The sequence below is a fragment of the Phoxinus phoxinus genome (genome assembly GCF_949152265.1).
Source record: "Phoxinus phoxinus genome assembly, chromosome: 19".
Lineage (NCBI taxonomy): Eukaryota > Metazoa > Chordata > Actinopteri > Cypriniformes > Leuciscidae > Phoxinus > Phoxinus phoxinus.
Window position 1 is genome coordinate 19,904,762 of NC_136894.1, and position 144,179 is coordinate 20,048,940.

Here is a 144,179-nt window from a genome sequence, read left to right on the forward strand (position 1 = left end):
GACCCCTACCACCACCACCCGCTGCAGGGAAAAAACCGCGCTCTGAAGCACAAATCAAATCAGATAAGAAAAGGACCGCTCGTCACGGTCCGGGCTCGAAAGCGCAGGGGACGGCGCATAGCCCTGTTTTACAACGTTCAGCACCCATTCTGACACGCCCGGGATCGCTTCCCATGCTTTCGCACGCATAGCTAGGGGCAGAATGGTCTCCGTGTTCTGACCGCCGCACTGCGCGGGTTCGAGAAACTGAAACGGAGGTATCAGCGTGGCGCGCGCGCCCTCGTTGTCTGGATATTGCTACTCGCTGACGACAGCAGCCGGCTGTTTCACATTCAATGACTCGGTCGCTAAGGACGGAGAACAATTTGTGGCGCGAACAGGTCATTTGTAGCCTACTGTATCTTTCAACAGTGTTCGTGTTTTTTTTACTATAGTAGAGATGATCGGTTCACGTGCGCTGTCTGATGTTTACTGCATCACTCGACATGGAGACTAGAGGTTGGGTAAAGTAATAATTACAAGAGCTTCACGGTTATCAGATAGGCTACAAGCATTCAACGGCCCTGTAGTATATACATATATAAATATAGGTTATTTGTGTTTGCGCACGTGATATCAGGAAGCAATGTAATAACGTTACCTGTAATACACACATGACGGCGATGCGCAAATCGAGTGTGTGTGTGTGTGTCACAAATCATTATTGTTTCTTCAACTTATTAAAATATCTTACTTTACTGCAACTATCTGTTTCTACTTCTTTATCATATTTATAGTGTGTGATTTATAAAATACCTTATATCCTCCATCACATATTTTGATTTCGGACGTCTGGTCACTTTATATCTTATATCAGAATATTATATTACTGTTAAGCCTACTATGAATATTAAAATATGCCGAACCATGTGTCCTGTATCATAGCTACATGAATGACATTTGCAGAAAAAAACCCAGCGTGAAAATCAGTTCGGTATTCAGTGAAGTATGATTAATTAAATGCGCTGACAGCTCATTGCACCTGCCATTCAGATTACACAGTAGCGGTCAATAGGGCATCTATCTATATGATGTCTATGGTTGTGAAGGTAGGGGCGGAGCATAGAGACTGTGTCGTTTCTCGTCTGTTACTCTAGAGTAGACCAATTAACTTTATGGAGGTATACTGCCCCCATCTGGTATGGAATGTGGAGTATGACTTGATTTTTTTTGCCAGACAATACACATGGCACCTTTAAATTTGTACATACAATCAACTTGGTTGTACAAGTCAATTTTACTTAAATTATATTAAACTGATTTGAAAAAAGCATCAATCTTGTAGATTAAAATGGCTTAATTTATATTAATGAGCTAATAATGTAAAAATGACTTTGTACACATTGAAGGCCATTCAGTCAATGCAATCACTAGACAGTCTCATTGTTTATAACACCGGCTGTGCTCTCATTAACTCTTCCTTATTATTGGTGGCAAACTCAATTAGCGCAACCATAGTCAGGTGGCAGGAGTCTAGCAAAGAGCTTAAAACCGACACGGTCACCAAGCAATTAATAGTTAGAACACAACGGGGGAAAAAATTCACAGTTAAAACACATTGGTAGTTGCAAGCACGTTTGTAAAATGATGAACACACACGTGGGTAAGAAAGATTCTGTGCCGCGACTGCAGTTGTTTAACTGCTCTTATGCTGAATGTGGCGCTACATTCACTCGACAATGGCGTCTGCTGGAACACGAGACTGCGCACACTGGTGCGGTGAGTTGTAATACACTTTAAGTGTAAGAAGAAAAATAAATCAAGTATAAGAAGAAAAATAAATCGCATATTTATGATTTCATATAAGATTTCTTTTTGTTCCCTTTAGCGACCTCACAAGTGTGTATTTGTGGGATGTGGACGCAGCTTCACCCGTAAATCGCACCTGACTCGGCATGCTTCGGTACACAGCGGCGAGAAAAACTTCAGGTAGGCAAAATATGGTTATTAAATGCAATCAGTTTAAAATAAGCTAGACAATTTTGTGTTTGTCTGCTGTTAGACCTGTTTAGGCAAATGTTCGACACCCTTTAGACATTTAAACATTTGGGTGACCTGGCTAAACCTTTGTCTAATTCTGAGGTTATGGCATCGTATTAATTGAGAGGCATGTAGATTATTTGTAGGCTACTTTGTTCATGTGTTGCAAGGGAATTTATTTATTTTTAAAGTCGACCACAAAATGCTCAAAAGTAATGGCATGATTGAACTTAAAGTTGTGGCCAGTTTAGAATGAAGGTTCTTAATGTATAAACCTACTATTTATGGACGTTTTTGTTTAGTTTTGTTTTGTTTTGAAAATGTTGTTTATCATTGAACAGGTGTACTGCCGCTGCATGTGGCAAAAACTTCTATTCCGCAGATAAACTTAAGAGGCACGTGCGTTACGCGCACAGCGAAAAATGCGCTTACTTTCAGGTCTGACTCCAATTTCTCTTCCCACCACCCTTTTACTGGCTCTTGCTGCATTTTGCTGTTCGCGAAACAAGTAAAGCTTATCAAGAGTCTGTTTCCCCAGTGTAAAGAACATCAGTGCGCAAAGACGTTCAGGAAAAGACGAGCGTTAAAACTGCACCTGGCGACGCACGGTACTTCAAGTTTCAGGTGCGTCTGCAGCGTAAAAGTTTTATTTTTTATAATGCTTTATAACTTTGACTGCTGAAAGTAAAATATGGAGGAAATATTAAAAAAAAATTCTGCACTAGATGCTCGAAAAGTGGCTGTGGAATGAGGTTTGAGTCTCACATTGCGCGGAAAGCTCATGCTAGAAGACACACAGGTGAGGATTCATCAATTATTTAAGTGTTATTTTTATTGGCATTAAATTAATAACCATGTTTTATTTACGTGATTATTTTTATGGTAAGTGTGTAGCCTACTGTCAAGTTATTTAAAATAAAAAAAAGTTCACTGAAGGAAATATTCTGTTGCTTTTGATGTACAAGCTTCTCAACTCACAAGCATCTAAAATGTAAGGTCCTGACCATGCTAACCTACTGAGGCAAGATGGAGAGCGGGGCACAACCTAGCGCTTTTTGACTTTCTCAGTTTGTATAAACCTACATGAGTATTTATTTCCCCCGCATTTTCACACGTTTACTACAATTGTTGTTTTGGTTCATTAATAGTGTTTACTTTTTTTTTTTTTTTTTTTACCCTTAAATTTAAGTGAAATGTGACAACATGCCACAGGTGACAATGTACATTGAAACGTAATATATTATCTGATCTAATAAAAAAAATACAAGACTAAAATATTTTTCAATAAAATTAGCTTTCATACAAAATAATGGTGCTTTTTTAAATAAAATATATATTTTTAGTTTGACAACAAAAACACCGCTATAGGCTACAGCATAGTTCAAAACATAAATTTATCATTTCTGTACATTGACTGTCTTCACTTATTTATGAATAGAATTCATAAAAGTTAATGTGAATTACATCGCTAACATCACAGAATAGCATAGTTCTAATAGGGGCACATTGTAATGCAGTGTGACAACATACCCCACCTGTGCAACTATGATTTAAACCCTGCTAGTGCCTTCTGCTAGTTGGCAAACTATTAAATAACTATCTCAACTGTTTAAAATGTAATTAAATTAAAATATCAGATTTGTCTAATTTGAAATTAACACAAAAACCATAGATGGAAAAAATTACATTAATTTTTGCTATGGTTTAAATAAATGTTAAGTGATATCTTCCAAATATATATTTTTTTAAATGTACTGTTGAAATAGCAACTAGTAAATACACAAGTTTCATCATGCTAGCATGCATTAATAAATGTAAAATGTTACAACTAACCCCGCATTAGGTTGTGTCCTGCTCTCGAGACCCTACTGCAAATTTGCAATACTGGAGCTTAAAAATAAAATGGCATTTTATTTAATTGAGCATGAAGGGTTATGCCAGCTCTTTTCTCTGAATCAAAACACAGTTGGGCCGAACCCAAACAATTTTGATGTGCAGTTTGTGCCTTTTATAGGTTGTTAAATTAATAGAATTTTCAATAGCAGGTTACTCTGAGTAATTGTACTTCATTACAGTACCAATAAACACCTGCTATTACCCACTGACTGTATAAAGAAAAAAAAAATGGCAGAAAGAGACCACTATTGGTTTTACAATGGCCACCCAGTAACTGTTTCTTCAGGTTATCGCTGTCTTTATGCTGAATGCCCCATCAGTGTGCACACCTGGAGGAATTTACGGAAACACATGGCGAGTCACCCAGGTAAACCAGTGGAAACTTTTTAGTTATTAAAGTAAACTGCCAGTACCTTTCCATTTCCCATGAGTGATGAGTTCATACTCCTTGTGTCAGTAATGGTTTACACAAAAGCTCTAAAGTCACTTAATTTCATCAACAGCATCATTCTCCTGTATGGTATGTCAAAAGGCCTTCCGGAAACGTGATGCCTTGAGGAGGCATAAGCGGACGCATGCCTTGCAGAAGCCAGTTTTGCTATGTCCCAGTCAAGGTTGCCAGGCATACTTTTCCACAACCTTCAATCTGCAGCACCATATTCGAAAGGTTCATCTGCAGCTGCTCTCACACGGCTGTTCCTTCCCTGGCTGCAGCAAGACTTTTGCCATGCGTGTGAGTACAGTGAGGAATGTGGTAGGGATGGTAGAATGGTCGTGTGATGTCTATTAGTCTTTTTGAAGAAATTTAAACTACTGCACTATCACATGCAGTCGAACTGTAGTTAAAATACCCCTTTTTGAAAAGAAAGAACCTTTTCAATCCTATTCCTGAGAACCACTACTCTGCACATTTTGTATCATATCTTTGCATCTCTTCACTGAAAGGGGGTCCCCAGGACCAGCATTGAAAAGTATTGTCACAGATCCAATTTTGTCTTCATATTAAAGTTTGGTTTTATTAGTGTTGTCAAAATGAATGCGTTAACGCATGCAATTATTTTTCAGTTTAATGTGTTAAAAATATTTAACGCAGCATAGGCCTGGGGGATAAAACTGTATTGGTATTTATCGAAAATGCACTTTCATCGATAAAAATCAATTTTTTTTTATTAGTTTCTCGCTCATTACATATAAAGATGCGTGCTATGAGTGACAAGCAACAAGTTGTTGCTGTAATGTTTGGTTGTGCCATTTGACACCAGAACACAGACGTGTTGAATTTTAGGTGTGTGTCAGGGAGCCATATCAGTGGCGCACAAGATTTAATTATTTAATTGTCATTGTTGCATTTTAAGGTTTAGCGTATCCAGTTAAGCCCAACTTTTTTTTTTTTTTTGTCATCCTTTGGCTAGCATTGTTAAATGACCACGCTCTTAATCATGCAAATGCTTTTAAACTATTCAAGTGTGATAAGATGCAAAAGAGAATTCAGCGCAGTACTGGCACGCACATCTGTGAATCTCCTGTCTGTGTGAGACACGACTTGTGCGCACAGAAAGCTAAATGCCCGTTTTGTAGAGTATCCTCGCAAGCAGTCTTAAATTAACGTAAAGAGTTGTAAGAATGTTAAGCGCGTCACACCTGCCACACGATGCGGATCTTAAAATGACAGCAGCCTAATACAACCATCTGTCATTAAGGATAATCGAAGAACAAAGTCACCAACTCACTGCTCTTGACTGAATAACTTTATGTAGCTTTAACCAGGATTAATCTATTCATTTATAGTTTATGCAGTGAAGACTGTGACATGGTTAACTTTATACAATTCCTGTATATATCCTACCTGTTAGACCTACAATATCTCTGTTGAATAGGGAGGCGGCATTTTGACGTAGAACCCGGAAGTGCTGCAATGTGAATTTTCCGGTTATTCAATTCAAGTTTATTTTTATAGCGCTTTTCACAATACATATTGTTTCAAAGCAGCTTTACAGAAAATGCATTTCAAAAATAGTTAATTAATCATAAATTTCGGGCATATCATATCGCCGGCGTTGGTTTATCTCTGTAAAGCTGTTTTAAAACTATCTGTATTGTAAAAAGCGCTATATAAATAAAGGTGACTTGACTAATTTTTAACCGTTAAACCTCTAATGCTGAATGGCTATACTTAATGGATAAAATTAAGATTTTTTTTTTTTATAAACCGCCATAGCAGTATTGGTGATGTTTCATAAAAATTTGCCATGAAACAAATATTTAAAACGCATGGTACCATCTTTGCTGTTTCTACATTAATTTGGAGTTTAAATGTGAAACTACAATATAAAAGTGATAATTACTTTAATGTTAGGAGTGGATTAATCAGGATTAAATCAAGATTTTTTTTTTTTGATATACTTGTAGGGCCTCATGTTCACATGTTAGTGTTCTATGTTGCGTTAGTAACCCTTTCCTGTGCTTTTTCAACAGGAAAGCCTTGTCCGCCACATGTTACGTCATGAACCTGATGTGGCCAAACTCAAGGTAGTTATATCCCTTAAGACTATGATGGGTTAATAGCAGCTTGAACTACATCAATGGCATCTATGACATGCTGTACATTACCACATTAACAATTCATACATTTTATGCAGGTTTCTTTTTATATGTAAAACCCAACCAGCTCTGTAACACTTGTATTCTTATTTAGCATCCACATAAGCGGAGCAGTAAGAGTTGGCAGAAACGATTGGAAGGGCAGAATCGACGTCCTCTGGTTGAAGACCTTCACTATCTTTTTTCATTACGCATGAACATCACTCAGAGGGCCAAACTGGAAGCTGATCTGACAGGCCTGTTTAATGAGCGCAAAATCCCACACCACATTGATCCTGAAGTAAATCTGCGAGATCTGTTCAGTATTCGGGTGACTCAACCAACGGTGGTTGATGGAAAAAAAAAATAGACCCCCCCCCCCCCCTCTCCTTTTTTTTTTTTTTACTTGTGTACAAATACTGTGCTGACATGCATTCAGTTTGTTGAAAATAATTTTTTTGTTTAATGTTAGTACTCGGAAGTACAGCTTTTCTGTTATTGGGCTACTGAGAGCAGAAATGAGTTTTTGTGAATTTGAGTTCTCGATGCTAAATAAAGTAGTTCAGTTTTGTCAGTCTGGCTTCTGCACTTTTTCATATTTATGGCTTGTAGTTCCTTGGTTTGAAACATGCTTTTTGAAAGTGAATATTTTACACTTGCAGCTCTTATGGGTAAAGCGGCATGTTTCAATTTGCACGCAAAGAATTCAATACACAGCTTTTCTGATTTGAAGTTGCGGAGATGTTTGAAGTGACATTCACAAACAGTGTATTGCATACTTTTGCATCTGATTTGCTGCTACAGGGAAGCGCTTACCTCATGTTTACTAGGACCATTTGTTTTCCATGTTTGTGCTTGCCTTGGGAGATAATACTTGGAATCAAGGAGATTTTACTGTTATGCTGATAATCTATATTATGATATATAGGCCTGACAAAGCACAAATCTAATGAAATGCATAGTTGTATAGCTATATTTGCATGACTGAAATAACTGCCCAAGAGGTGTATCAAAGATGGCTGCTGAGTGAAATGACTTACCTGAAAAGGACTTTAGATAAACCCATATAGAGAGCCTAAGTCCCACCCCTCCGCTTCCGGCTCATGGGACCTTATTTCGGAAAAAATATGTATGGAAGTCAATGGCGAGAGAACTTATCTTTTTATTCCGTCTGAACTGTCCCCTGAACTACACATATGATGTTTGTCAATTTAAAAGGTAAATATGAAAGTCAAGAAAGTCGCAGTTTGTCATAAAACAGAAGAGTAACGTTTAGTTGTATGTGAAAATCGCTCGATGAACTACATCTCTCGTCTCGCACTATGTAGCCTACGTCACAAGATCCGTTGCTCGTATGTGTGTATTCTGGCTCAAAACACGAGTCAGGCATGACGGCGTAACGTTAGGATTATAATGTAAGACTATAGAAAAAATGACAGACGTTAGCTTCAGTAAAGTTAGCTTCATTCATTGAGAGAAAAGGTATGACGTCGCATGTGCGCCTTCTGGGTTTGTAGTCTTTGTAATTACGTATTTTCACAGTCTTATACCTCAACAGTTTTACATCAAACTGCGACTTTCTTGACTTTAAAATGTATCTTTTAAATTGACAAACATATGTGTAATTCAGGGCACAATTCAAACGAGATCAAAATATTTGTTGTCTCTCGCCATTGACTACCATACAATATTTTTCCGAAATAAGGTCCCATGGTGGTCGACCGGAAGGGGAGGGACTTAGGCTCTCTATACTTTTCTTTCTCTGCTGTAAAAAAACAACCTAAAACTAATGTTTGAAGGGTATTGTTTTTAGTTAATATCTTTAGGAAGATATCTTCATGCATAGATTTCAAAGAAACCAATATAAATCTCCATTAAATTCTTATAGAAAATGGTCAAAAAACTGCATTTTATAAATCAGCATTTAGTGAAGTCATCTTTTATACACTGGAGCACTTTTAACAATGTAGATTGTTTCAAAGCAGCTTTATAGCTATAAACATATAATTTAAGGTAACTGATTGTTTTGACTTTATAACTGTTCTTGGATGTTATTTTTCAGCTAAAGTGAGTTTTGATTGATTCACTTCCGTCGCAGGGATAATTTATTAAATTAAAGGCTGCTAAGATGACACCATTTTTCTCTAAACAGACTTTAAACGCGAACCTGTGATAAACACTGATGGCGCTCACGTGCATATCAAGAATTCTATATGCGTTTGAATATATATGCGCAGGTTTGTAATCCCCTGCAGACCATTATGGAGGACCAAACCTGCAGAAATTAAAAATGAATAAATAAATGAATAAATGTGACAAATAGATAAATAAATGTGATAATATAAAAATAAATAAAGGAATAAACGACTTGATAAAATAAATATGAAAATAAAATTTATTTATTTTTGTATTATTTTTCCTTTTAATGTATTTTCTGCTTTTATACATTTTTAAAAATCGTTTTAACTTTTATTTATTGGTTATTTATTTATTTTTATATTTATTCTTACATTTATTTATACATTTATTTATTTCCACATGTATTTATTTTTAGATTTATTGATTCATTTATCTTTACATTTATTTGTCTCGTATGATAATTAGGTGGGTTGGTCTTGCTTACCATTGGTTCATCTTTGATTGAAGCGCTTGCTCGATTACTCTGGCTTTGTATAGTGACGTCGGTTGGTGGTGACAGGTGTGTGGCCTACTATGGCGGACGTTTTACAAATAGCTAGTAGAGAGTTGCGCAATTTAGCAAATGAAGTTGGTAACGCATCAAATACTATGTGTTGTTTAGATTAGATGTGCTTATCGATGTTTTAGAGGAGATATTTGCCAACATGAACGTCGAAGAACAGCCAGAGGAAAGGCAAGCTTGTTCGTCTTGGAAATCCTCTTCCTCTGTTGTAAGGCGTAAATGCCATACGGTAGTCTTGCAACTTCAGCTAGAACGCGTAGGAAAGTAAACAAACCAGCCATCATTTTAGAAGTGAAGGGGATAGTAACAGAAGTGCTATAAAAACAATTCTGACCTGTCAACTTGACATGGTTTATTTTTCTTGCTTCATGGCAAAAAAAATAAAATAAATACTGAACAATAACCACCAATTTCTATAATATTTTATTAAACATTTTTTATGACAATTGTATGATCTAAGTCAGTGGTTCCCAACCTTTTTCCCTGCAAGAGACGCCGGCGCGACCACAACAGTGCCCAACATCAAATGGCAAACATAATGCAAGCGGAACGAAACTGCTCGTTATTGTGTGGTTGACGGACCGTTTATCAGTTTGGACCAGTGCAGCGCGAGCCGATCGTGATCATGCGACGCTGTTACTACACAGCGCTAATAAGAGATCCAGTAAAGAAAGCATTTGAATTTGCCACAGAAGTAATAACATCGCTGCAAGATCTAGAGAGAAACATTCACATTTCTCCGTTATTAACGGATCAAACAGCGCGTGGAAACCAGGAAGAAACATTGTGCCGTGAATGAACCATGGATTGTTCCGATTTTCCTAGAAGCCATTGGTGGTTGAGAAAAGCAACCATTTCAGTTATTTAGAGTCAAGATCTATTACAGAACAGTCATTAAACTAGAAAACCAACCATCCACTGGGTGTCTGACTCTGGGTGTGAAAAATCTCCTTACTATCGATTAGCTGGCCTGACGATTCTATTCGTGAGCTCTCAGCCAATGATGCACTGAAGCTACACAAGGACCGCCTTCCTCATTTCCATGTTACACATGGAAATGTAAAAATAAATGAATCAATAAATAAAAAAATAAATACATGTGGAAATAAATAAATTAATACATAAATAAATAAATCTAAACAATAAATGTAAGAATAAATAGCCTATATAAAAATAAATAAATAACGAATAAATACAAGTTTAAACGATTTTTTAAATGTAAAAATGTATAAAAGCAGAAAATAATACATTAAGGGGAATAACAAAAATATTTTTAATATAAAAATAAATTTGATTAAAAATGAGTCATATTTATTTTATCAAGTCGTTTATTCCTTTATTTATTTTCCTATTATCACATTTATTTATCTATTTATCACATTTATTTATCTATTTATTAATTTATCTATTCATTTATTTATTTTTAATTTCTGCAGGTTTGGTCCTCCATAGACCATGCCTAAACAAACTACTAATCTTAAATAGGCAGTTTGCACTGGCGAGCGTGATGTATTTCCGGTTAAATCTCAGGATGGTTGTAAACATCCGGTTATTGTAGAGTGAAGTGCTACCTATGCTACCATTGAATGCTTGTCAAAACACCCAAAATTCATTTTCGTCGTTGTTAATGTTTTTACTTGTACTTTGTCTTGACTGATAACGCGATATGTAAATGTACAAAATTGTCCTTTCAAAGGCGGGAAGACAGCTCTCCACCACTGCTGTGTTCCGCAATGCACAGTGTCTGCAACATGCAATTCTTCAGTTAGTTTTTTTACTTTTCCTAAAGACATTGAATTACATAAATGGTGGGTGATTAACATCCGACGAGACAAGTTTCTTACAACAAACAGACGAGTCTGCAGCCGACACTTTCAAAGTGAAGACGTGATAGAGCCTCCGACTCCAGCTGGGCGCAGACGTCTAAAGAAGGGAGCTGCTTTTTCAATGGAACAATTTCAGTTTGCCAGCCCCACGGCCCGGAGTTTGGGAAAGGACCGAGCGACCCAATACAGAAACCACGCACGATTCATCTGTGGAATTGGACTATCCTCCTGACCATGACGACTGCGACAGTAGTGAACCTGCTGCGCTGGATATGTCTCTTAACCGCATTGAAGAACATTTATGAAGAGATAGCAAGACTACGAAACCTAATAGAGGAGATATCTATCAGCAACAAGTTCTGCATGGAGCAGTTTGCTGGATCAGATGATGACATAAGGTTCTTCAAAAGGTAAATTAAAATCTCCACTGTGTTTAATATAGACGTTTTAGAGCGTTCAATATTGTTTAGTATTAAGCCTATCTGTTTAAATGTTGCATGTGTGTTGTTGTAAGCTACTGGAAACCTTGAATTTCCCTCATGATGAGAAAAGTATCTATCTAAAACTATCTAGATCTATCTACTAGTGCATTGTATTTTAAAATACTGAGAAGAGCAGTAAGGAAAAGGACTGACGTGTGTGGTCCAGTTTCTAACCTTAGTGCCTAAATGTTCCAGGATGTTTACAGTAACTGTCAATATGGATGCTACCATGCTTTTAAATTTAATGTTGTGTATGAGCACTTAATGTAATGAAATGTAACACCTATGTCCCACAGGTTTGCAAGTCACGCTCACCTGATGGCCTTTTGGAAGCAGATAGAACCAGCCACCTGCAAGATGGAACGGGTGACAAGAGCACGAAGTGTAGCGAAGAATGATGAGGTCCCTCACACTGGCAGTGCAACGGTGAATATATTTTACAGTTGTTCTTACAAAGCAAGATATATTGCATAATCTTATCAAATCCTTACATCTAATTCTTTCTCTTTTCAGATTCTTCAACCCATTGACAAATTTTTTCTCTTTATGACTTACTTGTCATTGGGTCTGATGCAGAGGGATCTGTATGGGGTTATTATAGTTGCAATATTCCAAATAAATAGATTAATATTCACAAATAAATGTAAAGAGATTCACAAAAATGTATCGAATGCACAAATGAATAGATTAAGATCCACAAATAAATGTAAAGGGTTTCACAAAAAATTATAAAATTCACAAATAAATAAAATGAGATTTGCAAATAAATAAAATATTTACAAATGCTTTCTTATTTTACAAACACAACTCTGCCTGGCATTTATTTGTGAATCGGTTCCTGTGCATTTGTAAATCGCTGCACACATTTGTGAATCGGTTCCTGTGCATTTGTGAATCCCCTCACGCATTTGTGGATTTTGAAACACTTCTAGCAGACGTGCAGAGAAATCCACAAATAGGTGGACTCCACCCACCGCCTACTCAAGCCAATCAGATAACGGTCACATCGAGCTGGCCAATCGTAGCACGTTATCGCTTCAACCAATCACGTTAGGCTTTACGCTCGGGACGGGAAGTGGGAATTGACTGATTCTTGCATCAATGAAAGGAGCACTGCACTGGAGCGCAGTAGTAGCGCTGTCTGTGTGTGGTAAAAACACTCTGTTTTCTAAAGATTGTTGGAGTTTAAGGCCTCTTTATATTTCCATCAGGATACACTCAGGGAATTATGATAATCAGAGATCCCGAGCATCATGAACAGTCTCTACACCGGCAAGAGACGCGACACAGCGCGTCAAAAGCAAATAGGCACTGTCTGTTCACTGCTGCCGCTGCAGTTTAAATCATGTAAAACTATCATGTTTGAAATGTTAACACATATTCCCTATGTGACGTCTGCTTAGCTTTATATGCATAATCGTGCTCTTAACGGCTCTGATCGTAGCCTGCTTATTGACTAGTGCTGGTTACTTAAATCATATTTCGTGATAGTGTACTGGACGCGGGACATTCATTGATAGTAAACGGATGTCCGCACTTCTGATGTAGCGGCTACTTCACGCAATTAGGACAAATGTTTTTGCACATTCGCTTTGCCCAGTGTAGATTGCCTCGCACAGGGTAGACACGATGCATGACATTATACGATTTTGCCTTTTAAAGCACAATCGCAGTGACAAATAGCAATAGGATATAAATAAATGTAATGTAGAATACCAAATATAAGCCCAAATGTATAAATACAAAAACATTTGTCCTAATTGCGTGAAGTAGCCGCTACATCAGAAGTGCGGGCATCCGTTTCCTATCAATGAATGCCCCGCGTCCAGTACACTATCACGAAATATGATAGTAACCAGCACTAGTCAATAAGCAGGCTACAATCAGAGCCGTTAAGAGCACGATTATGCATATAAAGCTAAGCAGACGTCACATAGGGAATATGTGTTAACATTTCAAACATGCTAGTTTAGTTTACATTATTTTAAACTGCAGCGGCAGCAGTGAACAGACAGTGCCTATTTGCTTTTGACGTGCTGTGTCGCGCCTCTTGCCGGTGTAGAGACTGTTCATGATGTTCGGGATCTCTGATTATCATAATTCCCTGAGTGTATCCTGATGGAAATATAAAGAGGCCTTAAACTCCAACAATCTTTTGAAAACAGAGTGTTTTTACCACACACAGTTCAGCGCTACTACTGCGCTCCAGTGCTCCTTTGTCCTTTCATTGATGCAAGAATCAGTTCCCACTTCCCGCCCTGAGTGTAAAGCCAAACGTGATTGGTTGAAGCGATAACGTGCTACGATTGGCCAGCTCGATGTGGCCGTTATCTGATTGGCTTGAGTAGGCGGTGGGTGGAGTCCACCTATTTGTGGATTTCTCTGCACGTCTGCGCTAGAAGTGTTTCAAAATCCACAAATGCGTGAGGGGATTCACAAATGCACAGGAACCGATTCACAAATGTGTGCAGCGATTTACAAATGCACAGGAACCGATTCACAAATGTGTGCAGCGATTTACAAATGCACTGGAACCGATTCACAAATAAATGCCAGGCAGAGTTGTGTTTGTAAAATAAGAAAACATTTGTAAATGTTTTATTTATTTGCAAATCTCATTTTATTTATTTGTGAATTTTATGATTTTTTGTGAAACTCTTTACATTTATTTGTGGATCTTAATCTATTAATTTGTGCATTCGATACATTTTTGTGAATCTCTTTACATTTATTTGTGAATATTAATCTATTTATTTGGAATATTGCAACAATAATAACCCCATAGATCTGGCCCACAGATTCAAAATCCACCAGTCAACTGTAAGCTGCATCATAAATACATGGGCTAACGTCCTATATACTGTACTAGGGGCTGTGGGTATTTGGCTGGATGAGAAGACTGTAAAATCTCACATGCCAGAGGTTTTTCAGGGTTACTCTGACACACAAATTATTTTGGATTGTACCGAAATACGTTGCCAAACACCAAGTTCTCTTCTCCTCCAGAGTGAGGTGTTCTTCACCTATAAATCACACTGTACATTTAAAGGATTAATTGGGATGGCCCCTCACGGCGCAGTAACCTTTGTGTCGTCTCTTTATGAAGGTGCCATCAGCGATAAAGAGATTCTGAAGCAGTCTGGCATTGTGCCTCTCTTAAACCCAAAATTATGATCCTAACCTTTATCTCTATACCGAAATCTCAGATGGTTAGTTATTCAGCTATTTTGAATCATAAAAGGTTGAAGTCTGGGATGCCGTGAGACTGGAAACAAAAACAAACAACAAATGGTGCTAATATATGATATGTGTATAAAAGGCTCCCGGAGAATGAAGACTTTTATTGTGGGACTTTTATTTTGATAGTTATTTTAGAGTGCGATACCTGATGCTTCCAGTAGGAGGCATTATTGTTATGGTTTGCTGCCTGTTGCGTCAATATAGATTACTGAGAGAACGGCAGCTGCGCACCTAGAAGTTTCTTCTTGCCTGTTATTCGGATGTTCGTTGGCGTTTGGGTCTTAAAAGTATTAGTAAATGTAAGTTCTCTTACGTAGAGTTCTCTCGTACTGCGTCGAAAGAACGCTACGGGAAAGTATTTCTTTGTCGAGATTGAAGCCTAAAAATTAATCCTTAATTTTGTAAACATGTAAAACGCTTTTCTGTAGCATACAACCCTAGGCGGAGCAATATCGCTCACCCATTGGCTGCTCCGCCAGAAAAGCACAGCCTATGCGAGGCCAGAGACGCTGACCAATGAGGGCGCTTCGTGCCCATTCTGCGTCATCTCCCGCCGAAACAGGCGTGGCCTAGGTCTATAAATACGAGCATAGCTGTCTAACACACCGATTTTTCTTAATTCACGAAGCTGCACGCATCGTTGGATTGGATTCGAGCCGCCACAGCCGTCTGAAACAAGCACCTCAGCAGGACGAGCCTTTTCTCTGGAGCCGCCGCCTTCAGCCGCCGTTCCCTGCTGTGCTTCTCCGGCGTGGAATATCCTTTACATTATGTGTGTGTGTTTTGTGTGTGTTCGCCGTCGCAACACACAGTTTTTCCACCACTAAAAGAGCCGAGCGTCTTTTTCAAGATGCCTCGCACCTCCTGTGGCTCGTGTAGAGCCCCGCTCAGCGACGGGGACCACGTGCTTGTGTTTCCTGCCTGTAAGGATCACGCAGCTTCAGCTCTCGTCGATGGCGGCTGCCATCACTGTGATTGGATGCCTACGGTGACTCTGCGGACTCGCCTGGGGTTCATTACTGAAGCTGCATCTTTCCGCCCGCTGCAGTGCCGCGCCGTGAAAAGCGCCGTGCTCAGCGGAGCCCGGAACCTATCTCCACCACGAGGTGCTCGCCGCTGCTGCCGCCAGCTTCTCCGCCCGCTTCGCTGGACTCTCTGACCGACGGACAAGGGCCGCTGTGTGCCGCCGCGTCCGTCATGGACGAGGAAGGTGAAACCGCGTCTGTGGAGGACGATTGCTATTCTCCTCGCTTCGGGTAGCAAGGGATGGGCGAGCTCCGAGGATCTCCCCTCCCCCGCCGCTCGTGAGCGTCGACGGAGAAAGACCAGCATCGATGCGCTTACCGGCTGGATGGCTGCTTTTCTGCAGAGGAACGTACGTTACCGTCCTCAAGACCCGCGCCTTTTTCTTCCTGAATTCACGAAGAAATCGCGGAGTCCCGGAAAGCCCCGTTTTCAGCCAGGATGCGCACTTCTGCTTCGAGGAAAGCTAACGTTACAGTGTTAAAATCCCGCCGCGGCCGGATTTCACTAAAATGTCTCGCTCGCACAGTCCCAACATACGCGACCGTGCCAGTGTATTTTGCAGTCACCAAATCGGCATCATGGCCCGTTTGCCTGCACACAAACGCCATTTTCACGACGCCCCAGGTAAATCTGAAAATGTATTTTCTGGTGTCCCGGCCACGGCCGATGGTGTAATGTGTGTATCCGTAATGCCCACGACTCAGTGCCCATTCGTACACACAAGCACAGCCCTACACAACAGGGCTTGCACACATAAAATCGACTCTGTCGATTGTGCGTCACATGTAAGTTAGTGAACGTGCCCGCTTTTCAGTGCCCACAATCACTACACACTGTATGTCCCGTGGTTTCTGTAAAAACGAAACGAATGCACGGTCAGTCGGTTCTGATAGACAGTACTCTCTGTGCTACACGGTGTCCCGGCCACAGCCGATGATGTAATGTGTGTAACTGTATGCCCACGACCAGTGCCCATTCGTACACACAATACAGGGCTTGCACACATAAAATCGACTCTTTCGATTGTGCATCATATGTAGTGAGCGTGCCCGCTTTCAAGTGCCCACAATCACTACAAGCTACATGTCACACGTTTTCTATGAAACGAAACCGATGCACGGTCAGTCAGTTCTAATAGACAGTACTCCCCAGTGCTATAAATGTACCCGCGTTCACGCACCCACATTTATTCTCAAACATGCCGAGCCGTACGGGGCTCGCACCGCGCGCTCTCTCTCTCAGCTGAGAGAGCTGAGCGCGCGCGGGCTGCCCGCTCGATTAAGCGCGCCCCCCGCATCATACGCTGCAATGGCGCCCATGTTACAGCACACGACTGCTCTCGTTTCGCCGCCATTTCGCGACCAGAGCCCGGTTTTTCAACCCGTGCAAGCACAGCCCCGTACAACACAGGGTCTGCACACATAAAATCGACTCATGCCGATTGTGCTTTACATGTAGTGAGCGTGCCCACTGTCCAGTGCCCACAACCACTACACACTGCACGTTCCGCGTTTTCTGTAAAAACGAAACTAACGAACGGTCAGTCAGTACACAAACACAGTGTCCCCGGTGTTATAAATGTGCCCGCCACCAAGCGCCCACGTTTATTCACAAATATTACGAGCCCTGCGGGGCTCGCCCCGCGCGCTCTCTCTCAACTCAGAGAGCCGAGCGCGCGCGGGATGCATACTGTGTTAAACATGCCCCCCGCCTCACACGCCACGGCGTCCATGTTACAGCACACGGTTGCTCTCGTGTCGCCGCCATTTCGCGACCAGGGCCCAGATTACATTCAACCCCTAGTCACACGTGCAGATGCATGGGAAAGACTTCCCGGGGTCTCAGAATGGGTGCTAGAGACTATAAAAAGAGGCTATTCGCTACAGTTTCATCGACGCCCTCCCCGTTTCACGGAGAAAGTCGAAACCACGGTAAAAACAGAAGTAGCACACCTACTTCGAGCCGAAATAGCGAAGCTATTGAGCAAAGGGGCCATAGAGCCTTTATCTCAAGCTCAAAGCGAAGGGGGTTGGTACAGCAGATATTTCCTGGTACCCAAGAAAGACGGGGGTCTCAGACCCATTTTGGATCTAAGACGTCTGAACAAAGCGCTAGCAAGGCGAAAGTTCAGAATGCTCACGACCAGAAAAATCCTCGCGCAGATTCGCCGAGGAGACTGGTTTATGGCGATAGATCTGAAAGACGCGTATTTTCACATACAAATTGCGTCACGTCACAGGCGATTTTTGAGATTCGCCTTCGAGGGCCGGGCATATCAGTACACAGTCCTGCCATTCGGCCTATCCCTAGCACCTCGTACATTTACAGTGTGCATGGACGCGGCGCTGGCACCCCTGAGACTCCGAGGCATTCGAATTCTGAACTATTTGGACGATTGGCTGATTCTGGCTCAATCGCCTTCAGAACTCGCTCACCACAAGACACTAATACTCGATCACCTCGAGTGCTTAGGTCTGAGTGTCAATTGGGAGAAAAGTTCACTGTTTCCCAGTCAAAGGGTCTCCTTTTTAGGACTGGATCTGAACTCGCTGTCTATGACAGCACTGCTGTCATCACAGCGCAGGCAGGACACCCTGCAAATGGCGAAATCCTTCTGCAGCGGCCATTTAGTGCCGCTCAAGAGATTTCAGAAAAAGCTAGGCCTCATGGCCTCAGCCTCAGCGGTACTGCAGCTGGGCCTGCTGCGCATGCGCCCACTGCAGTTCTGGTTGAAAGCGCGCGTACCGCGCAGAGCATGGTTGCACGGTCGTTATCGCCTCAAGGTCAATCAGGAATGCATTTCAGCCCTGACACCATGGAGAGCGTCAGACTGGTACCGGTCAGGTGTAAGCCTGGGGACTTCCTCGAGCCTGAAGGTGGTGTCCACGGACGCGTCCACCTCAGGCTGGGGAGCACTGCTCGACGGCAGACCGTTCTTTGGCCAGTGGCCAGAACGAGCCAAACTACCGCACATAAACTGCCTGGAAATGATGGCGGTGGACTTTGCGCTGAGGCGTTTTTGTCCCCGGATAAAAGGGCACCACGTCCTGGTCCGTTTGGACAACATGTCGGTAGTAGCCTACATAAACCGCCAGGGGGGCGTGAAATCCCGAAACCTATTCAGGTTAGCGGAACGCATACTGGTATGGGCCCAGCACAACCTGCGCTCGTTGAGAGCAATGCATGTGCCAGGCCACTTGAATGTAGGCCCAGACAGACTCTCACGGAACAATGTTCCGACGGGAGAGTGGTCTCTACACACACAGACAGTGTGTCTGCTGTGGAAAACGTTCGGCAGAGCGGAAATAGACCTGTTTGCAAACCAGGAAAACGCTCACTGCCCAGAATTTTTTTCGAAGAGCACGAACGCGCTGGCCAGTGTCTGGCCCCGCCGTCCACTCTATGCTTTTCCTCCTGTCTCACTCCTGCCTCAAGTGCTGGAGCGGATCAAGGAAAGCGGATGCTCGGTGCTACTAGTCGCTCCATACTGGACGAATCAACCCTGGTTCCCAGTTTTGATGCGACTGAAGAGTACTGCCCCGTGGCCGGTTCCAGTGAGGAGAGACCTCCTCTCGCAGGCCAAGGGCTCGATTTTGCATCCTCGCCCGGAGCTCTGGTCCCTACACGTATGGGCCATAAACGGGTACCCGCTAACCTCCCAAAGGGAGTGTTAGACACAATCGAACAGGCTAGGGCTCCGTCTACTAGACGGCTCTACGCTTCCAAATGGTCGGTGTTCTCTGGCTGGTGTTCAGACCAAGGTCTGTCACCGCTTCAGTGCGGGGAAACGGAGATTCTCTCCTTCCTCCAAGAACTGTTGGATAAGGGAAGAACCCCATCCACGCTCAAAGTCTATGTGGCTGCCATATCAGCGTTCATTAATCCAACGCTTGGCCATTCACTGGGCAGAAACGACCTGGTGGTCCGTTTCCTTAGAGGAGCCAGGAGGTTAAACCCTCCAAGGCCTCCTTCAGTCCCCGTTTGGGACCTTTCTACAGTGTTGAACGCTATGAAAGGGGCCCCTTTCGAGCCTATTCACTCAGTTGACATGAAACACCTGTCTTTCAAGACCGTGTTTCTTCTGGCTCTCGCTTCAGTGAAGCGTGTGGGGGATTTGCAAGCGCTCTCAGTTAGAGCTTCTTGTATGGAGTTCGGGCCAAACGACTCTGTAGTCGTGTTGAAACCGAAGCATGGGTACGTACCTAAGTCCCTCAACACACCGTTCAGGGCTCAGGTCATCTCCCTGTCGGCCCTGCCGGCCTCGGAGGACGGAAATAGCTCCCTTTGCCCGGTCAGGGCATTGAGAGCTTATGTGTCCCGCTCTGCTGTTTTTCGACAGACGGAGCAGCTCTTTGTTTCGTTCAGTGGGCGCTCTAAAGGGCGAGCCGCGACGAAACAGAGTCTATCTCGATGGGTAGTGGATGCCATTGCGCTAGCCTACGCATCTAGAGGTTTGGAATGCCCCCTGGGCATCAGAGCACATTCTACGAGAGGCATGGCCTCTTCGTGGGCTTGGTATAGTGGAATCTCGCTACAAGATATCTGTATGGCGGCAGGCTGGGCCTCCCCGTCTACATTTATACGGTTCTATAACCTAGAGGTTCCTAGGCTAAACTGCTCTCGGTCTAGAAGACTATGTTGCGGCCCAGGTCACTTCAATGTTTAAGCATCACTCACTGACATGGTGTCCCATGAGCATGCTATTACCCCTCATATATATATTTAATATTTTCATATATATGTTATTATGCCCTTAGAGGCACTACTATAAAGGGATGATGCTATTTTAGCCGCTCTCCCTATACTTCTTGGGGTAGGCACTTGTATGCCAGGGCGCGCGCGCCCTTAGGTGTCTGTGTCGGTCCAAGAGCACGCACGGCGTTTTACATGGGGTTCCCGTAGCGTTCTTTCGACGCAGTATGAGAGAACTCTACGTAAGAGAACGTACTCGGTTACTAACGTAACCTCGGTTCTCTCTAGGAGAGGGAACGAGTACTGCGTCTCATGCCGTGCGTGCCCACGCTGCGTCGCTTTCGTGACGAAAATCGGTGTGTTAGACAGCTATGCTCGTATTTATAGACCTAGGCCACGCCTGTTTCGGCGGGAGATGACGCAGAATGGGCGCGAAGCGCCCTCATTGGTCAGCGTCTCTGGCCTCGCATAGGCTGTGCTTTTCTGGCGGAGCAGCCAATGGGTGAGCGATATTGCTCCGCCTAGGGTTGTATGCTACAGAAAAGCGTTTTACATGTTTACAAAATTAAGGATTAATTTTTAGGCTTCAATCTCGACAAAGAAATACTTTCCCGTAGCGTTCTTTCGACGCAGTACTCGTTCCCTCTCCTAGAGAGAACCGAGGTTACGTTAGTAACCGAGTACGTTTTATATAAAGTAAGTTTTCTATGATTTCTTGATGTTTTAACCGTGTTTTCAGTGTATTATTGAGCTTTGTGCATTTAAATGTGCACGCCCGGACATGTACCGATTCATGTGCGATCGTTTGACAGATAAAAAAGACATGTAACGTGATTTCTGCTAAATATAGTCAAATGTGACAGTTTACGTTGTATATGTCTGTAATAGGTTAGCTAATTATTCTGCAGAAGGATTATCCAGTATTATTTCCTTTTGATTATGCTAATTTGGGAAATTAAGATAGTTTGTTGATGCATCTGGAATCATTAATAATACATATTAATGCCAAAGTAATTTCTTGTGATAATACAATAGTTATATTGTTTTCAGTTGCCCATCCTCTGCATATTTTGAGCTTTAACGGTTATTTAGAGGTGATACTGAATAGTTAAGTATTCTGAATGAAGAAGTGACTGATTCATCTGTGAATGTACACATTTCTACTTTTACTAATGTAATATGTTTTTGTTATTTTAGACTAATATTCAATACACTTTGGAAAGAAGCACCAGTCTCCTCATTCTTTGTGTTCTGACCGACACCCAGGGGTGTATACTGCTAACAAGTAGAACTAGAGCCTAGCAGTCAACTTTTCCTCTCCAACAAATTGGTCCTTCGAGCCGGATGCAGTGTTCATTCCTGGTATCATGGAGTCCGATGAGGAGATTGTTGGAGCAACCAGACCAAAACGCCGAACACATCCACCAGTTCGACTCCAAGACTTTGAAGTGCAGTATGTCGGGGGCAGACCTGTAAGTGAACATGCTATTTCACCACCCTGGGAGGTACCTGCCCACATGACGCCTCTCCAGTCATCATGGGACCATCCTGACTACCTCTATGGTGATGCTGCTCCTCGCACAGGTCCTCGGTTCAGACCACCAAGCTTCAGTTATGCAGAGCGCAGTGAAAACCTACCTCAGTCATTCACATCAGTCCCGCAGAATCGCTACACCGAGCCTGAATTCTATAACGAGCTCCAAGCCATTCGCAGAGAAAATGTACAGCTACTGCAATCCCACCAAGCCTTTCGTTCTGACCTGATGGAGTTGAAAGAAGTTCGTACTGAGTTCAAAGAACTGGTCAAAGTAGCCCAAACCCTTAAAGCAGACCTCAGCACAGCTAAAAGCCATGATCGTCCTCTAGTGCAACCAGAACCCCAACTGCCATCCAGTCTTTCCCGTCGCGTAGGCCGGACATCAGCTGATGATGAAGAGTGGCCTGAGCTTCCACCCTGGCCCGAAACAGAACTGAGCAGAGGTATGGAGGCTTTAAAGTTAACGAAACCTGACAAAGCTACATACCAACCAGAGGTACCAAAGTATTCAACGGTCTCCCAGGCTCACCCTCCATACCGCAATTCTCAGTATTGCTTTCAATATCCAGATGTGCTACCACCACCTCCAACACCTGAAGACCTCAGAATGTTATTATCCTCAGCTGCACAGACCTCGTATAGGAAACCTTTAAGTGCCCAAATTCCAGTTTCTTCTTCCCGACTTGGGTCCATACCAGCTCCGTCGAGGTATCCAGCGCCTGTGGTCAAGGTAGAGTCGAAACTGCCATATTTAACACACCCTTCAGAGTATGTGTATAGAGGGCCTACCCCTACTATCCCCAAGTTCAGCCGACCAGATCCAAGCGAGTTTGCCAGACTTCGAATCGCTTTGGAGAATCTGCTTCCTCGAGATGGAACTGAACTCTTTAAATATCAAATACTTGTGGACCACTTAAAGTTGGATGAAGCTCAGCTGATTGCCGATGCTTTTTTTAACTCGCCTACCCCGTTTACTGACACTATGGTGGCCCTCCATGAGAAGTTTGGTCAGCCCCACCAACTAGCTTTGAGGAAAATTGCCAGTGTCCTGGAAGCCCCTGATGTAAAGCGTGGGGATACAGTTGCATTCCAGAAGTTTGCTCTTCAGGTACAGTCATTGGTGGGTTTGTTGAAGACTTTAGGGCCTGAAGGCGACATTGAACTGAATTGTGGGTCACATGTCGCACGTCTTTTGAGCAAACTTCCTTCTGAACAGCGAGCTGAGTTCCGCCGTCACATGTTTCGGCAACCTGGAACCGTACCTACTTTACATAATCTCTCAGACTGGCTCCGTTATGAAGCCTGGTGTCATGACTTTGATGTAGAGATTTCCTCATGAGGAGTTCAGGACCGACAGACTTCTAGACCTATACAGAGTAAAAGGACTGTAGCCATTCTTCATGGGGTTGGAGTGGCTCAAAATGTAACTTCCCTGTCCCCTCAGAAGGGTATGACTCCACCGACCAAGTCAGTCGAAGTGAAACGGTTCTGTCCCTTCTGAGATAGTACAGAGCATTATTTGAGTCAATGCAAGCCATTTGCTAAACTTACCACTGACCAGGCCAAAGACTGGATTCGAGGTAATAATCGTTGTTGGCGCTGTGCCAGGACTCATCATGCTGCTCAGTGTGACCTTAAGAAGCCCTGTAACCTGTGTCAAGGTAAACACCTTCGCCCTCTACACAATGTAAATGTTAGACCCTCCCAAGAGGATACAGTCAGTGCGGAGAAGAGTTGCCTCACCAGTTCCTCTCCAGACAGATTTTACCTGGACAAACCTGTTGTTGGGACCCGTGTCATGCTCAAGGTAGTACCTGTACATATTCAATTCAATTCAATTCAAGTTTATTTGTATAGCGCTTTTCACAATACACATTGTTTCAAAGCAGCTTTACAGAAAATGCATTTCAAAAATATACATACAAAAATACAGTTAGTTAATCATGAAATTTAGGGCATAACATATCGCCGGCGTTGGGTCGTCTCTTCACAGGCGTCGAGTCGTCTCATCACAGGCGTTGGGGCATCTGAAGTCTCCATGAGAGGCTGGATACTAACTGGAGCTGACAAACTCTATTTGAGTTATCTCGGGACAGGCGTCCCGAGATAACAACAAAAAAGGCAGATGGGAAATAATTAGCGTAGCTGCTGTTCTTAATATGAATGCATTTGATCTGATTTAACTGTAGTATAAAAGGTATGAGATGCATCATGTGAATGCTTGGCTAAAGAGATGCGTCTTTAATCTAGTTTTAAACTGGGAGAGCGAGTCTGAGCCTCGGACAGTATCAGGAAGGCTATTCCAGAGTTTAGGAGCTAGATGTGAAAACGCCCTCCCTCCTTTAGTGGACTTAGATATCCTAGGTACGACCAGAAGCCTCGAATTTAGCGATCTTAAAGAGCGCGATGGAATATATGGCGATAGAAGATCTCTTAAATACACAGGAGCTAAACCATTTAGGGCTTTATAGGTCAGTAACAATACTTTGTAATTGATACGGAACTTAATAGGTAACCAGTGTAGAGATGATAAAATTGGTGTTATATGATCATATTTTCTTGACCTAGTAAGAACTCTAGCAGCTGCATTTTGGACTAACTGTAGCTTGTTTACTGAGGATGCAGGACAACCAGCTAATAAAGCATTACAGTAATCTAGTCTCGAGGTCATGAATGCATGAACTAACTTTTCTGCATCAGAAACTGATAGCATATTACGTAGCTTAGCAATGTTTCTAAGGTGGAAAAAGGCTGTTCTTGTGACATTTGAAATATGATTTTCAAAAGACAAGTTGCGGTCTAGTATAACACCCAGGTCTTTTACTGTAGAGGATAAAGTAACAGGACATCCTTCTAGATTAAGGTTGTATTGTAAGAGGTTTTGTGGGCAGTTTTTTGGACCAATCAGTAATACCTCCGTTTTATCTGAATTTAATAGAAGAAAATTACACGTCATCCAATATTTTATATCTTTAACACACTCTGTCATTTTAGATAATTTAGTGTTATCATCTGGTCTAGATGAAATATATAATTGAGTGTCATCAGCATAACAGTGGAAACTTATTCCATGTTTTCTTATAATATTACCAAGTGGCAGCATATAAATTGAGAATAGCAGGGGGCCTAATACAGATCCCTGTGGCACTCCATAATTTACTGACGTTATCTTTGATTTTTCCCATTTAAATGGACAAAATGGTAACGGTCTGATAGGTACGATCTAAACCAGCTTAATGCCTGTCCCTGAACACCAGTGTAATTTTGAAGTCGATCTAAGAGTATTTTATGATCTATAGTGTCAAACGCAGCACTAAGATCGAGTAAAACTAGTATTGAGATACAGCCTTGGTCAGAAGCTAAAAGTAAATCATTTGTAATTTTAACCAGCGCAGTTTCTGTGCTATGATGTGGCCTGAATCCTGACTGAAACTTGTCATAGATATCGTTTTCTTGCAAGAAAGAGCACAATTGAGCGGACACAACTTTTTCTAGTATTTTAGACATAAATGGAAGATTTGAAATGGGTCTGTAATTTGCTAGGTTATTTGGATCTAATTGTGGTTTCTTAATAAGAGGTTTTATAACTGCCAGCTTGAATGTTTTTGGAACATGTCCTAAAGATAGAGACTAGTTAATAATATTGAGAAGAGGCTCTTCCACTACAGGTAACACTTCTTTCAGTAGTTTAGCGGGTATTGGATCTAATAAACATGTTGTTGGTTTAGATGCAGTGATAAGTTTATTTAGCTCTTCCTGTCCTATAGTTGTAAAGCGCTGTAGTTGTTCTTGAGGGGCGATAATTGAGGCTGAATCATAAGACGCTGTCAAAGATTGTACATTTACAATTGTGTTTCTGATGCTTTCTATTTTCTCAGTGAAGAAATTCATGAAATCATTACTATTAAAATGTAACGGAATATTTTGTTCAGGTGATGTCTGTTTATTTGTTAATCTAGCCACGGTGTTAAATAAAAACCTTGGATTGTTTTGGTTATTTTCTATTAGTTTGCGTAGATGCTCAGACCTGGCTGATTTTAGAGCCTTTTTATAACGTGACATACTGTCTTTCCACGCGATTCTAAAGACCTCTAAATTAGTTTGTTTCCATTTGCGCTCTAAGTTACGAGTTTCTCTCTTGATAACATGCGTAGCACTGTTGTACCATGGTGCTTTAGTTTTCTCTCTAACCTTTTTTAATCTAATTGGTGCAACAGTTTCTAATGTACTAGAGAAAATGGTGCTCATACTGCTAGTCATTTCCTCTAGTTCCTCTGTTTGTTTGGGTTCAAACATATTCATTATGAAGACCGTACTTTAGATACCTTTGCGCTGCTGGATGACGGCTCTGAGAGAACCATTCTGCTCCCAACTGCTGCCAAAGCCCTAGGCATACAGGGTACACCTGAAGATCTCCCATTGCACACCGTGCGACAAGACATTGAACTTCTTAATGGGTCATCTATATCATTTCAAGTATCCGCATCCCATAAGCCTCAAACATGTTACAAGATTGAATATGCCTTCACTGCAGATCGCCTCAATCTGTCACGGCAGTCTTATCCCATGGATCAACTGCAGAGGAAGTATAAACACTTACGCGGTCTTCCCATCCTGCCGGTGAAAGATGCTCAGCCTCTACTTCTGATTGGGTCAGATCAGCCACATCTCATCACACCAATCGAGCCTATAAGATTAGGTTCTCCAGGTGGACCTGCTGCTGTCCACACACGCCTGGGATGGACCCTCCAGGGCCCCGCATCGTTGATGGGGCGGCCTGCATCCTCCCAACAATGCCTACTGACCTCTGTCCTTCCACCACAAGATGAGCTCTTTAAGAATGTCCAAAGACTCTGGCAAATGGAAGCTGTTCCACACAGGGATGAGAAAGAGGTGACTAGATCCAAACAAGACCAGGAGGCCTTAAAGTTACTTGAAACCAAGACCATCCGCACAGAAGTGAATGGAATTCTTCGACTGGCGACGCCATTGCTACAACAGAAGGATATGCCTCGGTTGCATGCCCCTAAGGAGTCAGTCATGCCAAATCTGCGCAGTATCGAGAAGCGTTTGTTAAAGGATCTAGTGAAAGCAAAGACCTATAGTGCAGAGATGGAGAAGCTCATACAGACAGGAGCTGTCCAGGAAGTAACCAAGGAGACAGACTCTGACAAATGTTGGTATATACCTCACCACATAGTCAGTCATAATGGGAAATCCCGTGTTGTTTTCAACTGTTCCCACCAATATCATGGGCAAAGTCTCAACCAGTATCTGTTGCCTGGCCCTACTCTTGGAGCATCACTGCTAGGTGTACTCATCAGATTTAGGGAGCATTAAGTGGTGACATCAAGGCAATGTTCCATCAGGTCCACCTCCTTCCTGAAGATCGCCCTCTACTGCGGTTCCTTTGGCGTGATCTGAAAGTGAATGAGCCTCCTAGAGTTTTTGAATGGCAGGTGTTACCGTTCGGCACTACGTGTAGTCCATGCAATAGTTATATTGTTTTCAGTTGCCCATCCTCTGCATATTTTGAGCTTTAACGGTTATTTAGAGGTGATACTGAATAGTTTAGTATTCTGAATGAAGAAGTGACTGATTCATCTGTGAATGTACACATTTCTACTTTTACTAATGTAATATGTTTTTGTTATTTTAGACTAATATTCAATACACTTTGGAAAGAAGCACCAGTCTCCTCATTCTTTGTGTTCTGACCGACACCCAGGGGTGTATACTGCTAACAAGTAGAACTAGAGCCTAGCAGTCAACTTTTCCTCTCCAACAACATGTGAGGTACTTAACAAATTAGAAAAGTGAAAAGATGCAGCAGCTTAATTTTCCATTTGTTTCTCCTCTTTTCTTGTGGATGGTTCAGGCACTTCAATGATTTTCAGGTCTACAGGAGGACTTTTATTCTTGTTCAAACTTGTTTTTCAGCTTACCGAGGTCCCTGCAAAGAACAAAATGTACTGCTAGTAATGTTATTAAAGTGATAGATGTGAACTTAAAATAATTTCCTCAGCCTTGTGACATTCCTAACCTGTTTGACTTTCTGTCTGTGGAACCCAAAAGCAGATCTCAGGCATAATGCAACCCCAGTCACTGTTCGCTTTCACTGCATGAAACACAAGCAGAACAAAATTGTGTAAATCATTCATGAAACCATTCTTATGTACACTTGTCTAGTTCAATTTAATGCAAAAATTTAAGATCCTAAAAATAAATAAAAAACAGTCCACAACTCATGAGTTATAAGTCTTCTGATAATAGCTTTTTTTGTCTAAAAAGACTAAACTTGAAGTTATAATTCAGAGTTCAAATGTCTTATTTAAATGATTAAGGTATAGCCTAAGAAAAAATGCATAGCATTGGCTCCAAACCTATGATATTATTTTTCTATGAGACATGAATGAGATTTGAGAGCATGAGGGAAGATTTTCAGAGAATAACTGATTAAAACACTATATAATTTCACACAGAATAGTTCATAGTAATAAAGTACTTGCATGTGGTGCAGGTAACTTACTGTAATTCAATGTTGCCTCTGAAATGTTCAGATTATTTTAGAAATGTAACATACTGGTTGTTCTGGGGAAACAAAAGAACAAAGCTGATTATATCCATTCACAACATAATATTTATTGGCCAGTAAAGGGCTTGTTGTGACAAAAATTCATTAAACAAACATCATCACTGCGTAAGAGACACTCTGACTCAAAAAAGATTTTATAAAATGATTAATTCTTGCAAGAAGTTCCCCATCACCACACAGAAGTTACCCTGTGAAGTGAGTGAGACATCGAAGGGGAGGGCTGCGCACATTTTATACCCATTTCAAGGCCTTCAGTTGCTTTTCCTAGTAGTTCTCCACAGACCAAGGACCCATTACTGCTAGCTTCAATTTATCACTAGTTGACCCTTAAGCCCCCGCCCAAACTAGATGACCTCTGACCTCTGCCCAGCCGTTCCCAGTGTCTCGCTCCTTCACTTCAGGTGTATAAACATACATAAATTTCATAAACAGAATCTTCTCTCACTACAAGTGAGAGACACATATGTGACATTATTTGAATCATCTACATTTTACTAAAGATCAATGAATATCATAAAATTGCCATCACAGGCTTTAAACGAGTATTTGAGAGAAGGAGGGGACCTGTAGTAAGTAAACAAAAACAGACCAATAACTATACTTTAAACCACTTGTGTTACTCGTAAAAACGCCAATGACGACGGCAGGAATCAGCTAAATTAGTTATATCAGTAATTTGAAGACACAGTTATACACAATACATTGAACTGAATGACAAAAAAAATGTAAGACAATAAGTCAATGGCTGCGTTCGAAACCGCGTACTTCCCTACTATATAGTAGGGGAAAAGAGTAGGCGAGCGAAAAAGTATGTACGAATCATAAAAGAGTAGGCGAGAATTACCTGGGTGACGTACTAATTATCGCGAGATTCGGACTTAAGTGCGTTCGAATATGCCTACTTTCCTACTATATAGTAGACGAAAACAGTACGTGAAGGAAGAAGTACGTTCGAAACATCAGTATTCATAAAAGAGTAGGCGAGGAGTTCCCGGATGGCTTACTGCTTCCAGACAGATTTTCGAGTGCAGTCCGATGGATACTCTTCTATCCCAGGAGGCCACGCGAGAGGATACGTCATTATCAAACATCACGGAGATCAGCGACGCGCGGGGTTTCAAATGTGAGTAAACACGGTTCCTTGTGTTAAAATTGCATGTGTTAAACTACTATAGAGTAAACGTTTTAACTGTTGAAGATGTAAAGGAGTTAGACAGTATAGTATAGTTGTGATTTTGCTGTAAAAACACGTTTTATTATGTATAGCTCTAGCTGACAGGGGAGCTCCAGTAAGGACACGTAAGTTACGTCTCTAAAGGGGATTTACATAAACATCTTAAAGACGCTTATTTTAAACGTCTATTTACATCTGACAGGAAAATCTTTTATAAGTATTGCAGTGTTGCACAACATGAAATATACATCTGAGTGGTATATGTGCTATTATGTAGAACAAATCTATAAATTAACTAAACATAAGTTATCTATTTTATTTGTCCATTAGTACTGTTGATAAATTGAGGAACATCTATGTTGGATAAAAAGTTAAAACAACCTCAACATGTAAATGTAGTGGTCAGAGGTCCACAGAGGTCATGGGAGTCTTGTCTGGATGTTACAGGGACAGAAGAACAGATGTGTGTTTATCCGGTGGAGAGAGGCTCATGAAGCTGATGCTGCATCAAAGGCTTTGAGTGAGTATACTACAGAAATTAATAACAACAACTATTTAAATATTAAGTTGTAGTTTATTTTAATTATTGTAATTTCAAACAGAACTATTAAAGCACTTTTCTGATACTCTATTTCTGTGCATTTGCTGCTCAGCTGTTGTGGTGGAGGACCACAAGGAAAGATGATGGCGGCATTTGTGAAAAAAAGCGTTCTTGTCTTCTAAATAATACTGAAATCAAATGACATTGTGCTGTTAAAATGACTGCTTTTGTGATATGTTTGTGCATTTTTGTAGGATCTGAAATGTCAGCAGACTGGTGTGAGCACTGAGGATGAGGAGCACAGAGCTGAAGATCGTGCCATGGACGAGACCCTCCATCTCTCCACCGGCCCTTATTGCCTCAGATCGTGAAGCACAACACATCACGCAACAACCTCCGGCACGGCTCACCTCTGGTGGTCGGCTGGTTCATCAGAATAAAGCCGCAGAAGGGGAACCGCTGTGTTGAGATGGCAGTAGATGTGGTTCAGCGCCTGTAGTCTACATGATTGTAGTTTGAATAAAGCTTTGTTTCATGTGTTGACTTGTATATGCATTTGTTTATTGTGTGGTGACTTTCATTCATTCATTTACTCATTTATTAATATTTATCATTGTTGTCAGTAAATCAAATATAATTATTTAATTAATTAATGCTTTAATTAATTGTTTGAATGAAAATGTAGTCATGAGGTGTATATATATATATATATATATATATCATATTATGTTTGCATTCATAATATGAGATTGTATACACAGGAAAAAGGTTGAATATCTTAATATATATTTTCTTAAATAAGTAATTATAATACATTTAAAAAATGCATTTTTTGATATGTATAGGCCTGAGGGATGAAACGACAGAAAAAGAGGAAAACAGCAGTAAGCCACTTTTGCTTGTGGATGAAAATGTTTGGAAATATAATTGAACAACATATTAGATAGAAATAGAAATGAACAACATATTCAAAAGATGACAATTTGGGGATTTCATTATAAAAATAAATAATATCGTTAAGGATAAAACGGTGGGTCACATATAAGTAGGGTTAAATATAAGAACTTAAATCAACCCTAAATGTATTCACAAAATAAATGGACAGCAGTTTCTTTAAAAATACCATAAAATGAGCAAGTTTAATCAATATCAAGATATTTACAGATAGATGAATTAAACGTGTCGTTCAAATCTTTTAAGTTGTTGCACTTGTGATAACGCGGCGTAGGTCACATGATAACGTCAACATGGCAGATGTCCGGTTCGCATTCATACTTAACGAGATTTGGCTATAAAGTACCTACTCTTTTAGCGCTCGTTAAGTAAGTAGGCTACTTATTGAAATTAAGTACCTACTCATTGAGTATGCGGTTTCGAACGCAGCCAAAGATTTCCATTTGTTCATTAGATTATTTAGGATCACAGCTAAAACCATCACACCACATACTGTGCAATAAACGATGGTAAACACTGTAAAAACGTAGTAATTGTCAGGGTTCTGTCATCTCTGTTTGGTTTGTATCTGGTTTGGTGACAGAGCTCTGACATTCCCTGTTTGTCATGTGTTTGTGTCTAGTCTGGTTTGTTGTGAGCACATGGCTTGTCTTGTATTCCTTGTGTCATGTGCTCTCCTGTCAATTGTCTGGCCCCTCCCATCTTGTTACCTGATTATTGATTAATTTGCCCCACCTGCCTTGTTCGTTACCCTCTTTTGTTTGCGCCCTATTTAGTCTCCCTGAGACTACGTTTACACATGGCCGGTTATTTTCATAAACGGACATTTCGAGCGCATAGTGAAGTTCAGCAATTTAACTTCCCTCCGTCTACAGGGGACCGACGTGAGGGAGTTTGCCCTGAGGTTCGGCGTGGCTGCAGAGGGACTGAGGCTTGGTGACGCGGCTCTTAAAGTGTGTATGTCAGGTTAAATTTTTACTTTTGATTAACACAAAATAGTGAGGGGAAATACACGTTTGACAAGTTGATGTATTGTTTTGTATGTTTTTCGATTCCTAAAGGCAGAATATAAGATGAAAAAGTTCGTTATTTTCAGTCCTCCCTTAAAACTGCTCCTCATTCCAAACGAATCGTTTGACGTCATAACAGGGAGACTTCTCCCCAGCTCGCTGAGCTGTGTTGATAATTGCACGAGTGATAGAGCGAGAGAATTAGTGATTAGGACATTTATTTAGTTATTTAGTTAGTTATTTAAGTTAGGTCGTTAGTATACGCAGGCGTATTTTCACGATGGTGAATTACTGCGTTTGTGCTGGGTGCAAAAACACCGTTAAAACCGGTCACAGAGTCCACTGTGTTCCATGCCTGGGTCAACTTTATTCGGAGCAAACGCGCTGACTTCAGTGCTGCTTCGGTGTCCAAGACTTCGGTCATTTGCAGCGCCCATTTCACTGAGAAGGACTACGCGGTTGGAGATCTCATGAGTTATAAAATGGGATTTAAAACCCGAGTGAGACTGGCAGCTGATGCGGTGCCTACGGTGTATGCTACTGTAGTAGAAGCACGTCGATCGCGCCCCTCTCTCTCCCTCTCCCTCTCTCTCTCACACACACACACACACACACACACACACCAACCAACCAACATATTCCAGCATTGCAATATTGACATCGATCGCAGCCTGTTCATTATAGCCACGGAGCTTCAGAGCTAAGGCGGAGCTACAGATTAGGTGTCCCTAAATAACCCGCGTATCTAACAGTAGTTCCGCATTAATTAATTTGCACGCGAGTTAAAAAAATTTTTTTTATATATATATACTGTGTATTCTCCGTGTATATTCATGCACTGAACCGTGACACCCGTACCGTTTCGGTTCAATACGAATACATACCGTTACGCCTATACTTACCAGACACCTGACCAACTATCCACTGGTTCTTCTTCACACCAGATATTTGTTTCTTCGATATGAATTATTTACATTTCTGTTTGGCTCCTCATCAGTCTCCCGCCTGGGAGGCTCAAAATTGTATGGCTGTGGGCCATCGTATAGGTTTGAGGGGGATTTTGCATCTCCTCAGACTCAAAACTCTCCATACTTGAATAGAACTTTGTTGGCACGTCTCCCTTGTATGACGTCACAGCTCAGCTGCGTTTTAAAAATATGATCTTGACAGAAATGGCTATAAAGCTTATTGTAGGGCAGTTACAGTAATAATTTTAATGATAATTACATTTTCACTCAGACATCTAAACCTTATTTAATATATCTAAAAAACATTTTTAACCTGACATACACACTTTAAGGACTTGTTTAGTTTCGCCCTTGATGAGCCCATCAACTTCTGGATAATGAGAGCGCTGGACCATTTGACGTTTGAGGAATTCGTGAATTCCCTGGATCGTCAGGGTAATCCTCCAGCTAAGGAATCTCCCCAGAAGTGACTGTAGAAGCTGCAGTTCCCCCAGAAGTGGCAGTTATTGCTGCAGCTTCTACAGAGGTGGTCATTCTTACACCACCTTACCCTCGCAAGCGCAGGAGGAAGACTCCTGTTGCTTCCCCTAAATCAGCGGTCCAGGAGGACCCGACTTCAGTGGTCCCAAGTCCGGTGGTCCCGGAGGACACGATTTCTGGGGTGTCAAGTCCGGTGGTCCGGGAGGACCCGACTTCGGGGGTGTCAAGTCCGGTGGTCCGGGAGGACCTGACTTCGGTTGTCCCAAAGCTGGTCACTCACCCTGTTGCATCTCCAGTGGAGGCCTAAGAGGCTGCAGCACTGCCGCACTCTTTTAAACGGCGGAGGAGGAGGAAGGTGTCCTCACCCTTCCGGCACCGCCCCAGCGTCTCGCCCTGCCGGCACCGCCCCAGCGTCTCGCCCTGCCGGCACCGCCCCAGCGTCTCGCCCTGCCGGCACCGCCCCAGCGTCTCGCCCTGCCGGCACCGCCCCAGCGTCTCGCCCTGCCGGCACCGCCCCAGCGTCTCGCCCTGCCGGCACCGCCCCAGCGTCTCGCCCTGCCGGCACCGCCCCAGCGTCTCGCCCTGCCGGCACCGCCCCAGCGTCTCGCCCTGCCGGCACCGCCCCAGCGTCTCGCCCTACCGGCTCCACCCATGCGACCTACCAAGCCAGTGCTGGTTCGCGTCACGTCTGCCGATCCAGAGACTGTTCGCGTCACGTCTGCCGATCCAGAGACTGTTCGCGTCACGTCTGCCGATCCAGAGACTGTTCGCGTCACGTCTGCCGATCCAGAGACTGTTCGCGTCACGTCTGCCGATCCAGAGACTGTTCGCGTCACGTCTGCCGATCCAGAGACTGTTCGCGTCACGTCTGCCGATCCAGAGACTGTTCGCGTCACGTCTGCCGATCCAGAGACTGTTCGCGTCACGTCTGCCGTTCCAGAGACTGTTCGCGTCACGTCTGCCGATCCAGAGACTGTTCGCGTCACGTTTGCCGATCCAGAGACTGTTCGCGTCACGTCTGCCGATCCAGAGACTGTTCGCGTCACGTCTGCCGATCCAGAGACTGTTCGCGTCACGTCTGCCGATCCAGAGACTGTTCGCGTCACGTCGGATACAGGCCATATCAGGCCATATCCAGATCTGACGAAGGACCTTCGCCTGGACCCGATGTCAACGCAGTGCTGAAGTGCCAACTAGTCTCTCCCCTGTGAAGGATCCCTTTACCACTCTACAGATAAAGCGTTGTCGGGATAATTTCGGTTTCACATATCTACCCAGAAGTGATAAAATTCAGTATCAAAATTTTAAGGCCAGACATAGTTTAAGGCTTGGTTTGTAGGGAATTAAAAACCCGCACACATATATTCAAATGCGCATAACTATAGAATGAATTCTTAATGTGCACGTGAGCGCCACCAGCGTTTCTCACAGGTTCGTGTTTAGTCTGTGTAGAGCAAATTATATCGTCTTAGCGGCCTCTAATTTAATAACTAATGATCCTTTCGACGGAAATGAATGAATCAAAACTAACTTTAGCTGGAAAATATCTTTATTCAAGAACCGCTATAAAGCCAAAACAATCTCTGTTACCTTAAATTATCCATTTATTACTGTAAAGCCGCCTTGAAACAATCTACATTGTTAAAAGAGCTATATAAATGTCAAATTTCAAACTTTTATTGTCATATGCACAGGAAACAGTCGTCTCACACAGTACAATTAAATTCTTATTCTGCTAATCCTCCTAGCAACATCGGACATAAATTAAACACCCTACAACATAACAAGTGACATAAACGTCAAAGAGACATAAATAAAGTGCATGTATATACCATGTAACATGAAGAATCAGTGCAAAGTATGCAGAGGTAAGTAGTCAGTAGCTTCTATGTCCGTGTGTGTGTGCGTGTGTGCAAGGTCGGGTGGATCATTGCACCTCTCAGGATCAGAGGGCAGGTTGCAGTGTTGGGGGAAGGGGCAGTGGTTAAGTACCATTCACAAGCCTGATGGCCTGTGGGTAAAAGCTGTTTTTCAATCTTGTTGTCCTTGCTTTCAGACTTCTTATCTGTAATATCTTCCGGATGGTAGAAGTGCAAATAGGTTATGCTGGGGGTGGCTACTCTCTTTAATGATGTTGTGGGCCCTCCTGTTGACCCTGATCTGGTAGATCTTCTCCAGCGTTGTTAAGGCTGTTCCAGTGATGGTTTCGGCTGCTCTCTCCACCTGTTGCAGAGCCTTGCGGTCCCGTGCTGTACAACTGCCGAACCAGACTGTGATAGAGCTGGTAAGGATACTCTCGATTGTACATCTGTAGAAGCTGACTGACTGATACAGTAAATGAAGATGACTTGACTTGAGTTTGTTGGCTATATGAGACTAACAGTAAGCAGATCAACATTAGAATAACATACAGTTCTCCTTTTTTACCAAAGTCTGCTTGCCATGGTCCATAATGTTTGAACGAAACAACAACAGCGTTGCAGCTAGACGTTACACACTACGCAGTTGTCCACATCTGTAGCCATGGTTACTATGGCAGTACTACGAGTGAAGACCAGGGATAACGCGGATATTACGTCATTGACAGGCGACAAGTGAACAGGGATTCCAGGACGGCCAATTGTTTAAAATGGGAATTTGTCTGAAATTAAAAATCTTTGGGAACTTTTGGGATATTGTAAGTAGGCCTACACAACTGCAGGAAATACATCACACTGTGAAAGTAATTGTGGGATATTTTATTACAAAATTCGTACATATTGTACCTTTAAGTAATGCCCGCTTTCTTTCATTGTTTCCCCATTCTTGTTTATATCACTGTCTAACTGTTTTTTGTTGTTGTTTTTTTGTGCTATGATGTTGTTGAAGTGTTCTTTCACTATTCTTTATATTTTTGTTATTCTTAATAATTATTGTTGTGTTCTAATTCTGTTGTTTCACACTGTAAACTGAATGTTCAAATAAAGCATAAAAAATTAAATATACACTTTATCTATTAGGTGGACATATAAATGGAATGTGTTTAGATTGCAATCAACCAGAATCTGTCTAACGTAATGGATTATTATGTCGCCTGAATGAAAAGAAGAAAATTAAAACTAAACTTCACTTTAAAAAACATCCTTGGAACAGCATTGAGGAAACATATACAGTTAATGACATTTTTGAAAGAAACAGGTCTGATGGAGCGAGAATAAAGGTTATTGCTAATTATATATTTTTTTACATTCTGCCAAATCTTCAAGACACCCGCTGCAGCCTGTAGCACGATGACGTAGCTGGATTAGAGTTCCTTCTTTAATGGCTATACTCATTTTTCCACAGTGATCTGTACATAAGGTTCCTCTTAATTTACATGTACGTACATAAAAAAATTAATTAAAAAAAACTCCATTTAAGTTTAATATACAAACTGATCACAGCAGTCCGATAAAGCAGTTGTCACTCAAGTGACCATTTATATTTAACTTTATTCTTCTTGGAAGATCAAAGCACGTGCGATTGTTCACCAACTTTTTTTTTGCGATTGTTTTTTTATTGAACAAATATAACAGCAAACAGTTGACAAATGCCAGTAAAAGCAAGTAAAGTAAAAAGCAATTAAAATAAACAGACAAAAAAAAAAAAAAAAAAATAATAATAATAAATTGAGCCAGGGGTAACATAATTTAAAATAAATTCAAGAGAGAGAGAAATGCCTTGAGTTCCTTTTTGTTTTCATTATAAAAAAAGCATAAATATTATACTTTGCGCAAAATGTAACAGACTTTAAAGCTTTGGCATTGTTGGAAGAAGAGATAGTACCCAAATAACATTTCAGGTCTTTGCAAAAAATAAAATAAAAAGAGGTTTGACAGACAAAAATGTACACTTGTGTACAAAAAACTTGGCTAGAAAAATAAATATTTATAAGAAAATACTTGTATTTTAGATTCTTGTCAGAGTTATAAAATCCAAAAAGACATTCTTAAACCAAAATTAACTAATAAAGAAGCACGTACAAACAGACACAATTTCTTCCAAAAAGTAGACATGAACACAGTCCCAAAAAAGGTGAGGTACAGACTTCCACTCCACAGAAGGAGCATAGGGGATCCAACTCAGGAAACATTTTTTGGGATATAAAGATTGTAAAATCGATGTAACAACTTGAATGACACCTCTTTAATCTTATTAGTGATTAAATATTTATTGGATAGAGACCACACTTTCTTCCAAGGAAGATTGTTCACCACATAGACATAAAGGCTAGAAGTCTTACGGCGGAGTCTCTAACGTCATCACCCGGTGGCCATCTTGTCACAGGCAAGCTTTCTGGTTGGCTCTGTGGTACCCGATGTAAGGTGAGTGATCTGCACGAACACAAATAGTCTGATCTCGCTGAAATCTTGACGGATTTACAAACGGTTTGGTTTCTTTCAAACATTATTAACATGGCTATAATTCTGGATGCTTGAACATGTTGAAACATATAATATTAGAATTATTCATAAGTATGCCGTGTCATAACTACATCTCTGACGTTTATAACAAACCAACCCGTTTGAAAATTGGCAGAAAATTTTGCAAGTTATGGTTATTTAAAAATACATGCACAATTAAAACAGTGTTACGAGTGAGCGAGCTGACTGTGACAAGATGGCCGCCAGGTGCGGACGTCAACCTCCATTGGCCAGCAGAGCGGACGAGACTTCTATCCTTTATTATGTATATCTATGGCAGCGAGGACCTCTTGAAATCTTCTGATCCACCCTCCCGTTCAGTAGGTGGCGGTAAAGCACCTAACAAGCTTTGCCGAACCGCCAATAAAAACATAAGAATAATAATAATAAGATCACCACCGAGTCTAAACATGGTAAGTTATTACAGCATTACTGACAATTTTCCTCAGTCACGAGTATTTGACAGTTTGTCACGAGTATTTGACTGCGTAACGTTAAACATGTTTACGGTTGAGAAATTGGTATAATTTATAGCCCTTTTCATAACTCTATTGCATTGCTGACTTCTGGACGCAGTTTACTTGATTCCTCTAATGTTACTGCTGTGGCATTTATGAACAAACCCCCAAAGCGCAGAATGTTTTGTCATAAAATAATGAAAGCTGAGGGCTCATACTTCTAAACTAATAAAAAGTTAATTAACGAAACAAATCAACAATGAATCCGTTGCACATCTGTCAGTGCAAGACAAAAGATGCGATCGGAAGAAATTGTCATTTAAGTTAGCAATGACTTATTCTAATAATCTGTACAGTTAGCTTATGAATTTGATGTAGGGCATATAGACACATTTGGTGGGCTGTTTCTCCCTACAGCACCCTAAACAACATTGATTCCAGTGTTTCGATGATTTTAGGAAACGCAGGCATGACAATTCGCTTGTAAAATGAAACTTGTAAAGTTTAAACTGCAGAATATATCCTTATATTAACGAGCTGGTCTCTCCTGTACCCTTGCAGATAGCTTGGAGGGTTTTATCTAGAATACAAAGCATTTATTCAGTAAAATAACACTGAATAGAACAAAAACTTTTACAAATGATTAGGCTAGGCCCTATATCATGAGGCCTCCTTTTTTTTTTTACCCCATAAACTTACCATATACCATAGTCTCCCTCTCTGCATCCCATAATTACTCTATGCACGCATATGTCTTTGGTAGTAAAATAGTTCTCCACTCCCTAGTCTCTCCAGATTATACTGGGCTTGATCAGTGCTGGACAATGAGGACTGCCTGATGGCTCAGGGTCAGTGTGAAAGATGCTTCAGACAGTTGACGGAATTTTCACTTTAAATGTCCGGTAATACAAAACCGATATTATTGTAGCGGTTTACTTCTGTTTTTGATTAATTTCACCTCTATAAAATAAAAACCCCCAACATGTTTTCTTATTTTCGTAGCAACAGCACAGTCTAACACAGTCTAATAACACAGTCTAATGTAGAGTATTCAATCCAGAGTAATCACTTACTTTACTTTTCAAGGGAAAAGTAATTAAATTACAGTAATTAATTACTTAGTAATGTATGCATTACACCCAACACTGATTGGCAGCAGTGTTTCCCACAGGATTTTGTGAGACTATGGGAGGTGGACTTCAGTCCCTCTAGGTCCTCCCCACCCCTCCAAAAGAAAATGTTGTACATTTTAAAGTTAAATTAATCGATCTGGTCCACCTTGAGAGTTCAAAATTAAGAGCTCCAACCCATGTTGAATGTGCAAAGAAGTACAAGGTAATTTGAACCTGAACTTAAAACTCTCTTAAGTGTCTCAGTCTACATTACATTAACACTGGTGCTTTAGGAAGCCAAACAATTAGAATATGATAATATTTGTATATTATTATAATTATTCCCATGACAGTAATGGCCATGTAAAACAAATGAATGGAAATGAATAGTTCATTATATATTATTTTACTTATACAGTAGGGAAATTACAATACTATACATGATCTATGTTGGAAATTATGCAAATGTAAAAATAATGCATACTGGTGCCTGCTACATTCCTAAATGCATGCTAAACTCCACAGCACTTTCACTGTGTGAACTGAGCCGTTCTGAGACATGGAAAGTGCGCACTTCACTTTGAAACATGAATGAATGAGGCATTTATATAGTGCTTTCATATACTGTTAGGGCTGGGCGGTATGGCCTAAAAAAAAATCCGATTTATGATTTAAATCGATTCACGATTAACTTTATTTTGTTTTGATTTTCCCTTCTGGGATTTGATCAAGATGGCAGGCCCTTCCTTTGTAAACAGTGAAACATAACATAACATAACGTAACATAACATAACATAACATAACATAACATAACATAAAATGGGTGGATTGGGATTGGGGGGGGATGTTAAAATTAAATAACAAAAACTTGCATCACAATTATAAGTGTATTGTAATTGTCAAAATATTTGGTGACTAACAGTTTTTTTATTAAGTTTAGTGACAACACAATGTTTACATGGTACAATGACTGGTATGCTATTGTTATTATTGCTTGACACAAATTTCATAATTTCAATTAAATGATTGTGATTTGATTCTGATCTTGATTCAATATCGATTCCTTTAGATAAATATTAGGTGTAGATACGTTAATGTGTTGTTAATTTTTTTCAAAAAAAATAAAAAAATAATCTAATGCTGTAAACATACAGAGCCCTGTCAACTGGTATTATTATTAAAGGTTAAAAATAACATCTCAAATTAAATATAGTCCTAATGCGTTTTTATAATGACAACGTTATAGTATTTTAATGATATAGGTAAAACTATAATAAATATGTAATATAGGCCTAGTTATCATATTTAACCAAATACTCCTCTCTATAGCCATTTTTCAACTAACAAGTCTAACAACTAACTAGTGTTGTCACGGTACCAAAATTTAAGTATTCGGTACCAATACCAGTGAAAATCCACGGTTCTCGGTACCAAATTCGGTACCAAAGATTAATTTTGATTAAATTTACATATATTAAAGTGTATATCACAGTTACAGAGATGAAAACGTCTCTGGTTACTCACGTAACCGTAGTTCCCTGAGAGGAGGGAACGAGACATTACGTACGGGGGAATGAAGTCTGATTTGAATAACTCTTGCTTGCAAATAGCCAAAAACCTCAGAATCTTTCGACTGAACGAGAGCTATGAGGGTGAAAGGCTTTCCGCACGGCCGGTTATGTAATGTCTCGTTCCCTCCTCTCAGGGAACTACGGTTACGTGAGTAACCAGAGACGTTCCCTTATCGAGTCGGTCTCTCGACATTACGTATGGGGAACAATAAAACCCCCGCCGTGTGGAAAAACTGGCCGGCACAGCTCGCATCGAGCCCTTGTAGAGCATAAGCACGAGAACGCACTAGCTTTAAGGTACCAGACCTGGTTGAAACACCTCTTGGCACAGAGCCAAATCGGCGCCCCCACCATTAGTATCCCCCCGCACCCAGTTAAGCAACACTGAACTGGTGTGATATGGGGAATTTGCAGCAATATGTTGGTGCTTGGGAATACTCTGCCGGCTTAAAAATGCGGGCATAATAAAGGGGACCACATTAGTAGCTAATGCATCACCCGCAGCCATTACTATAGTAATTCGCGCTGCCTATACGACCTGTTCGAAACCATGGCTAGAGCACGCGCCAGGCGGGGCGTGTTCTTAGCTGACTTAGTCCAATGACTGCTCAGCTCCCTCCTCCTGCACTGACAGCACGTGTGGTGCGAACGAGGGAATGTCCAAGTTATAGAATCTCGCAAAAGTGTTGCGAGATGACCAGCCAGTTGCGAAACAAATGTCCTGAATAGACATGCCTTTCGCCCAGGCCCATGAGAACGCCAAACTCCTCGTGGAGTGGGCGCGCACCCCCATCAGGCAAACGGTTCCCCAAGAAGCATAAGCTAGTCGCACAGCCTCCACAATCCAGTGTGATAGCCTCTGTTTCGACAGCGCGATGCCCTTCTTGGCTCCCGTGTAGCAGACGAAGAGCTGTTTCGAAGTTCGAAACTGGCTAGTTTTGTTCACATTAGTTCGCAGCGCCCGCACGGGACATAAAGCGCACTTCTGAGACACTGAATTACTGTCTCGTTCATCAGGGCAAAACGCTTGAATTGTAATCACCTGAGCTCTGAACGGAGTTGAGAGCACCTTTGGCGAGTAGCCGCGTTTGGGTAAAAGTCTGACCATACAGTCATCCGGTCCGAACTGCATACACACGCTGTTCACTGACAGGGCATGCAAGTCTCCCACCCGTTTCCCGCAAGCTAGCGCGAGCAGTAGCGCTGTCTTAAATGAGAGCACTTTAAGGTCGTTAGATTCGGCTGGTTCGAAAAGTGGGTCGGACAGCGCACTAAGCACTATCGACAGGTCCCAGACCGGCATCTGGCGATGGCGGGCGGGATTAAGTCGCCTAGCCCCCGGAGAAAGCTCGTTATCAGGGGGTGCTTCCCCACCGAATGGCCATCCAACATGCCACGAAAAGCGGCGATAGCGGCCACGTAGACTTTCGCTGTAGACGGAGAACTGCCAGCATCCAGACGTTCCTCTAGGAAGGTCAGAATAATGGAAATATCGCAACCTCTGGGGTCCTCTTGTCTGTCAACACATCAGTTAGCAAATACCTTCCATTTCAGCGAGTATAAGCACCTCGTCGAAGGGGCTCTAGCTTCTGCTATCGTCTGCAGCACTCGCTGTGATAGTCCGCGTTGATCAGCCACACGTGCAGGTCCCATAGCTCCGGGCTGGGGTGCCATATGGTGCCCCTCGCCTGGGATAAAAGGTCCCTTCTCGGCGGGATTCGCCATGGGGAAGCTGCGACATGTTCACCAGCTCCAGGAACCACGGCTGGTTGGGCCACTTGGGCGCTACCAGAATCAATGCACATCTCTCCTCCCTGATCTTTTGCAACACCAGCGGCATTAACTTGACCGGGGGAAAAGCATACTTCCGCCCCCTGGGCCAGCGGCTCGACAGCGCGTCTCCCCTCGGAGGGGCCGTTGTCAGTGAGAAGTACAACGGGCAGTGGGCATTCTCCTTCAATGCAAAAAGGTCGATCTCCGCTTTGCCAAACAGATTCCAGATCATATTTATCAATTGCGGATGAAGCCTCCACTCTCCGTGTACAATTCCGTCCCTGGACAGCATGTCCGCGCCACAATTCAAACTGCCCGGTACGTGCACTGCTCGAATCGAAAGAAGTACTCTGTCCGTCCACAAGAGCAGATGTCTCGCTAAACCCTGCAGGGATCGCGAGCGCAACCCTCCCTGGCGATTGATGTACGCCACCACCGCTGTGTTGTCCGTTCTGATGAGAACATGGTGGTCTTTTACGAACCGAAGGAAGCTCTGCAGAGGCAGACGAACCGCCTCCATCTCCAAGCAGTTTAAATGCCAGTGCATCTGGTCCCCCCGCCCACGTACCGAATGCTGGTCTGCCATCGCAGAGGGCTCCCCAGCCTGATAGTGACGCATCCGTAGTGACCACTACTCGCCTGACCACCCTGCCCATAGCAGTACCCTGTTGTACATGGTCGTGCCGAACCAAGGTGCCAGAGTTTCGAGACATGAACGCGTTATGACAATGCGTTCCGTTCCCGGTCTCCACGCCTGCGGCTGCACTTGGCTTTGCAACCAGTGTTGTAGCGGTCTCATGTGCAGCAAGCCCAGTCTGCAAACAGAGGCTGCAGCCGCCATCAGACCCAGTAGCCTCTGAAACGTTTTTAAGGGGACTGCCCTGCCTTAAACGAAGAGGACTAGTGTATTGTGGATCGACTGAATTCTCGGCTCTGATAATTTCGCGATCAGTGCGCGAGTCCAGTACCATACCCAGGAATGTGATGGACTGGCACGGCTGAAGCGTGCTCTTCTGTATGTTCACGGACAGCCCCAAGCCTGTCAGGTGGGCGAGGAGTCTGTGTTTGTGTTCCTCGAGAGCGCTTCTCGACCGTGCGATGACTAACCAGTCGTCGAGATAGTTCAGTATGCGCATTCCACTGATTGTAAATACGCGGGGGGTCAGAGCCAGCCCGAACGGCAACACTTTGAACTGGTATGCAACACCTTCGAATGCAAAACGCAGAAAGCGTCTGTGATGCGGGGCTATCTGAATGTGGAAATATGCATCCCTCAGATCTACCGCAATGAAGTAGTCCTCGGGCTGGATGTGCGCGAGGATCAGCTTCACCATAATCATCTTGAACGCGCGTTTTGCGAGCGCTTTGTTCAGTAATCTCAGGTCTAAGATACATTAGAGTATCTTAGGTATCGCATACCTAAATGTAGGCGCATACCTCCGCCCTTTTTCGGGACTAGGAAATAATGGCTGTAGAACCCGGAATTTCTCCTCTCATCGGGCACTATCTCTATTAATTCTTTGGCCAGGAGAGAGGATATTTCTGCCCGTAGCAGCAGGGCGCTCTGTTCTGATACCTCTGACATAATCACGCCACCGAAGCGGGGCGGTCTGCGAGCGAACTGAAGAGTATAGCCGCGTTTTACAGTGTTGATTAGCCAATCTGACGCCACTGGGAGCGTCGCCCACACGCTCAGGTGGCTCGATAAAGGGGGCATTAACGCAAGTTGTGGCGGGGCTGCTCGCCAGCCACCGGGGAACTTTCCCTGGGCGACCTTTTTAGAAGCGGCCAGAGCGAGATCTGCTGCCGTGCGCAGCTTTCTGAGGGACTCGGGGTCCGGGCCTTCCTCGTCCAGGGACCCCAGGAGTCGGGTTTGGAACACCTACAGAATTGCCATCGTGTGGAGGGCAGATGCTGCATGTCCAGCCGAAATATATGCCTTCTCGGCGATGTGAGCAGTGGCTCGACATGGCCTACAAGGCAATGGGGTGGTTCTCCATCCGGGGGAAGACGCCAGGTGGGCCGCGACAGCATCCTCGACGGGAGGCGGTCGCGCGTACCCCAATTTCTCCGCCCTTCCACCGTCGTCAGCAGCTGGGTACCCTGTGCATGGGCTCGGGCTGAGTGAGGGGAGCACCATGACCGGGTGATTTCCTCGTGAAACTCGGGGAAAAAGGGCGCGGGTCTCTGAGGGATTTCCGCCTGACGGCTCGCACCGAGGAAGGAAACGTCCATCCATTTCTTAGACGGCAGCTCTTTGGGGGCTGCCTAGTCCAGCTCCATGGCCGCTACCACCTCCGTGAGGATGGCCATGAGCTCCGCATCCAGCAAGGCAGGGGCGGCTTCAGAAGGAGCCTAAGACCAGACGGAGGCACTCGTAGACATGGTGTCGTCCTCGCCATATCCAAACGAGACCAGTTCCCGCGCTTCCTTCGGAGGGCGGTAGCTTGCCTCAGCATAAGTGAGTGGCTCTGACACGTGAGGGCGACGTGGGCGTTGGGTGTCTCTGGCAAGTGTCTCTGGCAGTTTGATACACGCTTCAAACCACTGATTCGGAAAAAAATATTTGTAAAGGCTTCGAAGCTTTATGAAGCAGTGTTTTGAAATTGCCATCAATAATCGTAATATACATCATATACATAATTCACTTGTAGAGGTGTGCGATATATCGTTTAGACGATAATATCCAAATTGTTGCCTGGACGATATGCAAAATTGGGATATCGAATATTTCATCATTTGTACAATTCGACCCCCCAAACATGAAAAGAGCTGAAGGAAGTTAAAGAGAAAACAAATAACACACACTATAACCTTCTAAACTATATGTAGTGATTTTAATACTGTATGGGGTTTGTTTGACTGTATTTCATGTTTTTTTTGTACAAAATCACGATCGTTCCTCAATTGCACGAGAGTAATTGCTGCTACTAATTTGCAATACAACTACGGAGTTCTTACCTGTGTGTTATGACGTTTCTTAGGTTGAAGCAACAATCCAAAAACGTTAAGAGTAAAGCCGATGAACGATTAATGAAATAGCTGATAGAAAAGGCAACATATGCATTGCTTGCGGAAAACTGAAGTCTGAAGTTAAAAAGTTTTTCTTAAATGTCTGTGGCGACATCAAGTGGCGAGTTTCGTGATTGCATCATTAGAAAATTGCGTTGCATAATGATGAGTCCAAAAGATGGAATACATTTTCCCAAGAGATCCACCGTAATAGCCTCCGAACAGGGCTTCTTTTAACTTCTAGTAAATGGGTAGTCACATTGTTGTTAGTCTACTAATAGAAGTACTGTTTGCAAATAGGGGTGTACACGTATTCGTATTGAACCGTTCGGTACGAGGCTTTCGGTTCGGTACACATACAAACCGAACGATTCGTTGGACCATTTTTTCCTGCCGACCAAAATCCGCGCTGGCGCGACCACCATAACGTTGCACAACATCAATGGCAAACCTCTGGGCAAACGTAGTAAAAGCGGAACGAAACTGCACTATTATTTTTGGTTTCACGGACACTTTATCAGTTCGGACCATCAATGTCAGTATGTGCAGCGCGAGCCGAATCGTGATGAAGCGACACTGCTATACACAGCGCTAAGAGATCCAGAGAAAACATTTTAATTCGCGACTGAAGTAATAACATCACTGCGAGATCTAGTGAGAAGCATTCACATTTCTCTGTTATTAACGGATCAAACGTTGAAACCAGGAGAAACATTTTGCCATGAATGAGCTTTAAAGGTGCCATGTGTAAAAATTGAGGTAAAAATATCAAAAAAATGAGCTACACGCATCAAAAGAACGAGAAGAAATAAGGGCAATGATGTCATTAAAAAAATGTCGAGTTATAGTACTGCAGAGATATCAACCTTAATTAGCATTAGCATTACTAGCCACGGCCCGACAGGTGTCATAATACCAGTTTCGGCCATGGGAGGCGGTATGCGGGCAACATAACCACCAGCCAACCTGCAATACACGAATAACTCGCACGGCTTGTGGGCGTACTTGAACCTGATGTCAATCGTGTGGAAAGTACAGCCCACTACTTCATTTCAATTCAGGGAAGAGAGCGGAAGCATGGCTGAAGCCCTTGGCAAGAGACCCCTACCACCACCACCCGCTGCAGGGAAAAAAACGCGCTCTGAAGCACAAATCAAATCAGATAAGAAAAGGACCGCTCGTCACGGTCCGGGCTCGAAAGCGCGGGGTACGGCGAGCGAACTGCAGCGCATATCCCTGTTTTACAATGTTCAGCACCCATTCTGACACGCCCGGGATCACTGCCCATGCTTTCGCACGCATAGCTAGGGGCAGAATGGTCTCCGTGTTCTGACCGCCGCACTGCGCGGGTTCGAGAAACTGAAACGGAGGTATCAACGCGGCGCGCGCGCCCTCGTTGTCTGAATATTGCTGCTCGCTGACGACAGCAGCTCGCTGACGACGTGCGCTGTCTGAGGTTTACTGCATCACTCAACATGGAGAGGTTGGGTAAAGTAATAATTACAAGAGCTTCACGGTTATCAGATACAAGCATTCAACGGCCCTTTAGTATATACATATATAAATATAGGTTATTTGTGTTTGCGCACGTGATATCAGGAAGCAATGTAATAACGTTAACTGTAATACACACATGACGGCGATGCACAAATCGAGTGTGTGTGTTAGGGATGTTAACCGATAACCGTTTGACCGATGGTTGACCGTATCAACGTTAACCGAGCAAAGTAAAAAAAAAAAACTCTAAATTAGTCTATTATAGACAGTGGACTAAACGCTACTACAGTTAGCCGTCACATTCCAAGATCTTTTTGTGTGAAGTGAACAAATCCCTCTCACTCAATCTTTCATAACTCGCCCGTTTGTACTTAATAAACCAATAAAAACATTCCGCGCGAGGTCACAGCGTTTGGGTTCGCGCGCTCACAAGGATTGTGAAAAGTAAAGGCTACAGGCTAACACACTCGAGGTTAGAGCCAGGGCAGACGACGGGAGGAAGCGTGCAGAAAATAGTAGTGTGTGTGACCATTTCACCAAACAGAATGACACAGATGTAACGTAAGTTGCAACTTGTGTGATACTCCAGTGCTTAAATATGAAAATAGATTACAAATACATTTCAGTGGTAACAGATAAGGTGACGATGATCATCATCTTTCTTTATTATTGTTAGCACTAACGTTACCTCAAACTAAAGCGGCGTCTCTTCGGTTCGGAGCTGTCATTTTCTTAAATGAGCCGCGGCAATGTTTCAAATGAGCTTCTAACGCTAGACAAACGCCTTTATTTTCAACACGATCACCTTGTACCCAAACCATTTCGAAACTAAGGAGCCATTTGTCCGCCGATTACATACAAGCTCCTCGGCGCCGCGTTTGCGGGACTCATGTTTCACGCTGTTGGGGATTTTTAAAAAGTGACGTGAGTGGAAGGGCGGCGCTGGCGCCGTGTGTGTGTGTGAGCGGGAGGCAGAGCGGCGGAGAGATGCGACAGAGTTGTGAAATTGCAGGCGCGGCTCGAAATGGCTGTTATTTCAAATAGTGTAGCATATTTTAAACTAATCGGTTAACCGGTTTCAACCGGCTAATGAGGCTCGGTGGTCGGTCAAGATTTTTTTTAGTTTTCGCCATCCCTAGTGTGTGTGTGTGTGTGTCACAAATCATTATTGTTTCTTCAACTTATTAAAATATCTTACTTTACTGCAACTATCTGTTTCTGCTTCTTTATCATATTTATAGTGTGATTTATAAAATACCTTATATCCTACATCACATATTTTGATTTTGGACGTCTGGTCACTTTATATCTTATATCAGAATATTATATTACTGTTAAGCCTACTATGAATATTAAAATATGCCGAACCATGTGTCCTGTATCATAGCTACATGAATGACATTTGCAGAAAAAACCCCCGCGTGAAAATCAGTTGGGTATTCAGTGAGGTATGATTAATTAAATGCGCTGACAGCTCATTGCACCTGCCATTCAGATTACACTGAGTGGAGCGGGTGACCAGTTTAAGATGCGGCCTCACAGCTCGACCGCGCTAGTAGGCAGTAGCGGTCAATAGGGCGTCTATCTATATGATGTCTATGGTTGTGAAGGTAGGGGCGGAGCATAGAGACTGTGCCGTTTCTCGTCTGTTACTCAGTAGACCAATTCACTTTATGGAGGTATACTGCCCCCATCTGGTATGGAATGTGGAGTATGACTTGATTTTTTTGCCAGACAATTACACATGGCACCTTTAAGTTCACAGATCAGCAACATTCACCATGGATTTAATATAGTAACACTAACTGTAACCATGGAAGTTTGGCAGAAATGGTAAAATGCCTTCAGGTAGGCCTAGCCTACATCACACATCTTTTTCCAGCACTTCAAAACTAAAATATTATCATATTTAAATGTTATTTTTAATGTGATGATGACCAAAACAGTATTTGTTCATCCTTCAAAGATGCCCCCCATTTATAAAACTAAAAGTTCCAAGAAAGTTCCAAAAAAAGTTCCACATTTTTTTTATTTTAATTAATAGGAAATTTATCTGCCATTTCTTTCTTTATGCTGTATCGAAAACGTACATCACTGTATCGTATCGAAACAAACCGTGAATTTTGTGAACCGCCTATTTGCAAACCACAAAGTTAATTTATTACGTACATATATTGTACTGAAAAAGCACTGTTCTTGTATTACAATAAATATTTAGTACAGTAACTGGGTTCATGTTTAAATCAATAATGTCTCATATCTTTATGTACTAGTAATTCTATACAATGATAGGTCAAATGCAGCAAGTCAAAAGACCAACTGGACCTTCTTTGCCTGTTTGCACACATTTCTTTGAAGGATTGCAAAAATATCGTCTGAATATCGATTAATTTTTGTAAATATCTCCCACCCCTATTCACTTGCTATATTGCTAAATGTACGATGCACTTGCTATATTGCTAAATCGTTCTAACGAGACGGTATTATAACGATAATAATAATAATCAAGCTTTAGTGGTTATTCATGGTCCGTTGTAGTAGTTTGTTAATACTTTTATACTTTTAAATTTCCTTTTAATATTCAATGGTTGAAGGGTGAGTAATGTCATCTCATTGTAACCAGTTTTTGAAAATTATTATTATTGCTTCCATAGAGTGAACATTTCGCTGATTGCTTAGTTTAATGGCAGTTACTCCCATAATTCACAGCGTCATGTGGCATAGGAAAAAGGTGAATTAAAGTTACTAAATTATTCAGTCAAGTGATTTCCTCTTTGTCTTTTTTTGTTGTTGTAATTTTATAATTTTAAGGCAGAATGAAACTTAAAACTTTCATCAGTTGCCTCCTGTTTTTAAAAACTTGAATGGCTTGATAATGCTTAGATTTTTTAATTCACAATTTCACAGATTCCCGAGTTAACAAAAAGTTCAGTGAGCATGAGGGACCCGAAGAGGGTGGAACAGATATTGACATCCATGAGAAATGCTGGATCCAGCACACTACAGGTAATTATGGCTTCTTTAGACATTTCAATAAATTATATGTCAAATATTGGTAAGGGGGTGGGGGGGTGGGGGGGCGTGGGCGGGGGGTTTGGGGGGTCCGCAAGGGTCTATATTTTATCTCCCACACTTTTTTCTTTGTATTTGCTCCCGTTTGGTAGCATTTTTAGAAAGTATGAAGTATCATTCCACTGTTTTGCCAACGACACTCAATTGTATTTATCATTAAGGCACCCTACGAAATCTTTGGATTCTCTTTTAGCGTGCTTAAATTATATAAAAAACTGGATGGGGAATACAGTTCATTGTTTTTGGCCAACCAAATGACTGTACTAAAGTCCTTTTAGATACGAGCCCATTGACATCGTACTTTAAAACGTCGGTAAGAGATTTAGGCTTCTGAACGGATCGCAGTTGATTGAAGCGCGCGGGCAGGCAGAGAGAGTAAACATATAGTAAACATGATAAATATGAACGCTTGAAGAAATCAGACAAATCATAAAGGCTATCAAAATCCTGTTTTTATTTTATCTGTCAGTGGCCTACATCTCGTCTTGTCTCTTTATACCGGACTATCATAAAATAAAGCAACTTTTTTTCGGGAGCTTCCTCTGTTTCTCTGACTGAACATATAACTGTAGCATAGCCTGCTGGGAGTCGAGAGAGTGCTAGGTCTTCAGGTTGTATTTTTGGTGGCATATTTGTAGAAATTATCATTCTTTCTAAATGTGATGTAAATATGATACAACATATCAAAGGTTGGCTTGCTCATCCTAAAATTTCGGACCCACTGCTCCTCGTTAAAGCCCGTCACGATCTCATGAAAGTGCGTCTATAGCACAAATTTTATTTATTGTGCCATTTACGCCAAAAATAGTGTTTGCGTGCATATGATGCGCACTTCATGGCATGTAATACGAACGTTTACACGGCGTATCATATGCACCCAAAAAACAAACAAAAAAACGCAAAGAAGGCGTGTGAGGGGTGGGTGGGATCACCCACTATGCTGAGTGCTTTTTTGGCTAATTGGGCATTGTAAATGTCATTGAGGGAAAACAGTGTGGCACCTACGATCTTTCCTGCTGCATTCACTATGCGCTGCAGCACTTTCTGGTTGTGAATAACACAAAACTGGTAAATTGGGGTTTTGTTAAAAATGTAAGAAGGTAATATTAAAAGAAAAGAAAGAAATAAGAATTATTGAAAACAAATGTAGCAAATGTAGCAAATAAAACATCTTTGTTATGCAGAAGGGTGCAGGCTTTTTCATGTCCTATATGTCTTCTGTATATAAAACACAAAAAGCCTGCACCCTTCTGTAGATATTTCTTTACATTTCAAAATATAAAGCAATATTAATTATGTAAAAAAAAAATGTCTTCCTTTTTATTTATTTATATATAACAAAAATAACCGACAAGAATACCGTTAAGGCACACTAAAGACGTTTTTTACCTTAGAATAATGTTTCCAAAATCGTTTCAGTGGTTCATCAAGTCGTAACAGGGTGAAAGACTTATGGCTCCGCTTTGCGGTCCTATATCTGCTATAACCACACACTGTAAGATTGCCAGATCGGGTCGCGTTTCTGTAGTTCTAATGAGACATAAGAAAACTACAAATTTGACTTGCTTTACGTGAAGCGTTACAATAGTCATTATTTAGTTTTTCTTCGTTTCTGATGTCGCAATACATCATACTTTCATAAAATCATGCATCATACTCTACCTTGTCTGTGGACATCGTTCATTCCAGAGCCGGTGCTGGATAAACAGCGAGCCTGCATGCGACAGTAGGCAGCGGTAGGCTCAATTATTTACGACAGCGGTAATGGACAATTCCTCTTTCTACATGTAGGGCGACCGCAGAGGAAAAGTTCCTTGGTGTTGCTTTAAAGTACCGGATCGATAAGCAGTATCGGTAAGAGTAGTAATACCGTTTAAACCTTCACCGTACATGCCGATAACCAATTATTCAACCAATATTTTTTTAAATTGATCCTGGGATTTAAAAAAAAAACATAACACTCTAAGTAAAACAGTGCTGAACTGAAATGTGCTAAATGAAATAAATATATAAATGAATATATTAAAATGAGAAGTTTTAAATTATATTAATTATAATTAAATGTAATTTTTTTGTAAATTTGGAGTGCTGTCAATACAGAGAACAACGACAAAAATCGGTGTTGCCTACACTGTGTTATCCTCTTTTTAAAATTTGCACCCTGTTGACTTCAATGGGGCAAGTTTTAAACCTGCTTTTAGCCTCTTAACATCCTTGATGTGTCACTACAAGTGCCCAGCCATGTAAGTGATTCTTTCAGAGTGAACACGGTGAATCTGACTGCAGTAGATGTGAAAGATATGAATAAAAATGGTTATTTCAGCCAGCGCAAATACCTGTATTTACTTCCTGTTTTCGGTCGAATTCCAAAGTAGTCGATTGTCGAGTTCACGCGCGTGATCATAGGTAACTAAACGAATCCGCCATTTTTGTCCGATAAAGCAGTCAGGAGAGTTAAAGGTATAGCGGAGGATCTTTCCTAATTTTAGAAAAGACCCGCCCTCTCCAATTAAAAAAAAAATGCACATGCGCAACACTCTATTTGCTTACATTAACTTTTACTAGCAGTGATTTTAAATGGATTTCTCCAAACAGCATGACAAACTTTACCTGTCTAGTAAGAACTTCGCGACTGCGGCATCAGTGGGAAGCCCAACCTGTGCTTTTAGCGCACGCCAGCGTGTGAAATATTCACCCAAAATCACTCTGGTCTTGTTTCTATATTCTGCAGCCTTTCTCTTCTTATCATACACTTCTTATAAATTTTTTCTCTTTCGACCCTCAGCCATTTTCAAAGGAATGGCTGAAACTCATCACACATAATACACCAGAAAGCGAAAACTACATAGGGACGAGCACGTACGACGGCCTTACGTAAACATATCACCAGAATGATTGACACTTAGGTGGACCAATAGTATAGGCTACCCACCCGGAAAAAGAAAATCCTCCGCTATACCTTTAACTTAGTAGATTAACGTTGGAGGATTTGAACTTAATAAACGCAGTGTACTGATGTCTTTCTGCGATTAAAAGAAGATTACTTCTTAAGTTCATTCATGTTTATTTGATGCTATAAATGAACTAGAAGGAAGAGATGATCGGTTCACGAGCAGCTTTAACTGATGCTCTACAGCGATCTGTCCGACACATTAAAGAGCCACAAACCGGTATTTATTATTTACATTTCTTGACAAAATTGACAAATTTGAAAGTTGAGACTTTGTTTCACATCTAAAGTAACCTGTTCTGTCCTGTCTGTCGGCGCGTTGTCAGTGTGCTCTCTGCTCCTCGATGCATTTTTCACTGCGTGAGAACATGGTGTGGCGTGACAGCGCCGTGGCTTGTTGGACATAGCAACAGTAACTAAAGGGGCGGGTCTTTGCGAACGGTCAATTTGGAGACAATGAACATATTAATCGTTGTGCCGTGCTGCTTATATTTATCACGCAGTAAAAATGAAAACGTAAACGTAGCCCATGCCTGCAATGTATATCGAAATATCGGAAATGTGTTTAAAGGGCAAGTTTGGTATTTTACACTTAAAGCCCTGTTTACAGATCGTATCTGATGAAATAGAACGGTTAAGATAAAAATTTGGACACATGCTGCTGTCCTGAGAATTTTAGGTTTATTTAGCTTTTGTGGACCTATTTTGCCAAACGCGTCACACCCGTGATTCTTCCGTTGAGAGCTTGAATAATAGAGCACAGCCCAGTTGGTGGTGATAATGCACCTTTGCCAATTGCAAGCAAACCACGGGCATATACACAGAAGAAGCAGAAGATCGCTGTCTTCATTGAAAGCATTACAAACAGACAGCTAATAATGTGGCGAATTTGTGCAGTTCCGAATTGCGGGAAGATTCGTGGCAAAAGGAACACCACCAAGTGCCTGTAAGCCTTGAGACAGCAGCAGCTTCGGCAACAGGCGTAACACTGACACCGTTGTCAACTGCAGTTCAAACTCTGCCTTTCTTTGCAGAAATTCCTCCTCTGAATATTCAGGCTCAAACCTATAACCCTGTCCATCAAAATCGATCTCAAAACCGTCATCCTCCCATATAAATGTCTCGGAATCCATTTCTAAGGTGACACAGATAGCTTCGATCTTGTAAAAATGTTTAGATAGCTTAGCCTACGATACCGCGTCCGCGACTGCATAAGACTACAAAAAGCATACAAACAACCCCATTTCCGTTTCCCGCGGCGGAGTAATACCGTAACGTTACCTCACACAGCGAATCCAATACAAGTTAATGGAGTTGGACAAAAACTACGATAAAACCTGTTGGAATGCATCTTTTTCAGCGATTTTTGAGTGCACATACCAGTGAACACCCCTGACCACTCGGTGAGTTTCATGTCTTTGTAAACGAAAGTTTAATGTGTTTTAGGAAGGAATCTTCCAGTGCACATAGACAACCATTGTGGGGGTGTGGGGGGGAAGCGAACTAAACCTAAAATTCTCGGGACAGGAGCATGTGTCCAAATTTTAATCTTAACCGTTCTGTTTCATCAGATACGATCTGTAAACAGGGCTTTAAGTGTAAAATACCGAACTTACCCTTTAAAAATCATATCACCGTTATTGAAAAAAAAAATATCGCGATACATATTGATATTGAATTATTGTCCAGCCCTATCTCATCATTGTTGTTGATGAAACCCACCACAGTTGTATCGTCCGCAAACTTTATGAAGTGATTTGTGCTGTACATTGGTGAACAGTCATGGGTTAGCAGAGTGAAAAGCACGGGGCTGAGAACACATCCTTGGGGAGCCCCTGTGTTCAATGTGATAGTGCTGGATGTGTCTTCCGGTAAGAAAGTCCAACAACCAGTTGTTTAGACCAAGCCAGTCCAGTTTCTGTATTAACTGCTGTGGAATGATGGTATTAAATGCCTAACTGAAATCTATGAAAAGCATTCTCACATAATATTTTTTTGTTTCTAAATGAGAGAAGGGTGAATGAAGAGGAGTAGAAACTGCATCATCAATGGATCGTTTGGCCTGATATGCGAACTGGAAGGGGTCCTGGCAGGGGGGATTATGGTTTTGATGTGTTGCATGACGATAGTCATTAAAAACGGATGGTGTTGGTTTCTTGGGAACTGGTATAATTGTGGTAGCTTTAAAGGTGCATATAGCGCAAGATTCTGAGTTTTTGCAGAACTATGCCACCTCTGGCGGCAAGCGAAACTGCAGCCAGAGATGTGCACGCTCATGGACCACACGCACACGCACGCTTGCATGAGCACGAGCTGTTCATAACCAAAGGAGCATCAGCCGCACAACTTTTGTTTACAATCATAATGTCTTCAGAGGTAATAAAGTTATAAATCTGCAAGTCATTTTAAATATGTGAAAGGAAAGGCAATTGAGTAAATTACACACTTATGTGTGAGGGAAAAACGGGGGTAGTAGAAAACTTCGTTTTTTATTTCCATCTATCTCCATGTTGAACTGTGTTATGTGTTTACTGTATCCACTTATGATTGTATTATTATGGAATCACGTTCATGAACAATATAAGTTGTTACTTTGTAAAAGCTCAAAGCTACACAGTCGGTCAAAAAAGTACACTCAATTGTCTGAAGGTAATAAACAATTAAATGGCACTATGACGTTACCATAAAAGCCAAACAGGCTAATCCGCCGAAGATTTGCGGGGGTTTAGCCTGTTTTATTGATCTGCTAAGTAGCATATTCCAATAGCAATACATCCTAATTAAGATTACTGCTCAAAATTTGTGTCTAATTATCTAACTTATATATCAGCATTTTATATCACACTCAAGATATTTGAACTGTTTTAATCGAATAGCAAATCATTAAACTACATGTAGTGCAGATTTATTTAACCGAGCATCCAGTTTGAGCCCTAGAGCAGACCGGAGATCTCTCCATTTGTTGTAAGCCTTCCCTATGTTTACTCTCGTCTTATTCCGACGCCTGTCTTAGTCCAATTTGGCCCTTTTGGTTGCACTAGACAAAATTTTTATTTTTTTATCTTACGTGGAGTTTGCGTTGGTGTTTGAAATGAACTACAAGCAGGTCTCTTACAATCCATCTTTATACGGAGAATGCCGGCGAATACACAAACCTGCCAGACATAGCTATGTGAGCGTGCCGTGAACGCGCATGACGTCACGCTAAGTCTCAAATTCCGGCCTGAATCCCTCTTATTTTATTTTATGTTACAGGATTATAGAGACAATCTCAGTGATCAGAGAAGGGCTCATTCAGCCCATCAGGCAATTGTTTAAGCATGTATGGGTTAGAAAACGGGTATTTTTAACATGAAAAGTTGCTTAATGCACCTTTAAAGCATGTGGGGACAACAGCCTGGCTCAGAGAAATGTTAAAGATGTCCGTGAAGACATCTTTGAGCTCTCCTGCACAATCCTTTAGCACCCGACCAGGTATATTGTCTGGACCAGCGGCTTTTCGGGTGTTGATCTTAGAGAAGGATCTCATCACGCTGGCATGAGAGACACCATCTACTGCTTCCTCTCATGCCGCTTGTGGCGCCTTCTCAACGATTGTATTACAACAGTCGAGGTCGATGAGGTAATAGGCCGGCGGAGTAATCCCAATGCCCAAAGCTCGTCAGCGTCCACAGAGAACTCATAAAAAGTTCTGTTCTGTATCTCTAACAGAAACATCCGATTATATGTGCGCCTTGAAATAGACAAACGACGAACACTCACTCTCACTTAAAGGGATAGTTCACTTTAAAATTAAAATTCTGTCATCATTTACTCACCCTCAAGTTGTTTCAAACCTGTATTAATTTATTTCTTCTGCTGAACACAAAGAAAGATATTTTGAAGAATGTCAGTAACCAAACAGTAGTCTGTACCCATTGACTTCCATAGTATTTTTTTTTCCTACTATGGAAGTCAATGGGTGTGTTATTGTTATATTATTAATTTACTACAAGTATGCTGCTAGTTCAGGCACACATTTATTTTCCTGTTGGTTCTTTACAATGTTAATCAAATTTATACTACAGGGCCGTTGAATGCTTGAATCTGATTGGTTGACGAACGTTCTGAGGTGTGCAATTATTTTCAGGGAACCGCACGGCTAAAGTAGTTCCGGCAGGTCTTGACCTCATTACAGTTCCAAATCACTTCGCGTAGTCAACTGTAATAACGGACAATATGATACAATTCATAACAAGAAAAAGCTGCAGCCCCATGCGCTTGATCTGCAATTTTCAATGTCTAACTTCACAATCAATGAAAACATGCAGTTTAATTTTAATAAATAAAGTAAACAGTCCTATTCATAATCAATAGAAAATTAAACTGAATATTTAAATAAATTGATAGTCCTGTTGCACGGGTTTTCGTAATTATTGAAGATAATATAACAAATAAATAAAATTGATAGGCCTATACTTGTTAAAAGGGCTTTGTGTTTCATTTATTAGTCTAGTCTACTGTCACTAATAGAAAAAAAGAATGAACGAATTAATTCAAACGAATTGAATTAATAAATAAATAATAATATTGACGCACATGCTTCTCTCTAAGGCCGGTTATGAATGTAATTTGATACTTATGTTATGACTGATCATGCACGCGTTTTCAGCGCGTTCAGTCTGTGTTCACAGTGGTGTTCTGCTGCATTCACAGTCAGAGAATGTTTCTAGTCGTTAAGTGTGTCCAGCATTACTCTGCTATCAGCGGCTCAAACCTCCGTTACTAACTCTAAAATGACGTTTTGGAATTAGCAACGGAGCATGGGTTTAGATGCGCAAGGAATTAGTCCTACATACAAGAGCGTTTTAATGACAAAAACTTTACAAACGTCTTGAAATACATAATCTGAACAATATTTCGAGGTGTGGTAACTGTACTATAAGCGGAATAATTGACTCCAGGCCGTTGAATTATTATAAAAATAATGCACACCCGAGGTGTAACGGCCACTCCGCTTCGCGTCGTGACCGCATTACCACCTCGGGTGTGCATTATTTTTATAATAATTCAACGGCCTGTCGTCAATTATTCCTTACATAATTTTCATAAATTTTGTATGGGTCATTACTTGGTACTTTTAAAGCAAAGTATTTATAGTCACACACACAACAAAAAAAGATTCAGATAATCGATAATCGCTTTAGCATCGAATCGCAGCCCTCTGAATCGTAATCGAATCGTGAGGTGCCTAGAGATTCCCACCCCTACGTTTTATCTGTATAGAGGTAAAGGGAAGGAGGCCTTCACAGGGGAGAGACTAGGTGACTGCGTTGTCGTCATGTCCTGGCGCTGGTCCTTCATCAGATCCGGATACGGCCTGGATCCGGCGGACAGCGGTAAACCTCGGGATAAACAGAGAGACTAATATTAGCGTAGACAGCGTATATTCTTATGATATACCAAGTACATCAGGATTTATGGGAAGTGTTCCCGGTCCCGGCTGATCTAAACTATGCAGCCTAACATTGAGTTATATAAGTCTATAATGTGTATTCTAGGCCAAAGAGATGTGTTTTTAGTCTAGATTTGAACTGACATGGTGTGTCTGCTTCCCGGAAAATGTTAGGAAGATTGTTCCAAAGTTTTGCTGCTAAATAGGAAATGGATCTACTGCCGGCAGTCAATTTTGATATTCTAGGTATTACCAACTGGCTGGAATTTTTAGATCGCAATAGACGTGAAAGACTATAGTGCGTTAAGAGCTCGTTCAAGTACTGGGGAGCTAAACCATTTAGTGCTTTGTAAGTAATCAGCAATATTTTAAAATGTATACGTTGTTTAATAGGGACCCAATGCAGTGTTGACAGAACCGGGCTAATATTGTCATACTTCCTAGTTTTGGTAAGAACTCTAGCTGCTGCATTTTGGACAAGCTGTAGTTTGTTTATTAAGTGTGTCGTGCACAGGGGTGTAACAATACATTGATATGGATTGATGCATCGATCAAACGTCTAATGATACGATGCATCGATGCCACATAAAATATCGATATACGGTACCTTTATTTTGACACTCTCCACATCCTCACGTAACTTTTCTCAGCTGAAATAGACGCCTGACAAGATTGACTGAACCCTGTCACAAAAGCTGGTATTTTCCACTGTCAAGGCATCGCGAGTTCATGTTTTACAGCAGAAACGACAAGACCCGAAAAGTCTGTTTTAGCGAATCAGTGCGCAGTATTCAGGTCAGGTGACAAGGCTTCTTGCCACTTTGAAAAGACACGCTAGCTGAGCGTCAAAGCTGACTAAAAGTGATTGAGGATGGATTTCAATAAACTTGATGAACCCGTGATATCTTCTTCGGGAGTAAAAGGAAAATAAAACCTGAAACTTTTTTACGGAATCTTGCTAAAACAGAACGTGAGGGAAAAGCTCACTGTATTGAGTGTACATTAATCGCAACAACAAAGTTTGACAGGCGTCTATGTCAGCTGAGGCCTGAGGAGATTAACGTTACAAAGATTAACCAAGTGTTTTATTATGTGTCATAGCAATTACTTGGCTTTGTTTAACTCTGAAACATGAAATGTGGAGTTATCTGCTTTTGCCACAAAAAACAAACAAAAAATATAAAAAATACTTTCAATTAACTTTAATTGTATAAGTTACCTGTATTTTTTAAAAAGTTATTATTACTTAATCAAAACAACCCAGCTGCATTTGAGTGATATTCAAATGCACAATAATAAAAAAATTAAAAAACATGATATATGAAAATGAACAAGAACGGAGTTATCTGTTTTTGCAATTGAACTCTTCTGTTATAGAGTTCATTTGCAAAAACAGATAGGCCTAACTCCGTTCTTGTTCATTTTCATATAACGTTATCTTGTAAATGTATGGAAGTAAAATAATACCAAATGTTTTTGAAATAAAAAAGCCTGTTGAATTGCGCTACTTGAAAAAAAATATGCATTGCATTAACCATGCTTGCATTTTAATGCATTGTATTTTTATGGGCTGAAATTCAACATGGTTTTATATTTAAGCTGTGAATATTTAAATTCAAAACATTTCAAACACATTTTCATTAATACAAATTAAATAATTCATATTCACCTGACATATTTCACTTCCAAAATATTCAAACTGTTTAAAAATACAACCTATAATATTCAACAGGCAATTTTCTGTCCACTTTATTTCGCTTTACAAATTCGCTTCCACAAATTCAGTGGTTCAAATTCGACAGTAAATTCAACATTGATATCCAGAAACTGCAGGAAAAGCAGTAGATTACCGAGCATAATCTCCATCTGCTGTTAGTCGACCTCACCAGCAGGGGGTGCAAGCGCGTGGTGTTGACGAAGACCAGAGCAACAGTTACAGCAAGCCATTCATTCATAAAAACTGATTTATAGAAATGTAAGTGTATTTGTGATTATTATGAGGGCTGTTTTATGTTTAATTCAGTGTCTTCACGCTCCCTGTGTAGCCTACATGCATCTTTGGCTGCGTTTACACTTGGCATTAACATGCGATCACCATGATCCGATCAAGCACATCGGATCATTAGCCAATCAGGACACGGTGCGTTTACATTTGTTCATATTAAGTAGCCTCGGTATCTGGATAATCAATCGGATTTCTGTTTTTGCATAATATTTAAATTAGGTCTGTAGCACGAGACCAAATTAAGAGTAGTATCGAGTATTTGTATCGATGATACAAATGAATCAATGTCCCAATTGCTTTCACTCACTCACTTTACTTTCCTGTGCAATCTCCAGTCTTAGATCAAATTAAGTTTTTTGAACGAAGGAATACTTCCAGAGTTCATCATTCAAAAATGGTTGATTGTGTTAAACTGTCACATCCTCGATCATCGGGGTTTAATGTTCTTACGTCATGCTGAAACAATAAAAACATTCAACATTTAAAACATAAAAAAATAAAAAGTTTATTCCCATTATTCTTCTGGCAAAGCAGCACACGCTCTTCTGATCACATCTGTGATTGTACAGGCGATCGCCTCGTTCAGATAATATTGCACAATTAAAATGTAAAATGACATACAAATAGTATCATGTAGGCTAAGTCTAAATAAACTGTTTTAAATATTAACGTTTATTGTGGTTCAAATAAGTTTAATTTGTCTAAACTGCGTCTGCGTATTTTCTGACAGCCACGTGGGGAGACTGGGCGGGAATTTATATGACGTCCACCTGTGAATGCAGACACGATGGCTGGATTGCGTTTACATTACACTGAGATCCGATCACAATGCGTCCTCGACTACCTCCGAAACTGGACACGCTGATCGGATAACATTCCGATCAGAAACGCGTTTACAATTGTCTTTTCAATGTGTATGTGGACAAAATCCGGATACAGGTCGCATGTTAATGCCAAGTGTAAACGCAGCCTTTCTCTACGTGAACGAGATTATAATGTTATTCCCCCGATGCTGATGTACATATCTAATATCTACGACCCCCCCCCCCAAAAAAAAAACAAAAAAAACAACAAAAAAAACACACATAACGGAGATTCAATCACATATTTATTAACAGTCATAGCCTGTCTGAACTTTTTTTTTTTTACTTAATGTTTGAAACAGCTGGTAATCAACTTTAGTGCCACTATGCATAGCCAATCACAACATTAGGCTACATGAAAAAAAACTGAATCGGAACAGCAAGGCACAAACAATAACGTTACAACTTAAACAGCAGCCAGGAGTAAGGCATATAGCAGCCTAATTCATTTTTTTATATTGTTTGCTAGAAACACCAATCTATCGACTTGATCTGGATCAAGTGCGGCTCTCTTTTTATTCACGATGTTCCCCGCGGTGGAGAACACGCGTTCGGAGCGCACAGACGTGCCTGGCACACACAGGTATTTGCGCGTCAATGTTGAGAGAAGTGGGTATTTGTTGCAGCCTGTGTCTCTCCACCAATGCAGCGTGTTGCTGTCTGCGGGGAGAGGAGGTTCAGTCATGTAGTTTTTAAGCTCCTGGATACCATTAGTGTTGTGTGTGGGCGAGTCGATCGATTTATACATGTCCCCAAACAAGCTTCCCATGGCACCTAAGGCCGGAGCCACGTCTTCCCTCTTTTGCGCACAATCGCCGTCGATCTCACTCTCAGCTTCCTTCAGCTCCTGAGATAAGCTTTCAATTACGAGGTGTTTCTGCCCAGGCGAAAGGTGAACCAAGCGGCTGAACCGGGGGTCCAGAAGGGCCGCTTTATTGAGAAGCATCCATTCGTTGCTGTTTTCACTGTAGCGCGGTTTGAAATTGTCGACCATCCTCGCTAAGAATGGAAATAAAATGAATGAATCAATTATTATTATTATTATTTATCAATTATACCTTTAAACATAACAGTATCTGAAACTAATTGTTTTATTTTTAGCTCGTGTTATTAACTGTCAATTTTCTATTTATTCCCCCGAAAAAAACTAATTTAACGAAATTATAATTTCGACATTAATGGAATTAGGCCGTTAATGTTAAGAATTAGCCTGTGCTAAAAAGGAATAGAACGAAAATGACAAGCCTACCTTTCATTTCTTTGATAGCTGCTCTCTGTGTTGCGTTAGGAGTGGTCAGCTGAGAGAGCATAACATGTTGCAGAGGGAGGACGGCGGATGCTGTAGGGTAGGCATCGGTGGAGAGGGCCTGAGTTGGAATTTTGAATGGTTTCAGTGTGTCTTTTAGTTGTTCAACCACAGACCACTCCGAAGTGCTGAGTTCCAAGTGAGACATTTTCTTTTCAAAAATGACCGCGGCCACGGCTGCTTGCTGTTCGGAGGCATGGCAGATCATGTCATATGTCGTGTTCCATCTCGTGACGCAGTCATTTATCAGTCTCTCCTTTTTTAGTCCGAGAAGCTCCTGCTTTGCCTCTAATAGGCAGCAGTCACCAGGAGACTTTCCAAAATGAGCTGTCGTCTGTTCCCTCAGACGGTCTTCGTTTCGGAGTCACCTCCTGGGCCTTCCCGGTCAGAAGTGACCGGACACCTAAAAATTAAATTTCCTCCATCCCAGTAAAACCAATGCAATTTATTTTTGTTCTATAATATTTTTTCTTTTTAATTTTGTATTTTGAGAGAATTTGATTGAATTTATTAATATTTATGCAATATTTATGGTCTATTTTTGCCATTGAAAATAATACAAACATTTTTAATTTTTTTTTTTTTTTTTTTTAATGCAATATTTTAGTTTAATATAGAGTCTAGGCCTTCAAAAAAAAATGGTTGAAGCAGATTAGCGCCATCTGGTGAGAGTATGGAGAGAACCGTAGAACCATGTTGTAACCACTAGATGGCATAAACAGCACTCTATGGAGAGGCATGTGACTTCCCCAGCTGTTTAATGGACACATTTACTTTTTTTTTTTTTGTGGATTTGAATATATATTTAAACAATCTCAAAAACTATTTCTTATCAAGTTTTATATATATATATATTTTTAGAAATAGTGATTTAAAGTGTTAGTTTTTGCATTATGATTAGTCAAACCTAAACATTGTGTTAGAAAGCCTAGAAAAATTATCCTAGAGTGGAAATCACACAATCCACCTAATATTTCATCATGGCTTAGTGATATAATGATGTTTAATATAAATATAAATATATATATTTTTTAATATATATATATATATAAAAAAAAAAATTATGATTTTTTTTTTTATTTTTTTTTTTATTTAAAAAAAAAAAAAAAAATTCTCTAGATGTTTTAGAGTGTCACCCCTTTAATGCTGTGTACTTAAAAAAAAAAAAAAAAAAATTTTTGGGTGAATTTTTGTGTTTTTGTCAATTTCCCATTCATTTCCTATGGGGTTCATTTTTGACCAAAGACCACAAGTGTGACTATTTTTTTTATGACCACTTAGCATGCTCGGATCATGACCTCAAGTTTTTTGTGTGTTCACATACATAATGCCATAAAAGTCACCAAGTTTCGTAACATTCCGATGAAGCTGTGATTTTTTAAAATTCAAAACATATTTTTTGTAATCTGAATTTATTGGTGTGTATGTGTATAAAAGTGTGTTTGTATGTGTGTGTGTGTGGGTGGGTGTGTCTGTTTTGCACTCTTGATGTTGTAGAGCCACACTCTTGATTGTGTCCGATTTGTAGATTGTACACACAAAAATGCAGAGAATTTTAAAATTTTTGTAAATTTCCCATTTATTTCCTATGGGTCGGTCATTTTTGACCGAAGACCACAAGTGTGACTATTTTTTTCACGACCACTTAACATGCTCGGATCATGACCTCAATTTTTTTTTGTATTCACATACCTAATGCCATAAAAGTCACCAAGTTTCATAACATTCAGATGAAGCTGTGATTTGTAAAAATTCAAAACAGAAAATATTTCGGTCAGAAACGACCGAGGACCGTCTGAGGGTTATGGCGAGAAAGGGCAGTATCAATAGCCTTCACGTCTAGTCCTTTGCGCACGGCTAGGTTTAGAGTGTGCGCCAAGCAAGGTACATGTATGAGGGCTAAATCGCGTATGGCTTTCACATAATTCTGCGCATTGTCTGTGGTGACCGCTATTACTGCTTCACGGGATATATCCCAGTCGTCCAGGGTGTTGCTGATGCTCTCTGCGACATGGGCAGCTGTGTGACTTCCCCTTAGCTCTTTCGTACAAAGAACGAAATTCTCGAGGTCCCATGTGTCTGAAATGAAATGAGCTGTGATTGTCACGTAAGCATGTGTGGCCAGTGATGTCCACCCGTCTGTAGTTAGAGCGAGTTTCTTCCCTGCAGTCCTGCAGTAAGGTCTTAATGTTTTCTCGTGTGGTGTCATACAACTTTACTATGCGGGCTGACATAGTGGTGCGACATGGAATTGTGTATCGTGGCTCCAGTTCCATTATGAGGTCCTGAAACCCATCTCCCGAAATTATACTTATAGGTCTCATATCCCTGCAAATAAACCTTGCCATCTTATCGGTGATGGCCTTTACCCGTGCATCTGGCAAGGTGCCGACCGGTTGTGCAGGAAAGTATGCAGTCATGCGATGTTGGACGACTGGCGATGCTCTGGCCGTCTGCTGTGTCTCTGACGCCGCTGCCTCATTTGGATGGTAACTCGACAGGTGAGCGCGAAGATTGGATGTCGAGGATGCATATGTAAACCGTTTTTTGCAAATTCGGCAAACTACCTTATCTTTAACGGTTATTTTACCATCTACGGCGTAGAACCCAAAATGTTTCCAGACACTACTTTTTAGGTGAGTTGGGGTCGTAATTGTCCGCTCATGTGCGTTCTCTTCTATTTTCAAAACAGGGTGGCTAATGTAATTCATAGAATGTATTGGCTTGGCTATTATTCGCGCTTGATTTGGCATGGGCCTATGCTACAATACGTTTAGAGCGCCCTCTACTGGATGAGATGTCAAACAATAAAATAAAATAAACGCGCTACATGGCACTTTAAAAAACGGATAGTTTATTTATAGTTCGAATACGGATATTTCACGTCATGTTCGAATGCATATTCGAATATCGAATAAAAAGTGACAGCCCTAATTTGTTTAGTTGCCTTAACTTTATATTGCGGTGATGTGCTGCAGTAGGCTACTGGGTTTCCCTTAATAATTTAGGATTGCTGGACATATATAAATGCTTAGCTTAATGGACTAATACAGTGATATAAAAGACCAAACTCGCATCTTATTGAGAAAGCTGTACTGTATGGCTACAGGCAAGCAGATGACTCAGAATATATACTTAACGCGCAAAGTTTCACGCTACTATTACAGCCCTAATTATTGGAGAAAAAATGATTATGGTAGTTAATGGGAAGCGACATCTGCTTGGTTACAGACATTCTTCCAAACATCTTTGTGTTTAGCATAACATAGAAAGGTATACAGGTTTGAAACATGAGGTTGAGTAAATGATGACAATTTTCATTTTCGGCTGAAAGTCAAAATCACTATCCCTTAAACACATTGTTTGTCTCATTTTTTTTATCCACCACCACCAGCTCCCTGGAGCGTGTTTCAGGTGTTCTGCCATTGCTGCATCAATTTCGGAGTCTGTAGCATTTGGGCTCCACCTCTTCACAGCATCTAAGGGAAGAGAATATATTTATTTTTAAAATAAATAAAATAAAAAATTTGAGGTAAATTACATGCACTCATTTTTAAAATATTTGTATGGTCTACAGCTAAAAAAAAAACTAAAAAACATGGAACAAGATTAATGAATCATGAATGAAACATTAGAAAAAGGTGAGAAAGACCCTTAACTAGGTGTAGTGAACAGGACATTTCTGATAAAGATAGGTGGGCTGTGATGTCCCCTGAATAGATAAAGGGTACCAATAACATTTTTATTGGTATTCAGAGGACATGTTTAGCAATTCTAAAATTACAAAATATTTTTAAAGCAGTTACTGAAACCATACATGATCAAATCCAGCTAAACATTTCATTCTTTCAGATAATTTACTTTCTGAAAGAAACTCTCAAAAGGCTACATTAATAAGTTACAGTAATAAATTTGACTGTATGATTAAACATACCTTATACTATGGTATACCGTTGTATAAGTTCAAAGTAACTTTTAGCCTACTAACGTTAGCTAATTTTAGCCAAACTCAGTAAATTTCAGTTGGCAATGTGGGTATCATTTATTTCGGTTCATTTATGTTAAACAAGTAAAACTCAAGCACGTAAATCTAATAATACAAAATGTACTTACCCAACAGTAGATTTTTAATATGATCGATACAACTCCCTCCTCAATTCCTCCTCTCCTCGTGGTTGTTCAATGTTCCGGAGTCTATGGGGAGAACACGTTAACATCTCACAAGATAATCTATCCTATCGCGGGATTTTGTAACATCGCAAGATCTTTTTTTACTACATCTTGGCAGCACAGTTTTGGCAATTACATCCAACTCAGACATAAATGGTGACCGGATATATTTCTGTTTTACATGTATATGCATACATTCCATAAAAAAAGAACAAAGAATACACCAGGTACAACAGGTTGAAATAATGACTAAATGCAGTGACTTTGCAATCACTTAACCACACTGGGCACTTTGTAATTATAATTATTCAAACAAGATAAAGTAAATATATTTACTTTGTATACAAATCCTGTATTTCATAGAGATAATTCTTTTAAAGTTTTTTTTCTGTCTCGCTTGACTAGATGTGTAAAAGACGTCAGTGGACGTCTATTCACAGCCTTGCCTAGACGTGTAAAGGACGTCAGTGGACGTCTTCACAACCTCTTAAAAACTACTTGGACAATTAAATTAATTATTGCAGTATTAACCATGCAAGGATTAAGGACAGGTTTTGCATATTTCACAAGGATTTCATAGAGGGTCATGATGGACTATAAATGCATGTGTAAAAGACGTGGCCAGGTGACGTCCTCTCACAACCGATACACAACACGGTATATATTGAACTACACGTGGCTAAAAGTCAAAATAACAATTATACATGCAACCCCAGAGAACTGTAGACATGTACAAATGTATCTGAAGGCATTTTTAGGAAATGTTCTGTGATACATATTTTTACAGATTTATGCCGTCCTACCGCGACTATTTTTGGCCAGGGACACGACGTTGCCGTCGGACCAATGTTTGCTGGGGACGCGCTACCACAGCTCATGATGCACAAGGGAACGTCTGCCAATTCCACTAACTGCGTTAAAACGTATAATTTGTTTTCATTAAAATTACTTTTAATATTTCAAAAAAAAAATTCAAATTCCAAAGCTCGTAGAAGGTTCCTGTAAGACTGACATACAACTACAATTTTGACAATACTTCCCTTCATGTATGTAGCCTGTATTCTGCACAAAAATGCTGTAATTCACCCAAAGGGTTTTTCATGTTCAAAATGGTTGTAGTATGTTCCTAGTGACTAGACTGGCTTACTATTGGTGAAATTGTCCCAATACCTCCCTTAATGTAGCCTATTTACAGTAAACAATATTTTTTTTAAATAAAAAAAAATACTGTAATTCCCCAAAAGGGTTTTTGGTGACTTACTACAGGTGAATAATGGAACATCTCACCTGACTATCACTAGGAAGGTACTAAAACTTTTCAACATGAATAGAAAACAATTTACAGTAATTAAAAAAAAAATACGGTTCAATCAAGATATTGGCTGGACATACAGTAGGCTAAGTCAGTCTGCCCACTAGGCATTTACTATAACACTGGAAGTATCATAATTGTAAATACAAAATTGAGGTTTTGTATTAACAGCTATGTCTCTATTGTACAAAATGCTGCACATTCATGTGAGTCTGGATTTTGCACACACAAGTTGTATTGTATTAGTTTAGTAGCGACGCACATTTGTGTATTTGTCAAATAGATAGATAGTTGTGCACACATTAATAATTAGCACCAGGCCTATTCATTTGTAGTTGTTTGTGTCTGGTTGGGTTGTGAAATGCTTAAAAACAGCGAAAAGAAAGTCTCAAAATCCAAATGAATCAAATGAGATCAACTCAGAAAAGACGTCAATGAATGCACGCGTGTCATCTGATCCACACATGCACATCTTTGTTGCATGTGCAAATTATGATACACTAATACAAAAGAAAACATTTGTATTCACAAAAATGTCTCTATTTGTACAAATTACGACACATTCATAAATGTGAAAGTTGAAAGGCATGGATAAAACATCTCTGCAACATGTATCAAGTTCATTGATAATTGTGCTTGCACGTGTTAACCATTTTGATACTATATTCATCCCATACGTTCTTGCGTAGTAGAGCACGTTAAAAAAACAACGCTTTAAATCTCTTGACAAACTAAAAGATGTAAATGACATTTGTATGTATTTTAAATAAAATATATAGATTATATTGAATGTCAGCTTGCTTATTTGGCTCAAGATAAGGATTTATTGAGTCCACATGTCATGCAAACAAGAAACTTTGCTTCTAACCACAGCTTGAGAGCTGTCGTTCCAACCACACAACTTTGCGATGCTCTTTGCGAATGTTCGTTAGAACTATGTTTTCGGTAAACACAGACTCGTTGAACTATGCTCATAACAACAGAACTTGCGACCATAGTTGGCTAACCATGCTTTTGGGAAACGCACCACTGATAGATATATAAAACTGTGCGCTCTCATTTCAGTGTTGTTAATGTTGTAATTATTTCAGCAGTTTCATTCAGTACATTCAGTTTAACAACATTAAGATACATTTTATTTAGCATTCATCGGAACTGTGCATAATATGCATTTTAGACACTTACATTATGTGTTTGCTCCGTCCGTGCAATAAATGTGCATCCTTGAATAAGCAGGGGTTTACTTCAACTGCTCAGGTAATGTCAATGGTATGACCAATTTCCGTAAAACTTCAGTAATTTATCCTATAGAAAATAATGGCAATGAAAGTGTATTATTTCAACACAGCAGGGGTGACCACGGCGTGGCTTGAGCGGTTTGACTCAGGACTATTGCTGTGTCGATAGAGAGCTGTCATCTGCTCATATGAATAGCAGTGGCCGTCCTGAGGAGAGCACACAAATGTCAATGAGAGCTATGGACGGAGCGCAATGCAATCCAGTGAAAGGCGGTAAAGAGTGCAGCGCTACACATAGTATCTGTGAAGGAGAGCTGTGAGGGTGCGAATGACGGCGCACAACATCTCCATTAATTGTAGTAATTTAACAATAAAACATGTAGTAATTTAAAGGGCACCTATTATGACATTTAAAATGTTCCTAATGTTGTTTAGGGAGTCCCCAACAACAGTTTTACTTGCATGCAATGTCAAAAAACACTTTTGTTTTCGTATAATATGCATTTATTTTTACCTGATTTGCTCACCGACTCCCAAATGATTCGTTCAACGACTCGTTTTTCCAAACCCCTCCTTTGCGCGACGCTAATCTGCGGTGATTGGTCAGATGACCCAGCAGTGTTTACAGAGATAATACTTATTATTATAACATGATTTAATTGATAAAAGCATCATTGTACTCCGTGTTAAACAATGATTAGTCTGCTTTGTAGTTTGTAGTAAAAAAACTAAAAATAAGATAAAGAATTTAATGTTATGTTAGCGAGCATAGCCCAGAGTTCATATTGTAAAAGCACAATCAGTCTTTGTTTGCATTAGCCCGATGCATAAACATAAAATTTTTACAAAAAAAAAAATGCAGTTACGTTACTACGAGGTATTACTCTATTCTTTAAGACAACTCGGAAAACAACGACAAACACTTCACATATCTCAATACAATTGTCATTGAAGACCTAGAAGCTAAACGGTGCTTACACAACAAACAAAAATAATTATTAAGCATGCTACATAAAACATAAAAGCAACAATTATTAATAGGTATATTAGGCTTAAAGGTAGTGATACGGAGGAGGAAGCTGATGCAAATACACTTGGAACTGAACCTTCCTTCAATATCAGCGGCTCGCGAATCCAAGTTTGATTGCATTTAAGTTGGTAAAGCAATCGTCTTCAAAATGGCGCGAACAAAGCACAAGGCTCGGACTATACTTCTGTGGTATAGTTGTATATATGAATTGTAGCCACTTAATCTTCAAATGCTCCTCCTTGGGCAGATGAAAAAAGTTGGCTTTTGAGTCGCACTTCAGAACACAGCGTCTCGTCGCCATGATATTTTCCCTGGCCTTGGAGCGCAATAAGTGGGCGTATCGTATTCAAATAACTTGACAAGTTGACGTCATCTAGTCAGAGAAAAAGCTTCGGTCTTCTAACGATTCATAAAAATGACTCCGAGTCGACTCTTACTTTTGAAAGACAATAACTTTATATACGGTGCACTTTCATATTTCAAACTTTGCAGGATGTTTTTGTTCACTTAGATCTATGTTACACACTACATGAAAGGTAAAATTCAAAATTCCATAATAGGTGCCCTTTAATGTTTATATATTTTAAAGCACTGAATTGCTATCGAATCGCGATTAATTAGATTCTTAGCATTTTAAATTGATTATTGATTGAAATCAACAATTTATGATTAAAAAAATAAGTTTCAAGATTGATGCACATGTATCATAAATATTTTTTATCGAGAAAACAAGAGAATCATTATACCTCTAGTCAAGATGAATTGACAAGTTTGCTTAGGCCCAATCCCAATTCTAATTCGTATCCCTTCGCCTACGCTTACCAATTCCCCTTGCCCCTTGAAACGGGGGGGGGGGTGTCTGAAAAATCTTTGTTTATAGGCCTAGTCCTTCTAAGGGGTAAGGGGTAGAATTGGGATTGGGCCTTATTGTGGCTTTCATAATCTTTGGTTTTCAGCTGAGATAATTAATGTGCTCACCCACTGTACCAGACACTTCTGCTTTTTACAAAACAGTTTAGCCTAATTCTAATATTTAGCTGCTTAAATGTACTTAGCATGTGGTAAGCTTTTGCTAAAATGCATTGTCATTATTTTAAAGGAGATGTGCTCATTTGATTGAACCAAGTTCTCATTACAATCCAGATATCAGGTTTTTTTATTTTATTCTTGTGTTTTCTATTGAGTACAAGTGCTTGAATGGTTTCATGTAATGACATGGGAATTTGATGGGTTTTTGTTGTTTATGTTGTAGGTGATCTCAGATTTTGATATGACTCTTACCAGATTTGCCTACAATGGTAAACGCTGTCCTACCTGCCATAGTGAGTACAACAATCACTAATATTTCTTTTAGTGTTGCTGAGTTAGTTGTCTATGGTTCCAGATTTACTAAACAGGGCAAATTAGCACAAAAGGCACAAAAACAAAAAAGCGCCGATGGGAGTGGAATGTTCTGCGTGTGATCTACTGACTACACTAGTACACGCAAATTAAAGGACACAGACGCAGTCGGATCATTTCCATAGTGACCAACACAATCTAACAAGCAAACAGCGCAAATTAGCATCTGGTTTAAGACATGTTTTTTTCTGGCCCTAACAGTCAACTAGTCAGTTAGTGAGTTTGAGTAGTTTTAGAATTGTTTTCTTATTTATTGTTGACACTACAGCATGCTACTGTAGATGTTATAGCTATTAGACTGTTTGCTCACTAAAACACTCAGTGTAAAGTTGTCTCTTTAAATCCATAATTTTTAACCACGAGTGCTTCAGCCATACACATTCAGACAAATGTCTTTAGCCATAAGGTTTTACTCCTGTGTTTACTCTATGCTCCAACCAGCTGTTTGAAAAATGTGTAAAAATGTGAAACCATGCATCCTATTTTTTAAAATATGTACTTTTTAAACATCCCTATTACTAATGCACAATCTCAGAAAATGTACTTTGACATGCAACAATTTTTTTAGCTAAGCAAAATTATTGTTACGTGCATCTCTCAGTCGAGTTTTTCTCAATGTCTGGTCTGCTCTTTTATTTATTTATTATAATTTCAGTAAAATTTCTCATTTGATATTTTGTATAAATATGTCAAATCTAGCATTAATGTTAAAACTGTAAATTAACTATAGAAAATTAATGTGTTAAATCATTTCATGTTGCATGGACTGCTCTTCTTTTGTTTAAATGGATAACAAATTATCTGCTTTCAGATATATTGGAGGACAGTAAACTCATCAGTGAAGACTGCAAAGACAAGGTGAGGAAGCAGAAATTTTGAGCAAACATTGTTTTTGTGTGGCCTATAAATGGTTAAAAAGGAACACTTCAGTACACTACACTAGAGAAAGAAAAAATATATATATATTGTGTTATGAAATGAGATTGGAGTAAAAACATGAAGCCTAATGTTTGGCACATTTTGCTTTTCAAAGGCACAGCACGAGTGACTCAAGCGCATGCAGGGAACATTATTGAAGCGATCGAGCCGCTCCAAACTATGAAACATTATTGTTAGCACATTATAAACATCCAAGTTTGAGCAGATATCAACGAACACAGCATTTAACAGTAAACACTGGTCTAAACATTATGCATCATACATTTCACACTAGCCTACTTTTATATCATGCTGTGTTTTATTATCGAACATAAAAACACCCTTGTAGGCTATATTTATTTATCATTGAAAGGTTGCCTACCTGTCTATAGTTCATATTTCAACATGTTTCCATCAATTTCATAAATTTTAGTCTGGCACCAGTTCAACAATGTTGCACCAATTGTTTGCACCAATCCAAAGTTGATCCAATGTTTATGCACCAATAACATGCTAACTATTATAAATGGGAATAGGCCTACATATGTCTCACCTTAAAAATCTTATCTTCAAATCGCGTTCTTCTTCTGAGGTAAATCCAGTGTAAACTCACAGCGTGTCTTCCAAACTCGATGACAAGCAGAAAAAATATGAAGTTTCTCTTCTCTCTTCATGCTTTGTTTAGAGATGATGTTTACATGTCCGCGTGGACGATTTGCATGTCAATTGCTCTTGCGTGCGTGGTTGTGGTCACATTAGAGATAATTAGCACTCGTTTGAGAAACTGTACCTCTCGTTGCTTTAATACGGATTACTTAAAGGGCACCTATTATGACATTTAAAATGTTCCTAATGTTGTTGTGGGAGTCCCCAACAACAGTTTTACATGCATGCAATGACAAAAAACACTTTTGTTGTCGTATAATATGCATTTATTTTTACCTGATTTGCTCACCGACTCCCAAATGATTCGTTCAACGACTCGTTTTTCCAAACCCCTCCTTGCGCGACGCTATCTTGTTTACAGAGATAATACTTATTTTTAACACGGAGTACAATGATGCTTTTATCAATTAAATTTTGTTATAATAATGATTATAGTCCACTGCTTTATAGTTTGTAGTAAAAAACGAAAAATAAGATAAATAATTTAATGTTATGTTAGCGAGCATAGCCCAGAGTTCATATTGTAAAAGCACAATCAGTCTTTGTTTGCGTTAGCCCGATGCATAAACATAACGTTTTTACACAAAAAAAATGCAGTTACGTTACTACGAGGTATTACTCTAGGCTATTCTTTAGACAACTCCGAAAACAACGACAAACACTTCACATATCTCAATACAATTGCCATTGAAGACCTAGAAGCTAAACGGTGCTTACACAACAAACAAAATAATTATTAAGCATGCTACATAAAATATAAAAGCAAAAATTATTAATAACACTTACAGGTTGTGATACGGAGGAGGAAGCTGATGCAAATACACTTGGAACTGAACCTTCCTTCAATATCAGCCGGCTCGCGAATCCAAGTTTGATTGCATTTAAGTTGGTAAAGCAATCGTCTTCAAAATGGCGCGAACAAAGCACAAGGCTCGGTGCACTTTCATATTTCAAACTTTGCAGGATGTTTTTGTTCACTTAGATCTATGTTACACACCACATGAAAGGTACATTTCAAAATTCCATAATAGGTGCCCTTTAAACAGAAGAATATTTGTTTTCAATATGAATTACATAATTTAAAAACAAAGACTCCAAGCTTTGTAAAGACATAACTCTCATGTGTGGGTGGCAAGGATTCACTGAGTTACAGTTCATTTTTCTGTCGCATTTCAGTATGAACTTCCGTCTCTCACAGTGTAGCTATGATAAAAATGTATCAAATACTTGTTCTCCCCACTGTATATGTAAGATCAAAATCAACAGAGTATTTTGAGTCTCTTTTGCACTGATAAGAAAAAAGCGAGCTGGTATTGCCGGCGCGACCGCCGACCCCAGAGGGTTAAGCTGACAGTCGTCAAATTTGGAGAGAGTTTTACTGCGAGCCAATGTTGTTTTCGTCAACGATGACGATAACGCAATTATTTCGTTGACGCACCTTTTTTTTATGACGATAACGTTACGATGACTAGCTAAAAATGGCTCTAAGGTGACTAAAACATGACGAGACGTTTTTGAGTTTTCGTTGACGAGACGAGATGGAACGAAAATGATTATATGTCTGACGTTCACAATGCATGTCATTTCTGCCTATTTTGCTTGAAATCGGTCTGTTTTGAGCTAAAAAAAAGTATCAGCAATGCCGCATTCTAATCGTTGTTTTGGGTAACGTTACGCCCACCCGGCTGCCGCGCACCAGATTCCACACAACAACAACCAGTGTTGCCAGACGTACGATATTTATGGTATTTGTACGATAATTTTGACCTCTGTACGATGTACGATCAATAATGAAAAAAAATCCCATAATGTACGATAATTTCAGAATTGCCCACAAATTAGTTAAAATCTCCCAGAATCTAGATCGAGCGAGCAAGAGCGCGCATGTGTAGCGCGCGCACAGCAGAGAAAGGGAGCGAGAGACCTTGCGTGTATGTGCTAGTGTGCGTGTGTGCCCAACGAAGCGCATGTAAGGACCCAACCAATCGAATTATTCAGAAAGTCTAGTTTATTATGCAAAGGTTTTAAGGTTAACTGTTGTTTTATGAATTGCAACACTTGCTGCAACCTGTCAAACCTAAGCCCATTTCCAATAACCTAAATTAATTTGTTAAAGACTACTTTTTTTTTACTTTTTTTTTTACTAAAACTTGACTAAAACCTTTTTGCGTTTTCGTCGACTAAAATTTGACTAAAACTATCAAGTTTATAAGTGACTAAAATGTGACTAAAACTAAAAAGCATTTTCGTCAATAAGACTAAGACTAAAACTAAAAGGGCTGCCAAAAACAACACTGCTGCGATCGCTGGCTGGCTGGACAAATTCCTGAAGCGCAACGACTTTTCGGTCAGAAGACGCACAACTGTAGCTCAGAAAGGCGCCAGGCACTTCACTGAGAAAGTGGTGAACTATACAACGCGGATTATTAAGGCAAAGAAAATACAGCCGTAAAACATTATAGCCATGGACGAAACAGTGGTGGGGTTTGATATGGTGGACACTAAAACGGTGGATGCGAGAGGTGCGCGCCAGTGATGCGCGGGTCAATGTATAAACAACCCGCACCCGACCGACGGTTTCAACTAACTCGCCCGCAACTCGGACCGCAATAAAAATAAATAAATATTGTACCCGACCCGCTTCCTGACCCGCATTTTTTAAAAGTAGCTAGTAAATGCTCATAGTAGCGTCATTGGGCCATAGACGTCGGAACTAGGTGCGGGTGCAGCATTTTTCTGAATGCTGTATGATATCGCCTAGTGTTATGTAATAAAGGCTTGATTTATTAATTTACTTCGTTTCATTTTCTTAACAATTAAGTCTAATCGAAGTGTGTGTCTCTCCCCCGACTTTCCCAACAAAAATCCCCCCCCCCCCCCCTCTCAGAAAATACATAAAACTGACATTACGGAGCTATATGCGTTTAAAAGTAGCCTATTAAAATGGCACAATGGCATTGCTCAGTTCAATGTGTTGGGAAATCGGGCATTTTGTACTGCGTCAGCTTTTATTCAAAAGTTAATAACCGCGCTCAACATTCAAAAGGTAAATAAGGATTTTCCACTTTCATCTCTGACTGAGCTCGTGCATCATCTTCGCGCCAGTTATTCAGACAATAAAGCATAGGCCTATGTATTTCATAGAAAATTGTGTCTAGTACTATATAAATTAAAAAGGTTTAATTGGCATCTTTATTTCAAACGACCCGACCGACCACGACCCGAATATCATTAAAAATATTTTTGGATGACTCGTAACCGCAGGCACCCGCTCATTTTGGATCAACCCGCGCATCACTGGTGTGCGCAGTGTTCCACTGAAATCCACAGGCCATGAGAAGAGCCACTTAACTGTGGTGTTGGCTGCGAAAGCAGACGGGACCAAATTGAAACCTTACGTTGTCTTCAAAGGGGGAATCAAGGAGGTGAAATCAATACAAAATATCAGTGGGCTGGTGGTGGCCAAATGGATGGATGAACGAGGAGCTGACTGAAGACTGGCTTCACAGAGTGGTGGGAAAGCTCAACTTCACCCCTCGTCTCCTAGCCTGGGATTCATACCGCTGTCATATCAGCACAGCGACTAAAGCTGAGCTCAAAAGGGGCTACAACATAACCACGGGTGTGATATCCGGTGGCTGTACAAAGTACGTACAGGCCCCTGACGTCGTATGGAACCAACCATTCAAAGCCAGCCTGCACGAGTCCTATGAAAACTGGATGGCAGGGGATGTGGACAAGGAGTACACCACTGGATGAAATATGAGGGCCCCAGCTCGCCGCTTTTTGGTTGCCTTGGTACTTCAAGCGTGGGAAAAGCTGGATACGGAGCGGCTGAAAAATTCCTTTAAAGTCTCTGTAAAGTCAAAATTAAGTATGTGTTCTGAGTTTGTCACACCACAGAAAAATGTGTTATTGGCCACCCAGCCAAATGTGAATGATAAAAAAGCCGCCAAGCATAGGCGTCGATTTCGGGGGGGACGGGGGGACGCGTACCCACCAGATTTCGTCATGAGTCATTTTGTACCCACCACTTTTTAGGGTTGCTAGTAGGGCTGTAACGATACACCAAACCCACGATTCGGTTCGTATCACGATTTTTGGGGGGATTTAAAAATAAAATAAAAAGAAATTCGGTGCTGATGCAGTGGTGACCCGTTCATGTAACATATAGGCCTAATGGTGTGAACGCACCATAAGGGTGGCGCTGCCAATAAAGCACCTAAAAGCTGCCACAAAGAACAGGCAAAAGTAATCTGAATATGTCAAATATAGCAAGGAGACATTTTTATTAATAAACAAGTGTTTTCTGTGTCGCTGCAAAGATGAAGTTGACGATGAACGCGGCAGAGAGAAATGCACATTTCATACGGATAACATAGTTTTCTTTCGTTTTGAATTGTTATGTTTAAAAAGTATGATTTAAAGCGTTCTGTAGATAATATATATATTTCTCAGGTCTATGAGGCAAGGCTGTGCTGAGTTTCGGTTCATTTATGAGACGAGCTCCAGTTCATGCGCAGGCGCCTCCGTGTCGTCGTGATATCTATAGGCTATTATCTGCGTTACTTATTATTTATTAAATCCAGGCAATTTGTTGATGAAACATTGATTAAAATTAAGATACAATTAATACAAAACGAAATTCACTTTAAAGAAAGGCTTTGTGCTTTCTGATTGAGGTCTGTAAAAGTTTTAAAGCATCTTTTAGTGCCGATTTCAGAGCGGTCACGTCCGTAACATTGTTTTTTCCTCATAAATGCGAACTAAATAAAATGATTAGTAAAATTAATATTTTATGTTCTGTGGAGCTCGTTTTATTTTTTTCTCACGTTTATATTAATTTCTGCTTAAATAATGAGTGTATGGAGGAATATAGCCTATTCCGCGCTCAAGCGCATGCATAAATCTTGCCACAAAGCACCGTCAAAAGCAGGCTAATGATATATGTCTGAAAAATAATGAGGCATTTTTATTGTTTATTAATAAAATATATATTTCTAAATCAGTGTCGGCTCCAAACATATCTATATACATCTCCACTGTAAAGTGGATGCGCCTTTAGATAGAAATGCACCTTATATGGATTACAGCCTAATCAGCCGGTATTTGCTTTCGATTCAAATTTTTTCGTTTAAAAGTGGATATTTCGAGCTTTATATAGAAATATTCATCACGTTTTTGAGGCTATACACTGCATTTCAGTTCATTATTGAGACGCGCTCTAGTTCACGCCATGGAGATAATTAGGCTATAGGCTATATATCCCTGTTTGTTTTATTTTATTTTACAAAAGCACAACGTTTTCTTGTAATTGTGAGTTTACCCAAATAAAAGTAGGCTACTTGCGACTGATGCGTTATTCCTTTTGGACCTCAAAAAAGATTGAGTATTTAAAGTTGTTTCCTCTAGGAAAATGCAAGTGTTCGCGCCGACGCGTGCCATGCAGTGCGCGCACACTCCGCACATACACTTTGGATATGCACCTAATATCCATATAGGCTAATAGCGAACATTTATCTAGGTTAAAGTTAGAGCGAGCTGCCATGCCAGATGGATAACTGCACCCACACACCGGACGCGAATAGCGCGTCAGGCGCGAGTGATTTCAATGTTAAGTCAATGCAAAGACGCGTTACGCGCGTAAAACGCGTGTAACGCGTCTTTCCATTGACTTAACATTGAAATGACTCGCGCCTGACGCGCTATTCGCGTCCGGTGTGAACGCACCATAAGTCCTTTTCATGTTTAACAAATCAAATCATGCATTTTCTACCTACCGCGAGGAGCTATAAGCGCTGCACCAGTTTGAAAAGGGTAAAAGCAGTAGCGAGGGGCCCCACTGATGTTGCTGCGTCTTTATATTAATATTTCTGATTGTTTAAATGATCAGCCCTCGGGGGCCCCTTAAAATGCGGGGTCCCAGGCAATTGCCGCCTCTGCCAGACGGAATGCCATACTAGGTTTTTGTGAAACGCCGCCACTGCTAGTAGCTTGCAGAGCTTACATTAGTAAGCTTCAGGACATCGTCTTTCAAAACATGACCTAAGCGAAAGATAAAAAAAAATGAATGCGTCATTGTACCCAGCACTTCTGAAAATGCACTTCCGAATGCGTCTCTGTCCCCAGCACATTTCAAACCAAACTGACGCCCATGCCGCCAAGTAAATAAAATCAAAATCTTGAAAAAATTTGCAGTATTCTCTGCTCTCAAACGCTGGAGGCGTGTCCGCTGGCTGCGTTGAAACCACACCCACTCGCGGGACGGGAGGATGAAGGCCGGAGCGGGAGATAGACGGTTCGGCCCCATTCACCAGTAACAGCGAATTATCAGTGAATCCCAGTTGTCTCCGACGAAAGTTTATAAAACTATCCTGTGTAAAACGATCACTACAGAGCTGAGGATCACCACCAACACCCGGTGGTTATCCTCAGCTCTCCATCAAGGTGGCTCTTCACAAAATTAATCCACCTCTTCTTGATATGGTCATTTTTCGGAAATTTAAATAATGACACAGATCTGTTTTGTAAGTGATCGCATCCAGGTAATACGCATTTCCGTGACGAAGGCATAGCTAGCTAGCAAACTGTAGGCTGTAATAACTAATAGTACTGACAGTAACTCGCGATTGAGCGGCGAATGTGCTCTATTGTTAGGGGAGGGGCCAGCGTCAGTGGCTCCAGTGTTACCCCTTTTCCACCAAGGCAGAGCTGGTGCTGGTTCGGAGCCAGAGCCTAGTTTCAAATCGGTTCTTTGTTTTTCCACCGCCAAAGCACCAGCTCCGAACCAGTAAAACTGGTTCTTAAGTAGCACCAAATCATTGCAGGGTCTAGAACGGAGCCAAGTAAGAACCGCTTGCGTCAGGGGCTGGGGGCGGGGTTACCGTGACCAACAAGACGAATAGAAACTTGTGACCGCCATTTTTAAATAGCAGCTAGTCGAGCTAATAGCAGCTCGATTATAATATCCGTCTATGTAAGTTACGGCGAGCTGCACGAACGCGTTGGATTCCGATGTATTTTTGCAATCCCATGATCCATAGTATTGCAACGTCCGTTATTGTTGATGGCTTGTTCGAGATGCATCGGAGCGGCGCGGACCGATCAGAGCTCCGGGAGTGTGTGGAGAGCATACGACTCCTTGTGCTTTTGATCGCTTTCGCAGTGCTTTAATGTCACGCAGCGATCGGTCTGCGAGAAGCCGAACCATCTCGAACAAGCCTGGTGTGTTTTTGTTTGGCGCTGCCGCGCTAGCGTTGCTGGGCAACATGAGATGTATACACAGTGACGTAAGATCTGGCTCTGTTTTGGCTCTCTAGCCTGTGGAAAGGCAAACCGGTTCTTAGAAGAACCGTCAGTAGAACCAACTCCGAACTGGCTCTAGCTCTAGCTCTGAACCAGCACCTGGTTCTTGTTGGTGGAAAAGGGGTATGAGTCATCGACAGTCGGGGCCCCCCCCTCAGCCCCCCCCTCAGTTTATATATATATATATATATATATTAGGGCTGTAACGATACAGCAAACCCACGATTCGGTTCGTATCACGATTTCTGACCCACGATTCGATACAAACCGCGATTCTTGCGAGGAGGGAGGATTTTAAAAGCCAAATAAATAAATAAATAGCTAAAGCTATAACTCTGTTTTCTTGTAACAAAATACTTTTGAAAAACAAACCGAACTATACTCCATTGTGGAGATGATTCGAGTATGTTAAAAATTCTTCTGAGGTAACCGAGGCTTACTGTCTGTGCTGTAAACCACAAATAATATATTGCCTATTCCGCATGACCCGCATCTCAAGCGCAGGAATAACGCTTGGCACAAAGTGAACGCGCCTATATAGAGAAATGCACACTTCCTACGAATTAGCCTAAGCAGCCATTTCTTTATGTTTTGAATTAACGTTAAATCAAGTAAAAGTATTTCAAGCTTTCTATATAAGTTTCGATTCGTTTATGAGGTGAGTTCCAGTTCACGCGCGCGCCGGTGCCACACACACACACACACACACACACACACACATACACATACAAGCAAACAACGCGCGCTTTGCTCACTTGCTCTGGTGTTTGCTTGTGTGTGTGTGTGTGTGTGCTCGCGCGCGCGCGTGTGTGCGTGTGTGCGTGTGGGGGAGAGGTGCGATTTTTTTAATAATAATCAAATGATATCCAGCGATCTTTGAATATTATTTTTGCTTGAAATTCCCATACCTAATATGTAAAAGACCCCGTCACAGCCCTAGGATCTATTCTGGGGTGCGTTTCCCGAAAGCATCGTTAGCCAACTATGATCGCAAGTTCCGCCGTTATCAGCATAGTTCAACGATTTGGTGTTTCCCGAAACCATCGTTCCAACGAACGTTCGCAAACAGCATCGCAAACTTGTGTGGTTGCAACGACAGCTCTGGAGCTGTGGTTAGTAGTTCCTAGTTTACATGAGATGTAGACTGAATAAATCCTTATCTTTAGCAAAATAAGCAAGCTGACATTCAGTACAACCCGTATTTTTTATTTAGAATACATACAAATGTAATTTACGTCTTTTAGTTTGTCAAGAGATTTAAAGCACCGTTTTTGAAGACTGCGCATGTGCGAACGTGCTCAACTATGTAAGAACGAGCCAAATATTGAGTCTGGTAATAAAGCAAAGTAACTGAGAAAAATTTGAAATGGTCTTCAGATGCCATGTCAGTAACTTATATGACGAAATCTAGCGTTAATTCGATCTCAAACAGATTAATTAAAAAAAGTTATTAGTCCACCACGTGCGAGACGTCATAAACCAACGTGGTTGAACGATACTTTACGACATTCGGTTTCGGGAAACACTCGTGACTAGCTAGTTGATTTCTCCAACGATGCATCGTACTATGGTAGTTAAGCAGTGAGCTATATAGTTGTACGGGAAACGCACCCCTGGACGAGAAAGATAAGTCTGGGAAGGGGTGTGTCGATCGCGATCTGCCTTCTCACACCGCGACACAGGTTCGTGGATCTGAGTGTCGCGATTTCGGTTTAATATCGTAAATCGTTACAGCCCTATTCTGTACACAACTAGTGATCTTTGACACGTCTATTTTGGGTCCAACAATGTTCTTTAGAATTTTCAAAACACCTTCTCTCAATTCATCTTTACTGGCATGTAGTAGTTCAGAAGTACAGTAGGTAGTCAACCAGAATGCCTATTACCGCCGTGCCAGCAACCGCAACAAAACTACCGCGGTAAAAATAATCCAGTCACATTTCAAAGTCATTCGCGAAATGACCGCCAGGTGGCGCAAAGGGACATTTTGCAAAACAGCAGTTATTGCCGTATTTTGAAATATAAGCGGGGTTAATGTCAATTAACAGTAAGGATGAAATACTATAAAACATTTTTTTAGGACAGAAAAATAGAATCATAATTTAAAAATAGAGACGAGAACAATATAGCCTTTATTTCATATTGTACGCCTAGACGTCGGTGGGATGAAATACTATAAAACTTTTTTTTAGGACAGAAAAATAGAATCATAATTTAAAAATAGAGACGAGAACAATATAGCCTTTATTTCATATTGTACGCCTAGACGTCGGTGGGCGACATAAGCCTATTGTCCGTTGGGAGCAGCGTGATAAAAATAATAATAATAATAAGAAAAATAACAAACAAAAATAAATTAGGTGCAATGAAGCTGATTATTTTTTTTACGATTCTATTGAGGAATGAGACGATTTAAGAGCGCTTCTCTCGAGAATGCTGGAGAAACCGGGCATTTCTCAGTGAGTAAATTCATGGCCGAGTGGTAGAACAGTAAGTTCTGTTAACTTAACAGAAGATCAAGAAGAAGAACTTGTAAGATCAAGATCGGTCTTGATCATTTGGATGACACGGGTTCAAATCCCGAAAAAACCTGGACTATTGTATATTTTATATTAGCCTATTAATGCATGTCATAGCCTATTATTAATGCAGACAAACAAACAAACAAACAAAACATTTTTTTTTAAATAGGATAGCCTTTTTTTTTTGGTTCCTAGCCTATAAAAAGTGTTTGTAAAAACATGGTTTTAAGCAATGTGCGATTTGCCAGGGGGACGAGGATTTCCTGCTTCTGGTCTAAACATCCCTGCTTCTGCTGAATTATTTTAATCCCCCATCCCTCCACAGTAATCAATGCTATAAATTATTTCACCATTAGACCATATAAAATATATAAAATAAAGATATGCAACAGGCACGCTTAAACGACAAACAATACAATCAGAACCAGTTTCAGTTACGTTCATGGTTCCAGTGGCCTTAATGCAAGCACGGCTTTCAAAATGTCACAAAGCGTTTTGAGATTATTTTGAATGAAATATTCAAGTTTATAATTAAGTATTTTGGTACACCGCTATCCATTGTTCTAAAGTCGGGTTTTATTCTGGCATGTTGAATTGGTGTTCAAGAGACGCGGCGCGTTCATTTGGATTTATTTTTCTCATAACAGCTAAAATAACTTAGGCCCTAATAGGCTACTCCGTAATTTTTTTGTCATACAGATAAGAGTAGAGTAGCCTACATCGTTCAAAACTGTAAACTGGTATTCATATTAGGCGAACAACAAAAGTTTATCTGTCGTCTCTGTCTCCGGGAACTGCGCGTCACAAAAATTAACCGAAAGCCACTTCCTCCGCTCAGTCACGATAAGAAATCGGCTATGTCTAAAGCCTTTAAATGTCCAAATATTTAATCAATATTATCTGATTAGGTAATCCGTATGAAACCGAGATGTGCAGAGGATCTACTCAAACATGTTTCAGCTATCATGTGTGAGCTTCCCAATGAGGAACGGACAAGGGTGAAAATCTCTCTATAATTAAATGTAGTCTAGGCTAAATCGCCCTGAATTAAATAGTAAAAACAGTTCAGATAATTTATTTGTCGGAATGTTGCGATATTGTTTCATTCAAGTTCTTCATTATTCTATAAATGTTATTTAGTTTAGCAGCAGCACCACAAAGCAATGTGGTTCGAGATTTATATAAACAAAATAATAATAGCCTAATAATAATTCACAAATTGCGCACCCTGGTTGTAGTATCCAAAGATCCCCGTGGAATTTAACATGGAGTTGAACATTTTGTTCATGACAACAAATGAACATGCGTTTGGAGATTGTATTTAGTTTTGCTTGGAAAAAGCTGGCCCAAACCGAGGTAGCGTTTTATTTCTTCAATTATTGAAATAATTAAATGTTTAGTAATAAACTTTTATGACAGAAATATTAATACATGTAGCCTAAATAATTAAATTATTTCATTATCAACACTTTAATGCTAATGTCTAGAATTAAGTGTGAATTGCGACTTCTCTTTGTTTTAAGTCGGTCTCGAGCTCAGATAGCCTGTGGGGGGGTGGGGTTCAGGAGGTGTTAAATGCTCCGTCTTTCATATGCAGAGTGAGCCTGATGACCAGGCAAAGGCAAAATACTTTTAAGGATAAATCTCTCGATATGTCCAAATGTAAGCCCTATTAAATTATAAATATTGTAGTTTTATGTATTGTATTCAAAGGTTTTTCACACACAATTTCAGTTGAAGTGTTCAATCAATTTGTTTCAACTGGTTTTGTAGAGTTTTAAAATGTTTGAGCAGTGTGTTTGTCAACAATCTGGCATTATCTAAACATGAACTATTGACGAAATGCGTTCTTGCCAACTAAACGAATGCAAGCGAGCAGCAGATGCAGAGCTCTTTTATTCGTGATCCACCTCGTTTTATTGTAAGGTGAATTCAACAAGACATTCTGTGTTTTTGAAGCAACAAAGGCTAAATGATTTGTTACAGTTTTTTTTTTTCGTGATTTGTATGGATGATACACAGCGACATACAGTATTATGAGCTGTATGATGGGTTTTAACCCTGAAATGTTTAATTTCGAGAGAGACCCGGCGCGCGCAGTGCAGGGAGACTAAATAAACTAAAATAAAAGAGATCCAGCGCGAGAGAGAGGCAAAGAAAAACGCATGATCTTATTTATTTTGCTTTGAACTATTTTCGTTTTGTAGACTAGCCTACTGTTTTAATTGTTTATTTAGCTGCAATTTCTTTGGCAATACAAATTTAAAATGTCGCAAGAATAAGATTCTGTGTTTCTTACTTAGAAAATAAACTCTAACTCGATGCAACCCTGTTTTAAATAAATAAACTGCCCCCGACACTTTATTTAAACCTTGAAATGTCCAGGATCTGTTTAAAAAAAATTATATTCCTTTGCTATGGCGGGTATCATTGTCAGTCATCTCAATTTCGTGAATGATTCACAAAACAATAATAGGGCTTGGGCGTCGTGACGTCATACTTGGCGTGGCGGCCATGTTGATGGCCTCGCGAATGTAAACATAACGTTACAGCAAGTGGAACGAGTAGAAGAAGCAGAGTTGGAAGAAAGAAAAAAGATGTTAAAATCCCGAAAAGGATGCGGAATTTACCGTGATACACTAAATAAGGAAGCCAGGGACCGGTATGTGGACAAAATCGGTACTATTAACGGTTTGGATCCATATGAAATTGGAAAAAAAGAGTTGAGCACCGACAACGACTTGCTGCCGCCGGTTTGCATAACCGATATCTTCGGCTACCTAGTTTGTTTTGTACAAATTTTAACACTCATCTTTCTGTTGCTATCCCTCTGCTGACAAAAAAAAAAATTACTACAAAACTGTAACGTTATTAAAATACGGGATATTTTACAGGAAAATACTAAAACGGGAAGACAGCGGGAAAAAAGCTCAAATAACGTTACGTGTTTATACTTTTGAAACACATAGTTAAAAGTAGCAGCTACATGTGTGAACGGTTGTTACTAAACTAACATTAGCAGTTAGGTGAAGCACAGCTTACCTTTGTCCGGATTAACGTTACTGTGTTCCCACTGTTTTGCCGGCTTTATGATCTGCAGCTCCTGAACCCACCCATTGGTGAACTGTAAGTTACATGCGACTCCAATGATTTGTAGCTTCGGAACTGTTCTGAGGTGTAGGCGCTCACAAAACAAACTATTTTAGCCGAAGATATCGGTTATGCAAACCGGCGGCAGCAAGTCGTTGTCGGTGCTCCACTCTTTTTTTCCAATTTCATATGGATCCAAACCGTTAATAGTACCGATTTTGTCCACATACCGGTCCCTGGCTTCCTTATTTAGTGTATCACGGTAAATTCCGCATACTTTTTGGGATTTTAACATCTTTTTTCTTTCTTCCATCTCTGCTTCTTCTACTCGTTCCACTTGCTGTAACGTTATGTTTACATTCGCGAGGCCATCAACATGGCCGCCACGCCAAGTATGACGTCACGACGCCCAAGCCCTATTTAGCAGATTAAAGACTAGCTTCATCATTTTCATTTTCTGACACGATCGGCTGACAATCTTCCTTCATCAGTTTTGTCGTCTGTGCAGCGGCTCAACTGGAATGCAGCAAATTTATGTTTGTGCCATTGATAATTAAACACAACGCTTGACTTTAATAAACAGTTACATATCTAAGCATCAAGAATGGTAAAACATTTAACGCTGTCAGCCAAGGCTAGTGAGATTCGATCTCGGATCGCTTGAAGCTCCGTGAGGCTCATGCTGTTGCGATGTTTCATTTTTTATTAGGGGTGTAACGGTACATGTATTCGTACCGGACCGTTTCGGTACAGGACTTTCGGTACGGTGCACATGTGCACCGAATGCAATCTTTCACGTAAATTAGGCTAGTTTTGTGTGCGGAACATACGTCAATTCCGAGTTTCCACACGAACATATTAAGTGTCGGAAGTCTCCGCGTTGCACTGATTAAATCTGATTAATCGTTTTTGTGATTCAAATACATGTAAAATATTACCATAACATCGGTCTTCCTGTGTGCGGAAATTTGTTTATGTTGCTGTGACAACGAAACACGTGCAAGCGCGCCTGTGTTAGGAGTGCTGATGCGCTCAAAAAAAAAAAAAAAAAGAGCGCTGCTGCGCTCATCTGTGGACATTTCCGAATGCCTTTCTGTTAAAAGCGGGCTTTCCAAACAAACAAACGTACATGTGTCATTAGTATGAGAAAATGTATGTATCACCACATACATGGCACACTTGCTTTAGCCCAGCCTCTCGCTAGCTAGCGTCATGGCCAATATTGGTTTGAGAGTATTTTATTTAGTGGAGAACTTTGCAGCAGTATTTTATTTCTTATTCTTTTTTATTTTATATATTTTTAATTTATTAGTCTAACGTTATATTTTATTAAAAAGTGTGTTTAAAAAAAGTGTAAACAAATTGTTAAAAAAAGTTTATAATAAACAACCAGCAGTTTGTTTTGCATTTCTATCCCTTACTGTACCGAAAATGAACCGAACCGTGACTTTAAAACCGAGGTACGTACCGAACCGTGATTTTTACGTACCGTTACACCCCTATTGTTTATTAAATGTATTAAATTTAATTTCAGTATTGGGATTATGAATTCGTTTAACTACATGTTTCACTTGAATTGATCTGCTACCACATTTCAATCACTCTCAATGAGCCGCGGCGTGGCGGCAGATTACGCAATAGAGAGAATAAACTGACACTTTTCAAAGTCTGCGATTGTAGCGCCTCTTAGCGGTCAAAGGCAGCAAATACACACCCGCAATTTTACCCCCGTGGCGGTAAAAGTATTATTCTGGTTGAGTACCAACTGTAACAGCAGATTTAAAACTGTTGAATTCAGATTCAGTTAAAATGTGTGACATCAACAGTGCGACTTCTGTTACCGCCATGTCATATAGACGCATGACATTTGCTGATCAATGCCCTTCTAAATTCAGAAAAAATTGTGTGTGCTGAAGGTAAACTCTGAGATATTCTCTCTATATCTTTAGGAGCTAAAGTTGAATTGACTGCTTGTGACTGCAGTACGGAGGTGGCAGATGGAACTGCATCAACCCCTTTTCCTCTATTCTGAGCCTTTTGTCTTGCTCCACACACTTCAACTGAATTTACAGGCACATCAGTAACTGATTGGAGAGCTACATCTGTTTCAAAGAACGCTTGTAAGTCATGATAAATGTTATCAGGCTGACTAACTTCCACATCAGTTTTTGCTATAGCTTTGTTAATTTCTCGGTCGGCCGTCGGGCAGTTTTTGTGCGTCGGCCGACTAAGTTTCCTCAGTGTGTTCCGCACCGTTGGCTGAAATTGGTCCTCGTCGGCTTTGTTTCGGCCGATTTTACATGTTGAATCGGCGTCGAAAGAGGGAACTCTGATTGACTGTTCAGCTTACTGAAAAACAGCGAGCAAAGAAGTCAAAACGGTACAGATAGAAGGCATACAGATATGTTATGCTATCTTACCTGAATTTTCCTTGGTGAAATTTCAATATCAACATGAGCAGAGTGAAATAAAGAAAGGGTGTACAGGGCTCCAGACTAACTTTTTTCCCTAGGAGCACAGTGGCCCCTAACTGAAAATTTTAGGAGCACAACCAGGAAATTTAGGAGCACACACCGTAAATCAACATACTAACCAAATATTCACATTTCTACTAATTTCCAGTGTATTACTAATAAATACTTTGATAATAGATGCAGCAATTACAATGCCTTTGCGCTCTGACTCAGACGCACATAGCAGGTTGTGATATTTGTCTCCGTCTCCTTCCTACAGACGTTTAAACGCGCGCTCGATTATCTCTAGGACCCTCCCCCTCCACACATTAGCCACTTACAGTGGCCATTCCCTATTCTTCTCGCACTGCCACACATTCCGGATTCATTGATAAGCCCTTTCCACGTTTAACGTGTAAAAAGAAAAAAGAAAAAAAAGGGACAAATTTACTGGTCGCACATGTGCGACTGGACGTAAAATTCAGTCGCACACTCTCAAATTTTGGTCGTAAAATGCGACCATTTGGTCGCAGTCTGGAGCCCTGGGTGTAGCAGGATTGATATTCAAAACGGTCAGCACGCATTGCTTTGTTTACGGTTTGTGTATCTCCAGCCTGCAGCGTCGGTTTCCCTTTTTGCATGACGAATATAGACGAATATATCTGCAGAAATAGACAGTTGTCACATTTACACGCAGGCGCAGAACGCGCATTCTAGCTGACAGTCGGCTGTAGTTCTCTCGGTGTGTTCAAGTGCAGCTTTTTACCCCGACGCGAGGCAACAACACAGTCGGCTTTCATCAGCGCTAGTTCGTCGGCGTCGGCTTGGTGTGTTCCAGGCTTTAAGTGCCCGAAAGGTTGACAGAAAAATTATAAATAATAATAATCCTTAGGTAAACAATAGGGCCTTCGCCCTTTCAGGGCTTGGGTCCTAATAAATAATCCTTAGAAGAACAATAGGGCTCTGCGCCCTTTCAGGGCTTGGTCCCTAATAAATAATCCTTAGAAGAACAATAGCCATGGACACAGGGTTCTTCAACGGAAGCAATACAATCGTTTTTAAATCAATAAACTAAATCAATATTTTGTGTCAAATTATTGATTAATTTGGTAGGTAGCCATGTAAACGGGATCCCGATGTCGGTGAATAAAATTCAGAGTCATTGTTATTTGTTATTTGAAAAGTCTCTTGTTATTGGAAGTCTCTCGCGCACTATTGCTCTCAGGCAGACACACTCGGTCTCTCTCGCGCACTATTGCTCGCGCGCAGACACACTCTATTGCTCGCGCGCACTCCCGCGCAGACACACTCGGTCTCTCTCGTGCTCTATTGCTCGCGGTGCAGACACACTCGGTCTCTCTCGCGCACTATTGCTCGCGCGCAGACACACTCGTTCTCTCTCGCCCAGTTCGCTTCACTTTTGTCCAGTCCGGCAAAACATTCTAGTTTCTACATCTAGAAACTAAGCTGCGCGGTGCAGGGAACAACTGATGAATGGCTCATGGAGTCACGTGATCAGACAGTGGTTTACAAGCGCTAAATTGGCTTTGCAAAAAAATTTTTTTTATAATAATATGGAGCTGACGCATTTTTAATATGATTAAAATTTAATATGATTAATTGTGCAGCCCTACTATGTAGTTAAAACATTAAAACACAGCATGCCAAAGGAAAAGTGTTCAAAAGCATTGCATCCATAACAAATATTTATAGTCTATTTATTGAATATAATTTTTTTTTTTTAACTTTTCAGTCAATTTCATGTAGTTTAAATGTTTAACTCCATTAATGAGAAAGGCATATTCAATCTAAATGTTTATATCAGAAGTAAAACAGTTTAAATCATTGTTTTATTTAAACTGTTATTGTGAACATGCACTGTATTTATGATTAGGACTCTGTTGTAAAGTTTTTCTTTCATCGAAGCAAGGACCAGTGAGACAGTTGGGATCGCGTTCAGAAGTTATTTATTGTAACACGGCTGCGGGTTCCAAAATCAGTCTAACTCTAATACAGTATTGCATTGTAGTTATATACATTCCAAGGGGGAGGGATTACATAGAGGCGGAGATTCTAAACAAAGCATATAAATGTAGCCTACCTGAGTCAAATCTCTTACAGAGATTTCCTGATCTCATCAGCATAACAGTGATTCAGAGCTAATGCTAATCCAATCAGCCGGACTAATCAACGACTGGGCCAGGGGCTCCAAGAGCCATTTGGGCTCCAAAGGCCATTAGGAAAACAAAAGGTGAGAGTCTCAGTGATTCTGTTCATTTAACTTACAATGGAGAAAACAGGTCTGGCAGGAATCTCTTGCTGGCATTGCAGGAATCTCAATAATCATCTGAAATCAGTCTACTAAACTTTATCAGTTTATATACTATTGCAGTGGAAAAACTAAATTAAACATGTAATAAATTTGTAATCCTTCAACTCATAATGAAGATTTACGGTTTTACTTCATCTGCTGTTAGATATGCTCAGTTTCACTAAACGGCCTAACGTGCTCGCTGGCGTGGACATTTAAGGTGTGGATATTTGCTTCAAGTGATAGGCTTGGTGAGTGAATCTATCTTTCTGTATGTGTATGTTATGGAACCTTTTATAAAAAGAGGAAAAGGTAAAAAAAGGGGAAATCATCTACCCTGGCTGAATAAACACTGTAAAATACTTATGAAAGAAAGAGACACTTTACTTAAAGTGTTTTTAAAATCTGGTCTTACCATTGATAGGCAAAGATTTACTTCGATGAGAAATAAAACAACTCATACCTTACGTAAAGCCAAGGCAAATTTTTTCTTGGATGTCATTACAAGTGCAAATGGAAATGGCAAACTAATATGGCAAAACATTAATAAACTAATTGGAAAGCAAAATAAAATGGACAGTGATAGATTGGAAATAAAAGTTAACAACGAGCTGATAAATAATCCAAAAGAATTAGCAACTGAATTCAATAATTTCTTTATTAATTCTGTCAATGAAATAACACAAATGTTTAGTTCCTCAGAGATAGCTCGTAAGCCTATTAATCCTGGACAGCCGGTTTTCAGGTTAGAGCAAATAACTGATCTAGAAGTGGCTAATATTATTAAGTCTATGAAACCCTCAAAGGCCAAAGATGCCTTTGGCCTTGACACACATTTTTTAAAATTACACAAAGACGCGCTGATATGCCCGATAACACATTTGATAAATCAGTCAATTAAAATGTCAGTTGTTCCATCAGGATGGAAGGTGGCTATAGTTTCACCCATTTTTAAATCAGGAGACAAAACAAACATCTCAAATTATCGCCCCATCAGCATCCTCCCTGTTGTATCTAAGGTTGCAGAAAAGTGGATCGCCAAGCTGCTGAATAAACATCTCAGCCACGGCCATTCTCTCCTGCATCCTATGCAATTTGGGTTTCGCCAGTACCACTCCACAGAGACGGCAAACTGTGTTTTCATAGAAACAGTGAAATCGTTGCTTGATAAAACCACTTGTGTTGGTGCAGTCTTTTTGGACTTAAAGAAGGCGTTCGATACAGTAGATCATCGAGCCCTTCTGTCTAAACTGACTCACTTTAACTTAGCAGAAGATGCGCTACTTTGGTTTCAATCCTACTTGTCCAACAGAAGACAATCTGTGAGTGTTGATGGCACTAAATCGTCTTTCCTTGAATGTTTGGCAGGGGTCCCTCAAGGCTCTATTCTGGGACCAGTATTGTTCTCTATATATATAAATGATCTGCCAAACGTTTGTCAAAAAGTCAATTTTCAAATGTATGCTGATGATGCGGTTATTTTTACCTCTGCTAAAAGCACACAGGAAGCATCATCCATCCTTACATCAGCACTGGAGAATATTCAGCATTGGCTGCTTAAATCTTGCCTATTATTGAATAAAAAGAAAACTGTTGCCATGATTTTCACAAAAAAAAACATAAAACTGGAGCGGTCCAGTGTGTTCCTGGGGGGAGTGGAACTTGACATTGTAGAGGAGTTCAAGTACCTTGGGGTCACGCTGGACCCAACACTTTCATTTAAAAAACACATCAAACTTACAGCGAATAGAATTAAATTTAATTTACATAACTTTAAACAAATCAGACCATCAATGACAATTACCTCTGCTAAAATGTTTCTACATTCAATGATATTTTCACATATAGATTACTGCATCACAACCTGGTCACTCACTGGAAATACAATTTTAAAACCCATAGAAATGTTATTCAAAAAATCTATAAAAATACTTGATCAAAAACCTCTGTCACACCATCAGTGTAATATTTTGAGAAAATATAATATGCTCAATTTTGAAAATTTTATTCATTTTAAAAATAGCTGTTTGATTTTTAAAGTTTTACACGGATTGGCTCCATCCTCACTTTCTACATACATTAAACCAAGGTCTGACAGAGGTTGTTGTACCAGAGCTTCATTTAGAGGAGATATAGAGATCCCGCGTAGAAAAACTACCTTTGGACAAACTGTTCTGTCTATTAGAGGAGGCCATTTTTGGAACAGCATTCCAACAAACATTAGAGAATGTCCAACTTACTGCACATTTAAAAAGCACCTTAAACAGTTTCTTAAAAGTTCTCAGTTGTGTCCTAATTTTGAATAATTTTATTGATATAATGTAATCTGCCTGAATGTGTGCTAATATGTTTTGTACTTGATATTGTATATTGTTATATTCTTTTGTGTTGCATTATCATGTATGTTGTTGTCTTCCTGCTTCGGGACTACAGGTGAAAATTAGCATTTATGCTATAACCTGGCTCATTTACAGTCTGTACAGAAATGTTAGATTGTTCATTAATGTGCACTGTCCCGAATAAATAAATAAATAAATAAATAAAAATAAATAAAAGTATAATTTTCATTGGATTTTCGGTCTAAAAGTGACCAAAAACACATTTAACTCCAGCTCACCATTGGTGTCGCCAAACTGCTCCATCTCCAAAACGTCCGTACGCATGTGTCAGAGTTTCCGTGCAGGTGCGCAAATTTTCCCGTCAAGTTTCTTTTTATAAATCACAACTTATGCGTCGGAAGTGGCGTACGCCTCTTTCAAACACTGTTTTGTGCGTATGTAACGACTATAAATGAGGCCCCAGGACATTATGAAGCATGCGTCTTGATTTATTTTTTATATTTTTGCAGCTGCAGAATCTTCTGGAGACATACTACCCTATAGAGATCGATTCCACACGCTCCGTGGAAGAGAAGTTACCACTCATGGTTAAATGGTAAGACACATCTACTCATTACACAGCTAAGCTCTCAACAACAAACAGGAGTGCCTCTGATTTAAATTTTTCAACATATGGGGCACATCTATGAGGAGACATCTAGTAAAACTATTTTCATGTTTATATTTTTTTTTTATTACAAATTATGTTTGTATAATAATTTGAATGAATAATAAAGCAATTTAAGAATAATCACTGTTTTGTGTTTGTTAACCCTCTGGGGTCTAAGGTGTTTTTGGGGTCCTTGAGATGTTTTGACATGCCCTGATATTTGTATTTTTTTTTCAGTTGCTTATAAATATATTAATGGCAAAGGTGTAATTACACTATAGTTAGCACGGACATGGCTATCATAATATGTGAGCAACATGTATGTACATGTTTGCATTTTTGAGAGAATATTATTTATGCTTGGTTATTTAAAAAACTCAAACTTAAATTTTCTGATATAAGACCACAAACGACCAACTTCACATATTCCCACAATACTTTTGACTAATGGATGTTGTAGGCTAGAGTTTTTACTTCGAAATGATCTGAAAATCATCCGGGCTAATCGTTCACATTAAACAATAGATTGATTTAAATTTTGTAAGACACTTTTTGTTTGGAAAGGCAATATGCAGGTGGGCGTGAATGATCCAACAAGGTCATGAATAATGTCCTAATTCACACCTGAAGACAGACCTGCTAATGCTGCATACTAATGAGCTTTCATTCAAGTGTCACTGAGCCACAAGAAAGAATGCAAAGACAACACACACACATATATACATACACACACACACACACATATATATATATATATATATACATACACACACACACACACACACATATATATATATATATAGATATACATACACACACATATATATATACATACACACACACACACACACACATATATATATATATATATATATATATATACATACACACACACACACACATATATATATATATATATATATATATATATATATATACATACACATACACACACACACACATATATATATATATATATATATATATATATATATATATATATATATATATATATATATATATATATATATATATATTACTACAAAATTGGTTCAGAGTTGGAAACATCTTGAAAAAAAAGTGTATTTTTCCACAAACTTTGTATGCTTGCAAATTGTATAATATCCAAGGTAAACATTTCTAGTAATTGTGCAGTTAATTCTCATTCGTATTTTCAGAAAGTTTTGCAATATGTAGGCTATCCTCTCCCCAAATTTGTCACTAATAAAACACAAAAATAATTTAAAGAGAATGCTTATATTGACCTTGTAATGAAGCAGGCTAAATCAAAGGAGAAAGCAGGATCTACGTGCAACAGCTTTAATAAATAAACTCAAAACTAGACAGACTTAAACTCGGGAACAGGACTCCGGAACAGAACAAACAACACTACAAAGTCAAGAACCCACAAACACTGACACAAGACACAGGGTTTAAATACAGAGGCAAACAAGCTAAACTAGATAACAAGGGGGCGTGGGTAATTAGAAACACCTGGGGAGACTAATAAACAAGAAAAACTACAAAGGACTACAAAACATGGGACAGAACAGGAAATAACAAAAGTCCACACAAGACAAGGGGAACACAAGACAGGAATCATGGCATAGCCCCCCACTTAAGGAGCGGATTCCAGACGCTCCTCAAAAAAACAATAGTCCAGGAGGGTGGTGGAGTGGAGGCGGACCCGGGGGCGGGATGGAGGGCCAGCGATGGAGCGCGACTTCGTATTTCAGACTCGGAGAAATAGGTGGCTGGTAGCCTAAGCTACACTCAAACGGAGAGAGGCCATGGACGTCACTGGTAACGAGTTATGTGCGTAGAGTTGCTGGCTCCAGGGGAAATGATTCTTGGACACCAAACATCGCAACACTCTCTCTAAGTCTTGGTTGGCCCGCTCGGTTTGGCCATTGCTCTGGGGATGAAATCCTGAAGACAGACTGACGCTCGCCCCCAGTAATCTGGAGTATACACATATGGAGTGGCGCAGCAAGCCGACACTAGAGCGGGAACTTCGGTGTTACCGGCTGGTTGAAGCGAGCACAGAAAGAAACCGGCTCAACATGTAGGCTATAAAACCTAGCGAATGTATTAGTTGTCGCCCAGCCCGCAGCTCTACAGATGTCTGTCAGCGAGGCGCCGTGTGCCAGCGCCCAAGAAGAAGCGACACCCCGAGTGGAGTGGGCTCTCAACCCGGGCAGTCAAGGCACGCCTTTGGTTTCGTAAGCCAAGGCGATGGCATCCACTATCCAGTGAGCCATCCTCTGCTTGGAGACAGCCTTTCCCTTCTGCTGGCCTCCGTAACAGACGAAGAGCTGATCTGAGGTCCTGAGGCTTTGCGTTCTGTCCTTGTATAGGCGCAGAGCGCGAATGGGACAGAGAAAAGCCAGGGCTGGGTCTGGCTCCTTCGAAGGCAGCACTTGTAGGTTCACCCCCTGGTCCCTGAAGGGAGTGGTGGGAACCTTGGGCACGTATCCGGGCCGGGGTCTCAGGATCACGTGAGAGTCAGCTGGGCCAAATTCTAGGCACGATTCGTCAAACAAAAATGCATGTAGGTCCCCCACCCTCTTGATGGAGGCCAATGCAAGCAGGAGTACTGTTTTACAGAAAAATAATGTTTAACTCTGCTGACTGCAAAGGCTAAAAGGGTCTCTGAAGTGCCGAAAAGACCAGAGACAAATCCCAAGAGGGTATAGAGAGTGGATGTGCGGCAATCTGGGAAACATTGTTGTTACTCAAGAAGGCAATGTCCAATCTGCCCCAAACCTCACACGTTTGATAAGAGTCCTGCCCTGAACACATCTACATGACAATTTTCAGTTATAGTAATGGCGTCACCTACTGGCAACAGGATGTGACATGTTTAACACTGTGATGCAGTACTAGCAACATATTAAATATGCCATTGAGTTATAAACATGTTATAAACATGTTAAAACATGCTAGCAATTCTTAGCTAAGTGCTAAAGCATGCTAATGCAATGAAACAGGAAGTTGTTGTTACTGAAGAAGGCAATGTCCAATCTGCCCCAAACTTCACACATTTGATAAGAGTCCTGCCCTGAACACATCTACATGACAATGTTAAGTTAAAGTAATAGTGCCACCTACTGTCGAGAGGAAGTGACACGTTTTACACTGTGATGCATTACTAGCGACATATTTAATATGCCATTGAGTTCTAAACATGCTAGAAACATGCTAGCAACACTTATCTGAGTGATAACGCATGCTATTATCCCCATAATAAAGGACATTTTTGTAACTGACTTTGACATACTCCTCCTATATTTACCTACTTAAATGCACATTGCCCACCGTGCTCGGTCTTCCTAAAGCCACCGGGTGGTGGTGGCATGGGTGCGAGGTCCCTTTCATTGCTGATTGCAGCTTTAATTTCTTTTGTCTCCCTCACTGCACTCTATTAACATTAAATGTTTCAGGGTTGAAACACATCATACAGCTGATAATACTGCATATGTCGCTGCGTGTCATCCACACCAATTACAAAAAACAACTGTAACAAATTATGTAGCCTTTGTTGCTTCAAAGAAAAATAATTTGGACTCACCTATTTGGACACATCACAGAGATTTTTTTCTGAAAGGAATTTTGCCTTTGCCTGTACTGTATCATCAGGCTGGCTATCCGACACTCTCCATATGAAAGATGGGACATTAACACCTATAGCAGGGGTCGGCAACTGGCGGCCCGCGGGCCAAAACTGGCCCGCCAGCAATATTTTCTGGCCCGCCGGATTATTTTGGAAGTCCGTTTTTTTTTTTTTTTTTTTTTTTTTTTACTATAACGGTTTACAAATAGGCCCCGTGAATCAGTGATGCGCGGGATGATCCAAAATGAGCGACGAGTGCCTGCGGTCACCCGCGGTTATGAGTCATCCAAAAATATTTTTAATGATATTCGGGTCGCGGTCGATCGGGTCGTTTGAAATAAAGATGCCAATTAAACCATTGTAATTTATATAGTACTAGACACAATTTTCTATGAAATACATAGGTCTACACTTATTGTCTGAATAACTGCACGAGGATGACGCACGAGCTCAGTCAGAGATGACAGTGGGAAATCCTTATTTACCTTTTGAATGTTGAGCGTGTTTGTAATGCAGTTTTATGTATTTTCTGAGAGCGGGCGGGGGGGATTTTGTTGGGAAATTCGGAGGAGAGACACCTCCTCCGAGAGACGCACACTTCGATTAGACTGGATAAACACATGCAGCATCTTAATTGTTAAGAAAATGAAACGAAATAAATGAATAAATCAAGCCTTTATTACAAAACACAGCATTCAGAAAAATGCGCACCCCTAGTTCCTACGTCTATGGCCCAATATGCGGGCCAGGAAGCGGGTCAATATTTTCTTTCTTTTGTTTGCGGTCCGAGTTGCGGGCGAGTTGAAACCGTCGGTCGGGTGCGGGTTGTTTATACATTGACCCGCGCATCACTGCCGTGTATCATTCGTTCAATCGTTTTTTATTTTTCAAATTAAAACCAAAAATGAAAAACGACTTGTTTTTGAGATTTGAGATTCTGAAAACGAGATCTAAATTTTTAACGCAGGTGAACACTTTTAAGCTTTTACTTTTAAGTATTTTAAGCGGTAGCTGAATTGAACCTTGTGGGAGCGGGACGGAAAAAAACAGTCCCGCGCAGCCCTCTTGTGTCCAGAATAAATAATAATTAAAAAAAAGGAATAAAGTTCAAAAGTTGTACAGTCCATTGGTAATACAATACTAAATCAGATATATGTACAATAACATGTCCAACAATCGATTTAAATAGTAGCCTACATGGGGTTTAATTTATCGTTAATAAGATGTATTCGCGGCATTTTCTCGTGTGCTTAAATGGTCCAGTGGTAGAACTTTCGTCAAGTGTGTAAAAGGTTCTGGGTTCTAATCTGCATTTTTATCGTTTTTTTTTTTTTTTTTTTTTTTCTTCATCAAAACCGATTATGCTCATCAGTGGTTGTATATAAGTAGTAGGGACACGTTTGTATGCATTATATTTTGTGATTTCACCGTAACCAATAGGCCTATTCCATGTAGCTGGCCCGCCATCTACTGGATAAAAAAAATATTGGCCCGCGGCCAAAGTTACTTGCCGACCCCTGACCTATAGGCTATTGTCCTGCACCTAATTGTCTATACTATTCTAATATAGAATTCACAGACAATTGAAAAAGTTTTTGGGGCAAACCTGACCTGTTGAAAAGAGATGGTATTCATCCCTCCTGGGATGGTGCTGCTCTTCACTCTAGTAATTTGGCTTAGAGATAAAACATGACAATCTGGGGCTCAGGTCAGGAAGCAGACAGACTGGCTTAACCGACCGTCTGCTAGCGGCCTCACGTCACCAAGGTCAGATAAATCCCATCACATAGAGACTCTTTCACCTAGAGACTCATCATATAGAGACTGTGTCTGTTCCCCGAATTTGGAAATCCAAGAAAACGTCCAAACCCATCTAAGGTTAAAAATTTAATTGGTGTTCAACAAATAAAAAACGGATATAATACAGATGAGCAAATGATAAAGCTTGGGTTGCTGAATATTTGATCTCTTACTTTAAAAGCGCTAATAGTTAATTATATGATTTCAGATTATAACCTGATGTGCTGTGTTTGACAGAAACCTGGCTAAAACCAAAGATTACATTGCTTTAAATGAGTCAACCCCACAAGATTACGGTTATAAACATGAACCTCGTCTGAAACGCAAAGGAGGAGGTGTTGCTGTAATTTATAGTAATATTTTCAAAACCGGTAAGAAATCTAGTTTTAAATATAATTATTTTGAAGTGTGGGTGCTTAAAGGACAAGTTCTGTATTTTACACTTAAAGCCCTGTTTTTTCAGATAGTTTCTGATGAAATATAAGGGCTAAGATTAAAATTTGGACACATGCTGTTGTCCCCGAGAATTTTCGGTTTCTTTCTTTCGGTTTCTTGAATGCGTTTTAGGAAGGATATTCCAGTGCACCTATACAGCCATTGTGGAGGTGGGGGGGAAAGTGAAAGAAACCGAAAACTCTGAATCTGAAAACAGGGCTTTAAGTGTAAAATACCGAACTTGTCCTTTAATGTAAACATATATAGTGTAAACGATAAATCACGTTTGAAAATTCTGCTGGCTACTGTATACAGGCCACCAGGGTCGCATATAGACTTTATCAAAGAATTTGCGGACTTTCTATCAGAATTAATATTGGCTGCAGATAAAGTGCTAATTGTTTGTGAATTTAATATACACATAGATAATGAAAAAGATGCATTGGGATTGGCATTTAAAGACATTGTAAACTCTTTGGAGTTAGACAACACGTGTAAGGACCTACTCATTGCCGTAATCATACTCTAGATCTAATACTATCACATGGAATAGATGTTGATGCCATTGAAATACTGCAGCAGAGCGATGACATCTCAGATCATTATATAGTCTCATGTAAATTACATTTAGCCAAGGCTGCAAAGCCGACTCCGTGTTATAAATATGTTAGACATATCACTTTTGCCACTAAAGATTGCTTTATTAGTATTTATTATTAGTTTCATAATTTTAGCATTTCTATACTGTTTTGAAAATTGGTCAAAAACATTGGTGCGGATAGATGGCGGACGGATGATGAGTTTTGTGATGAGGTTGCGGATTAAATAATAGCCCATCCGCGCATCTCTAGTAGCTACAGCAGGGTGTATTCCGTTTGAGGAACTCACAAACTGCTAGGAATTACTTTTTTTTTTACTTTTACTTTTTTAAAGAATTATTTACTTAGCATTGGGCCAAATCGCTAACTCCTGCTTGTATTGAAGGAACTTAGAACATGCTTTCAGTCGATCAAGTTTGGTGATCCGAACATGGTGGGTGGGAAGCAACCAGAACATTTGGACATTTGCCTCTTATTGTAGGATGTCAATGGCCTTAGCAACTGGAAACACGGTAGCGGAATATTTGATCATGAGGCAATTTCTACTGGATTAAACCGTGTACAAATAAAAAATGTGCTGTGAGCAGCATAACCTGGCACTAAAAAATACCCAGTGGCACATCCACCAGAATAAACCTGAATGAACCATGTTTAAACCTCTTCCTCCCAGCATCCTAACACAGTGGCTTAAATTGCCAGGCTGTTCACCAAAAAAATTGTGGAACGAACCATTGTCTTTGGATGAATGTCCTTTCTGTAATACACATCACTTAAAAAACACTACAACACTTTACTTCAATATTATAAATAATGGTGAAATTGTAAAAACACATTACTTACACTCACATTACTACACTCACATTACTTAATTATCACCCTGTTACCAACAAATACAAATAAAGCTATTAACACATTGTAGCAACTCATTTGTATCTTAAAAAATAGTGAGATCATTCATAATACATTTTGATAAATGTGGCTTTGATAAAAACACATTGTGGCTTTTCCCAGCAGTCTTTGAACAAACTCAGCATGTGGTTTACTAGGGATGGCTGACGCGAAACTAACGTTCCGAAGCCTTTCGAGATCCCGAAGCGCAGATGTTTCGAAACACTGATCCGAAGCGTGATTCAAAACACCCATGTCACGTGACTACGGCTAAATGAAGCTTCGGAGTGTTTCACAAGTGTTTTTGCGACAGGTGGCATGGTCCGCCGAATCAGCGTTTGATTGACAGGGTCGGGAACAGACCACACAATCGCACATCTGTATAAAAGTGAAGTCAACGCATCTTGACCTCGTGGGTTTTTGTGAGAGGAGTTTGATTTTGAGATAGCGGATTTTTGGTGATATAGTGACATTTATAGTGTGATTTGTTTAGTTATATTTAGGCTTACATTTAAATTTACACATTGACTGATTGGCTAGAGAGAGTATACAGTGACACATTGATAGATAGATAGATAGATAGATAGATAGATAGATAGATAGATAGATAGATAGATAGATAGATAGATAGATAGATAGATAGATAGATAGATAGATAGATAGATAGATAGATAGATAGATAGATGGATTGTTTCTTCCAGGTTGCACTATGTGCTCACAGTCACAACCAATAGGCTGCACTCATTTTGATCTCAAATCTCTTTATTTAACAATGATGAATATATATTTTTCCTTTTCCTTTTTTTTTTATTTCTTCTATTTCAAATTTAGCTTAAAGGGGAACTGAAACGAAATAGGAGGTAAAGGTGATATAACAGATGTGTTATCATTGTTATTTGTGGTAGTAGGACACTTAAAACTGACGAAGTAGTTACAAGGGGGGGAAACAGAGATATTAATTTGTTGTTTTGTTACTAGGGCGCAGCCATCTTGAACTTCAATGGTCCGTGACGTCACTGGCATGGTAGGCTACCTTGACAGCTCCAGCAAAATGGCATCTCAAGAGCAGGTTCAAAAATTGTTATCTGTCAACAAGCGAATATAACACCTCGGATGCCATCAAGGACCGAATAACCTGTTTGCAAAATGACTGTGGCAAAAATGTGACCCGCTCCTGTAAACAAGTTCCACTCACCCCTTAGTTGTTATTGTGATCTTCACCTACACCGACGATTACCTTGCTAAATTAATCCGACATCGGGGGTGCTATCCAATATAAGCAATATCCATCGACGACACCGCAAGATACTTGTTAGTGTGATTTCAGCCGCTTTCAAACTGTGTATGAGAGATGCGGCGCCGCTCCTTGCCAGTTTAAATTTGACGAACGCAAACGACTAAACGCAATGCACAGACAGCCAGCTGTCACAGCACGTGCACTAAACTAAATTCTCTTTATCGTTTTATTGCATTTAAAGTGTCAAAAACACAAGGTTCACATAAACAGTTGGTTTTGTCTTAAAGGTACACTATTCAAGAATTGTACCTTAATATAACAGCTTCAAAGTAATTTTGATGGTAAACAAACTCGTAGTAGGGCGAATCATCCCTATAGCAAGGGGTCGGACGCTGCTGGAAAAACCAGCAATGCAAGTTTGAGAGGTGGCGCCCCCGACAAATCTCGCGAGAATCACGACTTGCTTTACGGCACGACGTCAGATACATCAACAATCTATGAAACGGACTCTATGGAAGACACTAGCAGGCATTTCAGACGTGAATCATGGCAGAGTCGATGAAGAAAACGCGGTCGGAAGAGTCAAGGAAAAGAAAACGAGAAACTGACCACGTGATGAACCGGACAAGAGTCTCACTTGGTCAGGCTTTCACTCGTTGGCGAGAGCTAAAAAGCAGCAATGGATGCAACAGCAATGCTAACCTGCCGTTCTTGTTGATGGACTAGTAGACATCTTCGGAGGCTATGTGTGCCAGTTCGATGTCCGACGCTTTGTAACGTGTTGTGTCAGGAGAATAGGCTCACAGATTACTTATTACAGAGGCCAGACAGACTCATGGAGGCGATTGTCATCTCACAACTTCCACTTTATTCCCCAATCAGACTCGTGTAACTGTCTGTCACACATTCTACAAAAAAAAAATAGGATAAGAATGAGCATCAAACAGAAATAACCCGGCGCCACATACATGGGGTGTTCGAGGCGCACATACAATACAGACTTCCGACAGTTTAACAGGGCGCGCACAGCTCTTAAAGGCGCCACACCTTATTTCCACTCGTAACAACTTTCATCCTACTGAACAGGTACTGGTATACATGGGGAGGGGATCAGGCCTTGAGTGCAGAGACATCTCTGCGTGAGTGGTATTTACGACAGTACAAGTACTCCATCGCTGTTTGACAAAAACGGAATTCCTACATAGTGTACCTTTTAAGTTAATGTAAACGTCTGTAAGAAATTGTGTATGTGTATCAGTATATTCTGCATAACTGTAGTTCTTAAAGTGACAGCAGTCTATATTAGAATCCGTATACGTTTCATTCATACAGTGAAGAGTATGCAGTTTTATTATTTCAGTTTTATTATTTAATTTGATGATTAAATTTCTTACTTAAATGCTGTTTTTAGTGTTAACTTTTACAGTTCCATGTCCATACTGTTAAAATCAGTAAGTTCAGTCAGAGCAGCAGTAGAGTAGCCTGACATAACGTTAGTAGCCTACAGTGGTACCATGCCAGTGACGTCATCGATAACAACAAATGTAAATTTCAGTATTGTGAAAAACTTCAGTATTGTGAAAAACTTCATATATGTTTTGTTTTTAATATTATTTTTGAATTAATTTGTTCACAATTTTAATAACCAACATGTTATCGAATTATATTTTGTTCGTTTCAGTTCCCCTTTAACACTGCCTTTACATGCACATGAACTTTAATGCCATCCCATTCAGGGTTTAATATGGCGTTGGCCCACCCTTTGCAGCTATAACAGCTTCAACTCTTCTGGGAAGGCTTTCCACAAGGTTAGGAGTGTGTTTATGGTAATTTTTGACCATTCTTCTAGAAGCGCATTTGTGAGGTCAGGCACTGATGTTGGAAGAGAAGTCCTGGCTCGCAGTCTCCGCTCTAATTCATCCAAAAAGGTGTTCTTTTGGTTTGAGGTCAGGACTCTGTGCAGGCCAGTCAAGTTCCTCCTCACCAAACTCGCTTATCCATGTCTTTATGGACCTATGCTTTGTGCACTGGTGCGAAGTTGGAACAGGAGGAAGGGGCCATCACCAAACTGTTCCCACTAATTAGGAAGCATGAAATTGTCCAAAATGTCTTGGTATTAAGAGTTCCTATCACTGGAACTAAGGGGCCAAGCCCAACCCCTGAAAAAAAAAAACACACCATAATCCCCCCTCCACCAAACTTTACTCTTGGGACAATGCAGTCAGGCAAGTACTGTTCTTCTGGCAACCACCAAACCCAGACTCGTCCATCGGATTGCCAGACATAGAAGCGTGATTCATGAAGTGGCGTGCTTTACACCACTGCATCCGACGCTTTGCATTGCACTTGGTAATGTAAGGCTTGGATGCCGCTGCTTGGCCATGGAAACCCATTCCACAAAGCTCTCTACACACTGTTCTTGAGCTAATCTGAAGGTCACACAAAGTTTGGAGGTCTTTATTGACTCTGCAGAAAGTTGGCGACTTCTGCGCATTGTGTGTCTCAACATGCGCTGACCCCGCTCTGTGATTTTACGTGGCCTACCACTTCGTGGCTGAGTTGCTGTTGTTCCCAATTGCTTTCACTTTGTTATAATACCACTAACAGTTGACCGTGGAATATTTAGTATTGAGGAAATGTCACGAATGGACTTATTGCACAGGTGTCAACCTATCACGGTACCACGCTTGTATTCTCTGAGCTCCTGAGAGCGACCCATTCTTTAAAAAATGTTTGTAGAAGCAGTCTACTGCCTAGGTGCTGAATTTTATACAACTGTGGCCATGGAAGTGATCGGAACACCTGAATTCAACGATTTAGAGGGGTGTCCCAGTTCTTTTGACAATATAGAGCAGTGTTTCCTCTAGGATTTTTTCCAGCTGTGGTGGCAGGCCCATTTCCCCAGGGGGAGGGGGCGCCGCCCATGAGTGATGTTCCCACGGGCAACGCCCCCTTGCCCCAGGTGTTTAAACCTCCTCTAAGTATTATAATTAGGGATGGGTATCGATTCAGATGTTCCTGATTCGATTTCAATTCGCAAGCTTTCAATTTCGATTCTCGATTCAACTCAATGAATATAGATTTAACACAAAACCTATATTTATAAAAAAGAATTGTGAACATAAGTTTACGAGTGGTTAATTAATAAAAAGAAATTAAGAGCCAGTATATTAAACTCTTTATTATTATTTTAGGTACACTTGGGTACATTAAAACAGAACCCAACCATATATGTCAAATGCATACAATGAATAGACAGGATTTTGATGCAAAATGAAAAATCGATTATTGAAAAAGTCAGAACAGTCTCATGCCTTGATCAAACAGGATCAGGTTATTTTATGTTTAAGATAAAACAAACATAAAATCTCACTGCATTAGAATAACATAGAGGCTGCAAGCCTATGAAGTGTAGGAAAACTAATACTGGCTTTTGGGTGATATATAAATAAATATGGGGAAAAAAATCGATTCATAGCCTTTGAGAATCGATATTGAATTGACCACATTTTAAAAAACGATTAATCGAAAAATAGTTTTTCTAGTTATAATATGAAAGGTTCCAATTTACAGCGGCAAAGCGATTATGCGCATCCCGTGCGCCGAATGATGCACTTGAAGCAACTCGAAGTCACAGCGTGCAGCGTGTCGCATTGAAAAGTTAACCCCCTGGGGTCGGCAAACGCGCGGCCGCGTTTTGCTCGTTTTTTTTTACATAGCAGCAAAATAGACCTAAAATACTCAGTCAGTTTTGGTCATACAGCCTTAAGAAATATGAAAAAAGAAGCTGTTAAATGTCTACTCATCATGACCTTGTTGGATCATTCACGCCCACCTGCATATTGCCTTTCCAAACAAAAAGTGTCTTACAAAATTTAAATCAATCTATTGTTTAATGTGAACGATTAGCCCGGATGATTTTCAGATCATTTTGAAGTAAATACTCTAGCCGACAAGATCCATTAGTCAAAAGTATTGTGGGAATATGTGAAGTTGGTCGTTTGTGGTCTTATATCAGAAAATTTAAGTTTGAGTTTTTTGAATAACCACGCATAAATAATATTCTCTCAAAAATGCAAACATGTACATACATGTTGCTCACATATTATGCTAGCCATGTTCATGCTAAATAGAGTGTAATTACACCTTTGCCATTAATATGTTTATAAGCAACTGAAAAAAATACAAATATCAGGTCATGTCAAAACATCTCAAGGACCCAAAAAACACCTTAGACCCCAGAGGGTTAAAAGCAAAAGCACAAAGCGAAGAGATATTTGATGCTTACTGTATTATATCTATGCAACAGTTTATTGAGCCTTTTCTTTTAACAGTTTTAAATTTCAGTTACAGTGCGCATGAAGAACAATTCATAGTGCTCTCTACTCCAGTGCTGTAATCTAACAGAACTAACGCAATAAACTCCAGTAAGATAAAGTCATTTTATGCAAACCATAGACCTTTATCTACAAATAAAGTATAATAATGTAAACATTGATCTTGGAGAGTGTCATCGTGTTACTCGTAACCGAACGCGACGCGCTGTTTGAGTTCTGAATGGAGAATGACTGAGGAGAGATGAGTTTTCATTAACTTTAACTTAACGACTTCAATATTAATTTTTACCCCACATTATGCTATCGAATGACTTTAGAAGTCTTGGAATATAGTGCACGAAAACTTTATGGTGCTTTACAATGCCTTTAGTGGGGCTTAACAATAACACAATAGTATGCACAATATCGGACCTCACTGAGAAGCTGCAGCCGTGGCGGGAGGATTTTTGGTGTGGCGGCCCACCACGGCAGAATGAATGTAGCGGAAACACTGTAGAGTATAGCAGACTGTCGTCACTCAATAGCTGGCTCTCTAGACAATTGACAACTTTTTGAGGCAGACCTGACCTGTTGAAAAGAAATGGTCTCCATCCCTCCTGGGGTGGTGCCACTCTTCTCTCTAGTAATATGGCACACAATCTTAGAGTTGATACTTCACTAACTGAGGCCCAGGTCACGAAGCAGACAGAGTGGTTAAACCAACTGCTAGCCACATCATGTCACAGAAGTCAGATACTTCCTAAATCATAGAGACTCTTTCACCTAGATTATGATAATATAGAGACTGTGTCTGTTCCCCAAACTAGTAAATACAAAAAACTCCCAAACCCATTTAAGGTCAAGCTAAGATCTGAAAAGTAAATTTAGGATTCTTCACAAATTATCAACTTATCTGTAGTTAGCACACTAGTGGGGTTGTCTTAAAGTAAAGAAAGTTTTTAGGATTTTTTGTTGATTTAGAATGCTTCTGTAATACCCCTTTCCAATCCGTAGTTAAGATAATGTACTTTAGAAATGTCATTCTGTAGTAGCTTTTGTCCTAAATGAGGTTCTAACTGAAATTGCCATCGTTACCAAACAGATAAGATAGGATTCTAAAGTTAGGATCTTTCTGTAATATGCCCCGTGATGAACAAATGATAAAACTCAATTTGCTGAATATCAGATCCCTTTCTATAAAACCACTTATTGTAAATTATATGATCACAGATCATAGCCGAGATGTGCTGTGTTTGAAAGAAACCTGACTTAAACCAGACAATTACATTACTTTAAATGAGTCTACCCCCCAAGATCACTGTTATAAACATGAGCCTCAGAGGTCTAGTCTCAAGTATTCTTTTGAAGTGATGATGTTTCATGTAACTTTATCTACTGTAAGTGATAAATCACGTTTGACATATCAAAAACGTTTAAGCTGGTTGTTATTAAACCTCTCATTAAAAAATCACAACTTGATCCTAGAGAATTAATTAATTACAAAATGATCTTGAATCTCCCTTTTCTGTCAATAATACTTGAAAAGGCAGTCTCCTCACAACTATGTTCCTTTTTAGAAAGAAATTATATCTGCAAGGATTTCCAGTCAGGATTTAGACCGTACTGAGACTGCTCTCATTAGAGTTGCAAATGATTTGCTCTCATCATCCGATCATGGTTGTATCTCTCTATTAGTGTTACTGGATCTTAGTGCTGCATTTGGTACTATCAACCACAACATTCTTTTGAATAGTCTTGAAAATGATGTTGCCAATTAGTGGAATTGCATTGGCATGGTTTAAATCATACTTATATGTCCATTATCAGTTTGTAGCAGTAAATTAAGAATCTAGGACTGCAACTAATGATTATTTTGATAATCGATTAATGTGTAGATTTTTTTGTTGAGTAATCGGATGAAACATTATTATACATTTAAAAGTATTTTTTCAATTAAAAATAATGCCCAATGCTGTCCTATGATGAATAACAAATTTTAAGAATCTATTTCATTTTAGGTTTAACTGATGATTATTGAGTTTCCAGCAGTAGATTCCTGCAAGACTTGTAAATGAGTCAGATCATTGAGAGACTCACCTTTTGTTCAAATGGTTTTCGGAGCCGTTTGCCCAAGCCCATCAGAGCCCAAGCCCATTTGCCTTTTGTTCTGCAAATGGCGTTCGAAGTCCTAGCTCAGACGTTGAAGCATTATGCTGATTAGATTAGCAATACAATAGAGTGAATATGCTGATTGGTTCTGTTTCTCTTGAGCAATCTAGATAGTCTGCCAAACTGGTTTTTGCTGGATAGAATCAACTCCTCCCTGCTTTCGTATGATTTGTTTGAATTTGTCTCCACCCCCAGAAGTCTCCTCCTCCTTAAAATGTATATAGATTGCAGTGTATCCTATTTTAGATCAGACTGTTTTGGAAAACTGCAGACGCGCTCAATAAAGAATAACTTCTGCTTGAACGTGATTCCAACGTCTCCTGGTCTTTGCTTAGAAGAAGGAAAAGTTTCCTACACCTACAAACAATGTATAATTTAATGAAAACTAATATAGTGAATGTATCTTTATGTTGGCTATGCTGTACATTATAAGCAAAATAAAATCGCTTAAAATACAAACATTACATTCTAAATCTAAACCTAAAAACAACTAATATCCATTTTAAAGCATAAATTAAAACTACTAAATTAAAAATGTTGTCAAATGTAATCTTCCAGTTTTATTTACATTGCCATCTTTGACTTTACTTTAAAAAAAAGACAGTACTTAAGCCGTTATTGTAAACTGCTGTGTCACATCAGTAAGTAAATGCAGTTGTCAGTCTCAAACACTAGACAAAAAAGTCCAAACAGACTAGGTGCGTAGTAATCCACAAAATGAAAAAAGGCCCAGACACTATAATGTTGAATGAAGCAAAAAAGGCCAAATTCATGTTGTGACTGAAAGGTTTGCCCTTTTTTGTCAGTAAAGCTGTGGCACTGTCACATTTGTTTTATTTTTTGTTGTAAACAATTTATTTTTGCTTGCTTCTTTTACCCTTATAGTTTGTGGGCTTTTTTTTTTTTTGCATATGCACTTTTTTATGCACTTTTGTATTTACACTAATTGTAATTTGTTATTTACATTTACATTTATTCATTTAGCAGACGCTTTTATCCAAAGCGACTTACAAATGAGAAACAATAGAAGCAATTAAACTAGCAGTAGGACAACAGTATGTAAGTGCTATAACCCTTCACAGTACAATCCAACGCATTTTTTTTATTTTTTATTTATTTATTTTTTATAGAAGAGATAAGAAAGTGTTAGTGTTAGTAGTACTGGATCAAGTGCTCAAGTGCTGCCGAAAAAGATACGTCTTCAGCAGTTTCTTAAAGATGGCTACAGATTCAGCAGCTCTGGCTGAGTTAGGCAGATCATTCCACCAGCAGGGAACAGTCATGGTAAAGGTCCGAGAGAGAGATTTCGTGCCTCTTTGAGATGGGACCACCAGACGTCGCTCACTTGCAGAGCGCAAGTTTCTGGATGGCACATAAGTCTGAATTAATGAGTTCAGGTACAGGGGAGCAGTGCCAGTGGTTGTTCTGTAGGCAAACGTCAGTGACTTGAATTTGATGCGAGCGGCAACCGGCAACCAGTGCAATTTCGTGAGGAGAGGAGTGACGTGTGCTCTCTTCGGCTCGTTGAAGACCACTCTGGCTGCAGCATTCTGGATCAGTTGCAGAGGTTTGACAGTGCAAGCTGGGAGACCAGCCAGGAGAGCATTACAATAGTCTAGTCTGGAAAGAACAAGCGCCTGAACAAGGAGTTGTGTAGCATGCTCTGATAGGAAGGGCCTGATCCTTCTGATGTTGTACAAGGCAAATCTGCATGACCGGGCAGTGCTAGCGATGTGGTCTGTGAAATTCAATTGGTCATCAATTACAACTCCAAGGTTCCTGGCTGATCTTGATGGAGTTATGGATGACGAGCCTAGCTGGATGGTGAAGTTGTGATTAAGTGCTGGGTTAGCCGGGATTACAAGTAGCTCTGTATTCGCAAGGTTTAGTTGAAGGTGGTGGTCCTTCATCCAGCCAGAAATGTCTGTCAGGCAGGCTGAGATGCGAGCGGCTACCGTCGGATCATCAGGCTGGAATGAGAGGTAGAGTTGTGTGTCATCAGCGTAGCAGTGGTAGGAAAAGCCGTGTTTCTGAATCACAGATCCTAGTGAGGTCATGTAGATTGAGAAGAGAAGTGGTCCAAGCACTGAGCCCTGAGGCACACCAGTGGCTAGATGTTGGGTCTTAGACACCTCACCCCTCCACGACACCCTAAAGGACCTACCCGAGAGATAAGACTTGAACGACTGGAGTGCAGTTCCCGAGATGCCCTTCATCTTTAGGATTGACAGGAGGATCTGGTGGTTAACTGTGTCAAAGGCAGCAGACAGATCCAGCAGGATGAGAACTGAGGACTTGGAAGCTGCCCTTGCCAATCTCAGAGCTTCAATTACTGAGAGCAGAGCAGTCTCAGTTGAGTGTCCGCTTTTGAAGCCAGACTGATTGTTGTCCAAGAGGTTGTTCTGCGTAAGAAAGGAGGAGATCTGGTTGAAAACAACTCGTTCAAGTGTTTTTGCGACGAATGGAAGAAGGGATACCGGTCTGTAATTCTCTAGATGTGCTGGATTTAGAGTGGGTTTCTTAAGCAGTGGGGTTACCCGAGCCTGCTTGAATGCTGTGGGAAATGTACCAGTGTGAAGAGATGTGTTTATGATGTGTGTGAATGTGGGTATAACAGAGGAAGAAATAGCTTGAAGTAGGTCAAGCTGAGTAACTGCTTGAAGTAGAATAACTGAGAAGTTATTCTCAGCTGTAAGCATGTGTGTGTGTGTGTGTGTGTGTGTGTGTGTGTGTGTGTGTGTGTGTGTGTGTGTGTGTGTGTGTGTGTGTGTGTGTGTGTGTGTGTGTGTGTGTGTGCAGGTGGACTGAAGCTCACAAGCTCCTTGTGGAGCAGAAGATCAGGAAGGATCATTTGGTTCGAGCTGTTAAAGAGTCTAAAGCCATGCTGAGGTTAGACCATTAACATAAAGGGAAATACTAACATGTGTTTGGAAGTGTTGTGATTAACAGTTCTTGACTAGTCAAATAATAATAAAAAAAATAGCTCTGAAAGTAGATTTCTGAAACTTGAACTAACAGAAATTATTATTGTAACCAGTAGTTTTCTATACTTAATTAATACTAAATGCATGCCCCCTATATGCACAAACTGTAAGAGACTACATTGATTTTGACAATAATATCTAAGAGTGTCTCGTTAGAAGATGATTTCACATGCATGTCAGTAATAATATTGATAATGTGTTTGTCAGGGATGGATACAAGCAGTTCTTTGATCATCTCCATCAGATGTCTGTTCCTCTGCTGATCTTCTCTGCTGGGATTGGGGATGTGTTAGAGGAAGTGATCAGACATGCTGGTGTTTTCCATCCTAATGTCAAAGTCTTCTCCAACTATATGGACTTTAATGATTCCGTGAGTCCCTCATGTTTTTATCAAAATGATAAATAAATTATTATTTAATGTTTAGCTGATATTAACAATTTTTGCCTGTGTATAATCTCTGATATTGAATAGTCATTAAAATGTTAGACAGACCATCTTTTTTTATTTAAAGAACAGTAACCCTTCTAGAGATTTCAGGTAGGACGTACATTTTCCACCAAATAACTTAAACTAATGAAAGCTACATTAATTGTCATATACAACAAGTTACATACAGTCATGGCCAAAATTGTTGGCACCCCTGGTAAATATGATCAAAACTGGCTGTAAAAAATAAATCTGCATTGTTTATCCTTTTGATCTTTCATTCAAAAAAATTGGCAAAATTCTAACCTTTCATTGAAGCAAGAGAATTGAAAGTGGGGCTAAATCACATTATGAAATAAATGTTTTTCTCCAAAACACGTTGGCCACAATTATTGGCACCCTTTTATTAAATACTTTTTGCAACCTCCTTTTGCCAAGATAACAGCTCTGAGTTTTCTCCTATAATGCCTGATGAGTTTGGAGAACACCTGACAAGAGATCAGAGACCATTCCTCCATACAGAATCTCTCCAGATCCATGGACAGAGGAACCAAAAAAATAGCTTTTTTGGCAGCAAACACTTAAGATGGGTTTGGTGCACACAGGGATAAAAAAGTACCCCATGTGTAAAATGAAATACTCTGCTGTATCTTTACTGCTGTGGGCCTAATTTTCTGCCAGAGGTCCTGGACATCTTGTTCAGATACATGGCATCATGGATTGGATCAAATACCAACAGATAAAAAATCGAAACCTAACAGCCGGGGCTAGAAATCTTATAACGGGCCATGTTTGGATCTTCCAACAGGACAGTGATCCAAAAACAAATATCAAAATCAAAACAAAAATGGGTCACTGAGCACAAAACCAAGATCTGCAATGGCCATCCCAGTCCCTGGCCTGAACCCTATAGAAAATAAGTGGGCTGAACTGAAGAGAAGAAGCACCAACATGGATCTGGGAATCTGCAGGATCTGGAGAGATTCTGTGTGGAGGAATGGTCTCTGATCTCTTGTCAGGTGTTCTCCAAACTCATCAGGCATTATAGGAGAAAACTCAGAGCTGTTATCTTGGCAAAAGGAGGTTGCAAAAAGTATTTAATAAAAGGGTGCCAATAATTGTGGCCAACGTGTTTTGGAGAAAAACATTTATTTCATAATGTGATTTAGCCCCACTTTCAATTCTCTTGCTTCAATGAAAGGTTAGAATTTTGGCAATTTTTTGAATGAAAGATCAAAAGGATAAACAATGCAGATTTATTTTTTACAGCCAGTTTTGATCATATTTACCAGGGGTGCCAACCATTTTGGCCATGACTGTATGTATAGGATGCTATAACAACTCTGTTTTCCTCTCGAACTATTTAAGACAAACTATTTTGTTGTGGCAAAAACAATAATTAAACAAACCAGCATCCCAACATAAGAGACATTAAGATTCAAATTGTCCTTAAAATATATTTATTCTTGCAAGAATATTTCCCAGTCCAACCGCAGTCCAGCTGCAGCCGGAGTAAGATGCAGAGGAGTTGTTGGCCAGCAGTTTTATAGTGTTCTTTTCAAAGCTATCTCATCAGCCACTTGTTTAGACAAGAGGAACAATATAAACTTTATGGCTACCCTTAAGACCTCCCCAGGCCAGGGGTCTTCTCACCTCTATAGTCAGAGGTTGCTGCCCAACCACCCTCTGTGTATCACTTCCAGCCATATAAACAGAAAACAAGGTTTTCTGTTCTTGTACTCAGAATACAGATAAAGAACATATGGCATTCATTTGTTAAATCTACTAAAATCAATGAAAATGAAAAATTCCATTACAGACAGTCTGAGTGATACAACATTAAAGTTCAGTAGAAGCATGAGTACAGTGCAGTACTCGTATCAACGACGCCATTCCATTGTTGTCTTTCATTTAAGAAGATTAACACTGACAGAAATTTGCCACGACAAAGCAATTATCCGCAATTCATGCATACAGACATACTGTATGAAAATGTCATGCATTCCTGCTGCATAACTTCAATACTCAAACATTTAATGATCTGTACTGTGACTAATGGTCTTGTACTGTCAATAAGTAAATTAGATTGAGAGCTCATTTCAATGGAAAAGTAAGCTGTACATGTGGCTCAAAAACGTTAGTTCCAGAAAACACTTTCTGAAACTATCAATATTTTTTAAAAGCATTTTTACAATAATCAAGTTCAGGACATTTATTAGCATCAATATCATGAAGAGCATCACAAATCAATGTTTACACCAACAATACCAGTTACAAGTAGTGGTCGAACCAATATCGTTTTTTTCTTAGATGGCTGATGCAGATATCTTAGAGAGGTGGCTGATGGCCTATATATATGTATACTAATATATATGTGACCGATCACAGAAAGTCAGTTCTGGGGCATTTTGAGTTATTCACAGATTCTGAAAGTGTAGTCTCGAAGCTTTCCAACGATGTGTAACACATTGAAATCTGATAATATTTGGAGGTAGGCACTCAAAAAAGCTCAAAGTGGAGAAAACGGCCTCTAAAGATTGTGCAGTTCTCACCTCTCTCTGCTGCTGGGAGTGAAAATAGGGCTCAATAACATCTCATTTAGATAAGCCATACCCCCTGTAAAGCTGTAAAGCACAGGGGGGAGCAAAAAGGTCAGGAAAATGTGCCATCAAAGAAAAAAAAAAAAGTTTGCAAACAGGTAATATATAAATAAATGTCTCTTAGCATCTACCGATAAAACTGTATAGGCAACTCTTTTGATATCAGATAGAGCCGGCTAGAGCGCTTCATAATATGTAGCCACGCTGTTGGGCTGGGCGATATGGACCAAAAGTCATATCCCGATATATTTAGGCTGAATATCGATATACGATATATTTCCCAATATTTTTTCCGCAAAGTGAGAGAAAATGTTTAGTCAAAGTCAAAGCCAAATATGGACTTCACTGTATAAATTATACATTGATTCTTATTAAAGTTACTATTAAAGTTCTCAGTCAAGAGCAGTGTGTGATTTCCCATGTGTTTTGTTGTTTTATTAACATTAAATGGATAGTTCTCCCCAAATGTTTAATTGTCATCATTTACTCTCTCAAGTTGTTTTAAACCTGAATAAGTTTCTTTCTTCTGTTGAAGTTATTTGGAAGAATGTGGGTAACCAAACAGTTGATGTTCCCCAGTGACTTCTATATTTATTTCCTATGGAAGTCAATGGGGACCAGCAACTGTCTGGTTACCCACATTCATTAAAATATCTTCTTTTGTGTTCAGCACAAGAAATAAATTAATACAGGTTTGGAACAACATTAGAGTGAGTAAAGAATAACAAAATGTTTATTTTTGGGTGAACTATCCCTTTAAGGACAAGCGGCATCATGTTTACTATTAGGGCTACAGTCTCTTTAAGACCTTCAAGCGACGCGTCTAATATGTACGCATATGACAAGCAGATTTCTCTCAATTTTCTCGGTTTGCTTTCAGTTTAGACATAACCAACTTTCTTTATGTAAACATTGAGTGTATTTGACAGTATTAGCTCAAAAAGACTCGAAAGATAACTTAGTCCAGTATCCAGGCACTGTTAGACAGGCTTTTAGTGCATGTGCGCGTCGGGTGTTTGCACTCAGATAAGCGCATGTTAGAACAGCGCATCAGCAGCGAATTACATGTTTAAAGGTGCAATGTGTATTATTTCTGAGGATCTATTGACAGAAATGCAATATAAGATCTATAACTATGTTTTCAGTGGTGTATAAAGACCTTACTTAATGAACCGTTATGTTTTTATTACCTTAGAATAAGTCATTTATATCGACATAAGCGTGGGCACTTCTATGAAGTTCGACATGTTGTGACGTCATGTTTCTACTGTAGCTGACAGCGAACAAACAGCGCTACAGAGCGCGTTTCGTCACTAACTTGAATGAGAAGCAGCAGAAAAAGACGCCGCAGAATTCCGCGAAAATGAATGACCACAGATATTGTATAGAAAAATAAGGGAGAAATGAAGGCAAAAATCACGGGTCAACATCGGTGTGGCTTTTCACCGATGGAAGGGTCTTATGAGGGAAAAACTTTAGCATCCATCTTTTCACATGCAATAGAAAGTCACTCTGTGTGCATCTCACAACAGTTCCTATACGAGCGATTTATAGATTACCATGACAGAATATCCTAATTGAAGATAGTTAACTCCACATCAGCAACATACATTCATCAACTAACCTTTCAGAGACGTCCTGTTGCATTTTACATGTTGTCACTTCTTCTTGAGTATCTCCATCTTTGTCTGACTCCGTGTTGACAATGGCAGAACAGTTTCTGTCATTTTAGTGTGTCTGCGTGAGGTAATAGCAGCTGCTAACACACAAGCTCTTGAAACCCCGCCCTCTGTGTAGCTCATTTGCATTTAAAGGGCCAGGCACAAACCGGTGCGTTTTTGCAAATCCTCAAACAGTGACAACTTTAACATGCTTTATAAAAATATCTGTGGGGTATTTTGTGCTACAACTTCACACACACAAACTCTGGGGACATCAGAGATTTATTTTACATCTTGTGAAAATGGCATTTTACCACCCCTTTAAAGGTTGCCATAATGGTATTTGCTTCTGAAAATTACAGCATAAATCGCAAAACACCACATCACATTATTAAGTTAATGTTCATCAGTGTGACTAACTGTGGGCTTTGCAGGGTGTTTTGCGAGGATTTAAAGGAGAGCTAATTCACATCTTCAACAAACGGGAAGGAGCCGTGCTCAATGTTGAACACTTCAAAGAGCTCCAGAGCCGCTTTAATGTCCTGCTGCTCGGAGACTCTCTCGGGGATCTCAACATGGCTGATGGAGTCATGAACTTACAAAACATCCTGAAGATCGGATACCTCAATGATAAGGTAATAAAAAAATGGAAGCACACTTTAATAAAAAGAGGGGAAACACTTTGTCTAAAAAAAAAAATTATGTTTTTCTTTTTTTTTTTTCAGGTGGATGAGAGGAGACAGTCATACTTAAACACCTATGATATCATCCTGGAGAAAGATGAAACCATGGATGTTCCCAATGCCATTCTGCTATACATCACAGGACAATGAACTTAGAATTATATTGTTCAGATCTCCAAGATAAGGACATACTTATCTTGATGTTCTTGGTGTCTCCCTAAACATGTTAATATAATTAACTTGATGTAGCACAATTAATATTACAATCAATTAACCTGTTTGTCCAGTAAACACTCCGTATTAATAATCTTTCAACTCTCAGAAAGGATTTTTTCGTGGCCACAACTTCTTTTTTTATATAATTGTGTTTATTGAATTTTAATTTTAAAACAAATATAACAAGGAACCACAAAAAAACCCCACTCAAAACAAAAAGGAACACATATAGCTCAGATTTCTATATAATACAGGACTAAATAAAAATAAATAAATAAAAATGGCAAAAAAGATGAAGAATAGGACAAAAGAAGATTCAATATCCACAGAATAACACAATTACCATATTCCTTGTAATATAATATGTCAAATATGAGGTTCCAAATAGTCTATATATGTGATCCAGAGCTTATAAAATTGGCCTATTTTCTGATGTAATAAATAATTATGACGCTCCAGTGGAATCAACTCTAAAATAATCTTATGCCAACCTTTAAGTGACGGAGATGTATCACTGAACTAATTCAGTAAAGTATATTTCTGGCAGCAAAAGGTAGAATATTATACAATTTCCTATTAGCAGATGCAGCAATGCATCCATTAGGCATAACCAACACCAATGAGACTGGGTCAAAATCCAACCGAATATTAAAGATCGCTTCCATTTCCCCCAGCACCAAAAACCAATACCTCTGCAGTCTATTACATGACCATAAACAATGCGCTAAAGTACCTCTTTACACATTTTAGACACATAGGCGATAAAGAGGAGGTTAAAAAAAAACCTAGCAAGTGTTGCTTGAGTAATTAGTGTTGGGTCTGAGTCCACCTTTGTCGAGTCCGAGTCAAGTCCGGCCGAGTCCCCAAAGATTAAAATTATTTGAAATTGACCTTTTACAAAGAGCCGCCCCTCTTAGTTACTGTTGCTATATATTGCGGAGCAAAGAGGACACTGACAATGCGCCAACAGGTTCCTTTTGGTATGAAATAAAGTCTCAGCTTTCAAATTTAGTAATTTTTGTGAAATTCAAACTAAATTTTGTGACGCTTTAATGTGTAGTGCTTTAGTTCAAACTGATAATCTATTCTAGTTATAGCACAAATTAAACATGAATGAACATCAGAACTGCAAAAAGATGTCAATACACACCATTTTTCAAGTTTAAATCCACTGACTGGTTTGGTTTGTTTGTCAGACAAAAAGGACAATATATCTGCATTATGATTGATTGGTCAGATCACCTGTCAATCAATCTCCGGCGAAAGGTCTCAACACTGAATTTTACAGAGCTACTGCAAAACCGGAAGTTCAAAGACAATATTCTAAAGATAGCTGCGCACTTGTTTCTCTGGCGCATAAGGTCTATAAAGACCACGGTTATCGGGCAATTCTCTCCAGGATACCCTGTCTCTAAGATCCGGGCCGAGTGGTTTACTGCCAGCTTCGCAGTCCCTTGCGTTGGATGCCTTACCTAAAGGCAAATGTCCAGAGGCTCTGTCTTCGGACAGACAGGAACTGGCCAGACTGAAGTGTCCAATGTAAGTGACACCAGGTCAGGCCGTCCTGGTGGCATTTCGGGTGGTACGTTCCCCTGAATAGTGACTGGCTGGGGTTTCTTCAGGTTCCGTGAATTGATAGTGATTTCAGACACCTGTCACACCTGAGGCGCTCCCCCTTAGCGTCATCGACGCAGTGTCTCGTTCCCTGTTCTCAGGGAACATAGGTTACAGTCGTAATCTGAGACGTTTTCATTTATCATTTTAAGCTCACTTTAAGTACCTCAATACAGAGGTAGGGTTAGACCTATAACACTATAACTTTGTTTGACTATAACACTCAAGTTAGAGACTGACTCGAGTCGCATTTTAATAGTCTTCAGACTTGACTCGGGCTCGACGAAAAGGACTCGTGAATATTTTAAAAACAGCTCCAGTTTTTTATCCTTAACTACTAATATAATTAAAGGAACACTCCGACTTTTTGGGACTTTAGCTTATTCACCTTATCCCCCAGAGTTAGATAAGTCCATACATACCTTTTTCATCTCTGCTATAAGTCTGTTTGACGCACCCACTGCTAGCCTAGCTTAGCACAAAGACTGGATGTAAATGGTTGCAGCTAGCATACTAATCCAAATAAGTGACAAAATAACGCACACATTTTCCTATTTACATGTTGTGATTTGTATAGTCACAGAGTGTACAAAAAACAAAGTCACATGAGACACAGACATATTTTAACCGTATAAATACTGGGAACTATATTCTCTGAAGGCGAAGCACTGCTACTTGGGCGGAGTGATAACCGCAGCACCTGAGACGCAACGTGACGTCTCAGGTGCTGCAGTTATCACTTCGCCCAAGTAGCAGTGCTTCGCCTTCAGAGAATATAGTTCCCCGTATTTATACGGTTAAAATATGTCTGTGTCTCATGTGACTTAGTTTGTATCACAGAGTGTACAAAAAACAATGTGACTATGTCATGGTAGATCGTGCCCCATAGAACGTGATTACGTATGTCCGTGTATTTTGTGTAAACTCCAAAATGTCATAATGAAAGTCCCAAGAAACATGACAGGAGCAACCGTGCCATGTGTTATTTTATTTGGGTTTATTAATGTCAAATCGGCTAGATGCAAAGAATGTGGGAAAATAATTAAAAACACCAGAACGACAACATCGAATTTTATGAGACATCTATCACTCACATCTATCATACTATGGTGTAACTGCATGGCTCATTTGGATTGCCAGCCTGTTAAAAATAAATAAATCTAGCCTTTAAACATAGCACTACGGTTTCCTTTTATCATTTGTTTCATAGTATATGCAGCTTTTTTCTTTTTTAATGTTTGTCTATGAGAGAGAGAGAAAGAAGGCAGGGTATATGCAGGAATCCTGAAGATAATTTCAATACCTTTTTAAGACTTTTTGAAGACCTTCTCAAAATATTTTAAGACCTCATCGCCACTTCAAGTTAGGGGTGGGCGATATGGCAAAAATGTCATATCACGATTTTTTTCAGAAAATCACGATTCACGATTTTATCACGATTCCTTTTCATGTTGGTTTTACTATTTTTTAAGTGACTGAGCATTACAAACTAATGTCCCTATTTTAAAAACAAAGCGTTAGGTAACAATATAAAAAAGAATGACAGACATTTAGGCCAAAGTGGCGAAGATAAAAAATCTTTGTCATTATTTTCTGTTATTAAAAATTAAGAACAAAGATTTTTACAACTTAATACACAAATTAAATAAACAGTGCTTTATTTTTTTCAGCTACAGGTGTATTTAACAGCATTGAAGAAAGTAATTAAATTAACAAATATAAAAATAAAACAACTTAGACTTCACTCTATAAATTGTACATTGATTCTTATTAAAGCTATTAAAGTTCTCAGTCAAGAGTGAGGGATTTGCTCTTTGTATTTTGTCGTTTTATTAACAGGGATAGTTCTCCAAAAAATATTAATTGTCATCATTTACTCTCTCAAGCCGTTTCAAACCCAAATAAGTCACCCTCTTCTGTTGAAAATACGTTATTTGGAAGAATGTGGGTAACCAAACAGTTGATGTACCCCAGTGACTTCCATAATAGTTTTTTTCCTACTATGGTCAATGGGGACCAGCAACTGCCTGGTTAGCCACACTCCTCAAAATATCTTCTTTTGTGTTCAGCACAAGAAAGAAATTAATACAGGTATTGAACAACATTAGAGTGAGTGAGTAAATAATGACAGAATTTTTATTTTTGGGTAACTGTCCCTTTAAGGCAGCATGTTTACTATTAGGGCTACTGTCACTTTAAGATCTGCACGCAACGAGTCTAATATAGAGCGCGGGATCGTGATGTCAGCGGATCACAGTAGCGCAAGGCATTGTGGGATTTTAGGACACGGAGGTTATGGGAGAAACGTGAGTAGCGGTAATATTAGTATTTGACAAGCATATTTTTTTCTTAATTTTTTCTACTGTTCTTTCACTTTAGACATAACCAACTTTGTTTATGTAAACCTTGAGTGTATTTGACAGTATTAGAGCAATAAGACTCGAAAGATAACTTAGTCCAGTAACAGGCGCTGTTAGACAGGCTTTTAGTGCATGTGCGCGTCGGATGTTTGCGCTCAGAAAAGCGCTCGCTAGAACAGCGCATCAGCAGCGAATGACATGTTTAACCGGCAAGGCTTTAAAGCACATGCAAATAATACATTTTTATGAACTAGTGTCCAGTTCGTCTGCATTTCATGTGAATATACGTCGCGCTGTACAGTATGTTGAGACGGAGGCGCCAGAACTGCAAACTGATAGAATGCACGATCCTACGATATCTCTTCAAAAGCAGATCGTGGAGACATTTTAATCATCCAGGATAAAAAATTGTGATATGGCACACCCCTACTTCAAGTTCTAATCGACTTCAAACCTTTAACTTAATAAAACAGTTGTAGTTTGTGCCATGTAGAGGACGATGACACATCACCTAATAGTTTTAGTTTTTTTATTTAACATCACCTAACCGCGCGTTTCGCAAAATACGTGACATCACCTGTATGCGCCGATCTGATCTCACTGACCGACTACGCCGTTGTTTTTTATTAGTAATGGGGAGAAAAATAAATATATTCGTGCATACTTTTTGGAGTCAAACTTTTTGGACAAAGCTTGAACAAAATTTAATACCTCATAAAATCAGGATTAAGACTTTTTAATACCTTTTAAGGGTCTTAATTTTCCCAAAATGGATTTATCAACTTTTAATACTTTTTAAGACCCCGCGGACACCCTGGAAGGATGTTAATCCATATATTTCTTAAAGCTGCAGTCCATAGTTTTTCCTCTTTGTCGCCATCTCTGTTTTCGAAATCTGGAATTGCAGTTATTCGTGGAATTATCAACTTTATGTGGGTTGTGCCTCGGCATGGCACAGTGTGGATGAATCCAATGTTTTGACTGTCAGTCACCGCGCCGGTGTGGATACTGACATTCGGAATCACAGATTCTACTTTTTGGAAGTATGACCAACATAATAATTTTCACCGGAAAATGTTATCTGAACAAGTAAGTAACATCCACATGTAAGTAACATCCACGTCCAAACTTGATAGTCGGCTGTTTTTGTCAATTTTAAGTTTTAATTTGAAATGTTTGCGATTTTAATATAAGTACTACATGGTTAAATATTTTACCACTTGTTTGAGCAACTTAATATATAAATCTATAGAAGTAGCACTGAATAATACGTTGTTTAAATTGTGTTAAAACGTCTATTAAAGAGTGTATGTGTACAAAGAGAATCGCAATGCTGACAAAACTTTTTTTTTTTTTACTTTTCGTTAATCAAAGTTGCTGATAACTTCTGGATTTGAAATACAAATAGTGAGTATGTGTTTGTGGTACAGTCGTGGATCAGTTACGCACTGCACACGAGTGTGTTTCACAGTGGCGAAACGCCACTTTTAAGTCAGTGCGCGTGTGGCCGACCCATGCAGAAAAAAATTCTGAATCGAGCTGATTCTGTATTTTAAAAGGAATCATGACAGAAGAAAACAGGTATGCTATGGAAATATACTCAGCTGTATTTCGAGACACAGAGCCAGAAGTGCATTCACAAAACGTAAACAAACGCCAAAGGAGAACATTACAACACAAAAAAGTGGGCAGAATAACACAGATAACAGCCTGGTAGATGATGCCACACATAAAATAAGAAATAACAACAGGTCTCATAAACTCGTTAAAAGAGTTGCTACACCCAAACCGAACACAAATAGGCTTTTAATAGCCTCTTAATAAAAATAACTCGAATCAGACCATCCTTTCAGAAACAGCAGTAATGCCATGGCGGGCCAGCATAAAAAAAACACACAGCGCTACCTGAGCTCTAAACCAGGCGGAGTCTTCTGGGCTTTGAGTTGAAAACGTTGATTATGTCATCCTAATCCGAACTGTCAATAAGTTCTCTTTCAAAGGGCAGAAGTCCCAAGTTGTTCAGGCGTCCAGTCAGCATGGATGACCTCAGGCGTGTTTGGATCCTGTTTGTTGCGGAAAAAAGTCTCTCTACGCTGCAGGATATTAAAGGCAGTGTTATGATGGCCCTCAACAAACCATTGATGTTGGGGAAAATGTCGGCAGGGCAGCTATCCAGTATTTCCATTAATGTGGGGAAGTTCTCCTTATCCATTTTCTGTCTGATGTGCTGGATGAATACAGCATGTTCAGCATCAGGAATGCCAATGCCATACAAAGCACACGGGTCATTTAAAATGTTTTTCACTCCAAAAGTGGCAGATCCAGGTGTGAAAGAGGCAGAGGCTCTCATTACACCATAGGTGTCGTCTTTAAACCTGCAGTTTAACTCGGTTATCTGTCGATCAATAATGCAGTTCCACAGGGCCTTTAAATTCTCATTGCTTCTGACAGCCGAGGTCTTTCCCAGCGTTGTGGTGACAACAGAGTCATGAAACTTTGAAGGCAGCTTGCGTTCACGAGAAGCAACCACGTCCCAGTTAGCTATCTCATGCTTTTCCATCAGCTCTTCTGTCAGTCTGAGCACTTCAACAAAGTCACCCTTCGAATCCTCTCGGAAAGTTGCATATGTAGCTTTAAGTGTTTCAATGAGTGAAATACAGTCCAGCAGTACATCAAGCAACTGCAAAATCTTATGCACTGACCCTGATTTTAAGCTCCATCTGGTATCACACGAACGCTCCAGCTCCATAACCTGGCGGTTGGGATGCATCTCCTTTTGTACCTCCATCAAACAAGTGCCGATGGGCTCCGGTAAAGAAGCTGTGTATTTACTTTCACAGTGTCAAAAAAAGTACTCACATGTCCGGACGCTTTAGCGGCGGAGCAAAGCACTAAGTTTAGCCGATGAGCATTGCAATGCACATAGATGGCTTTAGGAAATGTTCCTTTCAAAATAAACTGTACCCCTCCCTTGTACCCCGACATGACCGATGCTCCATCGAAACAGAACCCGACGCAGAGAGCAGGATCCAGTTCGAGTGGTTGAAGGACCTCCAGGATTTTCTGTGATATCCCTTGCGCTGACAGATCTGTGGCCTCAACAAAGCCCACCGCCCGCTCTTTGATAATTCCTCCATGTATGAATCGCACACACACTGCAACCAGCTCACGTTTAGCTAAATCCTTATAGCCTACTCATCCGCAAGTATGGCGAAATATTGCCCATGCAGTTCAGTCTTTATTTTACGGAGTAGGATCGATGCTGCAGCTTCGAGCAGCTCATCCTGGATGTGGTGGCTCATGAATGTGGCATTTTGGGGCAGCTCGTTAAGTCTATTTTTAATTTCTGGAGCATATTTTGACATGAACTTGAAGAGTTCTAAGAAATTACCTTTATTAACCCTCTGGGGACCAAGGTGTTTTTGGGGTCCTTAAGATGTTTTGACATGACCTGATATTTGTATTTTTTTCAGTTGCTTATAAACATATTAATGGCAAAGGTGTAATTTCACTCTATTTAGCACGAACATGGCTATCATAATATGTGAGCAACATGTATGTACATGTTTGCATTTTTGAGAGAATATTATTTATGCGTGGTTATTCAAAAAACTCAAACTTAAATTTTCTGATATAAGACCACAAACGACCAACTTCACATATTCCCACAATACTTTTGACTAATGGATGTTGTCGGCTAGAGTTTTTACTTCAAAATTATCTGAAAATCATCCGGGCTAATCGTTCACATTAAACAATAGATTGATTTAAATTTTGTAAGACACTTTTTGTTTGGAAAGGCAATATGCAGGTGGGCGTGAATGATCCAACAAGGTCATGAATAATGTCCTAATTCACACCTGAAGACAAAGACCTGCTAATGCTGCATACTAATGAGCCTTTCATACAGGTGTCACTGAGCCACAAGAAAGAATGCAAAGACAACACACACACATATATATACATATATATATATATATATATATATATATATATATATATATATATATATATATATTAGGGCTGTCAAAAGATTAATCGTGATTAATCGCATCCAAAATAAAAGTTTGTGTTTACATAATATATGTGTGTGTACTGTGCATAATTATTATGTATAAATACACACACATTCATGTATATATTTAAGAAATAATTGCATTTATATACTGTATATACATTTATATAATTTATATTATATATAAATATTTTATATATAAATATAACCAATTTTTCTTAAATATATACATGATTGTGTTTTTTTTATATATCTAAATAATTATACACAGTACACACACATATATTATGTAAACAAACTTTTATTTTGGATGCGATTAATCTTTTGACAGCCCTAATATATATATATATATATATATATATATATATTAGGGCTGTAACGATTAATCGCGATTAATCAAAATTCAAAATAAAAGTTTGTGTTTACATAATATATGTGTGTGTATTGTGTATAATTATTTTGTATATATAAATACATACACATGCATGTATATATTTGAGAAATATTTGCATTTATATACTGCATATATATTTTTATATGATTTATATTATATATAAATAGAACTATTTTATATATAAATAACACATTTTTATTAAATATATACATGCATGTGTGTGTATTTATATATACAAAATAATTATACACAATACACACACATTTATTATGTAAACACAAACTTTTATTTTGAATTTTGATTAATCGCGATTAATCGTTACAGCCCTAATATATATATATATATATATATATATATATATATATACAGTATATATATATTACTACAGAATTGGTTCAGAGTTGGAAACACATTGAAAAAAAGTTTATTTTTCCACAAACTGTGTATGCTTGCAAATTGTATAATATCCAAGGTAAACATTTCTAGTAATTGTGCAGTTAATTCTCATTCGTATTTTCAGAAAGTTTTGGATGTAGGCTATCCTCTCCCCAAATTTGTCACTAATAAAACACAAAAATAATTTAAAGAGAAGGCTTTATTGACCTTTTAAGATTTTGTTTGCACCTTGTAAATTAGGTTTTGATGTGGCAGTAAAAACTTTATAATCTATCCAAAACGAAATGTTGTCTTTCATATTTAGTCTGTAACATAGGCTATTGTCTTTTATAGGCTAATATATATTAGGGCATAAATGTTAATTTGCAGTTTAATATGTTGCTTATACACGGGTTTCTGTGCAACGTCATCACATAGATGCGCGCGCATCTAAGAGGCAGAAAGCAACACTCTTTACGGCTATATCTAGCAGAAGCAGAGATGACGCGGAGCTGTTGTGCTGTAAACTAACCTAAATAAATAGAGTATGTCAGGTTTTTATGATTCGCAAACTTAGTTGGACAATTTCATACTAGTCAACTAACTAACGTTTTACATAATGTTATATTAATATGCAACAAGCAAACAGATCCAACTCTGAAATTGCAGTTTATTATTGAGTCAACAAGAATTTACAAACAATGCGAAATCTACGTTAATTGCAATGTTCTTTTACAGAACTCGGCATAACATATAGCGGTCTTGCCTCTAGGATGCGCGCGCATCCGGTATTGTTTGTATAGAGAATGGGCAACTACGTCACGACGCAAAGCATTCTGGGTAGCCGAAATGTTCGTATGCGTTTTTTCGTATTCGTGATTCGGTGGCTCTGAATTGTCAAAGCACCATCTAAACACCATTTAAACTGCTTGTTACGGATGCGAAAAACGCAGAAAATCGAACCCGTTTCGATGTTTTTTATGACGGACGAAAGTTTCGGAGGCAGTGTGCAAGCGTGATTGAATGGTTCTTTGACAATTCAGAGCCACCGAATCACGAATGCGAAAAAACGCATACGAACATTTGGCACAATAAATAACAACAATAAATAATAGTGAGCTGGTGGCGGTAATTCTTTGTTTGCCAAACGAGGTTGTGTAGAGAAGAAGAAAAAGGTAAACAAACACACATGGACCGTGCGAAGATAAAGCTCAAGGTTATCTTCCAAGCGCTACTTGGACAAAATAAAGGCAATTAACGGGCTCGATCCGTACGAACACAAAGAGTGGTTGACTGACCTGAACAAGCTACCGCAAACAACATTTCCTGACGTGTTTTCTTACCTTGTTTGTGGTGTGAGCGCATACACATTTGAGCAGTTCCGAAATTATAAATCTCTATAATTACTAATGTACTTACCATATTTACCTCAGCATTGCACTAAGTTCAAGTTGTTATTTATTGTACTTGTTATATTTACACTACATTGTTACTGTGCAGGTCCTGTTATAATTACTCATTTACTTACCATATTTACTTCAGCATTGCACTCAGTTCATGTTATGTGACACAAATAAAAAGATTTAGAATTGACAGTTTTCCATCATTTATTCCATCATTTATAATAATAATACATTTTATTTATGATACATTTTGTAATACATTTTATTTAAAGACACCTTACAGATCAAAACAGTTAAAATACATTTCAAGGAGGCAATGCAATAAAAAAATAAAAAAACAAGACAATGTAAAGAATAAAAAATAAAAAAAGAGAAAAAAAGAAGCAGTTAAAGGTAGGGTAGGTCAGAATTGTCAAAAAAAAACTTTTATTCAAATTTGTTTAAACTGTCTTTATATACCAATGCATAATTAAAATGTAAGTACTCTGATAAAAAGAGTATAAAAATCGAGTGACTCTAGACCATTTAATCTCCATTAAACACAGCTCATTAATTCCATTCACTCCCACCTAAAAACGGGTGCGCGACTGCGCGCACGTGGGCAGAGCCAGTAATAACGGCGGTAGTCATGGCGACGGAGAGTGACAGTCGCGCAAGCCAATCCTGTGATTCGTCCCGAATGGAAATAATGAGCTGTGTTTAATGAAGATTAAACGGTCTAGAGTCACTCGATTTTTATACTCTTTTTATCAGAGTACTTACATTTTAATTATGCATTGATATATATAGAAAGTTTAATCAAATTTGGTAAAAAGTTTTTATATAAATCCTACCTACCCTACCTTTAAACATGAAGCCATTTGAAGGTAAAGTTAGGTTATTAACACATAGTATGTAACATGCAGTTCATAAGGTTTATGGCATGTTTTATGATTACTTGCCAATTAGATACTTGAGGGTGTGCCTGTGTTTGTAGTGAGAAAATGTCTGTGCTCTAGCTTTCAGATTTGATGGTCTCTCAATGTAAATTTCAAAGCAGTCTACAATAACTGAAACACGATTGCCAAAAGCCTCAACAAACTGATGTGGCATGCTACCTTGCAAGCAATGTCGCTCAGGCCAGTGCACCAAAGGGCTAAGGTGTGTAAACATTGTAGCTATAGTGTCTCTGAACGTGGTGGAAACAGTCTTACGGTCTATGCAGAAGATGTGAGCAATGTGCTGGATTGGCAGATTCAGCCTCAGGCGCAACAGAGTTAAGACGAGCATCTGAAAAGGCGAAAGTTTTCGGACAGTCTGTGGCAGGCAAGGAAGAAGCTGCTGCAGCGCGCCCATCAAAACATGGAAGCCCAGTGTAGTACTTTACCTTCACATCATCATCTTTAAAGAAATGCTCATCCATCTTCTTTTGGGAGAGCTCTTCCTTCAGTATCCTGTTCTCCTCCAGCAAGTGGTTAATTTCAGCACGCCTGTGGCTACAAAAACTGCATTCCTGCTGTTCTCTGTTATCCTCTGGTGCAGTGTCATCCACTTATAAAATCTGTGCAGCTTCATCTGGAGGTGCAGCTTCATCCACCTGTGACCTCTGTACAGCTTGCTGTCTCTTCGTCCTCCGGGTAAAACGCTGTGTGTGTGTGTTGTTTTGACTTCTGTGTGGCCAAGGTGTAATGATGGTACCCAGTCGGGATGACACTCCAGCATTTCTGGTTTGCCTGATAAAACAAAACAGGATTTATTAGTCTGTGCTTGCAGTTGTCTGGATACCTGCTCATCCAAATAACTTCACACTCAAGTGTAAAGTTGATCGGATGAACGGTTACAGATACATAATGTAACAGTTACATACGTTATAGAGATTCCTTCCTTTATAGCTTAATTTTATAGCTATGCAGCCAGCTAACTTAGTTTTGCGAAGTTAGTACTCTTTCGTAATTGAAGTTAATGTTACGGTTGTTGTGTTGTTACTAGTTTTAACCACATAACAGTTAAAGGTGTTGTAATGATAACTTACCTGTGTGAAAATGCCGTGAACACACGAACATGTGTCGGGAAATGTTGCTGAAGGTGATGTTTGTCCGTCTTACAGTAGCTCTGCGACTTGATTTCCATTGTTTTTTTTCCACGCCGATCGTGAGAACGATTATGACAGTGTAATGCAATATGTGTTCACCATTCTGTCGTTTTTCTGAACTGAATTAGCCTAACTTCTAAAATATACCAATATACTACTGCAAATACTAATATTACCGCCACTCTACGTTTCTCCCATAACCTCCGTGACCTAAAGTCCCACAATGCCTTGCGCTACTGTGATCCGCCGACGTCACGATCCCGCGCTCTATACAAGAAACCTGTATATACAAAGACATTTTATTTCAACGTGTTCAGTCGATTTTTACTCCTCTCAGTAGGCAATATAGATAGTTTCATTCACACACAGACACACGCGAGCTGTAGTAAACAACAACATGCATATGCGCTGTGCATTCATTCAAACACAGAAACGCGATTCAAATTAAACAGTCTTTTGCGGTTTACAGACACCATTTCATATCGCGATTAGAACAAAGCACTTACTGATGATCTGCAGCTGGATCCGTTGTTAGGCTACTCCAGCACGTTTGAGGTAAAATTTCCAGGATTATCACGATATTATTATTCCTCACAGCGAGTGTGTTTTCCAGCTGTTGTGGGCGTTGACTGGTTTGCATGTGTTGCTTCAGATAATCTGCGTTTGAATAGCGCGCGCTCTCCATGGGCGTGTTACATTAGCAGAGTAATGAGGTGCCAGAACCATAATGAGAACAGCTGATCTCTCGCTCTTTTTATATAGATTGCATAATCCAGGGTTGCCAACTTCGGGACTTTGGCTGGAGTGAGACTGTAAAATTTCAGTGCGTGCGAGCGGAGACAATTTTTGGTAACCCTAATTTTGAAAATGTCAGTCCTTGTTTACTTAATATAAACCCATATTTATGCACAAAAAAACCCTAATAGAATGGGAACACTTTTTCAAAATGTACAATTAATTTATTGTTTGCACTATAAAAAAAAAGATAGAGGTGATTAAATAACAAACATGTAAAACAACAACATCAAAACAATAAGAAATCTCAAAACAAAAGGGACACATAATAGTTACTCTACCTCCCCAGAAAACCACAACACACAAGTTTCACAAATTAGGCCTGTTGTATGGCAGTGGCAGTTTGGCCTGCTTCACTACCTCTGCAGGAGGTTTATATCTGAAGCAGGGTTCGATGCTGCTCATTTTCATTGTCATTGATGACAGGGTGCCATCAAGTGACAAGTCTGTTCCTGGTGTCAGTCTTGTTTAGGCCAATAAAAGGTCCGCTCAGCATCCGCATTTGAGCAATGTTGGGTAAGTTACTTTAAAAAAGTAATTAGAGTTACTTCTCACAAAAAGTAACTGAGTTAGTAATTGAGTTACATTACAAAAGTAACTAATTACCAGGGAAGGTAATTTAGTTACTTAAAAAAAAAATACCCCCAATATTAAATATGTTAAATTAATGCAATGGACACTAAATAGAGCAAATTGTTATAATAAAACATTGTATACACAAAAAGTGCTCTCAATAATAGTGAACAAGTACCAACATAAATAATAATAATAAAATATAATATCTTGGGGTTTTATTTTTATAACCTACAGGTCATCATCAGAGGATATTTAATCCAAATTCTAGTCGTGTTTGCCGCACGTGTTCACAACCGGTCAAACAAAGATGTTTTCTTTGAACGTTCCCCGGCAGGTTATTTTGGAGTTTTATTTTATAACCACCATGTAAACTAATTACAACGCTGCAGATTATACCTATAGGATACAGAGATCACCCTAATGCGGAAATGTATATTTAATTTATAAACAAACTATATTATGCTCGGACACACTCGATCTCAGTCGCGCACTGTCGAGCGCGCTCTCGGACAACGGTACTCTCGGCACACAGACTAATTAGGCAAGGCTACGTCTGTAGTGACAAGGCACACTATTTTATTATCTGCTTACCTTGATTGTCATCCAAACTTTCAAACGCGCATCAGTGGCTCCGACTCCGAACCTATGCTCCGAAACTCTCTCTGAACTTCCCACACACAACTGACCTATCACGTGCAAAGGTTTTCAGCGAATCAACGCTCAGAAAATACTGCAGTGAGAACGTTGTTGGCAGATGTTACAGCTGTGGGCTCAGCTAAACTCCTCTCCTGTCATTAATACACTATGGTCTAGTCAATAGTCATCAATAGAAAATTAACGGATTGAGAGGGGAGAAAAATGGATTTTGGCGTGACATTTCTTGCCTGTGCGTGAGAGCGTGAGATTGATGCTGAAAGCATGAGTATCACGCCAGATGCGTGAGAGTTGGCAACCCTGCATAAACAGAGAATATTTGTTTTAGTTTTGAATTAGATCATTTTAAACTACACACTTATATGATTATAAAGATATATAGCTCATGTCTGACGGAGAAGCAGAAAACACACCCTGTTTACTTTCTTTATTTTACAAAAGCACAATGTTTTATTTCGATTATAAGTGAACCCATAAATAAGAAGACATTTAACAGTTTATTTTTTCATATTTCTTAAGCCTCTATGACAAAAAATGACAGGAGTATCTTAAGTCTATTTTGCTGCTATGTGAAAAAAAACGAGGAAAACGCGCCGGCGCGTTTTTGGTCCCCAGAGAGTTAAGTGCATCCTCGGTTTCTCTGTGGCCTCTGAGTGGTATTTTCCAGCTTGGCACATAACATGGCAATGTCCAACACAACTTTAATATGCTCCCTGTTTTGCTCCACAAATGACGGGGTGTCACCGTGCAGCTGGTTCAAAACTGTCCCGTATGGGGCTTGCTTGCTTCATGTTTGTCGCAGGCTTCTTTGAGACGTTTCCAGTTCTTGTAGCCATCTTTAATAAAAGCAAACTCTGTGTGCATCTCCGGAAATGTTTACATGCCTTGCAAGACACTGCGTCTCATTCTTTGCTTTTTTCAATCCATTTGAATTTCTCATACCAGTTGCTGTTGAATGAGCGTGGTTTTCCACTTATGACAGTAGACGGAAATGTTGACAGCTTTGGCTGAGTGGCAGGTTCCTCCAATGCCGATAGATCCGATGGCGTAGCGGTTGTCTCTTTGGACTGGTGGCAGTCTGTGGCGGTGGAGTGCAGTGTCAGCCTTCATGCTAACATTAACGCTAGCATGACTTGATGAAAATAAGCCTTTAACGTTAAGTGTCTCACGACCATCCTCCTCCTCCTCAGGTAACGTTATGACATGGTCCAGAAGTATATCATCATCTAGACGTGTTTTTTTTAAAAAGTGTGTCAATGATAGCTGTTTAGCCATAGCAGTTAGGTTGCCGTGGAAAACTTTTGGTCCGAAACGCGCCCGCGGTGTTGCGTGATAGCATCACTGGACTGACACATGATATGCCGACATAATATTTTTATTTTGTAGCTATTTTTCGTAGCTACTGTACATAAATGTCCTCAGGAAACTATTAAAATGAAATTATTATTAATTCGTTATTATTAAAATATTTTTTTTTAATTGTTTTTATTAATCTGATTGGGTGGGCCACTCAGGCGCCTGGTCTGATCCACTACGAGAAGAGAGAACTGTCCGGCTTGCCTGCACTTTTTACACTCCTCCCATCAATGCAGCCGACTACTCTCGCATACATTTCAGGCGAGGCAAGGCGCATCTCAAACAAGCCTATTATTTATTTTCTTTTTTCTCGGATACGCCCTGCGCGGTACTGAAACCCCTGTACTTTAGTGAATGCCGTGCCGGCCATAGATATCATATAATAAAGGCTAGATGTCACTTCCGCACTGCTGGCCAATGGAGATCGACGTCCGCACACGGCGGCCATCTTGCCAAAGGGGGCTCGCTCACTCGTAACATTGTTTTAATGGTGCATGTACTTTTTAAATAACCGTAACGAGTTGGTTTGTTATAAACGTCAGAGATGTAGTTATGACACTGCGTACTTATGAATAATTATAATATTATATATTTCAACATGTTCAAGCATCCAGAATTATATTCACGTTAATAACGTTTGTAAGAAACCAAACCGTTTGTAAATCTGTCAAGATTTTAGTGAGATAAAAGTATTTGTGTTCGTGCAGATCACTCACCTTACAGAAAGCTTCCCTGTGACAAGATGGCCACCGGGTGATGCCGTTCGAGACTCCGTAAGACATCTAGCCTTATGTACCGTATTTTCCAGACTATAAGTCGCTCCGTAGTATAAGTCGCATCAGTCAAAAAATGCTTCATGAAGAGGAAAAAAACATATATAAGTCGCACTGGACTATAAGTCGCATTTATTTAGAAATTTATTTCACAAAATCCAAGACCAAGAACAGACATTTAATCTGGAAAGGCAAGTTATTCAACTACACAATAGCACACAGAATAACAGGCTGAATAGGTGTCCGGCATGTTAACGTAACACAGGGTTTCCCGCAGCACTTTGGAACTCAACACACGCCTGCCACCTTAACTACGCAGTCAAAAACATTTATATGAGCGATATACGCCGTGTTACTCTGTTTAGAGCTTAGATTCTCTGCCCGAGCCCGATATTTCCCGCCACTATACTCAGGCCGGGCGCTTGATCTAGAGACGTGCGGCGCGGGACTAGATTTGATGGCCGAGTGCGGGCGGTAACCTAATGCACTCACTCTGTGTGTGCGGGCTGCGGGAAAATAAAAATAAAAGCGGGAATATAAAATATCTATGAATAAAACATAAAAACTAATAAATTGTTATTCATCAGTTGCAGAAAAGCAACAAGAACAACTAAAACAAAATAGAAACGATTTACAGGCCAGAGTTTCTATTTGTAACACGTTTGCAGCGTTGAGCGATGTAGCCAATCACAGACATATGTGTTGATTTCATGAACGCAATGGCCAATCAGAAGCATTTAAGATAGAATCCCCTCACCGCTCAAAACTGACTTTTTGTTCAGTGCTGAATTCTGCATGCTGGCAAATCTTCTGATTATAACAAACAAAGTGTAGATATTATGAAATATTCATTATGCAGTCAGCTTCATTGATAATAACAGAGATGTATGAGATCGTGATGAACTCATGTCAGCTTTTTAAGAATTATTAAGGGAGCGCACTTTGCGCGCATTCAGTCATGGCAAACCATGCACGCAGCCTGCTTGCTTTTATGTTAAACTAACAGTTTTTTGTGAATGTTAATGCTTTTATAACTAATCATTTATCAGGAGCATTTATGCTGATGTGTATGGTGGCGACACGTAGGCTAACACAAAGTTAAGTTAAGTTACACAAAGTTAAGTTACACCTTAACTAAAACATTTTCTGCGGGAAACCCTACGCAATAGCATAAAGAACATATACCTGGGAGGCTGAATAGGCTAAATTAACATGAGCCAGCGAGTCCAACAAGTTACCGCTAAGCAAGTTCACCAAGCTCCCGCGATCTCATTCCACAACACTGAATCCATTGAATTCTTCCTCGGTGTCGGTTCTGAACAACTCCGCTAACTAGAGCGCCCTCTCGTGGCTGTAGACGGTAATGTTTTCTTTTGGTTAATCTCAGTCAGTATGAATTGTTTTTTTTTATACATAAGTCGCACCTGACTATAAGTCGCAGGACCAGCAAAACTATGAAAAAAGTGTGACTTATAGTCCAAAAAATACGGTAAATCTATGGTGCCGGCAGATTACCTAAAGTGCGCCACTAACTTGTGTCCCACCAGAAACAAACCATTCATTCTGTAGTTCCAGGAAGAAAACGTACTCGGTTACTAACGTAACCTCGGTTCTCTCTAGAAGAGGAACGAGTACTGCGTCGAAGACGCTACGGAAAAGATTCTTTCTCGAGATATTGAAGCCAAAAATTAATCCTTAATTTTGTAATAATGTAAAACGTTTGCAGCAGCATACAGCCACAGGCTTGCTTGTAACAGCTTGCGCGCCTATTGACTGCTCTGCAGCAGCCTATGCGAGACCTCTCATGACGCTTGACCCAATGAGTCACGTCCCGCCAGAATGGGCTTGACCTAGGCTTACAAATGCCCGAGCAGTGGCTGTCATTCTCTGATTTTCATCGCCGAAGCGAACCAGAACGTTATGCAGGCACGGCACAGAGATGCAGTACTCGTTCCTCTTCTAGAGAGAACCGAGGTTACGTTAGTAACCGAGTACGTTCTCTTACGAGAGTTCTCTCGTACTGCTTTGAAGACGCTACGGGAACCCAGTGCAAAACGCTGTGCATGCTGAGACCCGACACCAGAGACCCAAGGGCGCGCGCATACAACATAGTGTATGATCACCAGAAAAAACTCACATAGAGTTCCAGGAAAGAGGGGCTAGATTAGCATCATTCCTTTATAAGTAGTGCCCCGAGGGGCATTTTTAACATATATATGTATATAAATATATATGGTGGGTCAATACATTGCTCATAAGACATAACTGTCAGTGAGTGATGCTTAAACAGCTTGGCAATCTGGGCCGTAACAAAACGGGGCAGAAAAACCACGTGTCTGTTTTAGACCGAGAGCAGTCTGGCCTGCAAGGCGGGAACCTCTAGGTTATAAAACCTTATAAATGTAGACGGGAAGGCCCAGCCTGCCGCCATACAAATATCTTGTAACGAGATTCCACTAGACCAAGCCCACGAGGAGGCCATGCCCCTCGTAGAATTTGCTCTGATGCCCAACGGGCACGGCAGTCCTTTTGATGCGTAGGCTAGCGCTATGGCATCCACTACCCATCTGGACAGCCTCTGTTTTGACGCAGCTAGTCCCTTGGAACGTCCGCTGAATGAAACAAAGAGCTGCTCCGTCTGTCTAAAAATAGTATGACTTATTTAGTACGACTTTTGAGTCATTAGGCCCGAACTCCATACACAACGCTCTCACCGAGAGCGCTTGTAAATCCCCCACACGCTTCACTGAAGCGAGAGCCAGAAGAAACACTGTCTTGAAAGACAAGTGCTTCATGTCAACTGAGTGCACAGGCTCAAACAGGGCACCCTTCATGCATCCAATACTGTAGAAAGGTCCCAGACGGGGACTGAAGGAGATCTGGGAGGATTCAACCTCCTAGCTCCTTTAAGGAAACGAACAACCAGGTCGTTCCTACCAAGTGACCGGCCAAGCGTTGGATTGACAAACGCTGCTATAGCCGCCACGTAAACTTTGAGCGTGGATGGGGTCCTACCCTTATCCAGCATCTCTTGTAGGAAGGAGAGAACCTCCGTTTCCCCGCACTGCAGGGGTGATACGCCCTGGGCTGAGCACCAGCCAGAGAACACAGACCATTTAGAGGAATAGAGCCGTCTAGTAGACGGGGCTCTAGCCTGCTCGATCGTGTCTAATACTTCCTTTGGGAGGTTAGCGGGTACCCGTTGATGGCTCACACATGTAGGGACCAGAGCTCCGGGCGAGGATGCAAAATCGAGCCCCTGGCCTGAGAGAGGAGGTCCCTCCTCACTGGTATCGGCCATGGAGCAGTGCTTGTCAGCTGCATCAGTACTGGAAACCAAGCTTGGTTTGTCCAGAACGGAGCCACAAGTAGCACTGAGCATCCGCTTTTCCTGATTCGCTCCAATACCTGAGGTAGAAGCGAGACAGGGGGAAAAGCATAGAGCGGGCAGCGGGGCCAGACCTGAGCCAGCGCGTCCTTGCTCTTGGAGAAAAATTCCAGAAAATGAGCGTTTTACTGAGATGCAAACAGGTCTACTTTTGCTCTGCCGAATGTCTTCCACAGCAGTTGTACTGTCTGTGGGTGTAGAGACCACTCTCCTGTAGGAACGTTGTTCCGTGAGAGTCTGTCTGGGCCAATATTCAGGCCTCCCTAGGAACCCAGGCACCCTGGCACGTGCGCTGCTCTCAGCGAGGGCAGATTGTGCTGGGCCCAAACCAGGAGGCGTTCCGTTAACCTGTAAAGGTTTCGGGATCTGACACCACCCTGGCGATTTATGTAGGCCACCACTGACATGTTGTCCGAACGGACCAGGACGTCATGTCCTTTTATCCGGGGACAAAAGCGTCTCAACGCGTAGTCCACTGCCAACATCTCCAGGCAGTTTATGTGTGGGAGCCTTTCCCGTTCTGACCACTGGCCGAAGAACGGTCTGCTCGAGCAACGCTCCCCAGCCCGAGGTGGATGCCTCCGTAGACACCACCTTCACGCTCGAGGCAGTCCCCAGGCTTACACCTGACTGGTACCAGTCGGTCGCACTCCATGGTTTCAGAGCTGACAAGCATTCCTGATCGACCTTGAGGCGACAAAGACCGGAAACCCATGCTCGGCGCGGCACTACGCTTTTAGCCAGAACTGCAGCGGGCGCATGCGAAGCAGGCTCAGCTGTAGTACTGATGATGCTGAGGCCATGAGACCCATCATCCTCTGAAACTTCCTGAGCGGAACTATGGAGCCGCCGCGGAAAGTTTTTATCATGTGCAGAATACCCAGTCTGCGCTGTGGTGACAGCTGTGCTGTCACGGACAGCGAGTCCAGTTCTGTGCCCAGAAAATATATTTTCTGACTGGGAAACAGTGAACTTTTTGCCCAGTTGACTCTGAGACCTAAAACTAGTGGTGGGCAGATCGAGGCGTCGTGAAGCAATGAAACAGTTGAACCAAATGGGCCATATTGTCCGAAACCCGTCTCAACGGTGACACCTAGTGGTCACTTGCAGGTATTGATCTGCCATAAAACATATTTTTTTTTTTTTGTATTTTTCTAATATGTGAAGCTTTTATTGTAAGCGGTTATTTTGGTCCTGCAAAATGAATATTAATAAAAGAAATCAAGCCTAATTTTTTTAGATTTTTATTCAAAAATATTCATTTCTCTGCTGTGAAGGACTTAGCCTCTGATCGCGGTTGGGCTAGAATCAGCTAATCGTCCAAGTAATTCAGAATTCGTACGCCTTGGAGTCTCAGGGGTGCCAGCGCCGCGTCCATGCACACTGTAAATGTACGAGGTGCTAGAGACAGGCCGACCGGGAGGACTGTATACTGATAAGCCTGGCCCTCGAAGGCGAATCTCAAATATCGCCTGTGACGTGACACAATTTGTATTCAGATCTATTGACATAAACCAGTCCCCTCGGCGAATCTGCGCGAGGATTTTTCTGGTCGTGAGCATTCTGAACTTGCGCTTCACAAGCACTTTGTTCAGCTGCCTCAGATCTAAAATGGGTCTGAGACCCCCGTCTTTCTTTGGCACCAGGAAATATCTGCTGTATAAACCCCCTTCGCTCTGAGCTTGAGATAAAGGCTCTATGGCCCCTTTGCTCAATAGCTTCGCTATTTCGGCTCGAAGTAGATGTGCTACTTCTGTTTTCACCGTAGTTTCGACCCGCGCCGTGTAACGCTGGGGGCAACGCGAGAACTGTAGCGAATAACCTCTTTTTATAATGTTCAGCACCCACTCTGAAACCCCGAGAAGTTTTTCCCATGCATTCGCATTAGTAACTAGGGGTAGAATGAAATCTGGGCCCTGGCGGCGACGCGAGAGCAACCGTGTGCTGTAACATGGACGCTGTGTTTGCAGCGTTTGAGCCGGGGGGCACGCTTAATCGAGCGGGCAGCCCGGTGGACTCAGCTCTCTCAGCTGAGAGAGAGAGCGCGCGGGGCGAGCCCCATAGGGCTCGGCATGTCTGGGAATAAATGTGGGTGCGTGACAGCGGGCACATTTATAGCACTGAGAGTACTGTCTATTAGAACTGACTGATCGTGCATTGGTTTCGTTTTTACAGAAACCGTGGGACACATGCAGTGTGTAGTTTTTGTGGGCACTGAATAGCGGGCACATTCACTACATGTGAAGCACAATCGACATGAGTCGATTTTATGTGTGCAAGCCCTGTATTGTGTAGGGCTGTGCTTGTGTGTACGAATGAGCACTGAGTTGTAGGCATTACAGTTACACACATTACACCATCGGCCGTGGCACCAGAAAATACACTCTTTTTTAGATTTATCTGGGTTGCCCTAAAAACGGTGTTTGTGTGCAGACAAACGGGCCGTGATGCCGGTTTGTTGACTGCAGAATACACTGGCACGGTCGCGTGTGTTGGAACTGTGCGAGCGAAAAGTTTTGGTAGAAATCCGACCGCAGCGGGACTTGAACACCGTCGCTTTCCTAGGGAGGCTTGGAGGCCTCGGGCTTGATGGCAATCTTTGGCCGAGGCCCACGTGGCGGAGGGCGGCATCCAGCTGAGCGAGAGCGCGGTCTCGGGCCTGTCGCTGCTGAGGCGCGGCGGCAGGCGCAGACCGTTGCTGAGTGCGGGCAGGCGGCTGTTTAGGGCGACCTCTCGCAGAGCTGGAGCGCTTGGGCAGAAAGTGTCTCATGGCTTGCGATGTTTTCTGTACCTCGGCAAATCGAACCGCGAAATCCTTGACGGACTATCCGAAGAGGCCAGCGGTAGAGATGGGAGTGTCGAGGAACGTAGCGCGCTCTGACTCCGCCATCTCAGAGAGTGTGAGCCAAAGATGTCTCTCTGCCATGTTCCGCCCGATGGCATGTGCAGCGGATTTAGTGGCACGGAGAGCAAGGTCTGTGGTGCTCTGTAAATCCGGTCCACAGAGCTCGCCCACCCCTCGCTACCCGAAGCGAGAACAGCAGTCGTCCTCCATAGACGTGGCTTCCCCTTCGTCATCCATAACGGACGCGGCGGCAGACAGCGGCCGTTGTCCGTCAGTCAGAGAGTCAAGCGAAGCGCGCGGAGAAGCCGGCGACCTCCTCGTGTTGGAGGGAAGTTCTGGGTTCTGCTGAGCACGGCGCTTTTTATGGCGCGGCACAGTAGCGGGCAGAAGTGCAGCTTCAGCGAACGAAGCTAGGCGAGTCCTCTGAGTCACCATAGGCAACGTTTCACAGTGATGGCAGCCGCCATCAGCGAGAGCTAGAGCTGCGTGGTCCTCACCCAGGCAGGAAACACAGATCACATGGTGGTGCCGAGTGGTGCTCTACACGAGCCACAGAGTTTGCGAGGCATCTTTAAAAAGACGCTCGGCTCTTTTAGTGGTGGAAAAAATGTGTGATGCAGCGGTGAACACACACAAAACACACACACTACTGAAAGGATATATTCCACGCCGGATAGCGATGCAGGGAACGGCGGCTGAAGGCGGCGAGATGTCGACCAGCGGCTTCAGTTGAGAAGGCACGTCCTGCAGTGATGCTTCTCGACGGCTGTGGCGGCTTCCTCTCAGGATCCAGCGATGTGGGAGCTTCGCTGAAGAGATGAACACCCATTCTGGCGGGACGTGAAGCGTCTTCGACACAGTACGAGAGAACTCTCGTAAGAGAACTGACTAAACATAAATTATCAATAAAAATCAGCAATTTATTAGTGGTAGTTATTAGTATATTTTCCACATTTGATTGTTATTAATGGCTAAATAATCACATACCATTTCAATTATTTGTCACAAAGCAGCAGATGGCAGATTATGAATTTACAGTTTAAATTATGACAGTATTGAATCACGTTTAATTCAAATTCCGAGTACTTATTTATTCTTACGGAGTTTGATTGACTTAGTTTACCCCTAAATGTTTATTAATGCATTAATTATCAAACTGTCACGTGTAAGGAGAGAGGACCCAAAAGCAAAAGGAGATTTGGCTGTGTTTAATAGTTAATAAACAGTTCAGGCAAAATAACACAGGTGGCCGAAAATCCAACAGAAAGTCTTCAAGTATTTAATCCAACTAAGGAAATTACAGCCACAGGAACATAAAGTCTCTCAGTCTTAATGGAACAGAAATACGCAGTCAGAGCCGGCAACAGGGAATTTCGGAGGTCCAGAGAGATGCTGGGTCCGTTGAGAACACGGGAACGCCAAACCGTGAACCACTCACGTAAGCTGGATGTTGTATAAAGCAGAGGCGGGGCAATCAAGTAGTCAGTAAGGAACACGCACCAGACAGGACACGACAAAGTAAAGGCTAGATAGCGGGAAAACAGGTACGAAACATTAGGCAATAATCTGACAAAGAACAAAGGAAAGGAAAGCCTAGAAATAGAGAGTCTAATCGGGGAAAGTGGGAAAAGGGTGAGGAAGAGAGAGAGTGATGAGGAACAGCTGAGAGCGAATGGGATAATGAATGTGTGTGTGTGTGTGTGAAAGGATGTAATAATGAGTGTGACCAGAAGAGGGAGGAAGAGTGTAAGGTGTAAGAGACATGAACTAACATGTAAGGCTGCTGTTATTATTGTATGAATCCTTATGACTCCTGTCATTGTTAAGGATAGCTCTTCATTGCTTCATGATTAGTCTATATCTTCGCTAATCATGAGTTCATGTTGAAGTAACTATTAATTAATTCAGGTATTAGTACATGATTATTATTGTACTGTTATTGTAAAGTGTTACCGAATAGATTAACACAGTCTTGTCTGTATTTAAAGAAAATTGTCTTGTGCTTTGTGCTTACTAGCAAACTGGTGTACTTGTTACCGTGCTAAGAAATAACATTTTCACTCTTCTTAGGATATTATTATCATGGCCAGTTTTCAAGAAAAATTAGGGTATCTTTATGTCTTTAGAGTTAGAAGATTGTCTAGTAGTGTAAATGAAAAACACTGATACAGTAGGAACCGTGAGTATAGTTTTGTTTCAGGTAGACGCTAGCAGGATGACAGAAATAACTGTCTCATGCACACATATCTCACTGCACTATAGCGTTAAGCACATTTCATCATCTCTGGAATCTGGCCTACTTTAGTGTCCTAATTACTAAATACACATATAAGGTCTATCAGAATGAGGGCAGGCAAAAATAGAGATGTACAGCAGTTATAGTGTAAAATAGGTTGTAGTCTAAATCTGTTTTATCATTGGTTTTTAGAAGAAATGAAAGCCACCTTTAAAATGAAGATAACCTGTCTAGAAAGTAGTCACATGACTTGAAAAAGAATATGTAATTCTAGTCTGTGTATAGTGTTCCATTAATATTTATTTGTTTTGATAAGCAAGCCATCCCTAGTGGAAAAAAAGTATACTTTATAGAATTTGAAATATATTCCTTGTTCAATAGTAGGCTACGTTGCAAATATTAAAAAATTGTACTATCTTTAAATATATTATTAGCATCATGCTATTTAGTTGCATTTGAACTATTTCACAATACAACTTTTAACACACTTTAATAATTGTACTTTAAAGGGTAACTAAACCCCTGGTCAGAGCCTAACTCCACCCACTGGCAATATTTGAAAAACGCTGGAAAAATGGGCAGAGCCCAGTGGAGACAGGGGGACGAACCAAGGGCAAAACAATAAATAAATGGTGTTATCGTTTACAGTCTTATATTCAGTAATTTTAGAGATTTTTAGATACTTTGCAGCGCGAGCTCGTGCTAGGGGCGTGGTTAGTGAGCCGTTGGCAGAGGCAGAGCCATCATACGTCACACGACACTACAACTTCCAATAGGAAAACTGCAGTAGCCACCGTTCAACCTGAAGAGGGCAGCACTCTGACGTTTTTACACCATATATTGTAGAATTAAAACACGTTATACCCAAATGTCAAAAGATTTACTCGAATCAATGAACAGCACTAATAAAGCCCGTCTTACAGCTCATTAACTAAAAAAAAAGTTGTTTCAGGGTTTAGTTACACTAAGTATATTTTCTAAAAATATATTTTAGAAAAATATACTTGAAGTGAAAATTCAGTTTATTTTTTAAAAGTGTATTTGCACTTTTATTTTTATTAAGAATTAAAGACAAT

At 40.3% G+C, this 144,179-nt stretch overlaps 2 protein-coding genes across 6 annotated transcripts; both read left to right on the top strand.

Moving 5' to 3' along the window:
* The first annotated feature begins 1,490 nt into the window (after positions 1 to 1,490).
* 42sp43 (P43 5S RNA-binding protein) lies at positions 1,491 to 7,563 on the top strand. 2 transcript variants are annotated; one of them, XM_079590793.1, is made up of 9 exons: positions 1,491 to 1,758; positions 1,868 to 1,968; positions 2,361 to 2,457; positions 2,558 to 2,643; positions 2,745 to 2,818; positions 4,202 to 4,282; positions 4,419 to 4,648; positions 6,391 to 6,444; positions 6,611 to 7,563. In XM_079590793.1, exons 1-9 carry the CDS (start codon positions 1,624 to 1,626, stop codon positions 6,863 to 6,865), a joined length of 1,113 nt encoding a protein of 370 aa, XP_079446919.1. In that variant the 5' UTR covers positions 1,491 to 1,623; the 3' UTR covers positions 6,866 to 7,563. The 2 variants fall into 2 exon arrangements, with proteins under 2 accessions (XP_079446919.1, XP_079446918.1); XM_079590792.1 differs by having other exon boundaries at positions 4,187 to 4,282; positions 6,611 to 7,068.
* Positions 7,564 to 38,495: 30,932 nt separating this feature from the next.
* On the top strand, positions 38,496 to 118,619 carry LOC306986612 (cytosolic 5'-nucleotidase 3-like). Of its 4 annotated transcripts, XM_079590021.1 has the most exons (10): positions 38,515 to 38,576; positions 39,408 to 39,469; positions 50,494 to 50,592; positions 72,219 to 72,288; positions 73,179 to 73,225; positions 94,481 to 94,566; positions 112,477 to 112,566; positions 112,869 to 113,031; positions 117,784 to 117,984; positions 118,075 to 118,619. In XM_079590021.1, exons 3-10 carry the CDS (start codon positions 50,524 to 50,526, stop codon positions 118,180 to 118,182), a joined length of 834 nt encoding a protein of 277 aa, XP_079446147.1. In that variant the 5' UTR covers positions 38,515 to 38,576; positions 39,408 to 39,469; positions 50,494 to 50,523; the 3' UTR covers positions 118,183 to 118,619. The 4 variants fall into 4 exon arrangements, with proteins under 4 accessions (XP_079446146.1, XP_079446149.1, XP_079446147.1 ...); XM_079590020.1 differs by lacking the exon at positions 39,408 to 39,469 and having other exon boundaries at positions 38,496 to 38,576; XM_079590023.1 differs by lacking the exons at positions 39,408 to 39,469; positions 112,477 to 112,566 and having other exon boundaries at positions 38,498 to 38,576.
* The last annotated feature ends 25,560 nt before the right edge of the window (positions 118,620 to 144,179 follow it).

What these genes read in the sequence shown, in the direction of transcription:
- LOC306986612 (XM_079590020.1), top strand. An exon ending in GAGTCTAAAGCCATGCTGAG is followed by an intron (nt 112,567 to 112,868) that starts GTTAGACCATTA and finishes TGTGTTTGTCAG; the next exon opens with GGATGGATACAAGCAGTTCT. An exon ending in TCGGATACCTCAATGATAAG is followed by an intron (nt 117,985 to 118,074) that starts GTAATAAAAAAA and finishes TTTTTTTTTCAG; the next exon opens with GTGGATGAGAGGAGACAGTC.
- 42sp43 (XM_079590792.1), top strand. Translation starts at nt 1,624, where the DNA reads ATGATGAACACACACGTGGGTAAGAAAGATTCTGTGCCGCGACTGCAG. An exon ending in CACGGTACTTCAAGTTTCAG is followed by an intron (nt 2,644 to 2,744) that starts GTGCGTCTGCAG and finishes ATTCTGCACTAG; the next exon opens with ATGCTCGAAAAGTGGCTGTG. An exon ending in TCATGCTAGAAGACACACAG is followed by an intron (nt 2,819 to 4,186) that starts GTGAGGATTCAT and finishes ATGGCCACCCAG; the next exon opens with TAACTGTTTCTTCAGGTTAT.